A 101,683-nucleotide genomic window follows, 5' to 3' on the forward strand; every position below is an offset into this window, starting at 1 on the left:
TAATGTTTTGTGATGTGGCACTGTTTGCTGAAATTCACATTGTGGTTTGTGATTAGTAAGGAAAAGAAAAGTTGCAGAGAGGATTAACCAATAGTTGTTTTGAAAGATGAAAAGATTTTGAAAGGAATTATGACATGTTTGTACACACATGCAAAGTCTATCCAGCGCTATCAATAATACACAACACTTCCTCATCTGTGGCCACTGGAAATTATTTTTATCAAAAGCATGGGTGACTGACTCTTAATGAACTATACACACAGTTGAACAATCTTAGTTAATGATCTTCTTTTGAGACAAGGTATCACTATGTAGCCCTGGTTGGCCTCAAAGAGCCCATTTTGGTCTAAATTTGTGGCATTTCCCAGCCTTTCAAATGCTGGGATTACTGGTGGGAGCACCTGGCAGGATAAATTAGATTTGTACTTCTTGTAATAGAATAAGACTTTAACTTTAATCTGTTGTGTTTTCAGGTCTTTGTTCCTTTCCCACTGCTTTAGTGGGACTGGGAGCTTTTGTTATGTATTGCTCTAAGGGAGGCTATGAAACGGTTAACACGCAGAGAAGGAAACCAAGTTTATATGCCTAGCTTTGAGTTTTATAAACTTGGCTTTGAAGGTCTAGAGCCAAATAAGGAGTGTATACCAAGCTCACTGTGCCCGAGTCAGCCATGAGCACTGTAATTGTATTCTTTGTTAATAACGGTTGTTAGACAATGGGTTTCCTTTGTTATTGTATAGTTGTTAGTCATTTGTACTTGCTCACTTGTGAACTCTCCGTTTTTATTATATTCTTTTTCTCATTTATGTACTGGAAAAATCTTAGATCATTCCTTATTTCCATGTTAATATCTCATATATATATAGTTATAGCAAATGTTTTGTCTGAAACTTCTCGAAAAAAATAGCTTCTGATTGTGTGTGTGTATGTGTGTGTGCTCACGTGTGTGTGCATGCTGGGGATTAAATTAGTGCTTGTGCATGCTAGGAAGTATATTATCTTTAAGCTCCACCCCAACCCTAGTTTCTAATTTTTTTTTTTAATCCATAGAATTGAATACTGAATATTTTCATGTAATCAAATGAAGTTTTTTTTCCTCATGTGGCCTTTCCTCTATGGCTCTGAAAGTCAACATAGGTCCTGCTCAGAGACAGAAACATCCATTCATAATTTCTTTTATTTGTTTGCAATTTGATTTTTCACCTTTGAGTGTGTGTGATTGTATACATGAACATTTGTCCATGTGTGTGTGGAGACAGGTCAATATCCAATGACTTCTATTATTTTAAAAATCGTTGTGTATTATTACTCATTATTATTAGTTTTAAATGCTTACTAAGCCTGGAGCTGCCAGCTGGGCCGTAAGCCCCTGGACTTGTTGTCTCCAGCTTTCAGCGCTGGGATCCTAGGTGTTCACCGCCATGCTTGGCTCCTTGTGTCCCTGCAGGGACCCAAGCTCCAGTCTTCATGCTTGTGCATCTCTTCACAGTCCGAACATCTCCTTAGTGCCTTCAATAACCTTTTTATTCTAATCAGAAGTTTCATTCATTTGATCAGTAAATATTTTCTGCGTGGCCCTTTATGCTTGACCAAGTGTAGATACTGGGGATAAAATAAACACCCAAAATATTTAGAGTAGGAGAGATGAGTGACCCACAGTTGGGGTCTGTGGTAAAGGTGGCTTTGCTGTTCTTGGTGCTATGCTGAGCCAAGTTGGTCAGGGTTGGGAGCTGCTGAAGCCTCTACAAACCTTAGCCTTGTTCTCAGGGAATTCCCTTGAGCTAACCTGATAAGAAACACAATTTCTGCTGCAGGCAAAATCTGATTAACTACAGAACATTATTCATGCTCTGCTAATAGGCAAAAAGTCACCAGAAACACAGGAAGCAAGAGAATTATGCTTAAAATACTTAAAATAACAACATAATACATCTTCAGCATGATTTCAAATCAGGATTCAGAGGAACCAGGCCATTTGAGATAATTTGGAATTGGCTTTTGCACAACAATTCAAGGAAACCTTAAAGATTAGTAAATGGAAAAAATAAACAACCTCATTTATAATCAATGTACAAATGAAAAACAGGAAGATAACACTTTATTCAGTTTAGCAAATACTTTAAAATAAAGGATTCAGACAAGAAGGTATCCCTACTTGTTAGGAGTATACATTAGTAAATTGGTATCATTTTTCCCCCTTACCTTGTTCTTTCTTGCCAAGACAAGATCTTAATTTGTCTTAGGCTGACTTTGAACTTATGTAGTCAAGAATGACTGGGCTGGAGAGGTGGCACTGACTGCTCTTCCAGAGGTCCAGAGATCAATTCCCAGCAACCACATGGCAACTCATAATTGTCTCTAATGGCAGTTCTGGGCCCTCTTCTGGCCTCCAAAGGCACTAGACACACATATGGTGCACCAGTACACATGTAGCAAATAAGTTACAATACAGGATTCAGACAAGTAGGTGTCCCTATACTGGTAAGTTATAAGCTCCCATACACACAATAAAAAATGTATTATGTATACATAGAACATAGAAATGACAAAATAATTGTTACATTGATAACACATTATACAAGAATCATGTCTGAATGCATTTTCCCTCTGAACACCAAGATGCTAACCTGATAGGAAAATTGGGGCTTTCTTTACTCTAACTTCTCTATTGAATTCTCTAGCCCACCCCCCAACCCCCCCTTAATGAAGTAAGTGGTAGAATCTGCTCTGTTTATCTGGGGGAAACTCAAAACAGGTTCTGGGAGGGAGAGGGAAGGGTGGCTCAGAGCATCCCAAGAAAAACCAGTTGTCACCTGAGCTTGACGGGATGGATGCTTCCTTTGTAAATGACTCTAAGGCCTGGAAGGTGGTTGACCCGGTGGACAAGGATTGACTAATGCTTTGCAAGGGTGTCGGTTCCTGCTGAGTCTGAGCTATGGCATCCTGTTCTGATCCCAGTGTTGGCTTGTGGTGTTTTAGCCAACAGCACTTCGGACATGCTCTCATTGGTTCTGCCATCCCAGGAGATGCTGTGCCCCTCCAGCACTGGGCTTGGACGTTCATATGCCTTAGTGGGATTCCTAGATACTGGACAAGTGAAAAATTGCTTCCTGCTGTTATGGGTTGCTAAGTTTTTGCATGTACTGATTAATTCTGTCAACTAGGAATGGTATCTAGAGCCTCAGACACATCTGGCTATTTCTTGGAAGCTTCTATATTGCTTTGATGTATAATTAGCATTTAAATCCATGCAGAGGATCAGACCCAGAGCTCTGTGCATAGCAGGTGAGATATCTCCAGCCCTTCTTAGTAGACTTTTAGCAGACCACCTTCCATAAGTGGGTGAACCTCAGTGCACTCACTCACTTCTGTAATATTACACACCTGCCCCTAACTACCCTTTAGGCCCTGGAGGACACGGGCTCACTCACTTGAGGACCTATTATAAGCACCTTGTATAAGGAGTTGCATCCTGGGGAGACAAATGCCTGGATCAAGTGTTGAAGAACACAGGAAAGGCAACCTTAGAGTGTATGAGAGTCAGTTAAGAAGAGGATTTATAAGCAACAACATGAAAAGCACAGAGGAAAAGGCCACCCCAGGTCAAGAGCATACCCAGAAAAGCAGATGAAGTAAAGGAGCAAGGCTGGAGCAAAGTTGGGTGGGCATAAAAACTGTCATAAAAGCAGGACTTGGATAGCAAGCTAAATAATTTAGACATTGTTCTCTAGGTTGGTCCTTCTACCCTACAGTCCACAGATCTGTCTAAAAGGGTTCTGTAATGCAGCCTGGACGAAAAAGCCAGAAACATGTGTTAAATGTCCAATCTATATTAAAGGTGGGTATAGAATTTGATGGTCACTCTTAGTATTGTTTTGAGACAGGGTTTCCTTCTATAGCAATTCTCCTTTCTCAGTCCTTTAAATGGTGTGATTACAGGTATGAATGACTTATTGTTATCATTTTTATTAACCAATAACCACTGATTTCGTAGGCAATTGGTTATGTAGTGAGACCTTCCCACTCCTTCTTTAAAAAACAAAATAAACCAAACCCTACTCAACCCATCACCCAACAAAAAGCCTCTGAAAGCACAATTATGGAATTTTCATGTGTGTGTGTGTGTGTGTGCACCCACACACGTGCATTTGTGCGTGTGCACACTCAAGCACAGGCACAGCAGCATGTAGGTGGAGTTCAGAGAACAACCTTCAAGAGTCAGTGCTTTCCTTCCACCATGGTGGGTCCCAGAGATCAAACTGAGGTTCACAGGCTTAGCCGAAAGCATCTTCACCCTGGAGCCATCTCACCGCCCATAATTCGTTCCGGAATGACGTCTCACTGTGAAGCCTTGGTTGGCCTAGAACTTGACTCAAAGATCAGGCTGGCCTCAAACTCAGAGATTCTAGGATCAAAGGCATGCATTACCATGTCTGGCAGATTTTTTTTGCTACTAGTATAAAAAAAAACAAAACCCACACATCTATTGTTTTAAGTGATAACAATCTACTATTTTTTTAAAAAAGAAAATGCATTTATTACATTTACCTCACAAAACAACACATTTCAACATTCTAGATGATATGAGTAAAGGAGACACTAAAAGATGCAGCCAGAGGTAATGAGTGTTCATATCTGTTAAGCTCCACGCTCCCTTCCCATGCATATGTCTAAACAAAGGTTTCAAACTTCACACATTTAGTTCTGACCTCACATATATATTTTTTTTTTTGGCATCTGCTACACACTTGTGAACTTATTTTAAATAGCAACAGAGTATTCCTCTTGGCCCTTAGCTTTCTCATTTCCCGCGTTAAAGCAGAAAGAGACAAGGGTGCCCCCATCCCAGCTATCAGGCCTCAGTTAAAAGTCCAGTGTCTAACTAATATTATGACCCATGGTCCTGCATCTCCAGGAAGTCTCCCATGATATTCATGGGTAATCTTCGCTCCACGCCCACCCTAGAAACAATTGCTTTCCACTGCTTGGTTTAATGCTCTTGCCGTCCCTGAGAGGTCATCTGAAGAGAAGCACATGACAGTTTGTGGTTTGTACACCTGGCTGTGTTCATTCAGTGTGCTTCTCAGGTTTATCTGGGTCACGCTGTGGCCATTGGTTTGTTCCTGAGCTGTCTTCTAATTTATAGTTCTCTGTTTCAAGGCTCATGCCCACTTTTCCACTGTGGCGGGAAGGATTTCACAGGGACAGGCACAGTCAATCTCAGGCTAAGCTGAGTTCCAGCAGCACTGGAAAAAGTGATGCCATCTTTAGTTTCCAAAGTGAGGACCATCGGTCCATGTCTCTGCCACTGGCCTGGGCTCTGAGCACATATGGTACTGATGAATAAGATTATTTATTTGAATCAAATTTTACTTTCCTCTCTTCAAGACATACAGTCCCTATTTGTTTTCTAAAGCAGGTACTCCTTTAAAGTGTATCTTTAATAGAAACATTCTTTACTGGTGTAGACAGAACAAAAATAGACAAATGTTACCTACTTAAATGTTGTCTTAGAAGTTGTTTTCCTACACCAAGAGCCTCTGTAAGTTTCTCATCCCTCAGATAAAGGGGAGCCATTGTTTGCAAATAAGTATTTTTTTTTTTGAACAGGGTATTTATTATCTCTGTAAAGATTAAAAAACAAAACAAAAACCTAGGTGTGGTGGCACAGGCCTGCAATCCCAGCCCTCTGGAGACAGGCAGAAGGAGCGCCACAAATTTGAGGTCAGACGGGTACACAATCAGACTTTGTCTCAAAACAATACAACAAAACAAACAGTTAAAAAAAAAAAAAGTAATAGCTTGTAAGACTTATTCCCAGGCACAAACGCTCCAACCTGAAAAAGAAAGATACCCCTATTCGGATCCCAAATTAACTGTTACTAGATTGGCACCTAATCTGGCCCTTCCAGAAATAAAAGCTCAGTTTTGGTAAAAGTAGCTCTCCAGGTCGCAGAGAAACTCAGGCACCCATTACTCTTCCTGCAGTTTCTTCTATTTCCTGTTCAAACAGCCTGTGTCTGATCTAATCGTAAAGCTAGACAGCTGAATCAGGGCTCATTTGTATGCACTGCTTCCTATCTCAGGCTTCAGGTTCTGTGTTTTTCCTTAAAGGGGTAACTCCAAACTGTGTAGATGACAGCCAGCACAAAACCTGGACCTGTCCTTGTAACCAAAAAGTCCTCAGCGGGGCATTGTGGGGCCCTCCCTGTGCTCCTGGCTTTGGGAGGTGGAGGAAAGAGATGCAAAGCTCAGGGCCATCACTGGCTACATAGTGCGTTCAAAGCCAGGAGAGCCTCCAAGAGTCTCAATAACAATAACAGTGTATTCAAAGGTATTTATCTTAAAAGATATCTATTAGAAGGTGTGTGTACACATTGCTACAAATATTCTTTGCCATATTTATCTTAGACACCACTTAGAAAAAAGTTGTTATATAAATAATAAAGCAGCGACGTAGTGATTCACCTAGAAGCCTGTCCTGTATTTGTTCTTCTGTGGGATCTTCTGGTTCTGTACAAACGATTAAGTGCCACAATTAACCTAGGATGTGGAGGAGTTTTACACTGAAAGCCATGACTCCCTCCAGGAAGTCCGGCTTAGCACATTTGGCTGCCACACTCAGCCCTTCAGATCACCTGTCCCAGTGCTCATCAGAGACAGAGTGCCAAGGGGGCAGGAGCCTGGAACTTCAGTGGCACCGAAGGAAGGAAGGTGACTCAGCTGCTGGGTCAGAAGGGTAGAAAAAGACGCCCCATTGCCGGCGCCACACTTGCTTGTTCACCACAGCAGCTAAGCGGTTAACACAAGGTCAGGCATCCAGTAAGTACTTAAGTACTGAGTGACCAATCTGGAACCTGACTGATACTTTTTCTCCCTCTTGAGGAATACTGGGGATTACACCTGGCACCTCATACTTTTGAGGCAAATGCTGTACCACTAAGCTAGACCTCTAGCCCCCACATTATTTTGGGGGAGGAGAATATAAGAAAACCCTAGATAATAGAATAGCATCTGATATTACTTTCTATTTAAGTGGAATCCTGACTAGCTAATCAAACAAATGTATCCTGAGGCCTGCTATGACTAAATATTACTGGACTGATGGGGACTGGGGGTGGGGTATTAGAGTGGTGGGGGTCGGGTATTGGAGTGGTGGGGGTGGGGTATTGGAGTGAGTGGTGAAGCTCAGTCCTGCACTGGGACCATAAGGCACAGTCTGTGATAAACACTACACCATTTTAAACTCTTAAAAGTCTTATTTTACGTTTTCAGAACAGTTGGGAAATTGAGAAAAAAATTAATATTTGGTGGGGGGAAAAAGTAATTTTACTTAAAGAAGCCAGAAAATTAGTGTTCTTTATTAGTGTTAAAGGTTCTGGAAAATTATGACTTTTCCAGGGCTTTTGGCCAGAAACTGGGCAACAATTACCTAAAGTGCCACAGTCATGAAAAATGTTCTTAGAGGGAGAGAGCAGACTGGTTTACAGGGGTGGTCCCTCTAGGCCCCCGTTAACATGATCATCTTTCCAGAAGATCAGGGCATTCAAGAAGGCCCCTTATAGCCTGACAGGAGACATGGGCATAGTCACTTGAGAAATTCAGCCCTGCAAAGGATGGAGCCCAGCTGCCTCAGCCAGAGCCAGTGTTAGGAAGCAATGGGGTTTCCTAGCCAAGTCCACTAACAAAATCCCAGAGATACTTTCCTTCAAAATAATTCTGACTTCTCTCTCTCTCTCTCTCTCTCTCTCTCTCTCTCTCTCTCTCTTTCTTTCTTTCTTTCTTTCTTTCTTTCTAAAAGACAAATAACATACCAGAGAAGACTGTTTGGATTCTGAGGCTCCTGTCAAAGTGACTGCCAGACTGCAAGTGGGGCCAGCTAGGTCAGGGTGTGTAATGAGGGATTCACGTCACTGTATATCAGACTGGTAGCATGCTATTATTACACACCAACTAGACTAGGATTTGTTTTGGGGCATTCAAGTTGGTATGAAGTTGAGTTAAACACAAAATCCAAATCATCACCAACTTCTAAAAAGCAACACATCAATACCATGTAAGGGAAACATGCAGGATAATACTCCCTGCGGCTATCAACTATGGGGGTTTTGGTGAGAAATTCTTCATGGGCTTATGTGTCAGAACACTTGGGCCACAACTGGATTGGGGACCCGTTGTTTGGGGAGGTTATAGAGCTCTCAGAAAATGAAGCACTACTGGAGGAAGTGGGTCACTGGGGGTGGGCTGTGAGTTTACAGACTCACTACATTGGACACTCACACTCTTGTTCTCCTATGTGTAGATGAAATGTGACCTGCCAGCCCTGCTTTGGTGCCACTCCCATGCCTTCCTGGGCATTATGGACTCCCTCTTTGGAACTGTAAGCCAAAATAAACTCTTGCTTTTAGTCATAGTATTTTATCACAGTAACAGAAACAAAACGAAACAAAACACTATTACATCAATGAATGTAAACATTTGACATTTTGAAGATTCATGATATTTAAAGAAATTAAAATTTTGGAAACTTTATAAATTTGTAGCACCCACTGTATTACTAATTACATCCCACATTAAGCAATTATGCTTTCTGTCCAAGAGCCATAGGAAATAAATACTCCAGGGTAAATAAAGAAGAAAGAATAACAGCAAAAAGAAACAACTAAATGTCACAAAATACATTTTAGAGGACATCTGCAAATTCCAGAGAAGCAAGTAGATGTAACATATCTCTACTAGCTGGTGAGCACAGCGAGTGCAATCCAGGGATATAGCCGGGACCTGAGGAGCCCCTCCTCCTCTGCCATGGCCCTGCTCCCTTTTCGATGCTGCTCTCACAGTGCTCAGTTAACTGCTTTGTGCACTGGCACTGTCGAGCGAGCACTCTCTTTCTTCACTAAAGGAAAAGAGCTCCTCTTGGGCACGCATGCTGTCTTACGTGCCTTTAGCTCCTCCAAAGTCATGTGCATTGCTGGCTATTCAGTTATTTAAACAGAACACTTAAGGGAATGATAATTAAAAACATACATCAAACATTTCCTTGGCAGGTTTCAAGTAGAAGCAGAGAAGGAGCCCACAGCTATAGTGAGTACTGGAGCAGCATTTCTAAGACACAGTTAATGTAAACAAAGCATTTCCCTTTAGGTCAGCCTCTTCCACGGGGTACGGTTACGGATGCCTCATTCCAAACACATCTTTGGCGTGCGCTGATGCCAATGACTTGGCACAACTGTCCACGTCCACAGATACACAACTTACCTCTATTTTCCCCTTTCCAGCTTTAATATTAGCACCGCTCAAGTTCATCCATAGGATTTCTAAGGCAGATCTCACTAAACAGCTCATTTTAGATTTCAGTGTGTGTGAAAGAAGCTCAGTCCGAAGGCCAGCAGCGAGAAGTACAAAGTGGCTTAATTAGAAAGTTCAGAGATGAGAGCAGAGAGACAGAGGGGAAGATGGCTGCATGTGGGTTCCTACTTCACCATTCTCACACGAGACAGGACACACACACTCACGCAGAGTTCTCTGACTAAGCCAAGTGACAGGCCAAGGGAGTCTCATGGGGAAAAACAAAGCCATTGGCTTGTCTAACAGGATATCAGGGGAGGTCTAAATCATCAAGTGTTCTTAAGAAAACAAAAGCATAAATCTGTATTACCTTTTCATCGGGAGGGTAGCATCCTTTGCTGTATTTCTTTTATCTTTTGTCTATGAAATGGGCAAAACCGCATCCAATTATCCTTCATTGTTAAAGCTTAAAGTGTTAACACATCCAAGACCATCTTTGGGGAGAAAAAAAGGAGTGAAAATTGTCTCTAAAGTTCTCAAAGACAAAAGAAACTACCAAGAACATAGTGAGATTAAGTCAGGGATGGCTCTTACAACACCCAGCTCTGACTCAAACGTCCCTTAACAGAAGGACTCTGCCGTCATGAGGTTCCTGGGTTTCTTAAGCATGGCTTCCCTTGCAAGCCAACATCTACGGTCGTCTGTGCAAGCCAGAGCCTTTGAGACTAGCTCCATGATAAATATAACTAGATTCAAAGTTTGGGCTATTAAGGTTTGTAGAAATGAAGTAACATAACGTCTGAGACAGGTTTTTAAATATGTCAGTAGAAAAGAAAAAGCGGGAGAAAGTAGGTGAAAAAAATTCAGCTAATCCTATAATTACTAAACGCAGGGATGGGTGGACTGGGCGTTTTCCGTATTATTCTATTTGTGCATTTGCTTGACAGTTTTCATAAGACTTTAGCAAGTGTCAGAAATTACAGCTCCTTATAGACACAGACCTGTGCTCTAGTAGGATGTAAAGCTATGCTAAAAGAAACTGAAGCTCATCTTAAATCTGGGGCTGCTTACTAGATTTATGAAAAACATTTTACCTGTTTTTTTTTTTTTAAGAACATGACACTGTCCTGGGAGGTGGAATCATGATACATTTTAAACAATGTAGTGAAAATTAGAGAAATCTAAATGCCTGTAGTTGTGGGGAGACCACAGATCGTGTCCCACACTAGACAGAAAGATCTAGGTTCTGCTTTAGCTTTTTTTTTTAGAATGAAGATGGCAAGAGTGGTAACTGGATTTCTGGATTTCTCCATCTTCTTTTCAGAAGCTTTTCTTGCAAGACCTAACTCTTCCCTTCCTGTTACAGGAGCAGGTGGATGGTGTGGGCTCCTGGAGGTGACACCTGAACCAGGATGACTCGGGGTACACTGGGCAGTCCCACCCTTCCTAACTATTCCTTTCTCTTCTGAGGAGCCTCATATACCCACCTCCACGTGTGCTTCCTCCTTTGGGCTTCATGCCAGTCCATGCAGTTTTCAAGGGCAAGATGCAAGGACAACTGCTTTTGTTCAGGTGTGAGGTCTGGCTTGGGAATTGCAACCTCAGTCTAAATCTCTGGGACTGGATTAGAATTAAGAGTCAGATAGCAACAGACTCTGTACAAATTGATCTGACACCTAATTTCTTTTGGTTTTCTCTCTTTTCTTTTAGTGTCTTGAGACAAGGCTTTATATAGTCAGGCTGGTTTCAAACTGGCCATAACCAGCTTGGTCCCCAGATGGAGTTTCTGGACAGCCAGGGATTCATAAAGAAAGCCTTTCTCAAGGAAAAAAAATATCTAAAACAAACAAACAAACAAACAAACAACCCATCCCCCCAAGAGACAAACTGCCTGTGAAACTGAGGAAGACCTTAACCTCCAGATCCTCTTACCCTGTCACCTAAGTGTTCCCTGACATACCAACTATCCCACTGGCCCTATTTTACACACAGTTTCGATGGACTAACACTATTTAAAGGTTTTTGTTCTTCAGATTAAGTATTGAGTTAGGAATTCATCCCATTAATAATGATGCCATGGAAACTTCTTTTAAAATGAGGTATTTGTTTTACTGTTGGAGACAGTGGAGGTTTGGGCAAACTGTAGAGATGGCCCAGCGAGTAAGAAGGTGGAAGAACACACACAGAAGCACACACAGGGTCTGGCTACATGCCCTGACCCAAGTCCCCTGAGATTCCGTGCTGTGGGTGAAAGAAACCCACCTAACTTATCAACAGAAAAATCAGTATCACCCCCCACATTTCTACTTGGATCCATGGGGATAAAGGCCATGGAGAGAAATCAGCCTTAGTACTTACTCTCACCCAGCTTGAGTACCAAAATACTTATGAGAGACTATCATTTCCCTTGCTTCCAATGATCTTAGAAGAACACTTAGAATTATAGCAATGACAGCATTTTCAAGTTCTTTTATGCAGAACCGTTGCCAAGGTTCAGAATACCATGAGAAATCTTGAGAAGACAGTTCTCACATGAAGAACTGAGCAGTCAGGTTTGCCAGGCCCAAAATGATGATGATAACATGAAACACCAACTTAGGCCACGTCAGACGCTCCTCTCGGTGCAGGGCGATTATATAGATGAGAGAAGGGTATATGAACACGAAAGCCAGGCCGCATGCTGCTCCTGAATACCTGCAAAAGAAAACGTACTGCTTAAATCACCTTACTGCATCTCTGATGCTTTATAATTAAGTAAATACAGTATGAGTTAAACTGTACTCTGTCTCATTTTGAAACAAAATTTGACATACAACTTGTTTCATTTAAATTAATAAAGTTATTACTTCTTGCCTTCTGGTATGGGCCTGAGCACTGAGCAGATCCCAGGTGGCAGCTCTGCCCCCAATCTCTAAGAACCCAGAGGAATCGGGGCTCCCAGGTGCTCTAACCCTGGCATTATCTTAGGTAAGCAGATAGCAACACCCTCTCCAAACAGGGAGTAACTGGGACCCACTAGGACCCAGGAAGTCACACCTGGCCCGGAGCACTGAGCAGATTTTGGGCCCCAGCTCTTACCCCAGTAGTAACACCCACCCCACACAGTTCTGAAAAAAACCAAGATAATAGGAAAGACAGGCTCCAGTCAACAGGGCAGGTAGCACTAAAGAGACCCAGATGGCAAAAGGCAAGCTCAAGAACATAAGCATCAGCAACCCAGGGTATTTGGTATCAGTAGAACCTAGTTCTCCCACACAAGAAAGTCCTGAATTCCCCATATCACTAGGAAAGCAAGATTCAGATTTAAAATCACTTCTAATGATGATGATAAAGGACTTTAAGAAAAACATAAATAACACTCTCAAAGAATTTGAGAAGAACACAGGTAGACAGGTAGAAGCCCTTAAAGAGGAAACACAAATATCCCTTAAAGAGAACACAACCAAACAGGTGAAGAAATTGAACAAAACCATCCAGGACATAAAAATGGAAGTAGAAACAATCAAGAAATCACAAAGGGAGACTACTCTGGAGATAGAAAACCTAGGAAAGAAATCAGGAGTCATAGACACGAGCATCACCAACAGAATACAAGAGATAGAAGAGAGAATCTCAGGTGCAGAAGATACCATAGAAAATATTGACACAACTGTCAAAGAAAACGCAAAATGCAAAAAATTCTTAACACAAAACATCCAGGAAATTCAGGACACAATGAGAAGAACAAACCTAAGCATAATAGGTATATATGAGAGTGAAGATTCCCAACTTAAAGGACCAATAAATATCTCCAACAAAATTATAGAAGAAAACCTCCCTAATCTAAAGAACGAGATGCCCATAAACATAGAAGAAGCCTATAGAATGCCAAATAGACTAGACCAGAAAAGAAATACCTCCTATCACATAATAATCAAAACACCAAGTGCACAAAACAAAGAAAGAATATTAAATGCAGTAAGGGAAAAAGGCCAAGTAACATATAAAGGCAGACCTATCAGAATTACACCAGACTTTTCACCAGATACCATAAAAAGCTAGAAGATGCTGGACAGATGTCATACAGATCCTAAGAGAACACAAATGCCAGTCCAAGTTACTATACCCAGCAAAACTCTCAATTACCGTAGATGGAAAAACCAAGATATTCCATGACAAAACCAAATTTACATAATATCTTTCCACAAACCCAGCATTACAAAGGAAAACAGCAGGAAAGCTTCAATACAAGGAGGGAAATTATACCCTAGAAAGAGCAAGAAAGTAATCCTCTCCCAACAAATCCAAAAGAAGATAGCCACACACCTTTAATAACAAAAATAATAAGAAGCAACAATCACTGTTCCTTAACATCTGTTAACATCAATGGACTCAATCCCCCAATTTAAACACATAGGCTAATGGACTGGATATATAAACAGGGCCCAGCATTTTGCTGCATACAGGAAACCCGCCTCAGTGACAAAGACAGACTCTACCTTAGAGTAAAAGGCTGGAAAACAATTTTTCAAGCAAATGGCCCAAAGAAACAAGCTGGAGTAGCCATTCTAAAGTCTCCAGCCCGAGAACACAAAGGGAGGGACTCATGGCTCCACCTGTATAAGTAGTTGAGGGTGGCCTTGCCAGGCATCAGTGGAAGTGGTACCTGAAAGTAAGTACCTGAAAGTTTGGATTCCCTAGTGTTGGGGCCGCCCAAACGTGGGGCTAGTGCAGTTCTCAACATGTAGGAGGAGCTAAAGTGGGAGGAGTATGGAGAGGAAGAGGAGAAGTAACGAGAGGAGGAGGAGGAGAGGAGGAGGTAGGTGATGAGAGAGAGATAGAGTGGGGAGACAGGGAGGCAGATGTTCAAGTATCTCCACCAGTCAAAGATAGTTGATATATCTAGGTTGGGTAGTGGGTTACATTTCTGATTGATATTGAGTATTACCAAACTTATAAAAACCTTTGGTTAACATTTAAAAAATTGTATAAAAGCAAAAAGGACTAGGGGGCATGGGATAGGAGTTTTCTAGGGAAGGGAAATGGGGAAAGGGGATGGCATTTGAAATGTAAATAAAATATCCAATAAAAAAAAAAAAAGAAAATTGGCAGTCTCATACATGAACAAGGGTATAAAGGGCACGGTTTCTATGGAGAGCAAACAGGCAATACTTGTCAGCCCAGGAAGTGGATAGAGCTGAAGTGCTCATTAAAATATTATTATATCTTATTTAGTGTGTGTGCATGTGTGTGTGTGTGTGTGAGAGGTGGGAATGAGAGGATGGTGGGAGCACACCCTCATAGTAATTAGAGGAGGGGGCATGGGGTAAAGGGTTAGGCATCAGTGGAAGTAGAGGGCCTTGGTGCCTGAAAGTTTGGATTACCTAGTGTTGGGGAATTTAAAAGCAGGGAGGTGAAAATGGGAGGATGGTGGTAGTACACCCTCATAGAAACTCCCAGAATTATATGAATTAAACATGAAAGAGGCAGGCTGTCAGAAGACTAGATTCCAGAATTCAAAGAAAAAATTATCTTGATACTAAAATTTGTTTTGAGAATTGTATATTGCAGAATACACAGCCTTGGTGTATCTACTCATCAAGTGAGCTGAGCAGACCTGCTCAAACCTCTGATGTCCTGGAATTGCACCTGGATGCAGTGTAGACACAGACGTCAGAGGCTTATCAATTTACTCTTCTCCCTGCCCCTCTTTTAATATCTCAACGCCCATAATCAGCTTGAAGAAGTTAATGAAGAGTTGGCGCCCCTATTTCCTGGGCTTGGGGACTGAGGTGCTTAATATTGGGCTGTCTTTCTAGGGAAAAGTAGTGGTTTTGTTGGAACAGGAAGGATTAGCTAGGATTTATTGCATAGCCATAACTTATTGGTAGAGATATGTATAATTGTTATTAAGATGAAGTTATAATTTCTTAAATGATACAAAATTTACTTTGATTTCAAATTTAAGGTTTTCATTGGTACGAGCTTCTTATTGATATAAAAGTGAGATTAATATTGTTACTCTCATAGGCACTGTGCCTATATAACACATTTAGGAATACAAGGCTTAGACCCAGTCCTTCTTTAACTTTTTAAACTGATTTGAGATGGTTAGCCTGTGAGTTAAGGGCCTATAGCAAATTCATGGCTCTAAGTTTATTGTTAGGGTGTTTTTTATATTTTATTTAGCTGAGAGGAGTTAACAAACAATAGTCCAGATTGCCTTACATGGATAGTTGGTTTTCAAAACGTCAGAAGTCCACAGAATTGACATCACAAACATTTCTGTATTAATGTCCATTTTGATTAGAGACCTGTCTGCTCCTGACAGCTTCCTGTCTTGGTTTCTAAGAAGAAATTGAGCATCTTTGGAGTTACTCCAGTTGTGGTGAGACAGCCACTAGGCAAGACTTGCCTCTTTTCATCTACAGACAAATTACTGTCCAGAAAAGGACACACTTGTGGAATAGTCGACTGATTATATCTGCCAAGACAGAGTAATCAGCCCTTAATAATTCTGCATCACTAGGTCTGTCAGATGATCCTGGGCCAGAAGGCTGAAGATCGAATGCTCCAACGTTTTGTAGTATAGGGACTGTCCAGGTGCTCAGTGGTCTCTATAATTTGGCTAAGTTTTAGAAGCTATGCTTTGTGCTTCCCCTAATTTCAGTTAACTCATTCATTTTGGATTTCTGACGGGGTTGAAGACTTATAGTCTCATAGCCAATCCCAGCCATTTACTTTGAAAGAAAAGGTTTGAGAGGATGGTTTTCAGCTGACATTTATTCTAAAGCCAAGAAAAAAAAAAAGCCAGGTTCAGAATTAAGTCTTTTAGTTAGGAAGGACAACAGAGGTTCTGTTTAGTCAACAAAATGATGGACTGGGTATTAGGTCTATCTTGTATCTTACTGACACAAATTGGTATAGTTATGCTCTAATTGTATTCTAAGAGAAAAGTTTCATTTTAACAGGAAGGGTGATATGTAGGAGGAGCTAAGGTGGGAGGAGTAAGGAGAGGAGGAGAAGGAGAGGAGGAGCTAGGTGACAAGGGGGGGGGGGCATGAAGGTGGATGTTTGCATGTCCCCACCAGCCAAAGATAGTTGATATATCTAGGTTGGGTATTGGGTTACACTTTTGATCAATATTGAGCATTACCAAACTTATAAAGCCTTTGATTAACATTAAAAAAATAGTATAAAAGCAAAAGTGGGGATGGGATAGGGGTTTTCTAGGGAGGGGAAATGGGGAAAGGGGATGGCATCTGAAATGTAAATAAAATATTCAATAAAGATTTTCACATTAAAAAATTATTATTTCTTCCTTGTATATCTGCATGGTAAAGAGTTTTTATTCATTCCTTAAATCTTAGAAACATCTGAGATAGGCTTTCATCTTGATCTTTTTTGAGAAAGGAGCTCATGTAGACCAAGCTGGCCTTGAACTTGATATATAGCTGAGGATGTTCTTGAACTTCTGGTTCTCCTGCCTCTGCTTCCCTAAGTGGGGGTACTTCAAATACCATATTGGTTTAGGAGGTGCTGGGGATGGAGCTTAGGGCTGAAGCACTTTACCAAATGAGCTACATCCCTGGACTCAGTTTTTCACCTTTATTAAGTCATTCAGAGCTTGTGAGCATATGTTTATGAATGAGAAAAGATGAATTTGTCTGTGACATTCAGTGTAATTATTAAGGAAGACAAAAATCCTTAAATGCGTTTGTGACAGAGAAGCAGGCATTTCTCCATTTTCTCAAGGAATACTTTAACAGGAACTTTAAAGCTCATTATATTCCATAGGCTCCACACAACACTCTCCCCACAGGCTCCACAGACAGAACACTCTCCCCAACAAGCACCACAAAACACTTCCACAGGCACCACAGAACACTCTCTCCCATAGGCTCCAGAGAACACTCTCCCCCACAGGCACCATAGAACACTCTCCCTGACAGGCACCACAGAACACTCTCCCCCATAGGCTCCAGAGAACACTCTCCCCCACAGGCACCACAGAACACTCTCCCCCATAGGCTCCCGTGAACACTCTCCCCCATAGGCTCCAGAGAACACTCTTTCCACAGGCTCCACAGACAGAATACTCTCTACCTCAGGCTCCAGAGAACACTCTCTTCTACAGGCTCCACAGATAGAACACTCTCCCTCATTGGTGACACAGAACACTTGCTCCCACAGCCCCTTCTGTACCAGAGATTAGCAACAATGAAATTCAATGAGCAACCCAACAAACACCAGGACGTATACTTGAACACTACCAGTCTTAAACACTGACAGAAAATTCATTCAATTAAAAAACCAATGGCAAGGATGATGTCAGCATGATTCAAAGAAGCGTACCTTATGATCCCTCCTATGTTTGGGTAGAAACAGGCCATCATCACTCCAGCTCCCACAATAATTAAGTTAAGAATCAGCACATGGAAAATGCTAGAAGATAGAAGAGAGTTTATATGAAAGAAAAGATATAAAACAGGTTAAGTTATAATCAATTTTTAAGGAGAATAAAATTCATTCTTAACCTCTTTAAAATGATTATCTTTAATCTGTCAACAAAACTATGAAATATACTACTCAGTGCTGGTAATGAGACAGTGAAATTGGCCTTTTAATCTAATTATATAAAAAGGCAAATTCTGTAAGTGCAAACTAGTAGTGTGCACTAGAGTACACATTCCATATATAATTTTATTTGGAATATCTTGAGAAACAGAACCATAAAAAACCTATTAAGGTACTTATAGAAAAATAAGAAAATTGCAGAACAAGAAAATCAACAAGTTATTTGAGAGAACACAGAAAAATTATTTAAAATAATATTATTTATGTAGATAACCAAAAACTACCTAAACAATTTGGAAAGAAGCTAGCTGAATTTTCACTCAACAAGAAAACCTAAAAAAAAAAAAAAAAAGTGGAGGGTAGGAAGATATGGGGGAGAATATTGTCAATATCTGAAAAAGTAAGGAAAATTATTTATGCTACAGGTAGTTAGCATATATCTTGATAAATGACAGAGATAGTAGATATCAAGATTTTATTATTCACCCAGAATTTCAGTCTTCAACTTTCTGTACTTTTGTTGTTTTACTAAAAGAAAAACGTTTGTTAATTTTCCAAAGTAGTGCTGTTTCTCCAAGTGTGACCATAGATTCTGTTTCAGGAAGACTTTAAGGTAAACAGTGTTCTCACAACAGTGCAAGACACCATATGATTTTAAAGCAACACATGAGGGCAAAGGCATTTGTATTCTAGGATGGAGTTCTCACCACCAACACTTTCAACAGAAAGCAAAACAAGAAAAAAATATTTATTAGCTATGTCTGTGAGAGGGCAGGGGATACAGCTCAGTGGACCACATTTATCTAATATGCTCAACTGGTTTCATTTCCAGTACCCATGGGGTGCAAGGAGCAAGGCTTAGTTTACTGAATCGCATACTTGGAGCATACATCATTGTAATATTCTGTGTGTTCACACGAGAAGCAATCAGGAACACCTACACACCCAAGAACATGGATGTCTTGAGGAAAAGCAGTTGTGCAGTGTAGCTGGACCAATCTGACAGTCTTCGCAAATGCTACCTTTCTTTGAAATGCAGCCCAAACAGCAGGCATCAACCCTTGGTGATGGACTGACATTTCCTTTAAATGAATGCTGATGAGCTTTGCATTTAAGGAAAACAACAAACAGTACTTGTTCCTGACAATTGAGTTTTAGGATTTCAGAGAACCTGGCATTTGCTACTTTGAGTCTGATAATTTTTCAAAATTTAAAGATATTTTTAGATGAAGTTGGTGGTGATATTAATGGATGTAAGTTTTAGTGATGTATAAAGAAATGTGTGAATAACTGAGAGACCTACGTAACTCTGTGAATCAATATTAACCAAACATGATGTCACACAATCATTCAGGAACAGAGAAGCAAAGAGCCAGAAGCCCAGTGGATTTTAAGGCCACCAAGTTTCTGATTATACAGCTGGAGCAAGGAACTACACTGTGTCACATTCCTTCATTGTACCAAAGATGCACATTTATAGTTATCTGACAAGGCTATAAAAAGAACTTCTTTTCCAATTATACATCTACATAAGGCTGAATTTTCTTCACATAAAATAACAGTATAACAGATAATGCAGAAACACAAGAGTTCAACTGTCAACAAGAAAGGCAGACATTAAAGAGTTTATAGCTATAAAACCATTTGGTTATGGAATTAGTTATTTTTCATAAAGATATTATTCATGTTAACAGGTAATGGTTTTACGATAGTTTTTGAGTGTCAGGGTCTCAAGAGGCCTGCATTTATTTTCCAAGACGGCCTCACACTTGAGAGTCTTCTGTGGGTGGGATTACAGGTGTGTGCCTCTGTGTTTGGACTTACCGATTTGTGGACTTACTGATTTCTTTTTTTATCTATGTTTGGACTTACTGATTTTTTTAAAGGAATCAAGGAATCAACAGATACCTTAAAATTATCAGTTTTAATTTTTTACATTAAATATTGATAGATGTGTCTTTGCAAATGAAAACTCCTGGTAATCTTCAATAAAATGTCTGAGTATAAAGAAGTCTAGAGTCCAAAAAACAAACAAACAAACAAACAAAAAAAACAAACCATGCACTGTCTGTGAAGCATGCAATTGTAGGACCAATGACAGTGTGTGCTTGTCACAGGAAAGTCTGGAAACATGATGCCCTGTGGACATTTCTATTGGATAAGGGTAACTACCTTAACAGATCTTTTTCAAAAGGATGCACAATTCCTCCATGCTCATTAAGAAGCTAAAATTCCCATAGGAAGTTAAACTTGTCTTAATTATGTAAGAAATTATATTCATTCTATGTCTCACCTTCAACACTAAATACTGAACATTTCTATAAAAATATACAGCTACTAGTAAACATACACGTATTAATATCCAATAATTAAAAGTATTGTTTTTATTAGCACACACCTACATAGGTTCTAAGTGCTATGAACTTCTTAGCAATGTGCTCTTACTAGCAGTTAAATTTTCACATAAATATAACAGACATCAGAGCTAATTGACTCCTGGAAAGAATGGACATCAAATTGTCCCAGGCAAGGGAGTGGCTTCTCTATTTAAAGCTCTTCTGGGAAACAGACACTGTGATCTATCCTTAGTAACCATTTTCATTAGGCAATTATTTTTTTATATAGCAAAAGGATCAGTCACACTTTAAACTGACCTGTTTGCACAGTCATTTGTTGCTTGGCACATCTTGCTGGTCTAGAGAAGAACCCTTACCTAGGATAAATGTCACCGAAGATATGGCCCAAGAGCTGGACACGAGCCAAGTAGCCTAAGAGTGGGTACACAGTCATCATCTGGAACAGCAGGAATATCCTTGCAATGAAGGACAGGATGTCACTGCTAGGGAAGTTGTCTAAGAAGTTCTAATCCAAGGAAGACAAGGAAGTCATGTCAACACTCAATTCAGTACATTTAAGTTCACAAAATTTTCTGCTTATTTTGTACAAAGACAATCCCCAAATAGTGATTTATGAACTGATGCCAATCTACAAACTGCTTGCTAACTATTTGTCAAGAGGTGAGTACGGAAACCAAAATTACATAGTTAGAAACTGATTAAAAAATTGACACTGGCATATTCTATTTTATAAATATTCTGGTCTGAAAATTATTCTACATTAGAATAATTTTTTTAAAAAACTCTGTTCTTCACAATAGACAGACCAAGAAACACAGCTCTATAAAGTTCAAATACAATAAACAAATCTGTTCCTAATTTACTTAAATGGTAAATTAAATTCGATGGCACTGTATCTTGCTATAGCTCTTTGGCTTTTCTTCCTTTGAAACTGCAGCACTTTCAAAGAGTGTGCATGTCACCTGTGCATGGTGAGTGTGCATCTGTCACTGTGCATGGTGAGTGTGCATCTGACTCCTCCTGCCATCAGCTCTTGCAGTGTCGCACTAAGCAGGAGGGATTTACTTTTACACTTAGGCTTGCTTTCTTCATTTTAGCTGGGTATTTTAAAAAGTTAATTGAGAATTACACTTTTCTTCTCAATTATGAATACCACAAATATTCCTATTCCCTGGGGAGGAGCTTTATGTGGACTTAGGAATCAGGGAAATTTTCTGCAAATGCTTGGTTGCCACAGAGAGAACATTTCCAGCTACCACACAGGAGCAGCCTCTGTCTCCTTGTAGAGAACACTATCAACGGTGCTGAAATCCACCTTGTAACTGGCTTAAAGCACCACTACTGAACTCCTAGAGGGTTTTCTCTGACCAGAAAGTCACCCATGAAATGCTGTTTTTCACAAGAAATTCTTTAATAATAAGATGTTACTATTTCTAAGTTTCACTACAACTTTTTATTGAAGGATTTCTCTCTTCCTGTTTCTGGCTCACACTTTTTAATAGCTAAATAGTCTGTCTTTGTTTTATACTCCTTGTTACTCAGTCCCTAAGCTGTCCTTAAAGACTGATGAATTAAAACTGGCTCATCCAGGGCATTTCTACAGCTAAGCTTCGGAAAACCAGAGACCTCAGTGGAGTCTCAGTGGAGGTTTTAGAAATCCATATGAACACCAGAAACAGTGGTCTATTTTAAGAGGAATACATATACAGCATTATAACTGCCAAATATGCAGAACCTTACTCCAGAATTCACGTACAAACCAAATGGAGCATGTGTGTATTATGTTACTTCATGCAAAAGAAAGTAGAAACCTGGAAAGGATGGGAAAGGTAGAGCTGATACTCAAACCAGGATTGACTGGCCTTGTTCCTGTATTGTTCTATCTGCTACATAGACAACGTCACATGGCCATACATGGTGCCTTACCTGCTCAATACAGTCTTTGGGTAATGGAGGTGAAGGAAATGAGGCAAAAACCAGGACACCAATATAGAGATAAGTCAATGTCACCAGCATATAAGCAATGCATAGGTCTCTCACCTGTATGTAAACATAGAGTCAGATGCTCACTCAATACAAGAAGTCACGTAAAGTCTACTTAAGCAAGGATGACAGATAAATCCAAATTTATCTTTTTATTTTGTAGTGTTTGTATATGTTCTAATTTTCACAGAATGCAGTAACACACACATATACACACACATATATAAATCTGATTAAATTACTCCATCTAATTTTTATTTTTTAAAAACTTGTCTGGAATATGTAGGCTAAACTACTTGTTAGAAGACCTGGGAAGCTAATATAAACTGTGGTTTTAACATGACCAAAATTCTAACTTAATTTCAAAAGGTAACATTTGTCAAATTAAAAAAGTAAGTATAATAACAAAGACAACAAGAAAGTATAACCCATTTTTGGTTTGACCTGCAAATTTTTAAAAATTCTTTCTTTAACAAATTAGCTTTTATCATCAAAGCATGCGTAGGCCAGAGGAGTAGAACATATTAAAAGATATTTAATAAAAAAGGAACACTAGTTAAAGAGTAGACAAGTGAGCACTAAGGACCAGCTTTACAAACTTAGATGTAAAACAAAAGAGCATTTTAAAAGCAGCTGTTCAAATAGCTGTCCAAAGCTATTACTGGAATTAGCAAACAAACAGACTATTAAACCACGCAGGCTGCTTTCTTCTATTGCTGTTCCCATCCTCCCAGTCCATGCAAAATAAAAAGCTCCAAGAGACTGAAGGCAGCCAGCTGCTAGATCCAAGCAAAGCAGATTCCACAGCTTGCAAACTGTCTCCGCCACTTAAGTTACAGCCAAACAATTCAACACAAAAGGAATTGTAGCAACAGACCTATTCATTTTAGATAGAAATAACTCAAAAGCTAGGAAAACAGATTAAAAAAAGAAATCTAGGTGACTTTTAAGTTTGGTGGCATGGCAAGGATGTCTGACACTTGGAACTAGGGGACATTCTGGATTTTTCTGGATGAGTCTTAGAATTGGTTGAAGCAGCAGAAGTGGTTTATAAACTTGAGATTCGTAAATCTGGTTGAGAAACAAACAACAACCTGTGAGAAACCTTAAGGTCAGTTCTAAACTGACAAGTTCTCCCTATCAGGAAAGATAGTGGCTAGGCCTTTGGAGCTAGAGGCTTATGCAAATTGGTCCCAGGTCTCTCAAACCTCTGTGGGAGCTTATTGTTCAGGAGACTCCAAGTCCTTCCTCTTTAATTCAAGAAGCTCTAGTGCCCAGCTTTGGCTAGAATCCGGTTTCCCCTGGGGTTGTGTCCCACTCTTGTGTGGGAAGAGCAAGAACAAATCAAGGAATCCCATTTTCACATCAAAAAGTAGCTGGCTTCAATGACAACATTTCAAGGCATCCCAGTCTCCACCTACTCAACTGGCTCAAGAATTAAGACAGCCCCCTTTAAAAAAAAAAAGATGTATTATTTTTATGTATATTTGTTTGTAGGTGCATGTGAGTGCTGGCACCCCAGGATCCCCTTGAGCTTCCACAGTGGTTGTGGGTACCTAATGTGGGTGCTGGGAATTGAACTCAGGTCCTCTGAGAAGCAATACAAGCTGAACCGGCTGTCTAGTCCAATATGGCCTCTTTAAGAAAAAAAATCTTGGGAACCTGGGGAGATGGCTCAGGAGTTAAAGTGCTCGTTACATAAGCATGAAACCCAGAGTTCAGATCTCCATAAACCCACATCAATGGCAATCCAGAGAGTAAAAATGATTGGCAAGGCTAGCCACATCCCTGCTCTCTGGGTTTGACAGAGAGATTCTGTAAGCACAATCAAGGATGACTCCCAACTTCAATCTTGGGCTCCTCCACGTGCCCATACACATGGAAAACACACACGCACGTATGTAGGTACTGGAACAAACAATAGACAAATAGACAAACCCTCGAAAGGCAGAATCAGCTATGTCAGAGAGAGAGAAGGGAAGGATTTCACTGATAATCTTAATTTATATATCACCTGAATCACTTTAATCCGACTTCCTGTAAAACAAGTACTTTAGTGAAACCTTGGGAGCCTTGAAGGGTAATTCTAGGGCTATGGTGGCAGCGCTTTCCAATAATAGTGTTTTTTCCACGTCTCTCTTCCCAAGGTACTGGCCACAAGGGGCCATACTTGTTCTAACGGCCATTAGCTTTCATTATAAAAACAATCCACTTAAAAGAGTTATTAGTATTATTTTTAATTTATGCACACGCCTGTGTCTGTGTGTCAGTATATATGCATAGGAGTGTATGTGTACCCAGAGGCAAGAAGACGGTTTGGAGCTTGAGTTACAAGAAGCTGTGAGCTGCCCAATGTGGGTGCTGGGAACTGAACTTGTGCTCTCTGCAAAAATAGCTCACACACTTAAAGGCTGAGTCATTGCTTTGATTCCCCCAAATAATCAATTTTTTGAAAAAAGTTCTCAAGTGGAAAGATGTCCCTTGACATTAAAAAATAGCTAAGCCTAATAGTTCTTTTATTAAAGTTTTCTCTCCAAATAGATGCATACCACTGGAATATGAGACCCTGGAGACAAGACTGTCTTTTTTTAATAGTGTATTTCCAATACCCAGGACAATACTGGACATAGCAGGAACTTGTAGAGGAAAATGCAGGCATGAGCTGGCAGCCAGCCTTCCTGGCACACTGAGCTTCTAAGAGCATAGCACACCATGCACCAGAAGTTGGAACAGTAAATTCTGAAGTAGTCTGAGTAGCTGGCCTGTGACTGAGTCGGCACTCTCTATGTGTCCTTTATTTGTGTCTTCCCTATAGACACACTGGTGGTATGAGCACTCACTGTACGGACTGAGGTAATGTGCTAACAGTCACGGTCGACAGACTTCTACTGTAGAAGTGGTTGCTCAGTGCAATAAAGCAGATGCTGTTCCTTGCAGCTGTTTCTAGAATGGTTCTTTTCCATGTCCTTTACCCACCCACAGGCACTGTGGTCTTGCTGTGGGATGTTCTGGTAACGATGGCAGGAACACAATATACGTAAGAATATATCTACCAGCATCTACACTAAGCTCCCGTAGGCCACTTTGTCTGATCCCCATAAAACCTTATAACACAGTTGCAGCCCATTTCTTTACAGATGAGTTAAACTAAGCACAGAAGTCACAAGAACTTGCTCATCATTATATGGTGAATAGTTTGGTGAAGCCAATATTCTAATCTCCAAACAAGGTCTTTCTGGTACCCAATTGGGTGCACTTAGCTACTATGAAGAATTTACTAGTCTCTGGGTATCTAAGCCATTTTAATAATTAAAAAGGGAAGCAAAAGGGAGTAACACAGAATATAACAGGAAAGCATCATTAGAGATATAAGAAAAATGCCAAGGCCTATGAGGACAGCCCTGTTTCATGTTTCAGCATACATTAAGAACGACTCAGAAATTGCGTGTCTGTTTTCACGAGGAAATACTGATGAGCAGAAATGACACTTCCATTATAAAATAGATGAGGCTCAGCGAGATGGAGGAATCACGCTACCTATGAACAGCATGTACATATTGGGGGCTTAGTATTCTTTGAAACCCACGTCATCTCTGTACTAGGCCTAAAATACAGATTGCTAAACCCCATCTCATGGAAGAGGGGAGGGAGAGGTATTTTCTGGCAAACTAGGAACACTGGGGCTATGGAGCCTATCCATAACATCAACAACTGGGAGGCAGAGAAAGGAGAGTCCGGGGTTCAGGCATCTTCAGCTACACAGTGAGTTTGAGGGCACCTTGACCTACACTGAGACACTGTTTTAGAGAGGAGAGGAGGGAAAGAGGGAGGGTGGAGAGGCTCCAAGCAAACAGTATGTTTAAAAAGAGATAGAAGTGGTGATATTAGACTGTCAAGGGGCCTGCACAGTAAGGTACCCTCCCTCTGCTTCATATGTAAGCAATGACTGGAAGACCAAGGACCTATAGGCAGGTAGAATGTCAACTCCAAAAGACGGGTAGATTTACCATAAGATCAAAAGCAAACTTGGGAACACTTTTGTTTGTCAAACATTGTTTGTTCCATGTACTGCTCATAGTAAAAATACTATCTTGTAAAGCACTACAAAAAATGACAATCACACAGATCTACCCCGAACTTTTATATAAAAACTTCTGATGTGTAGTCAAGTTATCTACAGACTCAGAGAAGAAAAAAAGAACAGCAAATGAGATAGACGGTATCTCAAATCGCTTTCAAGATAAAAGCTGGACAACAGCTACATAAACAACCAAACTAAACAGGAACTCTGCATAAGGTCTGCCTCAGCAACAGCTCTCTGGAGGGATCCAGATCCACAGAGACTATGTCTTTTGATGAGAAGCTTACTTTCAACCCCCTAATGTTTTCCTGGTCAAGTATGCTTTACGGAATAGAATGGTATACAGTTGAGAAACATAAACAAAGTTACATTTAGTCACAAAAGTCAGCAAGGGAAGTCAAACTTGGAAACCTAGGCCATGGTGCTTGGGTGGCTGTCGAGGGCTTTATTATGCTTCATAAGTGACAGGAGGGAGGGGACAGGTCCAGCTGTGGAGACACTGAAGGGAACGACCTGGCTTTCTACTTTCAAATGCCTTTATGACTCTCTTGTTTTCTGACTTTCATCCCAAGGAAATTTTGTATTACACTATTAACTGGACATTCTTTTAGTCAAATTATTTAGGAAAAGATCTTAAAAAGTATAATCTTAAAGCTCTTAAAAGTATAGTTAAGCAAGTCAATATAGTGTCCACTTAGCTTGATTTATGCCAATATAAAAGCCAGTTTTGGATATATTTGCACACAGTTAGAGTGGTCAGAAGGCCAATGGCACATAGTACTTCATAAATGTTAATTTTCTGAGTAGTAATTAACATTTTAAGAAGTTCAGATGAAGTACAATGCTTTATACAAAAAAAAGTTAAACTAGAGCCAGAGGATGGCTCATCAGGCAAAGATGCTTGTCACACCTCAGGACCTGAGTTCAGTCCCCAAGACCCATGTGACAGAAGGAGCAAACTGATTTCCGAAAGCTGTTCTCTGATTTCTATATGTACAAAGAACACTGTACACACAAAATAAGGTTGTAAAAAAACTTAAAAAAAACATTTTTTAAACTTTTAAAGTTAGACCACCACTTCACACTATAGTTTTAATTAAGACAGTAAAAAGGAAACAAATCCATTTAAGTACTGGCATTTAAGTCACCTAATATACTATTTTACAGAGCCCTCTCGGACCAACTCAGCAGAAGAAGCCATGCATCCAGCACTCCAGTTTGTTCTGTGTTATGTGCTGCTGACTCTTAACCTTACACATCACATGTGCTGAGCGGGTGTGCTCCCACTGACCTCCACCTGCAGGCCCTGGACTGTTCACACGTGCTGAGCAGACAGAGACAAACAGAGACCTCCTCAGCCCTGGGGACAGTGAGCCAAGGCACCCATGTCTCTCTCCAGTTCTCAGCTTCCCACAAAGAGGCATGTACCCTTCCAAACAAACAGGCCCAACCTTCTAGAAAAGCAATTCCACTTGAGACTTTGGGGAGCAAAAGTTAAGTACTGACAGTCTGCATCTGACAGTGCAGCATACAAGTTACTGTGTGGCAAGACTCTGTGAACATCCATCACGGTGACAGGAATTATGATGGTTGTGTAATCCTTGACAATTTTTATTAGAACATTACATTTTTAGTATTTGCTACAAATAGAAAAAATAAAAGAAATATTAGCATGCAATTTAAAATATTGTGACAAAGGGCCTGGGAATGGAGCTAAACGGTATAGCACTTTCCCACATGCATAGGACCCTAGGCTCAATACCCAGCATTGCAATAAATGAACAAACAAATAAATGAATTAGTCAGAAGCATTGAACATTAGACTGTTTTGGTTTTTTTTTTTAAACACTTAAGAGTAGTTTGAACTAAACTTCCTTCACCCCAACCGGTTTTTAAGGAGAATGTGAGCTGTCACTAATCATGCTTAATCACTTAATCATGCTTAATCACTTGTTACTTACCCAGTGGTTTGTGAACTGAGGGTAGTACACACTATTCTATTCAAGGTCCATAATTCAAATCCTGGGCTAACTAAAATTTGAACCACACTGGGACTCAGGTAATCTGATCCAGTAATTAAATTTGTGCATGCAGGTAACCATGCAATGTGAGAGTTGCCTGCAATTTAACTCCTTATTAATCCTAGCATTCAGGAAGCAGATCACTGTAAGTTCCAAGTCAGCCTGGTCTATACAGCGAGTTCCAGGCCAGCCACAACTGCACAATAAAACCTTGTCTAACACAACAACAACAACAACATTATTCATAAAAGGCCAAAAAACAAGCCGGGCGGTGGTGGCGCACACCTTTAATCCCAGCACTTGGGAGGCAGAGGCAGGCGAATTTCTGAGTTCGAGGCCAGCCTGGTCTACCGAGTGAGTTCCAGGACAGCCAGGGCTACACAGAGAAACCCTGTCTCGAAAAACCAAAAAAAAAAAAAAAAAAAAAAAGCCACCCCCCCCAAAAAAAATGACTATACTAGCAAATTGCTTTTCAGTTTTTGAAACACTTGGTTTTACACAGCTGAGGCTGGCCTTGAATTCATTATGTAGTGGTGGATGACCTTGAACTCCTGATTTTCCTGTTTAGCACTTGGAAGTAGAGGAAGGTTAGGCTTTTGATCTTAGAATTTTATTTTTAATGTAGGTATTTATAGCTGTACATATCCCCCAAAATGCAGCTTTAGGGATAATTCCATAGGGTTTTAGTATTCTGAATTTTCATTTTTCAGTAAGCTTCAAGTATTTTTAGTTTTTTCTTGTGACTTCTTCTTTGACTCACTGGTTATATAGGAAAATGTTAGTTCACTTTCATATATTTGTAAATTCCCAAATGTCAGTTATTAGTTTGTACACTTACTTTGTTATGGCTAGAGAACATACTTGGTATAATTTTCCTTTGCATTTATTGACATTTGTTTTGTGACCTAGCATGTACCCTATGGCAGGTGTTTCTGAGTACTTGAAAAAAATATACATTCTGCTACTGAGAAGACTTTTATAAATGTCAATTAGATCAAGTAAGTTCATGGTATTTTTCATGCTTTCCATACTTGTAATTTTTTGTCTCTCTGTTCTACCAGTTATTTAGGAGGAGGGAAGAAAACTCCAATTATAATTGTGTACTAGTCTACTTAGTTTGTTGTTACTTCATTTATCTCAACTTTTAATTACATATTATTAATGTGGCGTGTGTGTGTGTGTGTGTGTGTGTGTGTGTGTGTGTCTGTGTCTGTGTCTGTGTGTGTAGGTCAGAAGATATCTTTCCAGGGTCCATTCTCTCTCTTACTGCATGGCTCTCAGTTAGGACTGAGTTCAGGCTGACAGGCTCTGCAGTAAGTGCCTTTATCTGCTCTGCCACATTGTAGGCCCACTCCAATCACTGAGTGAGTACAGACTCAGTATTATTACATTTTATTTAATTCTTTCTTTCTTTCTTTCTTTCTTTCTTTCTTTCTTTCTTTCTTTCTTCCTTCCTTCCTTCCTTCCTTCCTTCCTTCCTTCCTTCCTTCCTCTCTTTCTTTTCCTTTCTTCCAAGAGAATGATTGTATTTCAATGCATAATTTCTGTATAAACTGATATTAAAGCAAAGTAAATAGAAAAAACATAGCATTTCCTCTGCAATGTAGGATGTCTTGTTTACAGACTTGATCACAAACAAACTTACAAGAACTAATAGACTTAACAAGGAAAGTGAAAAAAAAAAGGAACACAATGGAGAATATTATGATCTAAAAGTATCAACTAGATAGTACTTCATTTGCAATATTACATTATCAGTAACTACGAATAAATATACTGTTAACTAATATTTTTATAATATTAGAAAATGGCCAAATCTAAATCAAACATAGGATGAACTTATTCCTATAGGACATTTTCTCAAATGTAAATTTTATGTATATCACCATGGTACTTCCAAGCGAATCAGTCCATAACAATCACAGTATAATCATTCATCTTTGGCTATGGCATTATTATTTGTGCTGCTAGTAACACAGACTTTCTACTTGCTTATATTCACAAGGCTATAGTTTTATATTAAAAGTTTCTCAAGGATACCATGTAATTAATTTTCTTTAAAAAAACTGATTATTTGTCATTGTAATGTTTGGAGCATTTATATTTAGTGTAATTTTCACTGTTTAAATCTATTAGCTTGCCATTTAGTTTCTTTTTCACATCTATTTTTTGTTCTTTTCTTGCCTTTAGTATCTTCAATTTTTTAATAATTATTATTGAAGTTTCTGACCTGCTGTTTGTTTTTGCAAATAAGGCTTTTTTGTAACATAGATATTACCCATTTGTTTATTTATTGTCTGTGGCTGTTTTCATACAACAGCAGCAGAATTGTGCAGCTGTAACAAGAACATACAGCCTGCAAAGCCTAAAATACTTACCATCTAAAATTTTCATATGTTTGACCACTGATCTATAATTAAGATGTGGAAACAAATAGCATAATTTTACTCCTAAACATAAAGTGCTTCAAACACGTATTAAAGCCTATGTATGCTTAAGAAATACCAAGGCAGCTCCCCAGTTAGCTACTCACATTATTTTCTTGGTTCTTGTTGTTTTTCAAGAGTGTGATGATACAATTGTGAATAAAGAAGGCCAGAGTAAGCACCCCTGTCAGCTGTGGAAACTGAGCTCTTATCTCTAGGAGAAAAGACAAAGACAAAATGTTCAAATGCTGAGTAGAAAGTGAGTCGTATCAGCCACTAGAATCAGACCCTCTTTAGTAGGATGATTAATATTTGCCCCAGGGAATAAGAACATTCAAGTGTTTATAAGGTCCTTCAAGGTGAGTATCCTATGTGGTCAAAACACTCAGAAAGAAAAGGAGTAAAGGAGAGTGCATTCTGTGGCTTTTTCTCAGTCACCCCTAGCTGAGACCCCACAATTAAGTTTATTAAGTTTAAATGCAGGGTCTATGAGTCCAAAATCTTTCTCTCTTCTAATACCTGAGATTCTCATGAAAGTCTCTCTAGAAGTGGAATCACAGAGAGAAAAAAAAGACTACTCATGGTTCTTGGGTGACAAATCTAAAATGCATTTCTTAAAAAGAAAACTGGATAAACTAAGATATAGTTTTGCACTGGGATGCAGTATTTAAAAATTATGCTGTCGAGATTTAATACCAGGACAAATGTCTAGAAGTCGAGCTTGTCAAGAATGATTTTGCTTTTGTTTTTTTAAAATGCACAAAACCAGCTGTAGATTATGTACTCAAGAAAAGAAAGAATAAGTGTTGACAGAATCACTGTAGTTTTCCTAGGATTTATTTTTAAATTAACTGCCTAATTTTCTATAATAAATAGTTATTTAAAAATAATATTCTATAAGCACTGTTTGGAGGCAGGTAATAAATATGAGAACAATTAGTTAATGTGGAATCAGGCTACAATTTACTTGGCAATACTGGTAGGTCTAGGTACAGCATGTGGCAAAGTAGAGAACAATCTGCCTCTGATTCAGCTTGGTGCAAAGAGCAGAAGTGTAGACAATGCCTGCTAACACTGACTTAGGAAAGAAAGTGAAGCCACTAAGAATCAGTCTCCAACTCTAAGCACAAGCAGAAGGTAAGGCCAGCATATACAGACTGCTTCCCTTCTTTTTGTCTTACTGTCTCAGCCTCCTGAGGTTCACACTCAGGTTACTGGGATCACTCACCATGCCTGGCTTATTCTGTTTTCTGTCATATTTCCTATCTGTCACCTTTCAACTATACCTTTTATCCATGGATGCAATTCTTCCTTTGTTAGATTAAAAAAATCTTTTTAGTAATCTTTTTACAACACCTTTTAATGAACTGAGATCACTTCTAGTTGACAACAGCATTACACACACACAATTACAAAAGCACTATTTTTGAAAATAGTGATAAAATCACATGCTGATAAATTAACTTACCAATATGTTTAACAGAGAAATAACTGACAAACTCTTTAGCTGGAATCCAAAGTAAAGCAGCACCGCTGGGCAGTGGTGGTGCATGCCTTTAATCCCAGCAATTGGGAGGCAGAGGCAGGCGGATTTCTGAGTTCGAGGCCAGCCTGGTCTACAGAGTGAGTTCCAGGACAGCCAGGGCTATACAGAAAAACCCTGTCTCCAAAAACAAACAAACAAACAAACAAACAAACAAACCAAAAACAAAGTAAAGCAGCTAAGTAAGAAAAAAATCATTAGTCATGGTGGTTCATGCCTGTAATCCTAGCACTTGGGAGGCCGAGTCTGGGGCCAGTCTGGGCTATTTAGTAAATTCCAGAGTTAGCCTGGTCTAGAGTGAGGTCCTGTCTCAAACAGCTACCTTGCCCCACTAACATCTTTCTTACATACATATAATAACAGGTTAGAAGCTCTAAGAAAACAAATCTAACAATCCCATCCACATTAGCAAAACTGACCTAAATTTTGCCTATCAATACTTTCCTTTCTACAAGCTAAATGTACATTAATGTACTTAGATGTGTTACCATGGAAGTACAAAACGCAGATTTCCCTTTAAGTGAGACCCTAAGCAAGGAGATTGCTAGCTGATAGTTTCTGGATGCAGCCCTCGGGTGTCTATTCCTGACCGTCATTCTTCCACTGGACAGCTACTAGCCAGCCCTGAGCGCTGCAGTGCATTAGGGTTTGTGCACATTTGTGTAACCCTAGACTATTCTAGAGGCAGTATTTGCATTGAGGGTCATAGCAGGCTGCCCAGGACATTCTGAATTTACTTCTGTCTAATCTGCTTCTGTTCTTTCACTTCCTTCCTACATATTGCAACCATGCTTAGTCCTTTAATAACCCTTTAATCTTTCACAAGTGCTGCCCCAATATATTTCTTGCTCTTCTCAGCCCATTTTGGACCTGCTTACAGGAGAAGCTAAACTGATCCGGTCGGTATTGGAAGTGGTCTAAGAAACTGGGCAGTGAGAAGGGATCTGAGAAGGGATCTCACTCATTACCATATTCATCTGTGCTGTGGTTTATGCTAGGTCCTAAGGTTCTTTTTTGTTTGGAGATGGGATCTCATGTAGCCCAGGCTGGCCCTAAACCCACTTTGTACTGGAGAATGATTTTGAACTACATGATCCTCCTGGATCTACCTCTCTGGGATATATGCAGTTTTAGGAAGTGCTGAGGATCAAACCCAAGGACTCTCACACACTAGGCGAGCACTGGGTGAGCCCCAAAGGTTCTGACAGCATTCCACTCTGAGTGAGAGTGACTAATGGAGGGAAAGCACCCCTGACCTCACCCTTTTTGGGGAGTATTCCATCATGACAGCTTCACTATAAATGCTGTTTTCAAGCAGAGAACTATAGGACCATTCTTCCTTCTCCTTGATGCTCTTCCGAGGACATAAAAGCCTATCTTGCAAGTGTGGGAGGAGGGGAGGAGAAGGTCATGACTGGACTTCAAAGTTATATTTAGCTTAAAAGAGAAGGCTGTTCACTCCAGTCCGTGCCTTTTAGAACTTCCTACCATTTTCTCAACAAGTATTCTTTCACTTGAACCATTCAGATTTTCATGATTTCCTAAATGAGTCATGTTACTTTAGGCCTTAATTGGGCATGCATGGTATGGCTCTGAGAATTCTCCAATTTCTCATTTAGAGGTCTCCTTTTAGCCATTAATAGATCCCTCGGAGAGCCTGTCTCTGCCTCCTCTTGTATGTGCAATCCCTCTGTACTCTGGGACCCCTTGGGTGTTTCTTTTGTTCCTGCGTCAGTTGCTCTACTGCTCAACTTGGTATCTCTCGGAGGATGGTGGATCATGCTCTGGACCACCGGCATGCAGGAGGAACACTATTTTTACAACTGAAGAACTCTCAGCCATGGACACAATCAAAATTTTACTTAAAACTATTTTAGAGTTGAGATCTACTAATTTTACTTTGTCTGGTCTCTGATTTCTTAATCAGCCTGTCTGTGATGCCTTATAAACTTGGCCCTTTCCAGATTGAGGCTTTTGCAATTGACTGACACAAATACTATTTGAATAACTTTTTTTTACAAACTTGAGATTTTTCATTGTTATTAAAAGATAATTAATATATTCATGTAAAGTGTAAATGAAAATGGTTTATTTACAGAGAAACCCTGTCTCAAAAAACCAAAAAAAAAAAAAAAAAAAAAAAAAAAAAGAAAGAAAGAAAGAAAACGGTTTATTTCGAGTTGTGTGATCATAACCACACTACTCTTTTCCTTTCTAATGCTGAAGAATATTCCACTGTATGGATACATCATATTTTATATATTGACCATGAACAGACATTGGGTTACTTTTAATTTTGTGATTATGATTGGTGCAGTTATGCACACACACACACACACATACACACACACACACACACACACACACACACGGAAATATGCCAAATATAAATTTTCAAAGAATATAACATTCATGCTATGGTTATTACCTCATAATTAAAGAAGACAAATTCACAAGAAATTTAAAGCTCTAGTCATTTTCAAACCACCTTGTCTTTTCTTTTGAACATGTGTGTCAGAAGAGGATGCAAGCCCATGCTGGGATGGAGCTACAGTGCTTGCCTGGCACATGCAAGACCCTAAGACTGATTTCAAACACTAGGAGGTGGTGGGGATAGGGAGAAGAGAATTTCAATACATACATCTGACAAAGTACTCATGCCCAGAATAAAGAAATATAAGTTAAGAAATGAAAATCAGAAAACACTCAGAGAAGTACTTCACTAAAGAGCAGATGCACGTGTCTAGTGACATGAACAGTGCTACCTTGCTGGGCATGAGGACACAAGGCCTGTAAACCCAGCACTCCAGAGGTTGAGGCAAGAGATGGCTGGGGGTCCCCCTACCCCTGCTACCTGGGTTGCATGGAGCAACCTCGCATACATAACCAAATGAACAGAGGAGCCTTTTTATTAGCTATCAGTGAAACGCAAATAAGACACACAATGTAACAAACAGAGATGCATCAGAAAGGTTAGGTGAGAAGAAAAGCAAGTGCTGGTGAGGACCTGGGGCAGCTACAGTCCATAACCAATGTCAGCAGGGCAGACTGGGCACAACCACTGTGCAAAGCTGTTTGACAGCATCTCTTAAGCAGGACACTTTGACCTGGGTTTATACCCATGAGAAGGCAGCCACACGTTCCTCAAGATGTATGAGAATGAAGAGTACTGCAAATTGAAACTAGTAGCAAAAACTCAAGAGACTACACTGATCTTCAATCATGGCAAAACCAGACTGTGGCAGATACACAAAACAGTGATAACAGCAACGACTTACATACACTTACTTACAACACATGCACCATCGTGGCCTGATCTCACAGGGTAATGCTAACTGGAAGAGCCAGACCACAAGACACAAACACACACACACACACACACACACACACACACACAGAGAGAGAGAGAGAGAGAGAGAGAGAGAGAAGGGGGGGACGGACGGAGGGAAGAAGAAGGAGGGAGGGAGAACTAGTATCTAAAGTCTTTCTGAAGTCAGTTTGTAAGGACTAGGGTTCTTTTTGGTTTTTGTTCTTTTGGTTTTTTTTTTTTTTTTTTTTTTCTGAGATAGATCTTACTATGTAGCCCAGGCTGACCTCTAATTTGTGATAATCTCTCTGGCTCAGCCATCTGGGTGCTAGGAGTACAGGTGTGAACCACACTATATCTAGTGCAGAAATGCCATCTTCATTGCAGTTTTAAGTGTACTAATTGTTGAGTGTTAGCTTGGCATGGCTGCATATATCTGTGATCTTAGCACCGTGGAGGAAAGAGGGAAGAACAGGATTTGAAGGCTATCCTCAGGTACACAGTACATTAGGCCAGCCTAGGCTACATAAATCCCTGTCTGTCCCTCTTTCCCCTCAGGGTGAGGGGAAAAACAATCAATCAAAAATTGTTAAAGGTTAAACAACACTGGGGGCATGGTTTAGCCACTAAAGCGCATGCCAAGAATGAAGAAGGAACTGGATTCTTCCCTCAGCAGCACATAAACTGCAGGTGGTACTTGGTGCTAATAGTCAACACGGGATCAGAAGGGGTAAGTAATCATATTCTTAATTTGGATTTGAAGAATCAAGTTTTATTTTTATGATTATGATGGAATTCAGAGTAAGCTGTGCATTGAGCTGTTTTTCTGGAGAAAATAACTTTTTTTAAAAAGTCCCTTAACTCTCTAGTTAATACTAGTTTCTCCTCAAACTTTATTCAAGCATTGTGAACTCTCCCCTCTCAATCTATAGAGAACACTAAACATGTTCTGTGTTCCACCCTGGGCATCTGTCTGTCTTGCAGTTCGCTCTGGCTTCCCATGTGGTCTGTCCCTAGCTCTTCCTTCATCATGTCTCTTAAGTTTAAAGTTACTTAGGAGGAAGCAAAAACACATCTACTCAGTAATTCTTCCTTTACATCCTTGTTTTATTTTTTGTGTAAGGGTATGTATAGAGTGTGGCAGTCAAATGACAACTCGAGGGAGCTGGTTCTCTCCTCGGGGTGTGTGTATCTCGGGGATTGAACTCAGGGCGTTAGGCTTGGCAGCAGGTGCCTTTACCCGCTGAGTCAGCTCACTGATCTTCAACACTTATTTCTTATTAGCATTCAGTGTGTGCCAGAAATACTATAGGATTTGGGAATACAACAGTACTACAGCAGTTTAAAAAAACAAAAATATTACTCCTTTTCTCAGAGTATAATATTCCAGTTAAAGGAGACAGATACATGAGTAGAAAATGAATTTTTGGTGTCTGAATTCAAGAACCCAAAACATTTAGAAACATTTCTGGATAAGTTCCTTTTACTGTAACTTTTGCTACTTGGTGACACCCTGGAACAAAAATGGATTAGAGTAAGTTGGGGCCCCCAAGATCCTGAGTCACTAAAGTCAGGCATATTAACAGATAGCACAGGTACCTGCATACAAGATTTAGTACTGATAAGAGCTTTAAAGAAAAGTCTCAAGGAGGCTGGGGGTGGATAGGTAGCTGGAGATCTGAGAAGACAGGGCACACATACACTGGGAACAGCGAATAGCAACATTCTGAGATAGGCATGTGCTTGGCATTTTCATACAACAGCAAGAAAGCCAGCGCAGTGTGCTGTGAGTCAGAGGGAAAGCGGGAGGCGAGTAAATGAGAAAGAACCATCAGACCAGACGGTTCTAAGGACTATGATAGACCCAGTGCCATTCTCAATGACACATGAAATCATGAAAGATTCCTGTGGGTTCTGGTTTGTGTTTGATTTTTTTGTATTAAGACGAGGCTTACTATGTCATTCAGGCTGGCCTTAAACTCCAGATCCTTTAAGGTATGAATGGCCAAACTGGCTTGGGTTGTTTTACAAGTGTTACTCTAAGTGCTGGGTGTAGAATAGTTTACTGTGGAGAAGGGAGACAATTAGTTAGGAGGACACTATTATAATCCAGGCAAGAGATTAATAGCTTGACATAGTTCTTTTTGTTCGAGATGCTAAGAAGTCAGATTATCAGCTGTTTTTAAAAATAAAACAGACACACTTTGCAGATGGATTGAGGGTGGGTTGAGAACAGTCAAAGACTATACAGTGTTTGACCAACTAGAAAACAAAGCTGGAGGAGTCTGAGAGAAAAGCAAGTCAAGCAGGCTGCTTGACAGGGATGGACACTTAAACAGATCAGTATTTGGTTCTTGTCAATTAGAGCTTGACAGAGCTATAGACACTGATGTAGACAGACAGGGAAGGTGTGAGTTGGGCTCATGAGAACGAACTTCATGGAGGGTCAGAGCTGGAGATATAAAATTGGGACTGGCTACCACACAGAGAGTATGTAAAGCCAGTTGACTGTGTGACATTACTTTGGGGATAAAAGTCTTTGAATGGCTAAGAAAGAGTAAGTGCTTAAGTTTTTCCTCAACTACTACAAGCAAGGCTGATGACAGACTTACTAAAGAGTCGAGGCTAAGAAATAAGAATTCAGGGCAAGCGAGATGCTCATCTGGTAAAGGCACGAGTTGCTAAAACTGACAACCTGAGTTCCATACCTAGTGTACTGGCTTCTTTTATGTCAACTTGACACAACTAGAGTCATCAGAGAGAAGGAACTTCAGTCAAGAAAATGCCTCCATAAGATCCAGCTGTAAGGCATTTTCTCAATTAGTGATTGATGGGGGAGGGCCCAGGCCTTCGTGGGTGGTGCCATGCCTGGGCTAGTAGTCCTGGGTTCTATAAGAAGGCAGGCTGAGCAAGCCATGAAGAGCAAGCCAGTAACCAGCATCCCCCATGACCTCTGTATCAGCTCCTGCCTCCAGGTTCCTGCTGAGTTTGAGTTCCTGTCCTGACTTCCTCTGATGATGAACTGTGATGTGGAAGTATAAGCATAACAAACCCGTTTCTCCCCAACTTGCTTTTTTGGCCGTGGTGTTTTGTTGTATCAACAGAAACCCTGACTAGGACACTCAGTAACCCACAGGTTGAAGGAGAAAACCAGTCTCAAAAAGTGTCCTGTGATGTTCACACACATGTTGTGGTATGTGCATAAATTAATGAATGTAATGAATAATTGTAAAAGAAACAAGAATACACAAAGTTCAATCAGAATTGCACAATACTATGACTTCTCATGAGGACAGTAGAGGCTTACCCTCTCCAATGCTCTGGTATTTAGTCTCTCAGAAACATTTATAACTTATTTCACTTTTCAGACAGTCTCTATCACAATGTAGTAATTTTAGGATCTTAACTATGAAAACACATCTTGTTTAATCTCTGTTGTTTCCCCTTTGTACTATATAAAACTGGACAATGGGAAATGAATGACTTACTATCTACTTAGAAATTTCTTTTCTGTTTCCCAGATGACTGTTTTTCCTATCCCTGATTTAGAAACATATTTATTTTATGTTTAGTATAATTGTGTTGTGTAAGTATGACCATGTAGGCACATGTACCCACAGGTGTAATTGTCTGTGTGACTATGTATATGTGGGCACATGTACCCACAGGTGTAACTGTGTCTGCAAGAGTATGGGTGTGTCCCTTGAGGTTGGAGGTACAGGTGGTGGTTGTAGGTGGTGAAAATCAAATGTAAGTCCTTTGCAAGAGCAACAAATATTCCTAATTGCTGCATCTTGTCTCTAGCTCCACTAATTACCTATTTTTAGTGGACTACCATTAGTAGAAACTTTCCTCACTATTGCTTAATAAATAACAATAGATGGAATATTAAAAAGCAATATCCTAGATTATCTTTGTCAATCATTTTCATTGTGGTTTTTTTTTTTTTTTTTTTTTTTGGTGGCAGGGTCTCTCTTATTATGTAGCTCTGGTCCTGGAACTCACAGAGATCCAGCTGCCGCCACCACCACCTCCTCCTCCTCCTCTTCCTCCTCTTCTTCTTCCTCCTCTTTCTCTTCCTCCTCAGTAGTGGGATTAAAGGTGTGTGCCACCATACCATCCTGAAGAGAAGCATGCCCTTTCAAGGCCCAGTACTTTGGAAAAATCAAAGCTAATAAAGTCAAATGTTCTGAGAACAAGTAGCCATGGTCACACAATCAACAATTTCCAATAACTACCTACCAAATACAGCTTGAAAAACCTACAAAGGTTATAATAAACAAACAAACAAACAACAAAAAGAGGAAGACAGCTTCAAGTACGAACTTCAGGAAGTACGGCCAGATTCTGAGTAGTGACTAGGATTGCAGACTGCTGGAATTGATGGCAGAAGGACAGAAAGAACACAGACCCAATTCCTAAACTAGAATTGAATGCTGTCCTCTAATAATCAGTTTGCAAGATGTGTTTGAGACAGTTATTTTCATTTCTTTATCTTTTTTTCTCATTTAGTAACCATTCATTTATTTATTCATTTTTTTTATTGGTGCTTTTTTTTTTTTTTAAAAAGTCCTACATCTTTTACATTTGGGTGAACTGAATTGTCACATTATAATCAAGAAGAGAAATGAGTCAGGTACAAAATCCATTTAATAATCATAATCTTAACCTAAAAACAATAAAATTACAAACAGAAAAACCCATAAAGAGAATGAGTTTTCTTCCTTTCCCTCCCTTCTTCCCTCCCTCCCTTCCTTTTCTTTCTGTAGAAAAGGGGTCTCATTGTGTGTCCTATGTAGTCCTGGCTGGCCTGGAAATTACAAGGTCAACTAGCCTCAACTCATAGGATCCTACCTGCCTGTGCCTCGTGAGTGCTGGGATTACAGGCGTGTGCCATCATGCCCAGCTATAAAGAATGATTTTGTGAGCAGTATTATCGACACACATCACGATGTTTTAAGTCTCTGACATTCGAAGCATGTGTTCCTTAGAAAGGTTTAGAGAATAAGCTTTTGTTTTTTCAAGTGCCCAACAAATTAAATAGACTTCACGTGTCTAGTTGAAAATAAAACCCTGGTTATCCTTAGCTGCCCAAAATATCAATGTTGTCCTGCCCAGTAGAATCTGTGTGAAAAGTTCCACAGACTGAGGTGAAAACTTCAAAAGAAGGAGACCTCCAGGAACCAGTTGTGGAACTGTTGGCCAGAGGAGCACAATATTGAGCGGCAGTTCTCACATAATTTATCTGTCTTACCCTCTTCTGTCGCTTTTCTTACTTACGAGATGCTCCTGATAGCCTAGGCCAAGAGTTAAAGGGAGAAATTGGATAAGAAACCATCCCTTGAGATGGGGTCACTAGCCATGACTTTATCTCCAGGAAAACTGGAGCTTCATAAATCATTTACAAAATTACAAAATAGTATTATGATAGAGAAAAACTTTCCCAACAACAAAATTTCATATGGCTCTGTGTGTCCTTGGAAGTGGGCTTTGGTATATGGTAATGAAAGCCTAAACAGAAAAGAATTAAAATAGTTTAAATTTACACCTTGAAGGGTCACAAAAAAATTAGGTACTAGATGTTAAATAATAACTGACCATAAAAATTTATTAACCTGCTCTTGGAAATATGCCATTAGCCTTGGATGATTATGTGGCTTACTGTGCCAAATGACAATGATGTTATCTGTCCTATCCGAGATTGCTCTACTAAACACATCTTCTAGGAGTTGTAATACTTGTTTCATTATGTATAAAAATCCTTGCTTGAAAGCTGAAAAACACAATCAGATTTAAACTGCCTCTGTGTTTGTTTCTGTTGTCACTGCCCTATCCTTACCCACCTAGCCTTCGAGGACCCTTGTCCCAGGGACCCCCATATCCATCTGGGGCGGTCTGCGGCACTGTCCTGTATTGTTTAATTTATTCATTTTTGCTTTCCTGAGGCACATTTCACTCACTGGCCCAGGCTGGCCTAAAACTCAAGGCAGTCCTCTGTCTCTGCCTCCCATGTGCTGATATTAGCAGTGAGAGTTACCAAATTATCCTTGTTTTAGATGAACAGTCCTTAGCAGTTAACTTAAAGAACACATTATCATTATGTAGTGATTTCTTATTTTGACAAACTTACCTGGTACAAAAAATTCTGTTGGTACAAACCAGTGAAATTCCAGATGGAATCCTAAGCGAATAGCCTTCAGGGTAACAACGAAAATCAAATAGAGGACAGATACTGTGCCTGTAAGGGACAAATGAGCAAATCCAGAAACCATTCACCATTTTTGCATATCTTACAGACTACTTTAAAAATCTGGACTGGAGAAAGTATCTTCATTGATTAATCCTATTTATATAAAAAAACCCTCCAGCTAGATTCTAAAGACGTTAGCCTTGTGGGTTATCAGAGAATGAAGCAATCGGCAATAAATAAACTTACGGGCACCAAGCCTAGGGACATCATGAGTCACTCACTGAGTGGGGACTGCTCAGTTAGATCAGGAATCCAGTGGGAGCAACAAGCAAAGGCCACTACAACACTGTTATACAAGAATAACAAAACAAAACAAAACAAAAAAAACTGTGAAGCCAACTTCTTTTATTTTTAGTGTTGAGAGATAACCAACACACCTAAAAGTTTGCCAAGTTAATTTGAAATGACAAAAAAGTAAAAAAAAAAAAAAAAAAAAAAAAGTAAAATAAAAAAAAAACAGAAAGAAAAGAAAACTAGCAAGCATTTGAGAAAGGTGAATGAATGGGCTAGTAGCTACATGTGGCTCTGTCATACAGAATTTTTAGTAGTGTAGCAATTAGAGGATTTTTGTTTGTTTGTTTGTTTGTTTGTTTGTTGTTTTTTGAGACAGGGTTTCTCTGTGTAGCCCTGGCTGTCCTGGAACTCACTCTGTAGACCAGGCTGGCCTCGAACTCAGAAATCCACCTGCCTCTGCCTCCCAAGTGCTGGGATTAAAGGCAATTAGAGGATTGTTATCTTTTAATTTAAAAAATTGTTTTTCCCAGTACTGGGAATCAGACTCAGAGCCTCGCTGGTACCCACTAGGCAAGTGCTCACAGCTCCAATTCCAGATTATTCCTCTAGAGAAAGCAGACACAGTCATGGAGGACAATCAGCTGTCTCTGAAAGCCCTGGGATATGGCTGCTCTGAGGAAGTGGCAGTTTAGGAGGAAGGGAAAACGTCAAGGAGAAGAACAGCAGCAGAATGACCTTAAGAAGTCTGCTTGAAGCCTGAGGATGACGGTGTCTCACTGCGCAAACCCTCTAAGTTCATGTGCTTGTGAGAGATGTGGTCCACTGGAAAGTCAGCAGCAAGTCAGGGACCCATACGAGCTGTCTAAGCTGAGCTGCAGCTTTAGAGACTAGCTGATTCAGAAAGATGAGGCCGGGAGGCCGGGCTCATGCAGACTTTCATGCTGCTGTGAGGGAGACAGTCAGAGGCCTAGCTTTACGCTGCCCTTTTATCTCCATGAGCCCAGCTACATTCTGGCTTTGTACGCCCTAGTTCCTTGATATGATGGGTGTTCTGATGACTGTGCACTGCTAGCTGCCTGCTGGGAGAGCTTTAGAGAGGGGGAAATCCTGTAGACTGTCTGAGTCCAACAGTCTTTATACTTTGTATCTCCATTTCTTTAGTTATGGGATCTGAGATTTCACCAAAGTTCTCTCTGTCAACTTACATAGAGTTTTAACTCTATTTAACATTCCTTTGGAGATTTCGGTAGAACAGAAGATACATACAGAAGTCTATTCCTTTAAGGAGGCAACTGCACTATGAAATCAAAACTGAGGAGGAGCAAAGAGCAGAGCAAACCAAAAGCTTGGCTGGCGTTGGCAGAGCTCAGCAGCAGGGCAAGTGGCCCAGCAGGCACACGGCCCTGTTGTCCTTTTGTTTGCTTTTAAAGCATTGGACTGAATGAGTGAATGAGGAAAAAACTTAGCTACAGAATGATCTTCTATGTTGAAAGATGATAATTCTTTGTAATATCTGTCTGCCCACCCCACTTGGTTCTCTCTGTAGCCAAGGATGACCTTGAACTCCTGCTCCTCTGGCTCTATCTCCTAAGTGCTAGGATTAGTGGCATGTGTCAACATGCCTGGCTGTGTAATACTCTTAACACGGGAGCTATTTTGATATCTCCTCAGACTTTAGTCTATTTTATTTTCTCTAGCTGCATTCTCACAGAAATAAGAGTTGTTCTAGAAGGTTAGCTTGGAAACATAGTAATTTATATCAAGAAAACCAAATCAAAAACCAAACCAAAACAAGTCAAACCAAAACAAGGCAAAAGGAACCTGAAATGGGCATGTCCATTTTTCTGTGCCAAGCTTTACAGAAAAACAAAGTGACAGAATCAAAGTACTGTATGGATGAAACAGGTTAAACAGCTACGGATAGCCAGGAAGGTAGCTGTCTCCCCACTCATAGGAGTTCCACAAAGCAGCATCTTACCCAGGATATTAAATTTGGAAAAGAACGAAGGCGACTTGAAGTTGAGCAGCGGCAAGAGGAGCCCTATAAGGTAGAAGGGCACTGTCTTGGACTTGTCCCACCACTTCTCAAACAGCTGCACTTCTGTGTCATTGTCATAGAAAATCATGGAGCTGTTGTCAGGATGGCCACCACTCCCAGCGTTGGGACAAATCACTGTGAAAGTAAATGCATGCCACATTAGAGATGAGAGCACAGGGGCTGGAGAATCACTGTGCCCAGGGACTGGTACCTGCTCAACTTGGACCCAGGATCCCTTGTTGGAAAGGGTTGTATATGCACTTTGGGAATCTTTTGTTTTGTTTGTTTTGAATAGATTTTTGAGTGTTATTGAAATCTTACATAAACAAGAAATTTGAAATAAACTCACACCAAAGAACAAATTGTCACGGCTTTGATATTTAAGCCAAACAAATTTTGTAGGGCAGATTCCAAAAGGTGTGGTTGTAACAATTTATAAACACAGTTAATGTGCTTCTAGGAATGTAAGATACAGTCATAGGTTACTTCCAATATAAGGAAACGTGAGTCTGTTTGCTTTAATTTCTTCAAACTACTAAGACAAAGCACTGGCTTGCACTTTCATTTACAGCTTCCTTCATATTCCTATGCAATCTATTCCAAATCCAAAAAGCCAGAACTGTCCAAACCAAAGGCTCTGCAAAATCATGATTTAACAGTTCTTCTGAAGCTAAGATGACGCTCGGAATGATAAAAGCATTGTAACCCCAGAATAAGGGAACTCTGCAAGCCCAATAATGTCCAAGAGCATTTAGAAAAGAAGAAAAATAAGAAGCCTTGAGTATATACACAATAATGATTTCCTCAGCTGAATACAAGTGGCAGCAAACTGCTACTTAAAGCTGAAACAGTTACACCAATTTTGTTTTGAAGAATGTGGATCTAGAGCCAATTGGATCTTGACAGAATTGTTTTCAAGCCCTTACTTGTCCATTTCCATTGTCGCCTGTAAGTATTCTGGTAAAATTTTTGGTTGTCATTATTGTAACCATTGTTAGAAGAATAGCCACCACCTTGCTGAAGTGGCTGCTGAGCGGTGGTCTGGGCACCCGGTTTTGTTGGTCTGACGATGTTTGGCATCAGGTTGTACCTGTCTGCCTTCCTCTTACCTCCCACATTGCCCCCTCGATCGTCCTGAGCTGCACGGGAACCATGGCCTCTCTGCTGCTGTGCAGGGCCCCCTCTGGGAGTAGCCGCCAGCTCTAACTTTTGGAGGTGGTGCTCCCTGCCCCAGTGGTGGAGCACCTTCCCCCCCCTTCCTCTTCTTGCATAGCCATCATCATAGCCTACACGATAGGAATGATAACCATAACTATAGTAATATAGTAGTCTTCATAACCATAATAATCTGGAGGGCAGCCATACCCACTTCTCACTCTATGGCCTCGGCCTCTCATTGGAGGTGGCACGCGGGAGGAGGGTAACAATCATCTTCACACACAGTGCTTCTGGATGCCTGTCTAGCAGCTTGGCACTCTTTCCTTTTCTTGTCTGGTGGCTTAGCTAAGACAATTTCAATTTCTTCCCCTTCTATTTCTTTTCCATTCCTTTTATCCATAGCTTTGACAGCAGCTCCTGTATCTTCAAAATGAACAGATGCATAATCTTTTAACTCCTTCACTCTCCAGTTTTCCAAATTCAGAAAATGACTTTCCTAATATTTCTTATGTCACGGTAGTAGACAAGTTTCTCATAAATAAAACTTTTACCTTTACCATGACTTCTGGATCTGGTTCTTCCACAGGGTCAACCTACTCAACTAAAACTACATTTCCCCATAGTGACTTTTCCACTCATGAGCCACCATCTGGCTTGTGCTGCTGACTTGTGATCCTCATAGTCAAGGAAGCAGAACCCCCAATTCTTCTTCTTGTCACTGGGTTAATGATAGAGAATAATGCCCACCAAACTCTGTGACTTTACTGAACTCTTCCAGACGTTCTGTGTTTTATTCTTTGGAATGGATCCAACAAAAAGTTTGTTGTTTGCCACAAAAATGCACACTCCCAGGTGCTTACCATTACGAATCTCATAGCTGTCACATAGCTTAACTGCTTCCTGGACTGCTTCCTTTCCACAGAAGGTGATAAATGCATAGCCTCTGTTCTGACCAGAGGGTGGATCCATCATGAGGCGTAGACCCCAGATAGGACCAGCCTTCTCAAAAAGGGGCACCAACTCATCCTCATACAGCCTCTTGGAATCTTACCTAGGAAGACCTCTGTTTCAGTTCCAGGTTGCACACCCGAGTACACACTGTCTGGTGGAGGACAGCCATACTTCCTCTGCCCTGTGGTTACATCCAAAGTTGAACCAGTCCTCTCAAGCAAGGCCATGCATGGTCTTTGTTTCATCAGGCCCTTTTGTGGACTCCTGCACCTTGCTGCCTTGCTTCTCTCTTTGCCTGTAGGTCTTCATAACTCCACATAAAAATGTACTTTTGTTCTGAACCAGAGATAAGCCACTTTCTTTGAACTGCTGTAGTACAGACACAGCTCCTTCTTCATTAAATTCCCTGAGAGCATCAATGGCTCTTTCAGCAAGATTGACATAAGCTACCAACCCAGGGTAGAGCTGGGGGGCCAGTGGCCTGGTCTGTGACAATCAGTGCGAGGAACTTTGAAAATGACTAGAAATGGCGCCTGTGCCACCCCCCTACTTTAGGAATCTTTCATGCAAATATATAGAGTGAAAGGCAAGGTAATCTTTAAAAAGTTTTTAGGTAGCATGCACTTATATTAGGAACAAGAAAAAGCACCTACAAAATGTTCCTTGGCTCTACTGCTGAACTGAAAATATTGGATTTATGGCATCTCAATAATACAAGAAATACCATGCGGAGTAACTGTTGCATTATTAGCTAAACAAAGGCTAAATAATAAGCATTTTCTCTTTAAAAATATATTAGATTTATTATTTGCATGTGTGCATGCTTGTCACAGCTCATGTGCAGAAGTCAGAGGACAACTGGGCAGAGTCAATGCTCACCCTCCACCATACAGCTCTTGGGACTCAACTCAGGTCATCAAGCTTGCTGCAAGGACCTTCACCTACTGACCCATTTCACTGGCCCCCTTTTTTCTTTTCTTAATAACAACAATAAACAAACAACAACAACATCTATGTTTTAGGGAATTAAAAGCAGAAATCCTCAATCACTGGTAAAAAAAACTGAAGAATTTAGAGAATCTGAACAATTCAAAATAATTCTGCAGTTCACTCCATGGATATCAGCCTAAGAGTCTAGATGGTTGACTGAGAACTGGGGAGTCTGGAGAATGTGTGTATCTCCTCTTTCTCTTTGTCTCTGTCCTTTCTTCTCTCTTTCAGCATCTATCTATCTATCTATCTATCTATCTATCTATCTATCTATCTATCACAGTGCCACAGTCAGTGTGTGGAGGTCAGAGGGTAACTTGAAGGAACAGTTCCTTACTCAACTATGTAGGTCCATGGGGTCAAACTCAGGTTGTCAGGCCTACTGCCCTTGAAATGTCTCATTTTAATGTTGTTTTTAATCTTTACTCTCTTATAGAGCTAAGGATCAGATGTAGGGCTTCCTGCTTGCCAGGCAGGTGCCCCACCAGCGAATCACACTCAACCATTTGTTTTTAATAGCCACATCTATTCTGAAACATAACACTAATAATTTAACACAGCACTAATAACTTAACAGTGACTCAGTAACATTTTTTCCCCCAACCATTTACCTAAAATGGGGTCGTGGATTCTATTTTTAAGTCCTTTTGGGAGTAGGATTGGGGACAAGGAAACAAACTGAATTCCAAACTACTTACCAGGGTTGCTATTATTGGTGCTCAGTACAGTGTCTGTGTCATTAATGTGATGAATAAAATCTAAAAGTTAAAGATGAACAAATAGTTAAAACAATGAATGAACCATGCCAAATCCCATCACCATCTAAAGTCTTTTGTTTATAAAAGTAGTTATTTACTACATATAATCTTATTGAGTACACTGACCCCAAATTATTTCAGTGTTAGATATATTTCACTTTTAGTTTTCTTTGCCTTCAGGAAAGAAATGTCATTTGCTTCATAGTGCCATGTAGAAAAAATTTCCATAATAATTTTATATAGAATTTTATACAAGGTTTACAAAAACAAACAAAACCTACTTATAAGATTGAATCAATGGTAGTTAAAAGGTCTGGAAGGAAGATTATATATATATATATATATATATAATATTTTCTTATACTTATGTTGATTTATTGGAGTACAGCTACATTTATGTAGAGTTCTCAAGTATGCCAAAAGGGAAACCAACAACCATACCTGGTTAAGCCTATTTGGGAAGTCACTTAAAGTCTTCATGAGATACGGTAAACACTTTTAGAAAGCTAGGCTGTATAGTAAGTATTGTGCTTGTAAGAACTGCAGAGTTACACTGCAGGGAGTACCAAAGTATAAAGGCGCAGGCAAGTGTCCAAGCCTCATGCCGTTCTAGACTGAAGGTGTGATGGGTAAGCTGCGTGTTCATTTGGATGTTGTTGTTTGTTTGGGACAGGGTCATGCTTAATACCTAAGAAACAAACAAAACTACAGACATAATAATGTTTAAATGAGAGTAGTCAGGGGTACATCACGCACATGCTTTCTCAATGGATGTGATATTACTAACAAGGAGAAAAAGTCATTCCTGAGGGGAGGAAAAAAAATCTTACTTTTAAGAAAGACAATTGAAGATATACTATTTATTAAAGGTTTCTGTGGTATTAAAATTTCACCGAAGCATCAACTGAAATGTCTAAAAAGTGTTCTCAAGGGGCAATATTTTTTTAAAAGTGGGGAGTTAGAAAACCCTACTACAGACTATGGGAACAGAAGAATGTTGGCAGCTGTTACAGTTATGTGAGGAATATGTGGATTCCTTGTATCTGTTTATTTTGTACATGTTTGAATTTTTTATAACAAAAAGTATGAGTCTTATAATAAACCCAAACTACATTTACAAAACCAAATTAAGGTATCAAGGAAAAAGTATTTCTAAAGTATGTAAGACTTTCAGCAAGAAAAATTTAAAAAACATTAAACAGAAACTTAAACACAATATCCTAGCATACTTTCTTCCCACACCTAAAAATTTAATGCAATTCTTATTCATCCTAAAATCAAGAGCCCAATGATATTAATTATGGTATGTTGACTGAAAAATTCAATGCAATTTCAATCAAGATCTGATTGATTACATTGTTATAGAATTTGACAAGTTAGTTGACTCTAAAATGTATATAAATGACTTATGAACCTTAATAGGAAAAAAAAAAAAAACTAAGGAAGACTAATTAGAAAGTAAGGTTAAAAAAAAAAGACCTACCTAGAATCACGATATAGAAATGAATACAAGCTATTCACTTTTTTACAATACTTTTTACACTTTTTTACAACACAATGGTGGATATATGGTTTAGTATAAATCATTAGCCTTTGATGCCCAAAAGCCAAGTGTAGGAAGGAGAGAGCCTATTCCCAAAGTCCTCCTCTGCCTTCCCACGTGTGCCCTGGCATGCGTGTACTCATCCATACACTTACGGATACACACCTACACACAACACAAATAAATGCCAGAAAAGGGAGCTTAAAATCAACACCCTCCATCCACATTAAAACCATTATAAAAAGTGCTTGGGTTGGGTATTTAATAACCTCTTTAGAATTCTAGAGCTGAGATGAGTGGGTAACAGTTCTGTGGTACATGAATATTATTTAAAATTCATTATTCTCCTGTGTTGTACTTTTAGCTCCTAATGTTTCAGAAAGTAAGAGTTCACTGTTCAAATATCAAATTCTTCAAAAACACATTCCAGTGAATTTCATAAACTTTTCTGTTACAGTACTAGAATTTTGTAGAAACATTTATACTAATTAGAGCTTTTGGAGAAACATCCCTTATAAAGTTAATGCAGCTGGGGAGGTTATACACCCTGGTGTGGAAGCTACAGCTGCTGTTTTGTTAAAGGGCCATGATGTGTCTGTTAAACTCCTTCTACATAACTATGTTTATGCTCATGAAATAGTGCTGCCATCAGCTTTGGTCAGAGAAGCTTTTTTACAGTGGTCAGTGGTTGAGTGCAGAGACTCGTAAACTGGCCAAAGCATGGAGAATAAATAACTGTTGACTGTCCGCTCAGAAGTGGGACAACTGTGACACCCTCTCTATGCTCATGGAATAACCTGGAAGAGGAACCAATGTCCCCAAACAAAACAAAAACAACAAAACAAACAAACATACAACAAACCCCAAATCCCTTAGGAGACAGAGGAAGTTGGGGCAGATGGCAAGCTAGCTTCTGGGCATGATAGGGTTTTGCACTCTGAACGCACAGCAGTTGTGACTCTCTCCATAGGGCTGGGGTGTCAATACACTTCCAACAGGCAACCCCTGATGCGGAGGGAGAGACAGTGTCGCTAGTGGTGCAGACACTGCTGAAGTGGGACTGTGTCAGTAGACAAGCTCTCACCCATGTTCAAGTAAGCAATGTAAGCAACGCAATGCAACTCACTGGGTGACAAAAAGAAAAGGCATCAAAGTAGAAGGCGCCTGGTGGGGAAGGGGAAAGGAGCTTACAGGGAGCAGTAGGGAACACAAGAGCATAACAGGAAGTGAATATGATTGAACAGGAAGTGCCTATGATTAAATGCATTATGAAAATGTCAGAATGAAATCCATTATTTATGTAAAAATTCATGTTTATACACATGACATTTGAGGTTATAAGCATAGAAAAGCTGAATCAAACACATTATCCAGGATTTATAATACTTTACATATAAAAATGTGAGACTAGAACTAAAATATTACAATGATATTTGAGAGTAACTATGTTAAAGACTGGATCAATACTTACTAAAAATAAACTTTCCAGTATTAAAAAGAAAATTAGACATAAGCACCCAATAAACTATCATTGCTCCAATGAGAGACACCAAGGAGAAAAGGAGACTTGACCATTGCCCAAAGGAGCCAAAATAATGTTTGCAGACATCTGGAAATTCCCAGGTAGTTGTGTCTGATGTACCTAGATAAAAATGAAAGAGAAGGAATTAGACTAGGTACTGTTATGTACTTCACATTTATAATTTATTTTCCCCCAATTAACTCAAAATATTTAGCAAAATATTGTGGCTACTTTACCAACAAATACAAGAACACATTATGAAAAAACTAGAAATTAAATTATTATAAAATAAAATAGAAATGTGATCAGTGAAATAATATAATCTGAGAAACAACTAGTATTCTAACTTTTTATAACTAATTAGAGCATGTGAGAACCAAGAGTAGGAAAACTAATTAGAAAAAAATAGAACACACACACTCTTTTTAGTTTTTATGAGATGGTATCTTGCTACACAGCCCATGTTAACCCAAACTCACAACAATCCTCATGCCTTAGCCTCCCAGATTTCTGAAATTGTAGGAAGTCACCTCATCAGTTCATTTAAAACACTACTTAACAGTCAAACACTATTTAATAATATGAGTGAAAGATGTCTTGAGTCATATTTTATGCTACAGGCTAATTTAAATTTTAGATAACTACGTTAAGAATTTAAAAGTAAAGCTAGGCATGGAAATGCACACCTGTAATTCTACACTTCAGGATGCTGAGGCAGGAATATGCAAACAAGGCTAGCCTGGGCTACACACTGAGTTTCTGAAGAGTCTGGAGAACATAAACATAGCAAGACAAAACGACAGAAGGAGATTAACATACTGCAGTTACAGCCCTGAAGTCTTAAGATGAAAGGTCATCCTGTCTATGAACAGAGAGAACAGCAAAAGGGAAACAGGAAAGTCTCACAGAAGCCATTCAGAGTGAGAAAGCAAGTCACAAGAACTTGCAGATAGGAAACTAACAGCAACACCATACATAGAGAGTGCTTAGTACAACTATAAAGGCACCAAGGGACTCGTGGATAACTGGGAAGAGAATACAAACAGACAATACAGTTAAAGAAAATCACACCGCTTTGCAAGCAGAAGAAAACCAAACAAACAGAACACAATAGAACAAAGCTTAGGAATACACAATAGCATGCTTCCAAGCAGCTTATCACTCACGCACAGCTGGGACCACTGGACATTACTACAGATTTCAGGAATAAATTTTAATTTAGTGATTGTCTTGTCTTTTCCTCCCTCCCTCCCTCCCTCCCTCCCTCCCTCCCTCCCTCCCTCCCTCCCTCTCTCCCTCCCTCCCTTCCGAACTGGTGATTGAACCCAAATGGCTAAGCATGTACTCTGCCACTTAGCTATATCTCCAGCCCATGGTTTTTCCCCCTTAGGGGTCAAAATTTAAACAAAGCAATCCAAAAGAATACACAAAATATGTATAAATTACTTTTAGAAGGGTATCACTTACAATAGTAAACTGCAGAGCATGGTGTAAATGTGCAACAGCCCACAATCACTAGTCAATACAACAGAGCCACAGTGTACAACAACAACAGTCATTCAAGAAACCTGACAATCAACACAGCTAATAATGGTGACCGCACCCATAAAAAGTTCACTTAAAGAAAAAAGTGCTGAAGTGGAAAACAAGGTTGTAATAAAACATACTAAATGATAAAAGAACACAAAGACATTTGTATAAGAACAAAAATATTTAAGAATGTATGTAAAAAGAACACAAAGACATTTGCATAAGAAAAACACAAAAATATTTGCATTTCTATGATTGTATTATTACAATAGCAATGTCTTTGTTTCAATATTTCAATAAGGAATAAGAACACAGATAGGTCTAACACAAGGTAATTTTAACTGCCCTCAAATTACAGTCACTTCATGACTCCTCTTGTTTCCAGGGCTGGGGCTGGAGAGAAATGACTGTCTTGTGTATTATATGGTAATATATAAGTTGGAGCAATGAGGGACTGGCCGAGCCCCCAAATCTTTTTGACATACATGCTTTTATGGTTCTACTCCAAGAGCACCCCTAAAGACATTGGGGTATCTAGAAAAAAACAAACAGCCACAAAGAAGGGAAAACATTTTAGCCTATAAATGTCCAACCGTCCTGGACTCTGAAGAACACAGGTAACAAGCTTATTTATAGACACAGCACAGAAGTCCTCATGAATGACGGATGGTAACCATCTCCTTGATCAACAATTCTATCATTAATGTTCGGGTGGAGAGTTTCACTGTAATTTCTATACATGGTAGTCATGGATTTGTTTTCTCTGTAGATTACTTGGAACAGGGACTCCACCTTGGAGGCATGTGGTTCTTTCAAATGTCCTCTTGACTACCTTGCCAGGATGACTTCTGGTAATGACCTGTAATTTTGTGATATATTTCTTTTAAAGCTTTTATGTCTTCTGTATTGACCAGGAAAATCTCAATTGCTAGTTTGTATGTACAACCTCCTGCATTTTTCTAATATGTTTATGGCTTTATTTTTTTCATATTTTAGTTTGAATGCCATCTGGAATATATTTTTGTATAAGGTATCATACAGTTTTTCCACCCAACTGATACTCAACTTAACTGACATCAAATATGACATTAAACTCACAAACCTGAGATTTATGTTCCATTTTCCGGTCTAATTTTATAAAGATTAAACATTTTTATTCCATGTGTATGGATGTTTTGCATGAATCTCTCTGTACCATGTGGTCTCTGAGGTCATAGCAAGGCATTTGATCCCCAAGAACTAGAGGTCAGATGGCTGCGAGATGTAGGTGCCGGGAACCAAACCCAGGTCCTCTAGAAGAGCAGCAAGGTTTGAACCAGCAGTTACCTCTTTCTCTGTCCCTTCCACTCTCGTCTTCCTATCTCTAAGGCAGCAGCTTCTGCTTTATGACAGTTGCTCTGTAGTATGTCTCAATACCTGGTCAGTTGGATTCTTTCAGACCACTTCTTTTTTCCCCATCTTCCCTGGCTCTGTTTGAAATGGGACTGAATTTATACATGTGGCTTTTTGTGGCTCACCATACTGAATCTTCCAAACCACATGGCATGTTTTTCTTACTCGTGCAAGTTTTATTCTGTGTTTAGGTAGTCTGTATTTTTTTCCATCAAATGTGCTCTCTTGCTAGATTTGATCTAAGTCCCTTACAGTTAGCTTACTGCTGTGGTGAATGGACTAATGTTCTCTGCACTGTAGTTCTAGCTGTTGATTCTTGATTTCAGACTCATTAATTCTAATAGCACTAGTCAGCATTGTAACACATTCTTTTGCCATAATTATTAGTCTTTTCTATTGTTTATATTAGCTCAACATTTTTGGTGTAGTTGATAATACGTCAGAACACTGTGAGTGACTGTGAGCATTCCCGATGTCTTCCTCATGTCTCTCTTCTTCCTCTTCCTCCTTCTCCTCCTCTTCTCTGACTTAAATGGAAATAGTTTAGGCATTTTATCACTGTAGAGCTGCTGGTCCTGGTTTTGGGATAAAGAAACTATAAATTGTGTAAATAGTGCTTTCCTTAGGGCTTTACTAAGATAAAGGACGCTTAACACCATCAAACGCCTTTTTTTTTTTTTTTTTTTTTTTTTGGTGGGGGTAGCTATCAATTAACGTAACCATAAACTTTACCTTTATTTTGTTAATGTAGTGAATTATGTTGGGCTTCTTAATAACAAAGCATCCTCTTCCCTCACTGGAATAAACACATTTTAAACACACCCTATTTTAAACATAGAATATTATTTTTGTACACTACTGATTTTATCAAACAATGTTTTTGTAAGTTTTTCTTTCATTTTTTTGTCCTGTCTGGCCTTCTATTAGGCTTGTGTTGACTTCATAAAATGAACTGATGTTAAGTTCATCTTTTAAATGGAAGAGTTTAAGAAACGCAGGCATCACTTGTTCTGCAACAGTCAGAATGAGTGCAGAAGAGGCTTTCCACTGAGACAGCCTGAAGTAAAATTCCCTACTTACTGCATTTGTATAAAGAGTTCTTCCCATTTCAGTCAGCACTGAAACCGCAGAAACCAGAGGCTAAACAAACTCAACCAGGAACTTGAATGGCTTTTAAACAAGACTTCTTGCAAGATCTCAAACAATAAGTGACAATAAACTCCCCAGTGACTGAGACTGCTTAACTAAGAAAGGAGCTGCATAGACAGAAACAACTAGAAGTTGGTTTGCATTTGCTAATGAGACTGAAGGAAGACCATGCCTGTTTAGGCCCTAAAAGACACACACCACACCCACGCCCACACATATGCTTTTCCTTCCTTCCTTCCTTCCTTCCTTCCTTCCTTCCTTCCTTCCTTCCTTCCTTGACCTACTTTCATGTACCTAGGCTGGCGTTGAACTCCTTATGTAGCTGAGAACACTGAACTCCTGGCTCTCCTGTTTCTAACTCCCAATTCTGAGACTGTGGGCAAGCACTACTATACTCAGTTTAATATGTAAAAATGACCTGAAAAGATGTTTCTGTATAGTAGCACATATACGTTGTCCCAGCTGCTTGCGATAATAAAGGTGTGAGTTGAAACAGATTATTTCTACTCATAAGATTGGAACCAACCTAAGCAATCCAACAAGACTACAGTTCAAGCTTCAAATCAAACAAAAAGATTAAACCTTTAGTCCCAGCACTTGGGGAGGCAGAGGCAGGTAGATCCCTAAGTCTACAGAGTGAGTTCCAGGACAGCCCAGGGCTACATTGAGAAACTGTCTTGAAAAACCAAAAGAAAAAAAGAGTAGGAGGAGGAAGAAGAAGAGGAGGAGGAGGAAGAGGAGGAAGAGGAGGAGGAGGAGGAGGAGGAAGAGGAGGAGAAGGAAGAGGAGGAAGAAGAGAAGGAGGAAGAGGAGGAAAAGGAAGAAGAAGAAGAAGAAGTGGAGGACAAAAGATTACTTTCCTGATTCCCTGATCCAGAATTTATACAGATAAGTAGAGGTATAATGCATCTATACTTTAAGAGTTGCTTATACTTCATATTTTTCTATTGATACTTTATATTTTTAGGTCTGCTATATATAAATCAAAATAAGTAAACAATAATTGGTTAGAATCAGAATTCTCGATAGTTTGACAAAGACTTTATTTAAAAGATATAACATTTTGGGTCCAGTGAGAGGGAAAGGCACTTGCCACCAAGCCTGGGAAGCTGAGTTCAATCTTCAGGCTCCCCTCCCCCCCAACCCCCAGAGGAGAGAAACCACCTCCATCAAAGCAGTGGTCTGATACCCACACACATTCATGCACAAAGATGATGTAACCGTTTTGTAAGTGACACTTTTATTGTCTTATAAGGTCATCAGCCCTAATATAAATGTCTTCTCCAAAGATTGCTAAGCTCTGAATTTCAGAGTGAGCCAGCTGGGGCCAGAGAGAGGGCTCAGGTTAGGGAGCTGCTGTCAAAAGTTCAATCCCAGAGAACCTCACGGTAGAAGAAGAAAACTGACACCTTCAAGTTGTCCTTTACCCTCCATGTGTGCACTACGGCACACGTGCGTGTGTGCCAACACACACACACACACACACACACACACACAGAGAGAGAGAGAGAGAGAGAGAGAGAGAGAGAGAGAGAGAGAGAGAGAGAAAGGTAAAAGGAGGCAGGAGGCGGCTGACACATATACAGAATGTACACAGTAGGATTTGCCTTAATATGAAAGCGTCTTAGTTCCCACACAATCTGTCTCTACTTACTTATCATACCCCGTGACTTCACCACTCTATAGCAGCAATAAAGTGTCAGAAGGCCCATCAGCACGATGACACACATCCCAGTAGTAAATCCAGCCTTTTTAAAAATAAAAAGTTAGGTTCGTTTCATTACGTAAGAATAACTTCATATGCAATTACATTGATACCCTCAAGAATTCTGATAAAAACATGGTAGTGGAAAAACAAACAGAACCATCTGCTTTTTAAAGAGAATTTTATGTAAACAATAAAACAGAATATAGTAATCAATTCCTTTTGCAGTGCTAGAAATTGGACACTGGGCCCCATGCAAGCTAGAAAAGCAATGCCACTGAACTACATTTCCAGCCCCAAACTTAAAAGATAAAGCAAAAAATTTCAGCTATTTAATTAATTTATTTATCTATTCTGGAGACATATGAAATGTACATAGGCTGGCTTAAAATTTACTATGTAGCCCAAACCAGTCTGGAACTCATGATCCTGTCACCTTAGCCTAGGTGTTAGGATTGTAGGCATAGAAAAATTTTCAGGGCTTAAAGAGATGGCTCAGCAGATATGAATGCATTCTGGCCTTTCAGAGCACTGAAGCCTGGTTCACTGCACCCATGTTGGGTGGTCACAACTGCCTGCAACCCCAGCCTCAGGAGGATCCAACACCTCTGACCCCCATGGGCACAGGCAGTTATATGCAAATACCCACACTCAGACTCACTCATAGGCATAATTAGAAATAAAAAATAATAAATATTAAGAAGTTTTCAGACAAAAGTATACTCAAAAATTATATTACCTGTTTTATGCCCCAGGGAATGCTTAGTATAGATGTTCCCATCATGGTATTCCAAATCATAAAACTGAAAGAGTAATAGCAGTAACAATATGAGGTTGGGCTCCTCAAGCTTTTTAATTAAGACACAAGTAAATAGCCAGTTATTTTCATTCACGCAGTTTAATTTATCCTCCAAGAAGTAGTTTACTCACATAGTAACTAAGCTGGTGTTTTTACCATAGCCTTCAGTGTAACTCTTAAGTTTATAGGCGGAGCCCAATGGACTATACACATAGCATTCCTCTGGAGCAGGAACTACGTGGTCTGGAGCAATCTTGGGGAAAAGAAAAGAGAGACATCAGAACCAGTGTATGGACAAAAAGAATGTTTTCTATTGATTAAAGAAACTGACGAGACACACTTCTCAGATTCACATGGAGCTGAAACAGCTGGGGGCTCTGGTTGATGGGCTCCTCTGAGGACAGCTGCTAGTGAGATTCTTGACTATTATACATCAGGGCTTCCTTGACTATTACACATCTCTCTTCCTGTCTCAAATGTGTGATCCCCCTGCCTCTGCTGCATGAGATTATAAAAACCTACCAGCATGTATATCTTTAAGACACATCTTAATATATATTTCTAAGTCTCATAAACATTTAGCATTATGCATCCCTGATGACTTTTTTCAAATATAGCAGCAGGTATAAAGGAGAAAGAATTTATCTCCATCATCAAAGTACTTTTCACATTCATGCCAAAGAAGGAAGCTAAGAATGAAAGAAATCTCCAAGGAGAAGGCTGTCCTCAAGTGAGGAGCTTTGCAAGAACTAAGTGGTGTTCACTTAACACTGAGGTAACAGACAGGGATCTCAGACTAAAGAATGGAGGCACCAATGAACAGTAAGTAAAGAACAGCACATAACTAATTTTTAAATGCTTTGGGTAAAAGATCCAGGTAAAAAAGTAACTTAATCAATGGTCAGATGAGGGTTATAGGAGCAGAAGACATGGAGGATATCAGCAAAAGGGGAGGGGCAATGGAGAACTACCAGATGGAGCAAAGATGACTGACAACATGTACCTCATACGCCAATTTCTCACACTACCTCCGGCATTTCTTCCTATCTCCACCTTCCTATTTGGGACAGGAAAAACATCCTGTTTCCTGGTGACACTCTGCCCATCTCTGAGGGTTATTCTTGGAGAAGTCCTTGAAGGCACAGAATCTGACCAGTGTGAACCAACAATCTCTTAATACTTAACGCGTAAATTTACAACGTTGTGCTATGTTTCTTATTTGAGAGAGTAAAGCGAACAGCCTCAAACTGTCTATTTCCAGTTGGACACATGAAGAATTAGACGAGATTAGGAGGCACAATATAATTAAGTGTTCTACTCTGTGCCCTACTATCTCACTGGGTAAACAATGAGAACCAAATTAACTAGGGAAGACTCAAGGAAGAGACGGGGTATGAGGCCTTAGTGGGAACAAAGGCCTCACTAACAGGTTAGGAGTACAGAAATGCCATTGCCTTCTCTTTAATGCAATATGAGCAGTGGTGACTTTGTAGGGAAGAATATCCTGAATGCTATGCATGGTGTGGCTTCAGAAACACCTAGCTCCTAGAGACACAGATAAAAATGTGTATAAAGATCGTGTTTTTCCTTCTCTTTATCTACATTCCTCTACAATCTAGATGATATTTTCTTCTCCCATAATTAAAGAAAAAGGGCAAGACTACTTCCCAACAAGAAGTCGAAACAGTATAGCTGACAAAGTGAATGGGAAAAAACCCAAAACAACAACAAGAACAGCAGCAGCAGCAGCAGCAGCAGCAGCAACAACAACATCAACAACAACAAAACAAGTAAAATCAAAACTTATAAGGAGTATGGTTCAATAAGAGGTAGAAAATTCTGGTTGTGCTCTCACACTGACCTACACAAAATGGAAGAACAAACCTATTCCATATACACCTCACCTAATCCTGTGCCCTGTGCTAGCCTCTGGGTCTGGATTATTCATGGGAAGATGTGGAAGATGGGGTGGGAGGTGTACCAGATGCTTAGGGGGCATGGCAAATAGGCTGGATCCCACTGTGGCAGTGGTGCAGGGCAGCATTTTCATCTGCACGCTCCCATGACACACAGGCTCTTGCTGACATACAGACTATGCTTCACTGGTTCCAACTAAGCCCTGCACAATGCCTTTTTGCTAAGCCCTCAGGGAGGCTGACAAGGCTGCTCTGTAGGCATGTGCATTTAGTAGCAAGGACACAGGGTATGCTGGCAGACAACTTTCTCCTCTTTCCAGCTTAGAATAACAATAATAGCATTTCTTCCATAAATGAAAAGGTTTTACTTTATGAACAGTGATTTACTGTTCTTCTCCAAAACATACCTTTAGGGAAACTGATTTGGGGATTTTTAGAAAATGCCTGTGGGTATTTATACAAATTCATTAGAAGTGGAGAGATCACATTAACCTGGGCGACTGGGTAGATGTACTAGTGGTCTATCTCAGTGCCAGTTAACAGAGGGTTACAACTCAGAGCACAGTGCTGACTAAACTCCCAGGCAATGCTGCCCATCTAGCCCAGATGATATCTCTGAAGCCTGCTTCTAAAAGTACAGCCTCTGGAGAGTCAGACCGGGACCTCAAAGGTCCCAAAGATTTACATTAATTCTATAATATACTTTACCATCACTACTAATGTAAAGGTCTGTAGGATGGGTAAAAATAAAAAATAGAACCTACAAAAATTGATCCTACATACAGCATTTTGTAAGTCTTTTCTTGAGATCTTAGAGCCAGGTATGGTGGTTTGTGTTATAAGCAAAGGAGAGAAGCCTGGAAGCTCAGAGATTCGGGTCACTCTCGACATACAAAGAGCTGGAAGCCAGCCTCGACTTCATGAAACGCTATCCAAACAAGCAAAGACAAAGAAGTCTGACTGCTGACTTCATGTAGCCATTATGGGGCTACATAAGACAGCCATGGTCAGGTGGTACCCATTCCTCCTTGGTAGACATCTAGTGAAGGTCAGAAGCTGGTTTGTTCCTTCCTTTTAGCATCTAAGACCCATTTTAACTGTATTTTTAAGTTTTCAAATTTCTGAGAATCTCACATCTGATCATCATTATAAGCAACAGATTATTTACATATTTTAAAATTCTAAAATATAAGACAGACTTTAGTCAATCATGAGTTCATAAGATATAACCCATAATGCAAATTTGGCAAATTATTGAATTTGTAGCCCTTTCCTAATAATTTCTTAAATGTTTATAAGACAAGACAATGAACTGTGATAGTATGTGGTCTGCATAGGCTAATTTTTTACTCATAAAAGGACAATATCTAAACAGGAAATTATCAGGTTTCACATGTATGAACATATCTGTTTCTTATTCTTATCAAAAATGAATATAAATATTTTTCTTTTATAGCTTCAAATTTATAAATTAAAGAGAATAGCCAGAATCTTATGTTTTTAGTCAATATCTAAGCTGCTATTTCAAAAAGCAATTTGTCTTCCTCAGAGCTTTTGGTACCTGAAATAAGAAAAAATTAAAAATCAAAGCTCCAAGCTATTGTCAACAGTGAGTTCTAAATGCCTCTAATCCAGCAGGTGTTTACTGTTCATTACAACTGAACTTTAGACAAGCAGCAGAGCTTTGCCTCTTACCAGTGCCTTGTCTGCAGGAGTGGTGAGCCGGCTGTAGTAATGAATCCGCTTGTTCATAGCAGCAGCATGGTCACTCACCCTCTGAATGACATCATTTGCATTGACGATGTTGGTAGGCTCTATATAGAAAGGCCTAAAGAAGGGAATATATACTTGACAAAAAACGTTCAGGTAAAAATTCTGGAAGTCAGCCATTGTAGAGAATAACCTCTTGTCCTCCACGCACAAAGGCAAGGCGTTCACTTCTCACTTTTGGTGGGAAAAGAAAATGTCACAGAAGAAGTATTATCCTACCCACAAAATACAGCTCTTGTCTCATAATACTTTTACTTTAAACACACTTGAAGCTTATGAAATTTACCAACAGGAGAGAGAGCAGAAAACACTAGAGAAGTCATTAAAGAGAAATCTGGCAAAGGAAAACAAAATGTAACAGCTGTTGGCCTCCAACAATTTAAGTTAGATAAAAACGGCTTTGATTAGTCTTTTAAAATACTCGGGCGCTAAATTAGAGAAATGATAGACAAAATGTCCCTTTACTGAAGAGTCTCCACTCCTTCCTCTATAAACCAAAGTTATTTCCTTTAACAAACAAAATTCCTATTTCTCAGCTCATGTCCTAATGACCAGTGATCTCAATCACTTTCTTTCTGTGGGGATCCAAATTGGATCAAACGGAACATCACAGCACTGGAGATCCTTGCCTCACGTCCTCTTCTTGGATCTTGGTAACATACTCGAATGCCCTATCATCTATGTGTTTGTTTCCTCTGACTATGTCCTGATGAACTGTAGAGCCTAGTTTTCAATCATCATCTCCAGTCAGGCCTTCAGTATCTTTCTGAAACTCCCTCATTTGCTTTCTAGGTTTCCCATAATGCACATTCCACAATGAAAAGACAAGGTAGAGTGGCATTGCTCTGCCAAGTTTCAGACTCTCTGAAGTAGGAAATAGCACTGTGTCTCAAACTGTGGATGTTGCTCTTCCACGTTATACACTGGTAAACGTAACAGGAAAACAAAGCAAGCCCCCAAGAAATTTTAATTTCTGCTACTTTTCTAACAAACTCTGATACCTGAGAAATGGTAGTTGAGTTTAGTCTAACTGACATACAGAACATTTGAGTCACTTGCTATTTATTCTCCATGACAACATTCAAATATAGTAGGTATCAACTAGTCAATTTAATGGATAGTAACAAGAGCATTTATAAAAGTAAATACATGGGCAGAGAGATCAACATAACATATCAAACATACTGGCAAATGCATTAAGTGCTATTAATAATTTATAAGGGGGATTATAGTAAAAATAAGTGGGCCAGAGGCTGAACAATCACTACATACATATTTGGTAACCTAATATAACCACCAATCTCTCCAAAAGTGTTACAATGTGATATATTATTTCTACTTCCACCGTCACAGTGATTCTTAAAGGCAATGTAAAAACATTGCTAACTGGGGCTAGGATGATGGTCCAGTTAGTACAGTGCTTGCCGCACAAGTGTGAGGAACTGAGTTTAGATCGGCAGCATGCACAGGCAAGCACAGAGCCACATGTCTTTAAACTCAGGTCTGGGGAGGAGGCAGAAACAGGTGAACCACTGGAGCTCACTGGCTAGCTAATCTAGGCAAATTGATGAGCTCCAGGGTCAATGAGAAACTCTGTCTCAAAAGATAAGGTGGAGTGCAATGGAGGAAGACATTCAGCATTGACTTCTGGCCTCCAAAACACAAACATGCACACACACACAGGTATCTCGGAGATACCATGTTAGGAAGCTCACACACTACAGGATTTTCCTGTAGGATCAGTGCCCCACAAAACTCAAGAATGCTAACTTAAGGCAGATACTTAGGCTACTAAAAAGGACTAATATTGATAGAAAGAGGTATAGATGTTCTTCTTTTTGCTGTTTGCTCTGGAACTCAATGGCATTAACATCCAACCACTAGGTTGGTTTGAAAGTCTGCTGAAAAGCAGTCCGGGAAGCGTTAGGTCTTGGCTCCTGCCTCTGGCTGGAGCGTTAACTGTACCAGTTTAGTTGGCTCCGGTACTCTGAGAACAGAATGGCTTTGAAAGCTTTTCTTTTCCAACCGTTTTCATCGAGATGTTGAGTGCCTGTTCAAACAAATATTTTGGAATTTTTTCAAAACAGATTCTCTTTAAAAATATACAATTCAGCATATTTTCGGTGACTTATTAGAAACACATTTTAGAAAGTGAAAATATATTTCTAAAGTGAACTTTACTTAAAACACTTTAAAAATGAAGAACACCACTAGAGGCTAATGTTCAGGACAGAAGACTTGAGGGCTTTCAGCTTTGGGCTCTCACTTGATTATGCGTATCAGGGTCACTTGCCATTTGACACGCAGCGCAGCTGTACCCAATGAGAACAGACAGGGTATATTTGGGTCACCTTATAAATAGTCATGGTCATGCCAAAAGCAAATTAAAAAGAGTTTTAATTTGGAGCAAAATTTGTAAAATATTTTAAAATGTGATTCAATTCTCATACGTTCATTAAATACACTCATAAACAAACAAACCACACTCCTGCTAACACCTTTTTTAGAGTCTACTCCTTAAATTCCTTAAAATCTTTTGGCTTTTCAATCTGTCTCCACCCTTCTACTGCCAAGCCACACTGCTGTGAGTTTAGTAACAACTCTATGACTCATAGCAAGGCTCATACCCAGTATGGAAATCTTGATTTGAAATTGCCCAGTTATTGGCCTCCCTATGGAAGTTGAGGTGTCCTAACACCTGACGGACAGGTTGGGGTAATTTATGAACACAAACCAAAACCAAACAAACATAACAAGGCAATCAAGCATTCCAGAAATGTTACACAGATCCATTTCAAATAATAAATCCTGTACTTGCTTCTATGTACTTGGTAAAACGCTTTGTCTACCAGAAAGCTTTTCAGGTCACAGGGCAGAAAAAGAAATTACTCAGGCCACTGCACCTAGGAAGTCCTGCTGCGAGGGAATGTTGTGAGCGCTGACCCCTGGTGTGTTTCTCACTTCCTCAGAAGCCCCTATATCATCATCTCTTTACAAACCCCTGCTCTACAACCCAGCTTGAAATACAGGTGCCAAGGCTGAGTCTATACAAGCTTCTCTACTTTGGCTAGTTTATTTAGTAGTGGTTTTCAAATTTATTATACAAATATTATTTAAGTTCCAACCAAGTATTCTGCATTTGTGTTAGGCATTAAACAGTGAATAGAACACAAAACCACAAAGATTGTACAATAACTTGTTGCAGAGATATATAGATAAGTGATATAGGCCCAGAGGGAAGAAACCAAGTGTTTCATGCCACAATGGGAGCAAGGCAGTTAGGAGGGTTGTGTGATGCCTGGGCTATGTGGGGAATGGGGTAAGGGATATAGAAGAGGGAACTACATCATCTGGCAAACTGTTGAGGAAGTTATAGGTAAGCTGAATCTTAGACAGATATGGCCATTAGGAGAAAAGAGTGTATCAAAGAACGGAAGACTAGGGATGTAACTCACAAGCTCAGCATGTACAAAGCCTTGTGATCATTTCCTGTACGTGCGCGCGTGCGCGCGCACACACACACACACACACACTACATGAGAGTGGAGGGAGAAGAGAGAGAATCAAAAAGAAAAAGTATGAGATACATTTAAAAACGTTGGTCAGTAGATGGAGATTTTCACATGCTAATACAGGATTTAATCTAAAGGATGGAAGCCATCGTGTCTGTTTCTTTGACTAATTACTTCGCAAATCTATACTTTTAAATGTAAAGGTACCCTAGAGTTCTCAGAACAGGAGTTCTCTCCTATGGTCTTACTCCATTGGCGGGTTCAGGCAACTTGAATCCATAGAGATACTGGCCATACTGAAAGTATGCTGTCCAGACTGAAAGCCCGGCTCATGTATCAAACTGTTTCCCACCGTGCCTCCCCTATCCCATATGTTGGACTTCAGTGGACCTTTTATCTAGATCTCTGCACAGCTTAGTCATCACCTCTTTTAGCTCTCTCCTAAGCTATTCCTTTCTCAGCACAGCCTTTGATGACTACAGTCATCACATCTAAACTTTAACACCTCGACTATACTCTTGCCATCCATCTCTGCTCTACATCTTCTTTGCAGCTAAACTACCTAATATGATAGACATTTGTTTTGTCTCCTCTGGTGAAATGCTCTACGGGGGGTAGAATTTTGTTGTTGTTGTCACTTTGGTCACTAGCCAATAACTTAGAGCCAATAACTGTATCTGGCACGTTGAAGCACTTGTACAAAATGTGTTAATGTACCTTAGTGGTAGTGTGCTTTAAAAATGTGGTAAGGGGATACAGAATAAACCAGTACTTTAAGAAAAATATGTGTGTATATTGTGTGGCTGTGAGCATTGCGTAGGTGTGTATGATGTACGTGCATGGACCAGAAGTTGACATAGGAGATCTTCTTCAGTCAGGCTCCATGTTATCTTTTGAGATGATGAACCTGGAGCTCATCAGTTTGGCTAGGCTGACTAGTCAATGAGCTCTAGGGCTCTGACTGTCTCCCAATCAGAGCTTCCTAATGCTAGGATCACAGAGTCTGCCACTGTCCCAGCTTTTATGTGGTGCTAGCGATCCAAACTCAGGGTTTCATGCTTGAATGCAAGCATTTTATGGAATGAGCCATCTTTCCAGATCCAAAGGAAAATTATCTTGAAATAACTTTAGATTGCTATGCAGAAACTGGAGAAGTATCAAAGTATCATATGTTGCACAAACAGCAGCGACCCGTAAGAAGACTAAACAGTTCCAAATCTAACTATTAGCTATGTATTCAGTGCTTTCTCTTTGTTTCCTACTGCCTAGTGAGCCTTCCTGCTGAAACCTGTGATGTACTGGATCCAGAACGGCTCTGAGATCTTCCTATGGTGGTTAGAGATCCTCCCGTGCAGTGCTCACAGCATCTGGGCAACTCTTCCCCTTTGGAAGAGGGTCATTCAGCCCACTAACTCTTCTTCCCCCATAGAAAGATATGCCACATATTGAGGGCTCCCTCTATATCAGAGTGTTTTGAGTGTTTTATATGTTGGGGGGGGAAGAGGGAGGGAGAAAGGAAGGGAGGGAGGAGAGAGGGAGAGAGACTATGTGTTTCTGTGTGTTTGGAGCACAGATAGGTAATTGCATATAGAGATTAAAATGAACACAGAGTGTGTTAAGAATAAAAGGGGGCACCGAAGAATACAACAGGAGAGAGAAGAGGTCAGGGGACTATATACTGATTGGATCCAAATTAACAGTATTATACCAACAATACCAGTATTTTGAGCTTTAACAAACATATAGAATCTGGAGCAACGTGGCTCATGTCTGCAATCCTAGTACTCAGAAGGATGTAGCAGGAAGATTGTTATGAGTTAACCTGTGTTATATAATGAGTTCCTGGCCAGCTTGTGCTACAGGCAGAGACCTTTCTACAAAAACTAACCAACAAGAACAAAAATCATATACAATACCAAAATATACAAATAGTATTTCAAGTACGAAGTGTAAAGGAAAATTATCAGCAAATTTCAACAATGCCACATAATTACTAGATGAGATTGAAATGAGTTTGAAATCAGCCTAAATAATTGTTGCAATGTTATTTTAGAAAAGCATATTGAAGACATCATTTTAAAGTGAACTTTCACTATACTGTTAGTATATACCACTTAATTTTTTATCAGTATTGTTTATTTCTTATAATTAAAACTAACTGTGGTGTATGTTAACTTATAGGGTATATGAAATAAAATGTAGGTAAGTAAACATGTAATTTGCAAATGAATGAATGCATGTATACACACATTTATATGCAGTCCAATTTTTAGGATCGCTAGTGTTACTTTTCTTAAACTATATACTTATTTATCTTACGGGTATGAGTATTTTGCCTGTATGTATGTCTGTGTACCACATGAATGCCTGGTGCCCATGGAGGCCAGAAAAGGGTGCTGGGTCCCCTAGGACTGAAATTTTGGACAATTGTGAGAGGTCATGAGGATGTTAGGAATTGAACCTGGGTCCTCTGGAAGAGCAGCCAGTGCTCTTCAGCATCGTGCTCTCTTTCTAGCCCTACTGTTACTTTTAACTGAGAAGAAAACCGTGATGAAGGAGCTTTAGAAAATATGAATGCTAAGAAACACTTGGTTGAAGGTTATAAATTCCCCATTTTAGAATTCCAAACTGTTAACTTAGTTGCAAGTAAACATCTTCATCAAAAACATACGGCAAAGCACTTGAACTGAAAATTAATTCTCAGTCCCATATTATTCTAATTAAATACAGATCCTACTAAGAATGAATTTCAAAATTATTTTGATGCAATTCATGTTTCAAATTTTGGCTCTCAAAGATGCCATAGATGACTGTTTTAATTCTGTAACAGAAATGCAAGGATTCAGTTTTTATCTTCTTTTTCAGTATTTTATGGGAGAAGGGCAAGAGAGTCAGAGAAACACAAGAAATGTCACAACCAAGTTCAAATGATAGGTGTACCTGTAGGTGAACACCCACACATGTCTTTCTTTTCTCTAGCTGATATCAATAGTGATGCCCCGCTACACCTCGGCTTGTGTTTAGAGAAAGGTGATTCCATATGGAACATGGTGAATGACAGTCCCCAAAAGGAGATCAGGAATGTGGGAACTTCAAGCAGCTTCTCCTTACCCACTATGTGTGAATGACAAAACAAATCAAAACAGTCTCAAATACACAAAATAATTGTGAGGGGTATCAAGGTAATATTTTGAAACAAAGTGCTTGTTTCAAATTATAAATAAAGAGTAGGCTTCTGACAGCAGGGCCATGACAATTGTTATTTTTCCTTTTATACAAATCAACCAAATAATTCTCAAAGTATTAAGTCTCTAGTCTTTGTAATCTAAATATTCCACAATGGGGGTGTGTGGAAGAAAGGAGTCGGGGAATAAAGACATGATAGGCTAGTGGCTACTATTTTAACCAAAATTTAACCAATTTTTCTTTCTTTAGAAACGACATATTGGAAGGACTGAAAATAAACATACACACCACACACACACACACACACACACACACACACACACACACACACGGGAGGAGGGACAGAGACAGAAGGAAAATATATTGCTTTTAATTTCTATATATAGTACTGAAATTGCCTTTAAGAATATGCTGCCCTGTGTAACAGCTGTGCAGCTCAGTCTGCACGTGGGACTCCTAACAGCTGGAGCAGAAGCTGTATCTGACTCTGTTCCTGCCTTTGGATCCCTGTCCCCTAACTGGGCTTTCTTGTCTGAACATAATAGAAGAAGATGTGCCTAGTCCTACTGCAACTTGCTATGCTAAGAGAGATTATATCCATGGAAGGCCTCCATTTTTCTGAGCCTTGTCTGAGAAAAAAGGGAGGATGGGAGGATTGTGGGGAGGAGAGATAAGGAGAGGAGAGGAGGGAAAGCTGTGATTGGGATGTAAAGTAAATTAATAAATTAATTTAAAAATGCTGCCTAGTGTGGCCTTGAACAGAAGTTTAGATAACTAGTTTAGATAACTACCACTTACCTAGTCTATTTTTGCTATTTTAGTGTAATCACTCAGAAATGGAAAACCAAGACTCTGAACACTTTTAAACACATCACTGGAGAAAACGAGCCTCTTAATCACCCCCCTTAATCATTTCTGAAAGATTTCTGTGTGCCTGGTGCACTTGGAGGCCATCAGTGAGCTGCCAAGGGTGCTGAAACTTGACCCTGGTTCCTCTATAGGAACAAGAGCTCTGAGCCACCTCCCCAGCCCCTCTCCCCTAATCTTCTTCAGAACACTGGTGCTGCCAATGCAAACATGAAGCAGTGAGGCCTGAGAGAAGGAACTAAACCGTGGGCTCCTGTCTCAGTGTCTCGAGGCCCTCACAGCAGAGGCTTTGAATAGCATTTGGTTAACTTGCTCTTTAGCTCTTCTGCCATGTGATGACACAGCCCTTACTAGACCAAAGGCTTAAGCCTCCATACGTGTGAGAAAACACACATACTCTTCACAGATTACATACTGTGACAGGAGCAGAAAACAGACTGAGGCTTAAGGACATTTCTTCTACACATTAAACTGACCCAGGGCAGGGGAGATGGCTGCCATGAGCATGAGGAGCGGAGTTTGCTTCCCAACACCAGATGATACACTGTGCATGGAGGCATAGGCCTGTAACCTCAGTGCTAAGAGCAGAGGAGCTCTGAACACTCTGGCCAGCCAGGCTGACCTAACTGATAAGCTTCAGGTTCAGTGAGAAACCCTGTCAAAAAAAAAAAAAAAAAAAAAGAAGAAGAAGGAGACAGAGGAAGACACTTCATCCAGACCTTTGGCCTCTACCTGAATGGTTACCTAAATATGTGCAAGCACCTATACATGTATAGAACATACACACACATGAATCACCATGATTCTCAAGAAAGAAGATGAATTTTGATAACCAGTGGCAACACTACACCACTGGCCATTCAGGTGCTGCTGATGGCTGGCTGTATTTTCAACTCAGATGTTACATATTACAGTAGCATCATCAGAGATCATTGCTATGCATGTAGCATAGTGTCCTCCAGACCAGCTCCAGAATGACAGAAGACTGGCTAAAGCTAGAGTCTAAGTTTAGTCAAATGGCTACCAGTTAACTTTCATGTACAGCAGTGGTTCTTGACCTTCCTAACACAGTTCCTCGTGTTGTGGTGACCCCTGTACTGGCTGGTTTTGTATGGTAACTTGAGACAAGCTGGAGTTATCACAGAGAAAGGAGCCTCAGTTGAGGAAATGCCTCCATGAGATCCAGATGTAAGACATTTTCTCAATTAGTGAACAAGGGGGTCAGGTCCCAGCCCATTGTGAGTGGTGTCATCGATGGGTAGTCCTGGGTTCTGTAAGAAAGCAAGCTGAGTGAGCCAGGGGAAGCAGTCCGGTAAGCAGCACCCCTGTATGGCCTCTGCATCAGGTCCTGCCTCCAGGTCCCTGCCCTCTGTGAGTTCCTGTCCTGACTTCCTTTTGTGATGAACAGCAATGTGGAAATGTAATCTGAAGAAACCCTTTCCTCCCCAACTTGCTTCTTGGTCATGGTGTTTCATTGCAGCAATAGAAACTATGACTAAAACAACCCCCAACCATAAAATTATCTCATTGCTACTTCATAGCTGTAATTCTACTACTGTTAAGAACTGTAATGTAAATATCTGATATGCAGGATATATGTTATATGACCCCTGTGAAAGGATCATTGGATCCCAAAGGACTGTGACCAACAGGTTGAGAAATGCTGATATACAGCCAAGTTTTCTGGCCAAAATACAAGATATATTTTAGGAAAAGAAAACAAATAGTGATAAACATTTTTCAAAAATATATACTGAAATAGGGAGTCTGACATATGCTTGGTGGGGAAGTATAACTGGTATACTCTTTCCAGAATGCAACTGTGCCTTGTGGTATTAAGAGCCTACATTATGTGTATATGCCTTACTTTGATAACTACTCTGAGACTCTCTTAAGAGGTTAAAAATATAATATAAATTATGTAGAAAGCCTTTATCATAGCACTAGTTGAATGAATTAAAACTGCCAGCAAGGGCAAGTGAAAGGACTCAGCCAGGCAAATCGCTTGTGCAAGTGTAGTGTAGTAATGCGGGTTCAATCCTTTGGACCCGCATACATGTGGAAAGGGAGACCTGACTATCCCCTCCCCTCCATGTGCACAGCACAGCTTGGGCACCCGTGCACACACACAGTAATTACTAAAAACTTTGAACGGTTTAATATTCAAATATGATAAAGCCTATGTTAAGATGATATTTGGAAATAATTCCTACTGTAATTTGTCTTTTGTGATTTCAGAGATGTTTTCAGTCCTGGGGTAGAACTCAGCATTTCACACATCCTCAGCTTATGTGCCTCACCAGCCTTCCAAGACTCCTAAGGACAACTGGCACTGTAAATATACAACTATTTTTTTAACCTGGCATTTCACATATCTTTTTTTCTTTTGCCACAGTTTTTTCCCTAGGGTTTATAACAGTGCAAATCTTTTTTTAAAAGCAATTATTTATTTTTATTTATGCACATCAACATTTTGCCTGTATGTATGTATGTATGTATATGTATGTATATGTATGTACGTATGTATGTGCATCACATACTTGTGCATGATACTCATTGAGTTCAGAAGAGTGTTGGATCTCCTGGAACTGGAGTTACAGATGGTTGTGAGGCACCATGTGGGAGCTGAACTTGGGTCCTCTGAGGGAGCAATAAGTTCTCTTAACTACTGAGCCATCCCTCCAGATCAACAATTAAAAACTTGGGATTACCTTGTTAAAGGATTCTATGTTTGAGGCTGGAGAAGTAGCTCATCAGTTCAGAGCACTGGATGCTCTTCCAGAGGACTAGGGTTGAATTCTCAGCACTCTCATGGTAACTCGAAAGCATATGTAACTTTGGTTCCAGAGGATCTTACCACCTCCTCTGGCTTCTGTGGGCCTCAGGCATGGATACTGCTGTATAACCATACATGCAGCCATACACCCATAAAAATAAATCTCTCCTAAAAAAAAATTCTAGGTTTGCTTTCATGGTATGAACTTTAGGGAAAAGCTAGAGATTAATAAAAAGAGCAATGTTAATTACAATGCTCTCTCTCTCTCTCTCTCTATATATATATATATATATATATATATATATATATTATATATGTGAGTGTATATGTGTGTGTATGTGTCTGTGTTTGAGTGTGTATTGTGTGTGTATGCATATGTGTGTGTCTCTATATGTGAGTTTGTGTTAATGTGTGTACATCTGTGTATGTGTAATGTGCGTGTATATGTGTTAGTATGTGTGAGTGTATGTGCATGTATGTGAGTATATGCCTGTGTATATGTGTCTGTATATGTATGCATGTGTTAATGTATGTGTGAGTATGTGTGCATGTGTATGTGTGTGTATGTGTGTGTATCTATGTATGTGTGTATGCGTGTAAAATATGTGTTAATGTGTGTGTGCACGTGATGAAGACTGAACTAGGACTTTGTGTATTTGAAGCAAAAACTCTACAAGTGAGCGGTATCTCCCCAAATGTTTTACTAGAAACAAGTAAGGACGCAGAAGGAAATTAAGGTCAGTAGCCCAGCCTCCTTCCCCCTTATTAACTTCTCCAGAAGCAAAGCAAGAGGGACTCTCATGGATTATATCAGTATGAAGTACCTGGGACTGCTTATCCCAGAGGCCCTGAAGCTCCTCCTGGTAGGTCAGGAACCAGTAGCACAAAGTCCAGGAGAAAAAAATTCTGGTCCATTGCCTGTTTCCATTAGTAAAACTGGATTTAAACATGGCAAGTTCATGAAATTATGAATGGTCTGTGCTACTTTCCACACTACAATGGCAAAGGTGAAGCCATATGCTCACACAGCTGGAAATATCTACGATTCAGCTCTTTGTACAAGAAGAGTTACCTAGCCCTTGTCCTAAGTAGGTATGTTCCCCCTCAGGGACTCAGAACTGGAGCAGAACTTCCTGCATGCCATTATCAGATTTATGTCAGGGAGCATCTCTATAGGTCTTTCCTTAGAGATGTTTATCGGCATAGTCCCTAGGCCTCACTCAGCTTAGACTCTTATAGCTGACAGAATACCACCAGCATGGTATCAGATGTCCTTAACATCACATATTTACATTATGATTCATAATAGTAGAAAAATTACAGCTATGAAGTAGCAACAACATAATGTTGTGGCTGGGGTCACCACAACATGAGGAGCTGTGTTAAAGGCCACAGCATTAGGGAGTCTGAGAACGCTGCCCTAGCCCTGAGCAGTACAAACAGCACCAGCATCAACATCCCGAATGCCAGGATTCCACAGGGTCCTTGGGAATGCTGGCTCAGAATGGGTTTAACTAGTATTTTCCTAGTAAAAAATAAGTTTTGAAGATACATACATATTTTAAAAAATAGTTTTAGCACTGAGTCATCATGTTTCAATGTTTTTGCTAGAAGAAAACACCATATGCACAAAGCATCTAGCACACAGTAGGAACTTAGTGTTTGCTGGTCAAAGAAAGGAATGGAGAAAGAAAAGCACAAAGGAGGACAAGAGAGGAAAATATAAAAGAGGAAGGCAGAGAAGATCAGAGAGACACACAAACAAACGGAACGGCTTACTACTATGTGATTCAAATTCCAATTGACTAGGATCACATACACTTTATAGAGTAAAAGCATCATAGAAAGGCGGCTCACAGGACAGTCTTAGTAATGCTTGCTTCTGTGTGATGGGCTTGTTTCCTTATGCTTCTAAAAGACTTTATTCTAAAAGCTTTTGTATGATTGTCCTCCCATACCTTTCCTAACCAGAAACAAAACAAAAACAAACAAACAAAACCAAAACAGAGTAAGAAAGAGAAGGGAGAGAAGGAAGGAAGAAAATGAACACAATCCTACAGAAGCACAGGTGATTTAAACAAAAATTTTAAGAAAGCCAGCTTATCGTCTATATTGTGTTTGTATCTAAATCAGAAAGGTAATTTGTCTCATCAGAGAAGTACCGCATTATTTCAGATAATAAACACTATTGAAGAGATAACTGCTAGTGTGCTGGGGGACATTACTCAGTACTGCACCATTTGCTTAGTGTATACCAGGCTCCGTGTTCAATACCAAGTGGGCAACAGAGTCCTACAAGAACAGAACAGCCGAGTGCTGGTAACTAAGCTGTAGGAGAAAAGTATGTGTACAGAGCATGCTTAGTGGGTTGGAGCCTGAGGGAGCTCCTGCCTTATGGTGTAACCCTGGAAACCGGGCCTATACCGAGTGGCAGGAAAGCCCTGAACTCTGGGAAAAAGAGAAGGGAAAACAAAGGAAGACAAGCAGAGAAGGGGAAAGCTAAAGATCAAGCCAAGCTACAGTAGAGTGATTGGGTAGCATACCCAAGGCCATGGGTTCAATACCCAGAACGGGAAACAAACTAAAAACCAGCCATTTTATAACTTTGTAGGCTGGCTGGGATAGTCAACTTTCTCAGGGCATAGTCACAGAGCAGTGGGAAAATATGCAGCAATCCTGAATACCAGCTCTATTAGTAGTCTCCAAAAGCCTGAGAAAAGCCTGTTAATTCCCAATAGAATGTATCAAATAGAATACAGGAGACTTCTAGACCTTTCTGCCCTTCCATTTACATGTTTATTGTTCATTCTACCCCAAAACAGAAGACAAAATAGCATCGGAGGAAGGCATGTTGAAAAAAAAGGGGCCTTATTGTTTTATAAAGCACCTAAATGATTCACACACCTATGGCATGCATCTTACAACACCAAAACCCTTCCTCTACCTGCTTCAGACTCTACTTCACAAGAAAAACGACAAGACTGCAACCTATGGCAAGTCTACGCCAGTTAAAATACTTGTATCGGACTAATTTAAGATTCAATTGCCACCTAGTGGGAGAAAGAAAAATAACACAAGCTAACAGTAGGCTAATATTCAACCATGGAATGTTGTGCCCCATCATCCTACAGTCACAGTTTCCCAAATGTAGAATGACCCTCGACACCACAATCATGACCGCTAACTAGCTGGTATAAAGTGGCAATGTAAATCAGAAAAGAATAAGCGCTCCAAAGTCCTTGTTTCACAAATTTGAGATGGAGCTAAGTGAACTCAGAGTTAGAAAGGTGAGCAAACTGATAACGTCAAATCATACTGTATACACGTACGAGAGCACGGTGACACAAGGAACTGAAGCACGCACTACTTGTCTAAGTTGGATCTTCTGCTGGAAGAAGAAGACACTGTGTCTGGGTTTTATTTACATGTAAAGCGGGAGAATCTATCTCTCAACAGAAACAATGTTTCAAAGTACTCACATACTTTTTCTCATCAAAAAGTCTCTGCTTTCTCCAGCAGAGATTATCCCACAAGCAGAAGCAATGAGGCCTGCTAAGGTTCTTACAACTGGTTGTTCTCCTTCATTCGTGCTTACCAGTTACACCAGGATTGAAAATAGTGATTCCATCCTTTCACAAGTTTCATTATAGAAAATGTATTTCCATTTAATATACCCTGTTAGATTAAAATTTCAAGGAACTGAACTCCTGCCAACTTATTGTAATGGAATGCACTTTAATGACCTATGTCTTATTGTCACAGTGGTCAATTATTTATCACAGAACTTAGAAGTTTCAAGAAAACTCTAAGCACTCAGTCAGCATTTGTAAGTGCATACATTCACTAATACCAGTGAGAATCACGATTATCAATTTCTCTACTTCTTCTGATAGTCACTGTTAATGGCAACTTCTTCAGGGATGAATTTCACACTACTAGTTTTAGCTACAAGAAAAACTGAAAAAATCAAGTATCTTAACAATATCACCAGAATCAGCTCATTGTAATCTTTCTTATCTCCTGGGCTGGAAATAGCTGCAGCTTTTAACTAGACTAACATTCTGCTGATAGGAACGAGGGTAGTCACTGACGAGGTGCTGAGTATCTACGAATACCATGCACCAGGCTCCCTTACTCAGCTATGCAGTTCCTCTCAGCCATCTAAGCCTTCTGCCAGACTCCACCTACACATACTGTATTGTCTATAATGTAGTGATTCACTTTACATGAATGGTGGCAGACTATAGATACTGCTCTGCATTTCACTTTTTTCTTTTAACAAAATAACTCAAAAGTTGTTCCATTTTGATATATCATAAGCCCACCTCCTTTGTATTAGATGAAAAATATCCCATTGTATGAATAAGCCATAATTTAGTTTTTCAGTCCTGGAAGAAAAGGCATTTTAGTTGCTTTCAGTGTTAGCAACTTATAGGACCCCGTGTACGCACATTTGACATTGTAAAGCAGTGTTTGTACCAATGAGATTGCTGATATACAGAAACTTCACAGTTGGCTGCTGGGATCTGGGTGTAGGATCACATGCAACTTGTGGGTTAAGTTCTTCTTTTTTTCTGGGCACACATCTGTGTGTGCACATGTGTATGTATGCATATGTGAGCACAAGTATGAAAAGGCTAGAGGTCAACATTAGCTAGCTACTTGAACTGCTTCTCCCTCTCATTTACTTACTGGCATATTTGTTTATTGAGGTGGTTTATTTATTTGCTTATTTATTTAATGAGATGGTATTCTCTCTCATTTATTTCCTGGCATATTTATTTATTTATTGAGATGGTCTCTCACTAGCCTGGAGCTCATCAATTTGGCTGGGCTAGCTAGCCAATGCTCTCCAGAAGTCCCTGCCTTCCTAGTATGGTGATTACAGGTGCACACCACAGCTCCTGGATTGTATATGGGTGCTGGGGCCCAAATTCAGGTCCTCAAGTTTGTGTGACAAATACTTCACTGACAGAACCTCTCCCCTGGATTTAATCCCCCTGGATTACAATTTTATTCTTCCTGCCTGGAACAGACAATGACTGTCATATCTTACTGATAACATACTTTTCTAATATATACATTTAAATATTTGTAAATGAGGACATCTCATAATCTTTAACACCTAGTGTTGGAATTGCTGGGTGGTGGTGTGATGGCTACTTCTGGTGGTGTGCTGACAAGTAACTGCCATCCCAGGCCTCCTCAGTCAAACCACTGAAGAACCATTTCAGGAAGGAACGGGAACTGTAAGTGAGAAGACCTCTCATGACACCATCTGGTGAGACCAGGACAGTACAAGGACAGAAAGCTGCAAGTATCCTCAGTGCTGCTGGAGAAAACCAAGGAAGGCTGTGTCATCAAAGTCACCCACCTTCTTTATGACCAAAGGACAATTGTCCACGCAGAAGGGACACACAACCTGTCTGATGACTAAATCAAAAAGTTATCCAGAAGAGTCAGGTTTTCTAAGCGTGAGGTGGTAATAATATCTTAACTAATACACTTTGTTTCTAAGATAAACTTTCATAGTTCCATAAGAGACAAATGAGAAATAACACATATGGTCAAGAGTTCTTTCAGTGAAAACAACGCAAATATTCCAAGGCTGGTATTTTACATGTATAATACACACGGACACAGTGTGTGTGCATGCGTGCGCGTGCGCTGTGTTTTTTGAAATGATCTGTTTATGTGTTTGGGTGCTTTGTCTGCAAAAATGTCTGTGCACCATGTTCATGGCTATTGTAGATGGAGGACAGAAGAAGGCATCAGATCCCTTGGGGCTGGAACTACAGACAGTTGTGAACCATCATGTATGTATGTGTTAGGAATCAAATCCAGGTCTTCTGGAAGAACAGCCAGTTCTCTTAACCACTGAGCTTCATTCCAGATCCGTCCGTCCGTCCGTCCACCCGTCTGATCCATCTACCTATCTAGTGTTCAAGACAAGGTCTCAGTATGCAGCCTTAGCTCTCCTGGAACTCACTCTAGACCCGACTGGCCTCAAACCCATAGAAATCTGCCTGTCTGTACCTCACAGTGTTGGGATTAAAAGCATGTGCCACTCTGCCAATTTACAACCAAAAGCATCTCAGATTTGATGAAGTACTCCAAATCCCATTTTATATCATTCAGGAACATTTTAGTTTTTCTCACAAATTTTGCACATTCCTGTTAAAACTACTTTAAGTATATTTTATATATTTTTCTACCACATTTTCTCACTGGAAGGCTATTTAATTTTGCTTACATTTTTTCTATTTTATTCTTTCTTTCTTTCTTTTCTTCATTTATTTAGTGTTATTTGTGCATATCTGCAGGTCAGAAAATTTGCTCTGGGCAAGTTCTCTCCCTCTATCATGTGAATACTGGGGACTGAACTCAAGTAGTCAGGCTTGGTGGCAAGTGCCTTGTCCTGCTGAGCCATCTTGCTAGTGCCTCAGGGGTTTTGTGTGTTACTTCTTCTCTCCTCTCCTCTCCTCTCCTCTCCTCTCCTCTCCTCTCCTCTCCTCTCCTCTCCTCTCTCTTCTCTTCTCTTCTTCTCTGTTCCTTTCCTTTCCTTTCCTTTCCTTTCCTTTCCTTTCCTTTTTTTTTTTTAATAGACATGCTATCACTAAGTAGCCCAGGCTGGCCCCAATCTCACAATCTTTCTGCCTCTGCCTCTTGAGCACAAAAATGCTAGATATGTGCCATCATGTTTGGTCTTATTTTTGTCTATTTTGTAAGTAACCACTTTGTGTATGTGTGTCCACAAGTATGTACATACACTGAAGTCAAAAGAGGGCAATTATCCTCTATCTTAGTTCTAAGAGGCAAGGTCTCTTTCTTAATCTGTTTTTGTTTTGTTTTGTCTTAAATCAGACTGACAGCCAGTAAGTCATGGTGATCCTCCTGTCTCTACTCACTACATCACTGTGTTTAAAGATGTGCACGGACTCACATCTAGCTTATGTGGTTGCTGGGATGCAGCCTTTGGTCCTCATGTTTGCACACTAAGCATCTTCCTTACTGCAGCCTCTTTCTACCCAGTTACTACTTTATTGAACTCACTTACTAGTACTTGTTTTTAAAGGAGATTCTCTTGAGGGTTCCAGTTATAAACTGAAAGATTATTTAATCTCAAATTATTTTAAATTATCTGCTGACATTGAAATTCAGTGAAGGTAAAAGCCTATTCCTTTTCTGTCTTTAGCATTGGATTACTTTGCATTAAATGGATAATCAGCAGGTATCTGAGTCACCTACATAAATGCATCCTACTTGATAAAACCCAACCCTTTCCTTAACAGACATGTTGATTCCAAGACAACAAAAGGTGTGAGGAAACAGGATTCATATGGTGATATGCACATATATCAGAGTATAAATCCTATAAGAAAATGATTATTTTATTATCAATTCTATTGATTTTGGGGGCTGTAATGTATTATATCTTAATTGTTAGAAGCCCTAATTATGAAACAAACACAGTAAGACCTTACCTTTTAGATCTTAGATCTGATGAATCAAACTGGATATTCAAAGGTCCAGGATGTACTTCCTGTTCTACCTCAGAGATAAGATGCCTAGAATCACTGCCCACACTAGCCATTTTTTTCTCAGATTCCAGGCACTGGGGAAGTCAGTCCTATATAAACCAGAAAAAAGGTAATTTAGTTTAATCTTAAAAACATTTTTCTACTTTTAATATATATTTGCATGCAAACAAAATAGAGAAGTACAGGAATTGGCTGCTGGTATCATTTTTAAAGATGGCTCACTGTTACCCAGGTTGGTTTACAGCTCTTAAGAAAACCTGGGATTATAGGTGTAAAGCCATCAGGACTTAAATGAGGTATATGATTGACATTTATCAGAAATATTATTACTAACTTGGAATTTTTTATCTTTCAGCCTAAGGAAAAATAAATGAGACAATTCATTTCCAAGAATATACAGATTCAGTTATTTGGACCCAATCCTGGTATAGACTATTTTAAAAATCTTTTGGAAAGCTTAAAAAAAGAGAGGGAATGAAATCAGGTAAGCTGGCAGCAAAGAAAAGAAACATTGAAATGCTACAGGGAATGGCTGCTTTTTCAGAATTTGAGCTGATGTCTTTAAAGCCTCCATTCAGACTCAGGGAAACAGATAGAGACCAAGGTCCACCTAAAGTAAAAACTGTAAGAGTTTCCCCTCAGAGCACAGTACAAGGAAGTAAATAAGCCTCACTCTCTCACAAGGAAGCTAAGTCTCCTTAACACTGTGGCTAGTGCCTATCACATTAGGGGGTATGAAGACAAAGCGCTTCAACTACAGAAAGTTCACAAGATCTAAGGATGCCAACTTCTAGAGTAATGTTTCTAGTAGTCAAACATCTCTCCTGAAAGCACCTTCAGATTCAACTAGCTACTCAGCATCTTTACCTAGATAGAATTATACAACTCAAACTTAGCATGTTCCAAACTTGACTTTCTTCCTCAAAAACAAAAAACCCAAACCCAAGCCACATGCATACTGTTTTCCTTTTTCACCTGGTGGGCTCTTGGTCCTTTTGCTTGTCTTGTCAGTGTCTTTTCTCACACTCAGCATTTAAGCCATTTGGACTCTTACTGGCTTTTCCTTCACTGAAATCCAGAAGGATGGCATCTCCATTCCTTACCATTACAACCGTTTTCTTGTTTTGAGAATGTACTTTTTTTTTTTTTTATTATTAGTGGTATATATAAAGTTTTACTTTAAAATGCTTTAAAAGTATATTTTCATCCTTGGATACTCATAGTTTAACAGAAAACTCATAGTTTTCACCAGTTGAAAACAGGACTGTGAGGAGGTTAAGGGGAGAGTGTATAATGTTTTCTTCATCTATGGGGTCAGAATTTTTATTATATTAGAATTCTGGGAATATAATATAATTTCTCCAGTTCAGAAAAGATTATAAAGGACTCAGCTACATCTCTTTCTTCAGTCAGGTTCCCCAAACAATATTTAATGAAAAGGGATAAAGAACTCCAACAGATGAGTTGAACTGTCTGCTATTATCCTGGCCCTACAGTTCATTCTCCCACAAAGAGATGTAGAACAGCGCAATATAGGAGGAATTTGACATCATGCAATTAGCTGGTGTAATTTGGGGGAGGATGTCTTTAACTGACATATCAAGGACTGAGATCAGCGAGATACTAAAACATCTTATAATGCATGAAATTATCTGGGCGAAACAGTGTCACTTCTGATGCTGAGAGAAGATGCTGGAGGGATGTTAAGAGAGTTGTAACAGGAAAGACAGGAGATCTTATATGGTACTGGCAGTGTTCATCTTCTTCAATCTAATTGTTGTTACAGAGATATTTGCTCTATAACTGTATGTGTAAATGTGTGTGCGTTTAATGCACTTTGTGTAGGTATATTTCACTATACAATGCAAAGAACTACATAAAATAAAATACATTGTGAGCTGTAAAAGCAATTGTTGTTCTTATTCTTTACTGTGTAAGTTACTGCTGTGTTGTTATACGTAGAAAGATAAAAGGTGCAAGGGACCAATCATAGACTGTTGGAACTAGGTAATCCATCTGAGCTGACCTCTTCCCCAGTGCTGTGCCCTGTGACCTGCTCTCTGTCAAGTCGCACTTCCATTACATTAACCGTCTCCTACTTCATGTTACTGCGAAGCTGAACAAGTATGTAGCATCAGTCCTGATTTGTTTAATGGACTCTTATGTTAATTTTTGTAACTCATTCTTTCCCTGCTGCCTCCCTTTCCCTCCTCTCCTTTTCTCTCCAGAGATGAGTACAGGATACATGGCTGCTAGGTGAGTGTTCTACTCCTGAGCCTCAGGCTAGCCCACTTATCCTGATTTTCTTACAATAATATTTATGGAAGGATTGAAAGGAAGTAAGGCTTTGTATCAGAAATCTGCCATTCACCTACATGATTTAGCACTGTCCATTTAACCTCCACGCCACTACCTTCCCGCCTGCAAAATCAAAACAATCACACCCACCTCACCAGTTTACATAAGGGTTAAAAATAGTGCTACATACATTAAAACTCTGTGCTGAGAAATGTTCAATTGTATTATTAATCATCACAATAAACAGATAAAAATATTTTAATGCCGCCTTTCAAATTTTTCCCTTTAAGATAAAAAACTTCCTTAATAAACATGTAGACAACTGCCATCAACATGTCACTGACTTTGTGACACAGATGGTAGTAACATGCTCTATTCCCCAAATCTGTGCATTTTCTGTTCTGTTTTTTTCCCTTCCACTTCCCTCTTTGCTTCTGCTTTTCTGCCCAGTGCGTAAGCTAGTCAGGGCCTTACTGGCACTACTAAAGACAAGCAAATGCTAAAGAAATCCATTAGGCAGTGTCTTGGGAGAGTAACATTTCGAAGAGACTGGAAGGGAAAGACAAATGTAGCCCAGTGGCAGAGTGCTTGCACACTATGTGAGATGTCCTGGAACCACAAAGTGGGCAAAAAGGGTGTAACCCAAACTAGTATCATCCCAAAATAAGTATTTCACTTCCACATGCTACATGGATTAGAATGGCAGAGATTACTAGGACAGCCAAAGTACTGTAATAGCAAATGTCAAATATAGTCATTCAGCAAGGGCTTACTGAGTCCCTACAATGTAAAGAGGTATTGGGAAAAATAGAAAATTAACCCACATTTTCTACCATCAATAACTTTAAAAATATAATTTATAAAGCCGAGAGAAGTAATATCCCCTAAATTTCTTAAGAGATAACCCAGAGGCATGTAAACCCAGTGCCAATTTTCATTTTATTACTTCAGTTTTACTTCATCTGTATACCAATCTCTGGTTCTACTTTCTAAATCAGCTTAGCAAGAGATCAGTGAAAGATTTAGTCCAAGTTACATATTGTGAACAGTGCGTCAATAACCAAGGATGAACAAAAACCAAAACAAACAGAATTTATCCCAGGCTAAAAAGTTTTATCAATTGACTCTTTGAAACAGATTCATAGAGCAAGCAGACTGCAGTCTCAAACGTGTAGCAAAAGAGTATTCTTTTGCAGTGGTTCTCAATCTTCCTAATGCTGCGACCTGTCCTCATGCTGTGGTGAACCCCAACCATAAAATTATTTCACTGCTAACTTCTTCACTGTAATTCTGCTACTGTTATGAATCGTGATATAAATATCTGACATGCAGGATATCAGGTCAAGACTCACAGGTTGAGAACCACTGCTTTAGTGTTAAGTGCACATTGTTTGAAGGTACTTGCTACTGGAATCCCATTAAAATGGGAGCAACTGTGATAACATTAATTTCACTAAAACAGTTAAGAAGTTTTAATTTATTTATTTATTTGTTTATTTATTTATAGGTAAGGGTTCAACGAGGTAGCCCTGTTGCTCTCAAATTTGCTAAGCTGTACCCAGCATGATCAAACTGGTCTCAACACCTTCTTCTACCTAATAAAACTGACAGTTCACTTGTTTGCCTTAAGTTTTAACTAAAGTGTTAAAACTAAAGCCTAAGATTCTAAGGCAAGACAGACAAGTTAAGGAGATGTGAGAAGAAGGGGGCCCTGGTCTCCGGGTTCACTTAAACTCTCTTACCTGCTACAAGTCAAAGGTTCTAGCAAAATTAACGAAACTGTCTTAGGGATAGCCTATATAGAAGTAATATTATTTTTATAGAGATATTTCAAATGAGACTATCAGTGAACCATGCTTAAGGCTGAAATCACTTGAATGTGACTTTATTCCTTTTCAAGATCTATACCTGCATTTTCCTAGGAATTGAACAAACAAGAAATAAACTTTCTTTAAGCCATGCTGTGATTTCCTGTGTATATAATTACATGCATGCATGCACACACATGCACGCACGCACGCACGCACGCACACACAGAGGCATGCACATGTTGCTATGCCAAGAGACTTAAGCTCCACATTCCAGGGAAACTCACACCTCACATACTGGGAATACCATCTTTTCCCTGAGCACATATTCTATTCACACTCGTGTGTAAATATAGGTTTAAAATCAATTACCAATAAATTTAAATCTGTTTCACACTGACTCTTCCTGAAATTCTTTTCTGCAGCTGAGGCAAGGATCCCACCACATCTCAGTGGCTGTGCCTGAAGAGAATGCCTCAGGCTGCTGCAGGTCGGTATGGAACTCAGCTCCCACTCAGTTTACTTTCTACACTGAAAACATGCCTAATTTCAGGGAAAATGAGTCCCTTTAACTCACAGAGCTTACTTTAACTAAGAATTGAAGGCTTCTCAGAAAGATGAGAAATTTAGGAAGATTCTTGGATTTCGGGTGGCCTTACTAAAATGATACGAGGATTATGGAAAGATAAGGAACAAGAGAAGCTGAAGATGGAAAAGAAATCGTCTTATAACACTTAGAGCCACAGAGAAGAATGAAATCAAATCATGCTGGGACCCAGTGCTAGTTTCTCTATCACAACTGACACTAACCTACTTATAAAGTGAGCCCTCACAATTCCATTGTGTCATTAATGTAAAAGTACAAATTTGACTAATTTTAAAAATGGCTCTTTGAGGTAATGGGTAAAAACATTGCATATACAATACATGTGAAACATGTGAAATTAATCTGGGACATACAATGACATTAAAAGCTTATGAATGCTATAAACATCTTATAGGCTAGTCACTTTTGGGATTCTGCTATACCTTATATAATTTTAAAATTCTTTCAGCTGTAAAGGGCATTTTAGAAATTGAAAAAATGATTTGTAAGGAAAACAGCATCCTCTCATCAAAAAGAATGGCATGAGGTGAGGGGGTTGGGGGAAAGAGCAGCTTTGGCAAAATTCATTTGGAAAATCTAAAACCCTAAAAGGCTTCCTTTGAGCTGGATACATTTGTTTGTATAAAACCATGCCAATCACTATAATTCTGTGCAATGGCGTTTTCACAGAGTAGTTAGTATTTAGTATAAAGAGTACATATTGAAGTAGGAAAAATATATATAAAAAAGGTTAATCTTCATAGAATAACTGAACAATCACAAACAAAATAGTGCTAAAGCAAAGAATTTATTTCTAGTGAACCTCCATGTGCTATTTTGGAGGAACCCCAGAGAAAATGATGCATCTGTCAGTAGAGAGGGCATGGGAGATGGAGCTCCTGCTGTCTTACTGAAGGCTGCCTGCTGTCTAATGTTTTGCTTGATGCTGTTTAAACCGTTGAATTTTCGTAAATAAATATTATTGTCACATTAGAAGGAAGGGAGGGGGAAGAGGAGAAAGAAGGAATAAGGGGAAACAAGCAGAACCTCAGAGAAGAAACTTGTCCTAGATCTCATAGCTGATACAGCCCCACTGGGACTGAATCCGATCAGTGTGATGCCTGAAGTTACTTCCTCTACACTGATACTTGCTTTAAGGAAGAGCTTGAGTTCTCTGAAAGACCACAGGAAGATCTGAAAAGTCAGTTATTCATCATCTAGATTGTGACTAAAAGACCATTAACAGCCAACATAGCAAAGGCCTTAACCTCTAAAACAGATGGAATTGGGAGGGATGGAATTACATGTCTGTGCATCCATTATTAGAAATTAAGCACAAAACCTTTTATTTGAGGCAAACTAGTTTAGCTGACTGTTTTCTAATGCAAGTTTTGTTTTAATCTTGTTTTTGTTTTATTTTGTTTTGTCTGAAGGATATTTCCCTAGCTACCATCAGTCCTTTCAGGGACAGTTCAACTGGAGAAAGGACCAGGTCCAAAAGAGAATAACAACCAATCTGCTTAAGCAGTGGAAGAGGTGGGTGATTACACTTCCCTATTTGTAAGCCAGCACTTCAGGGTTGGTTCTTAAATAAACTAAGAATATTCATAGGTTTGGAACAAGTTCCTGAAGATATTTTAACTAGAGATTAAATACTACTAAAATGGGAAAGGGGGAACATTTAGGAAGATTCTTTAAGGTCAGCCAGCCTTACCAAAAAGTGACTTATATTAGGGAAGACATGACAGCCATTCAGGAATTTAAAGGCTCTAGGTTAGCTACACAAGCATATCTTTATTTTGAGCAATGTTGAAATGTTGTGGCATAGTAAAACTAGTGATTTATTCCAAAGAAGCTGAAAGTTGATTTAAATAAAAAACTCATAAACGAGGAGTCCAAAGTTCTTATTGCCTCTTTTATCAAATAGTTAATAATTTTTTAAGCAAATGAGTAGAGAACTTGGTGGTTTCCAGTTGCTCAGTCAATTAGCTCAGACTTCAAATTCCCCTGAAACACCAATGGTTCCAAAAGCAACTTAATGGTTTTTAAAAATGAGTAAAAGTATAAGATACCCTGCTATGTGATGACGTATGTTGAGAAAGAAACAAAGGTTCTGTGACTGTAGGTTAGAGTATAGAATAGTCCATCAATGACAAAAATGCTAAGTACTTACACAACATCTCTTTGCCACAGTCTTAATGATATAACTTGGTGGGTGTTAAACAGGCAAGGTAACATAAACAGACATATCCAGTTCTCGAATCTTAATCTTTGAGCTTTAAAACAAAACCCTAAATTCAAGACTCTTAACCCATAGCTAAGTCATTAAGGGTTCCTGATTGTTTAAAACTAGTTTTAGGACGGGGTACTGCCATGCTTACCTCCAAGGTTTATGTGTTGAAGGTAATTATCAAGGCTGGAGAGATGACTCAGCGTTATAGTTCTAAGCAGCCTTTGGGAGATGCTTAAATCACTAAGGTGATTAGCAGGGATGCAGGGGTTGAGCTAGCAGCCCCACTTTACCCTCTGTCTCTTTTACTTTTTGAAAACTTAGCAAGAAGGAGCCATCTGGCAGGTCTTTACCAAGCATCCAAACTAATTGCACCTTGACCTTGGATTCTCTAATCTTCAGAATTGTCAGATATAAACTTGTTGTTTATAAATTACTTCATCTCAGGTATTTTATGAGAATAGCATGAAAAGACAAAAACGTTCCCCAAAAGGAAGTTGATGGCTTATATAATTTATGTGATACTGGGATAAAAACAAATGTAAGTTAAAATGAATGTCAGGATTGAAATGGTGACATTACAAACACTGGGGATAAGAAATAAAAGGGCTTCCAGCTGGGCATGAGATAGCCAAGCCAAGGAGATAAGGACAGAGCCCTGGGAAAAACAGCAACTTTGGTCTTAGGAGGCTCCATCTGACTCCTACAAAGTCCCTACCACCACCAGAGAACATACCCAAGGCAATGTTGCCCTTTGACTCTTCTTGCATCTCATTGCCACATAGTAAGAATGGCTTCTAAGAAAGCCCCACCTATTACATTCCTGCTCTTACAGGTCTCTAAAGAGGATGGGGCTCTAAGTTAATACATGACCTGCATATGAGACTTGGTATGCTAAAAGTCACAGAGGAACTAGAAAGCAAAGTATGGCTGATTAAAGTGTGACTATAAATCAAGTTGACTCCAACCCCAGGCAGCAAAGAGCTGTGTTTGCCGTGGAGATGGGGCTTGCTTGCCTCAAGTGTTCTCTGGTTATGACCTGAAGGGCCTAGGTGTTCCAACAGCCTCCTTATAGTTATCCATTAAGTGAATCTATGGTACCTATGCTAAGATGCTAGCATCAACTTGTAGAATACACTAGGTTGTTATATTGTTTAACAGGTAGAGTGACTATTTTCTATAAAGGGGCAGAAAGAAATTATTTAAGCCATTGAGCATCTGGAGTTATTCAGCTCTGCCGTTTAGAATGACAGATAGTATGGAAATGAGTATGCATGGCTGTTTTCTAACAATATTTTATAAAAGGAAAATGGACATCAGCAGGCGATATTTGGTAAGAGTTTACTTACCTCTGTAGTATAAAAGCAACAGAATCATGTAATTTTAAAAGGCAGACTGGTAGATGCAGTCATTGCATGTGTATCTCTTTTCTCTACAAATCTGCTAGAGTCTACTATCACACATATATTCCTTCTTTATGAATAATTTACCTGTATGTTAATAGCCAGTAGCCATAATTCTATAATTCTGATGTCAGGGGGCAAAGGACATTTTTTACTCTGATTAACCAATGCTTCAAAGAATGTTAAAATCTGGCAGTGTTGGACACTATATATACATATATATATATATATATATATATATATATATATATATATATATGGTATAGAAAGCACCAAAGCAATACTATGACACCAAAGAACTTCTTCTTCTCCTAGACCAGCAACACTAGATTTTCTGAAGTTGAGTTTTGGACCAAAAAACCAACCAACCAAAACCAAACAACCCCCAAACTAGTAGCAAAGTATTGACATTTAAATGTATTATAAAAATGCAGGCCTGCTAGGAAATCTTAACCTCTTATGATTTTTTCCTTTTTTATACCAATATAGATCTTTTATAAAAACACTATACTGCTTTCATTTGTAATTCAGGTTAGCAGTACTGCAGTCGTGTGTTTACTCCTGTTAAATAGCCACAGTATTATAAAACTGGAATAGTACAGTTTTATGTGTAGAACAGGTTCACGTTAAAGATTTTGAGAGGAAATCTAAAGCTGATTGTTCTCAGAGCTCTAGTGAGCAGGACTGGGAACTCGAGGTCAATTTTAGTTCCTTAGAGGTATAAGGATCATGTGACACCCTTGTCAATATGGAAGTAGCTAGCTTTTCTGGTATGTGTGGTGTATGTACAGGTTTGTGTGTCTGCACACATGCATGTAGAGGCTAGACACTGAAGTCAGGTATCTTCCCTCTCCCTTACTTTTTGAGGCAGGGTCTCTCACTGGGCCAGAGCTCACCAATTCCAGGGGACTAGGTGGCCAGCAAGGCCCCAGGTCCTGCTGTTCCTATCTCACTAGTGTTGAGCATTGCTATGTGCACCATAACACCTGGTTTTATTTTTTACAAAGGTGCAAAGACCCACACACATCCAAGGTTTTCATGCTTGCAAGGTCATCACTTTATGGAGACCAGCCGTCTCTCTACCTCTGGGTTTCAGGTTTGAAATCTCACTATTTATTTATCTAAACGGGAGATGATTCATTCACCTGCCTCCCCCTTCTAAGTCCTGGGATTACAGGCTTGCCCCATGCCTATCTGGCAGTAGTTGTTGATAAGGCATACAGGTTTCTCTTTAATTTACAAGTGTCATTTGACCTACTGAAAAGTTTTGTTGAAAACAAATAAGCTTTTGGCTGAGGCAGACACCTAGCAGGTCTGCTCCCTTGAAGACACCAAATCCTGAACCTTCCTAGAGCAGCAGGTAAGAACCCTCCCCCACAACCCTAAGCCCCAGAGCTGCAACCCACCCCCCTCCCTTGAATACAACTCCCCTCCCACCCCTTGGTCCTTTTAGCTGGGGCAGACACCTGCCTGGTCTGCTCCCGTGAAGACACCATATCCTGAACCTTCCTAGAGCAGCTGGTAAGAACCCTCCCCCCACAACCCTACGCCCCCTAAACTGCATCTGGGAGCCTGGGGCACTCTGGACCCATCACTCACCCAAACCCCACCCCTCCAGAAAACTATTCCCCTTCTGCCCCTTGCTTGGTCCTTTTGGCTGGGGCAGACACCTGGCAGGTCTGCTCCTGTGAAGACACCATATCCTGAATCAACTTAGAGCAGTGGTGGAACCACTGCACTCAGAGCAGCTGAGGAACCACTGGGATCAGAGCAACAGGATTTCAGGATCCCAGAGGAAGCTTGAGTCCCAGGAGCTCTTCCAACCAGGAGCTCAGGATCACAGGATCACAGAGACATCTGGAATCTGAGGAGTTCTGACACAAGCAAGATAACTGGAAAGACAGTCTCCAGTCAGAGACAGTGAGTTCAAGTAGCACTAGAGTTAACCAGATGGTGAAAGGCAAGCTCAAGAATATAAGCAACAGAAATCAAAGTTACCTGGCATCATCAGAACCCAGTTCTCCTAACACAGCAAGTCATGGACACCCCATCACACCAGAAAAGCAGGATTCAGATTTAAAATCACTTCTCATGAGGATGATAGAGGGCTTTAAGAAGGGCATAAATAACTTCCTTAAAGAAATACAGGAGAACACAGGTAAACAGGTAGAAGCCCTTAAACAGGAAACACAAACATTCCTTAAAGAATTGCAAGAAAACAAAACCAAACAGGTGAAGGAATTAAACAAAACCATCCAGGATCTAAAAATGGAAGTAGAAACAATAAAGAAATCTCAAAGGGAGACTACCCTGGAAACAGAAAACCTAGGAAAGAAATCAGGAGTCATAGACACAAGCATCACCAACAGAATAGAAGAGATAGAAGAGAGAATCTCAGGTGCAGAAGATACCATAGAAAATATTGACACAACTGTCAAAGAAAATGCAAAATGCAAAAAGCTCCTAACACAAAACATCCAGGAAATCCAGGACACAATGAGAAGACCAAACCTAAGGATAATAGGTATAGATGAGAGTGAAGATTCCCAACTTAAAGTGCCAGTACATATCTTCAACAAAATTATAGAGGAAAACTTTCCTAACCTAAAGAAAGAGATGCTGATAAACATACAAGAAGCCTACAGAACCCCAAATAGACTAGACCATAAAAGAAATTCCTCCCGTAACATAATAATCAAAACATCAAATGTACAAAACAAAGAAAAAATACTAAAAGCAGTAAGGCAAAAAGGTCAAGTAACATATAAAGGCAGACCTATCAGAATTACACCAGACCTCTCACCAGAGACTATAAAAGCCAGAAGATCCTGGACTGATATCATACAGACCCTAAGAGAACACAAATGCCAGCCCAGACTACTATACCCAGCAAAACTCTCAATCAGTATTGATGGAAAAACCAAGATATTCCGTGACAAAACCAAATTTACACAATATCTTACCACTAATCCAGCACTTCAAAGGATAATTGATGGAAAACTCCAACACAAGGAGGGAAACTACAACTTAGAAAAAGCAAGAAAGTAGTCTTCCAACAACCCCAATAGAAGATAGTTACACAAACATAATTCCATCTTAATAACAAAAGTGACAGGAAGTAACAATTATTTTTATTTAATATCTCTTAACATCAATGGACTCAATTCTCCAATAAAAAGACCTAGACTATCAGACTGGATACATAAAAAGGACCCAGAATTTTGCTGCATACAGGAAACGAACCTCTGTGACAAAGACAAACACTACCTCAGAGTAAAAGGCTGGAAAACATTTTTCCAAGCAAATAGTCCCAAGAAACAAGCTGGAATAGCAATTCAATATCAAATAAAATTGATTTCCAACTAAAAGTAATCATAAAAGATAAGGAAGGACACTTCATACTCATCAAAGGAAAAATGTACCAAGATGAACTCTCAATTCTGAACATCTATGCCCCAAATGCAAGAGCACCCACATACATAAAAGAAACTTTACTAAAGCTTAAAGCATACATTGCACCTCACAAAATAATAGTGGGGGGTTTCAACACCCCACTCTCAGCAATGGCCAGATCATGGAAACAAAAACTAAACCGAGACACAATGAAACTAACAGAAGTTATGAACCAATTGGACTTAACTGACATCTATAGAACATTTCATCCTAAAACAAAAGAATATGCTTTTTTTCTCAGCACCTCATGGTACCTTCTCCAAAATAGACCATATAATTGGTCACAAAACAGGCCTCAAAAGATATAAAAAGATTGAAATAATCCCTTGCACCCTATCAGACCACCATGGACTAAGGCTGGTCTCTAATAATGACAAAAACAATGGAAAGCCCACATACACATGGAAACTGAACTCAACTCAAGGATGAGCTCTACTCAAGGATGGCTTGGTCAAAGAAAAAATAAAGAAAGAAATTAAAGACTTTTTAGAATTTAATGAAAATGAAGACACATCATACCAAAACTTGTGGACCTCCATGAAAGCAGTACTAAGAGGAAAACTCATAGCTCTAAGTGTCTACAAAAAGAAACTGAAGAGAGCATACACTAACAACTTGACAGAACACCTGAAAGCTCTAGAACAAAAAGAAACAAATACACCCAAGAGGAGTAGACAGCAGGAAATAATCAAACTCAGGGCTGAAATCAACCAAGTAGAAACAGAAAGAACTATACAAAGTATCAACAAAACTAGGAGCTGGTTCTTTGAGAAAATCAACAAGATAAATAAATCCTTAGCCAGACTAACCAGAGGGCACAGAGACAGTATCCAAATTAATAAAATCAGAAATGAAAAGGGAGACATAAAAACAGAAACTGAGGAATTCAAAAAAATCATCAGATTCTACTACAAAAGCTTATACTCAACAAAACTGGAAAAACCTGGATGAAATGGACAATTTTCTAGACAGATACCAAGTACCAAAGTTAAACCAGGAGCAGATAAACCATCTAAACAGTCGAATAACTCCTAAAGAAATAGCAGCATTAAAAGTCTCCCCACCAAAAAAAAAAGCACAGGACCAGATGGTTTTAGTGCAGAATTCTATCAGACCTTCAAGAAAGACCTAATACCAATTCTCTTCAAACTATTCCACCGAATAGATACAGAAGGAACAATACCCAATTTGTTCTATGAAGCTACAATCACACTCATACCTAAACCTCACGAAGACCCAACAAAGAAAGAGAACTTCAGACCAATTTCCCTTATGAATATTGATGCAAAAATACTCAATAAAATTGTTCCAAACTGAATCCAAGAACACATCAAAACAATCATCCATCATGATCAAGTAGGCTTTATCCCATCAATGAAGGGATGGTTTAATATTTGGAAATCCATCAATGTAATTCACTACATAAACAAACTCAAAGGAAAAAAAAACCACATGATCATCTCACTAGATGCTGAGAAAGCATTTGACAAAATTCAACAGTCCTTTATGGTAAAAGTCTTGGAAAGATCCGGAATTCAAGGCCCATACCTAAACATAGTAAAAACATATACAACAAACCAGCAGCCAACATTAAACTAAATGGAGAGAAACTTGAAGCAATCACACTTAAAATCGGGGACTAGACAAGGCTGCCCACACTCTCCCTACCTATTCAATATCGTACTAGAAGTCCTAGCCAGAGCAATTAGACAACAAAAGGAAGTCAAAGGGATACAAATAGGAAAGAAAGAAGTCAAAATTTCACTATTTGCAGATGATATGATAGTATACTTTAGTGATCCCAAAACTTCCCCCAGAAAACTCCTAAACCTGATAAACAACTTCGGCAAAGTGGCTGGATATAAAATCAACTCAAACAAATCAGTAGCTTTCTTCTACTCAAAAGATAAACAGGCTGAGAAAGAAATTAGGGAAATGACACCCTTCACAATAGTCACAAATAATATAAAATACCTTGGAGTGAAGCTAACCAAGCAAGTGAAAGATCTGTATGACAAGAACTTCAAGTTTCTGAAGAAAGAAATTGAAGCAGATCTCGGAAGATGGAAAGATCTCCTATGCTCATGGATTGGCAGGATTAATATAGTAAAACTGGCCATTTTGCTGAAAGCAATCTGCAGATCCAATGCAATCCCCATCAAAATTCCAACTTAATTCTCCATGGAGATAGAAAGAGCAATCTGCAAATTCATTTGGAATAACAAAAACCCAGGAGAGCAAAACCATTCTCAACAATAAAAAAAACTTCTGGGGGAATCACCATTTCTGACCTCAAGCTATATTACAGAGCAGTAGTGATTTAAAAAAAAAAATCTACATGGTATTGGTACAGAGACAGGCAGGCAGATCAATGGAATAGAAGTGAAGACCCAGAAATGAACCCACACACCAATGATCACTTGATCGTTGACAAAGGAGCTAAAACTGTCCAGTGGAAAAAGGACAGCATTTTCAACAAATGGTGCTGGTTTAATCCGGAGATTCCACCTCACACCTATCAGAATGGCTAAAATCAAAAAATCAGGTGATAGCAGATGCTGGCGAGGGTGTGGAGAAAGAGGAACACTCCTCCATTGTTGGTGGGATTGCAAGCTGGTACAACCACTCTGGAAATCAGTGTGGTGGTTCCTCAGAAAATTGCACATAGCATTCCTGAGGACCCAGCTATACCACTCCTAGGCATATACCCAGAAGATGCTCTAACATATAAGTAGGACATACGCTCCACTATGTTCATAGCAGTCTTATTTATAAGAAGCTGGAAAGAACCCAGATGTCCTTCAACAGAGGAATGGATACAAAAAATGTGGTACATTTACACAATGGAGTATTACTCAGCTATTAAAAACAATGAATTTGAGAAATTCTTAGGTAAATGGATAGAACTAGAAAATATCCTAAGTAAGGTAACCCAATCACAAAAGAACACACATGGTATGCACTTACTGATAATTGGATATTAGCCCAAAAGCTCGAAATATCCAAGGATACAACTCACAGACCACATGAAGCTCATGAAGAAGGAAGACCAAGTGTGGGTGCCTTGGTCCTTCTCAGAAGGAGTAACAAAATACTCAAGGGAGCAAATATGGAGAGAAAGTGTGGGACAGAAACTGAAGGAGGGGCCGTCTGGAGACCATTCCACCTGGGTATCCATTCCATGTGCAGTCTCCAAAGGTAGATGCTGATGTGGATGCCAGGAAGTGCATGCTGACAGGAGCCTGATATAGCTATCTCCTTAGATGTCTGCCAGATTCTGACATATTCAGAGGCCAATGCTCACAGGTAACCACTGATCTGATCAAGGGGTTTCCAATGGAGGAATTAGAGAGAAGACTGAAGGAGCTGAAAGAGTTTGTGGCCCCATGAGGAGAGCAACAATACCAACCAACCAGAGCTCCCCAGGGTCTAAATCACCAGCCTGGGAGCACATAGGGAGGGACCCATGATTCCAGCTGTATATGTAGGGGAGGATGGCCTTGTCAGGCATAGGTGGGAGAGGAGATCCTTGGTCCCATGAAGGCTGGACACGTAGTGTGTGGGAATTTCGAGGGTAGGGAGGTGGGAGGGGGGGGGTGGCAGCACATCCTCATAGAAGCAGGAGGAGGCGGGGATGGGATGGGGGTTCCTGGCGCGGGGGTGGGGGGAAGTGGGGTAAGGGGATAACATCTGAAATGTAAATGAAATATCCAATAAAAAAGAAAACAAATAACAAAACCCAGAATAAATAAAGAACAAACAAAAACTTTTGCCTGCTACTCCGCATGCCAGTTCTTTGTTATAGTTGAAGGCATCAAATAAGAAAACAAGAGAAGAACTTCAACAGTAGATAAGGCACTGTCCTTACAATTAGGTTTTAGACAAGTTGGTTAATAACTGACTGATGATAAGCGGATGTCTCCAATTCGGTAGGACTTTTCCTGATTTGCAAAGCAAGGAGAAAACATTTGACTAGCCGCCTCTCAGCTCCAGTATTGCAAAGGCAGCCAACACACCATTGCCACCCACAATTAGAGCAGTCACTCACGGGCTGGGGAAGTGGCTTGGTGGTAGAGCGACCTCATTGCCAAGCCCTGGGTTGGATCTCCAGCACCTGTACAAGCACAAGTGAGTCATACCCTTACCACCAGTGTGGTTGGAACAACGAGGGGCTTCCGCTCTCAATTCCCCTCTCTAGATCTTTCTCATACAAGGACACCTCTACTCCTGCAATTATCCGAACAGTTCTCACTCCGGCTTCGGGTGTTCATCTGCTGTAACTCTTTCAGCCTTTTCCCAGAGACTCCAGCAGACCCAGACTGTCTCAGCTCCTGCGGACTCCCCGCACTTGACCCGCTCGAGGGACTTGCGCCACTCTGAGGCAGTGTCCCTAGTCCGGGGCTTGGCTCTCCCGGCATCCCAAAGACCCCTCCGTGCTGACAGCCGGTTGGCTGCAAGCTCAGCCCTTCCCTCCTCACCTGGGCTCCCTCTTGGACTGTCTCAGGTTGAGTTTGCCAGGAGCAAGAACGTGTCTACCTCAGCAAGCCAATCTCTGTACCGCAGAAAACCCGAGCAGGAGGCGAAGACCCTTTCACGGACCTCCCAGCTGGCAGCAGCTTAGAGAATAGTCCCCTAAACAGGAAGAGGCAACGGCTTAGGCCGCGGGGGATGGCGGGGGATGGAGTCCTAGGAGAACACAGTCGGCTGCCTCTGCGAAAGCGCCGCCATCTGGAACTACAACTCCCAGAAGGCTCTGCAGCAGCCATCCATCTTTCCTAAGAGCCCCGCCCTCCAGCTTCGGAGGCTGGGTCGCTGAGCAGGTGCAGGACTTTTGACTGGCTGTGTCGTCTTCTCAGCCGGAACAACCTTGGAAGAGAGGAAAAAGAAGAGATATCTTGTGGCGTTTTACAGCATCACAGGCCACGTGAGAACAAGATGATGTGCCTGACGTCCCTGGCGACTTTTTTCTCGGGCTTTTCTGGCTCATGTTATGTTCTTCGGTCACGCCCTTGGACGCTGTGGATCCTGAGGGAAGCTGAAGTGGGGTGGGATGGGGGAGCTGTTAGCTTGCATTGATTTTTCCCTGTGGTCTTTTTGTTTGTTTTGGTTTTGTTTTGTTATTCGAAATAGAGTTTCCTTGTGTATCCCTATCTGTCCTGGAACTCACTCTGTAGACCGGGCTAGCTTCAAACTCAAAGGTCCGCCTGCTTCTGCCTCTGCCTCCGGAGTGTTGGGGTTAAAGGCCACCAATGCCAGGCTTCTCCCTCCGCCTCTCTCTCTTTCTTACTCTAGAAACAAAAGAGACTTTTAGAGAATATTGACTCCCTTCAAGTTTTCCTCAAATCGACTCAAATAAACATACAATGTACCTAAAGTCAATGAATGTATTTTGGTAATGAAGTAGTCTCATGGTAAGATCCCTAAGACTGATATGGCATGGCCTAAACCAGGGCTCTGTAAAGAAAGCTAGCATTCGAAAGCAATGTGCTGTAGTGTGATCAAGACCCCAAGACCTAAACTTATCAAATAGTAATGAATTCCAAGAATTTTACATGTATCATTTTTTTAAAGTCTTTTGAAACTGCGTGCTTTACCTATTTTACCGATAATGAAACAGTCTTAGAAAAGTTGTGTCATGGCAACACTAGACAGACTTACTTTCCTTCCTTCCTTCCTTCTTTCTTTTTTTAGGAAGTTTTCTCTTTTTTTAAAGATTTATTTATTTTGTGTGTATAAGTACACCATTGCTCTTTTCAGATATACCAGAAGAGGGCATCAGATCCCATCACAGATGGTTGTGAGCCACCATGTGGTTTCTGGGAATTGAATTCAGGACCTCTGGAAGAGCAGCTGGTGCTCTTAACCATTCTCCAGCCCCAGACTTTCTAGTGGCAAAATATCTGGAATTCCAACCAACGTCTTCTAAACTCTGCTCTCAAATTCCTCTAAAGAAAAGATTCAGAATGAATTGGTCATAGCAGTAGATAAGAACAGCCAGGAAAAACCAGGAGGGGAGTACAGTTTTTCATGATTGTTTGGTTTTTATTTTTATTTATTTTTATATTTTTAGTTAAGGTTTCATATCGCACACTGACCCAGAACTTGTCCTGTGACCCAGGATGGTATTGAACTGGTGATCCTTTTGCCACCTAAATGCTGGTAGTAATAGTAGTAGATCCTGACTCACCATGCCTAGTTTTTTCATTTGTTTTAGTGGAAAGTTTTAGCTATACACAGATGCAGGAAGTATGGTGAACCTCTATGTTTCTATTACTCATAAAAGAAAACAATCAGTACAGAACCAAGTCTCATGTCCTCTATAACCACATATTTGTATTTCTAAAATAGAAAGACTGCTTTAAAAAGTCATGACCTCCATATCATATCTAAAACATTAATATTCGCTTAACATTGTTTAGTATCTAGTTAGCGAATACATTTCCTGAAGCCTTGGAGATAGCTCAATTGGTAAAGTGCTTACCCCAAAAGCACAGAGACTTGAATTTAATCCCCCAAAATCACATAATAAGAAACAGTCCAGTATCATGATGGCTTGAGCTTGTAATCCCAAATGCTGGGGATACAGAAACAGGTAGATCCCCAGAGCCCACTGGCTAGCCAAGCTTTCCATCTTGGCAACTTCCAGATAATGAGAGACCTTGTCTCAGAAAATAGGATGGGTAGCTCCCAACCAAGGACACCTGAAGTTATTCAAGGCTTCCATGCATATAAACATACACACATGCTCCCACATAAAAAAGCATGCCTTCATACACACTCAAAATAAATATCCTAATTGTTGTTTTTGAGATAGGTTCTCACTATGTAACTCTGAACTGGATTAGAATGTACATGTAGACCAGTCTGGTCTCAAACTCAGATCTGCCTGCCTCTGCCTCCTGAGACCTACATAAAGGACATGTGCCACCATGCCTGGCCCAATTTCTTGTTTTGTATTATAAATGTTATAGCTGGTAAGACTCTGGATCCACAAATATTTGATTTGTCTCTTCTCTCCTGAGACATTTTCCCCAGTAACATTTCCTGCACTTTGTATTTTGTTGACGCTGCATCTGTGCAGAAACATAACATCTGTTTCTTCTATGTGCCATGAACTGGGAGTTAAATCTAAAAGTTTGATTAAAGCTAAAGTTGAATTTTGAAATCAAGCCTCTACATGTAGTGTTTTGTATTTCCCATGGTGATACATCAGGCAGCACATGGTTCTTGGAGGTCTTTGATTTGTGATATAAAGTTTGTGTGGTGTATTTAAATGCCATCCTCTTTAAGGAGACAGCTAGGTAAGATCACACACCAGTTACCTCCCTACTGATTCACCAGCTGGTGTGTCTAGCCTTAGGCCCTCGGGCATCATGCATTCCATGATAGCTGTAGGGAAGGCCCAACATGTGTAGATAACAGCATCAGGTCATAATGTCATAAGGTTGGACACTCTTGACAGATTTTCATGCACCACACTACCTTCAAACGAGCTAAAGAAGTAAGGAAAAAAATACATCCATGGTGTTCTGATTTTAGTATAACAAGAAAAGACACTGAAAAGATAGCAAGGCTCCTCCCATAATTCCAAGCTTCATAGAGATTGTTACTTTCACTTTGGGAATAAAGAAGGAATTAAGTACTGACCACAGACTTGAAGCAGTATGGACTTATCACAGAGACATCAATTCTGGGTGGAACCCTTTGCATCCCGTGGCCCTGTGATAGATGGCCAAGACTAAAGTTAGGAATCTTCCCAACAACTGCAGCTTTTAGAATGGAAAGTAAAACTCCATGTACTGGATGGCAAAGCATGAAAGCAAGGACTCTGCCTTGTAGCTCAGTCCCTTACTAGTCCCCGAGGGACCGTTGCTACCGCCCATTCCCAGCCTGTAGCAGTACAACTATCCTGGGCCAATATTCACAGATGGAGCTCAAGACCTTGACATCTGGCACAGTTCTGCTCTGTGGTATGATGGACTTGTCTCAGTTTGCCTTACTGCCAGCTCCGGCACTGACTGTGGACTCAGCATTTCGACATTCAGAGCCACAGTTCTGGAGTAGGAACCAGGGCTAGTGCCGCTAGTGATTCTTTCTACAGTTCATGACCAGAGACTGATGGCTTTGATAGGCACATGTAGGCCTATGCAAGCCCCAGACAGAAGTTTGTGTCTATAAACTACCTTTTATAAAAAGCTCCCTAATTGAGTCTGGAAAAACTCACCAGCTGAGGATTTAAGGTAAAGCTCAGCTTGGATTGCCTTCTAACATTGCTGCAGGTAACCTGAATTTTGGTGTCATCTAGTGTTAGAAATTATAGGCTGAAAACAATAAGCATGCTGGCTTCAACTTCTGAAAACAAAACAAGCCACATTATGAAGACTGGAATAAATACCTAATCCTTTGTCCTTGAATGCCATCATAGATCAATAAGCACCAAGGATGTGTAAGGAACTATGACCTTATCTGACAGTATAAATAAAATGCCAGTAACTGTCCAGATAGTAACCATTGTAGGAGGATGCTCACACGGGTACTGTATTAGTTACTTTTCTGTGGCTGTGATAAAATATCATGACTAAAGCCTGACTTATGAAAGAAGGAATTTATTCTGGCTTGTGTTTTCAGAGTGATAAGACTCCACTGTGGCCTGGAAGCATGGCAGCCAGCAACAGGAGTGATGCCTGGGGCAGCAAGCTGAGAGCTCACATCCTCAACTGAAAGCACAGAAAGTGTGAGCTGGAAGTGGTGTGAGGCCTAGCAAAGGCCTTCCTACTGATGCACTGTCTCCAGCAAGGCTGCATTCCCCAAGCCTCTCTGAACAGCACTATCAGCCAGGAGCTAAATGTTCAAAGACCTGGGTCAATGGGGGAGCATTTCTCCTTCAAATTTCCACAGATAATTAAAATCAAACAAACCAACCAGGCTTAAGGAAACTTACTGAATTTCAATAGAAAATGTAAAAATAAATCAATACTTTAATAGATAAAATTGAGATGTGGTGGCAATTTTTTAAAAGTTGAAATCCTTGATAATGAAGATACACTAAACAAAATAAAAATGCATTAGGAAAGCTGGGCGGTGGTGGCGCATGCCTATAATCCCAGCACTTGGGAGGCAGAGGCAGGCGGAGGCCAGCCTGGTCTACAGAGTGAGTTCCAGGATAGCCAGGACTACACAGAGAAACCCTGTCTTGAAAACCCCCCCCCAAAAAATGCGTTAGGAAAGCATTGATTATAGAGTAAATCAAACAAAAGAGAGAATGAATGAATTCCAAGACAGACCATTTGAAAATACACAAAAGAGAAAAATAATTAAGAAGAGATGTACTTACGGTAACTTTGGTAAGTAGGTTAGTGGGGATATGGACAGGACTTGAGAACACCAAAGGAGTTAACTGATGCAAGTATGTTGTGATCAACCATAGTCAGGTTCCAGGTTTTGCAGTAATTTGAATCTTCAGTTTTCACAAGATTATGTAGGTCCATCGCCATGAATCTGGCCTGGCCTTGTGACTCTCTGATAACCAATTAGTTGAATGTTGCAAATATAATTGTTTAACTTCTTATGCTAGAACTCAAGAAGCCATGCAACTATTGCCCTGGTCCTCTGGAGTGGTCCATGGTCTTTTGGTCCATGCCAAGTCTGTCCAGTTGAAATGCAACAATCTTACAGGGTCTGACTGAGATTGTCCCAACAACCTTCAAAGCTCAAGTCAGCCTCTTGTAGAGAAAGCATTCAATTGTTCTGGCCATCGCAGTCACCAGATGCCAGAGTAAAGAAGTCACCTTGGATGTTTAAACAAATTGGTATTGGGGTTTGGAGATATAGCTCAGTGGTACAGAGCTTGCCTGACATGCTCAAGTACCTAGGTTCAAACTCTGACAATGCCAAATTTATATATATATATATATATATATATATATATATATATATATATATATATATTCAGATGATTCAAGTTCTAATTAGCATTTGAATGCAATCATATGAGATGGTCTCCTGAGCCCTCTCAATCCAGACTACCGTTGAGAGAGAATATTTGTAAGTCAACACATTTTGCAATAGTTTGTTATATTGTAATAGGTAACAAGAAGAGTACAGTGAACTCTAATTATGTAGTTAAGATGGTGTTTGCCAGGTTTCCTATTGCATAGTTCCTATTTTCTCCTTATATTTGGAAAAAATTGTGGTAACATACCTCAGACACTTATTGTTCTCCTCCACTTGCCCTGCACCCAATGCTGAATTCTCAGGTAAATGCTAGTGATGTCCTCTTCATTCAAAAGCTTCACTCCTTATGCATATCTCAGGGATCAAACTCAAGTCCTCAGGTGGTCAGGTACATGCCTCCGGTTTTTGCTTTATTATTATTAGTTTTGAGGGCGAGCGTTATGTCACATGGGTTGACCTTAAATTAGCTATGCACTGAGCTCCTGATCTTCCTGCCTAAGTCTTCCAAGTAATGGTTACAGGAATGAGCCACTGGACCTAGCAGTGAACTGACCTGTTCACTCCAAAAGTGCATAGCAAAGAATATATGGTTAAAAATATGTTCATTTTAGGAAGTTTGTCCACATTTTAAATGACAGTTCTGTTAAAGTATATTGTGATTTGGCCTTTGTTAAATGTGACTTTCAAAAGCAATTCACCTTAAGATGCTCACTAGATAAATGATAATATAGTTTTAGTGCAGAAACAGAGAGGTAGTTCGAGAAATGAAAAGTTTAAAGCAAGCTTTAGCTGGAGTTCCTCA

The 101,683-nt window shown here is 39.8% G+C and overlaps 1 protein-coding gene and 1 pseudogene across 8 annotated transcripts; both read right to left on the reverse strand.

Moving 5' to 3' along the window:
• Positions 1–11,742: 11,742 nt before the first annotated feature.
• On the reverse strand, positions 11,743–95,588 carry Slc38a9 (solute carrier family 38 member 9). 8 transcript variants are annotated; one of them, XR_013105065.1, is made up of 15 exons: positions 95,406–95,543; positions 79,093–79,238; positions 61,193–61,325; positions 57,713–57,834; positions 57,522–57,585; positions 56,732–56,825; positions 50,956–51,126; positions 47,882–47,941; positions 44,025–44,219; positions 41,693–41,800; positions 30,820–30,926; positions 22,128–22,241; positions 20,499–20,706; positions 17,623–17,712; positions 11,743–11,982 (listed from the first exon to the last, which is right to left on the reverse strand). XR_013105065.1 is itself a non-coding variant. In XM_034523506.2 (15 exons), exons 2-15 carry the CDS (start codon positions 79,200–79,202, stop codon positions 11,817–11,819), a joined length of 1,683 nt encoding a protein of 560 aa, XP_034379397.1. In that variant the 5' UTR covers positions 79,203–79,238; positions 95,406–95,588; the 3' UTR covers positions 11,743–11,816. The 8 variants fall into 8 exon arrangements, 6 of the variants coding, with proteins under 6 accessions (XP_034379397.1, XP_034379399.1, XP_076772320.1 ...); XR_013105066.1 differs by lacking the exons at positions 79,093–79,238; positions 95,406–95,543 and adding exons at positions 63,233–63,317; positions 75,204–75,293 and having other exon boundaries at positions 61,193–61,441; XM_034523506.2 differs by having other exon boundaries at positions 20,558–20,706; positions 95,406–95,588.
• LOC117723686 (heterogeneous nuclear ribonucleoprotein R pseudogene) lies at positions 45,702–46,682 on the reverse strand (annotated as a pseudogene).
• Positions 95,589–101,683: the final 6,095 nt, after the last annotated feature.

The sequence above is a fragment of the Arvicanthis niloticus genome, chromosome 19 (genome assembly GCF_011762505.2).
Source record: "Arvicanthis niloticus isolate mArvNil1 chromosome 19, mArvNil1.pat.X, whole genome shotgun sequence".
Taxonomy (NCBI): domain Eukaryota; kingdom Metazoa; phylum Chordata; class Mammalia; order Rodentia; family Muridae; genus Arvicanthis; species Arvicanthis niloticus.

Coding starts and splice junctions, on each gene's coding strand:
- Slc38a9 (XM_034523506.2), bottom strand. CDS start 79,202: ATGGCTAGTGTGGGCAGTGATTCTAGGCATCTTATCTCTGAGGTAGAA. Junction 57,835..61,192: donor CTCCTGCAGACAAGGCACTG/GTAAGAGGCAAA, acceptor CTTTTCCCCAAG/ATTGCTCCAGACCACGTAGT. Junction 41,801..44,024: donor TTCCAAATTTAATATCCTGG/GTAAGATGCTGC, acceptor TGTCCCTTACAG/GCACAGTATCTGTCCTCTAT.